General features: G+C 37.8%; 3 protein-coding genes across 3 annotated transcripts; all 3 read right to left on the bottom strand.

Annotated features, from left to right (window-relative positions):
• Positions 1 to 12,819: 12,819 nt before the first annotated feature.
• On the bottom strand, positions 12,820 to 15,062 carry TMEM174 (transmembrane protein 174). Its single transcript, XM_058824305.1, has 2 exons — positions 14,431 to 15,062; positions 12,820 to 12,922 (listed from the first exon to the last, which is right to left on the bottom strand). The coding sequence occupies exons 1-2, from the start codon at positions 15,060 to 15,062 to the stop codon at positions 12,820 to 12,822; spliced, it is 735 nt and encodes a 244-aa protein (XP_058680288.1).
• A 6,346-nt stretch (positions 15,063 to 21,408) lies between these two features.
• On the bottom strand, positions 21,409 to 32,396 carry TMEM171 (transmembrane protein 171). Its single transcript, XM_058824144.1, is given in 5 exon segments — positions 21,409 to 21,909; positions 28,488 to 28,629; positions 29,698 to 30,262; positions 30,264 to 30,389; positions 32,176 to 32,396. Coding segments are annotated over 4 exon segments (1,062 nt in total). The 5' UTR covers positions 30,330 to 30,389; positions 32,176 to 32,396; the 3' UTR covers positions 21,409 to 21,620.
• Positions 32,397 to 45,468: 13,072 nt separating this feature from the next.
• Positions 45,469 to 131,707, bottom strand: FCHO2 (FCH and mu domain containing endocytic adaptor 2). The gene is made up of 26 exons (XM_058824511.1): positions 131,538 to 131,707; positions 122,826 to 122,917; positions 117,170 to 117,244; positions 115,817 to 115,958; positions 115,579 to 115,731; positions 109,761 to 109,865; positions 107,730 to 107,828; positions 106,613 to 106,709; positions 90,158 to 90,202; positions 87,925 to 87,997; positions 84,944 to 84,968; positions 77,438 to 77,492; positions 74,778 to 74,956; positions 73,755 to 73,779; positions 73,032 to 73,074; positions 72,013 to 72,107; positions 68,238 to 68,747; positions 67,526 to 67,629; positions 64,572 to 64,701; positions 59,178 to 59,289; positions 58,436 to 58,591; positions 57,415 to 57,547; positions 54,417 to 54,616; positions 52,320 to 52,384; positions 49,775 to 49,939; positions 45,469 to 49,547 (listed from the first exon to the last, which is right to left on the bottom strand). Exons 1-26 carry the CDS (start codon positions 131,562 to 131,564, stop codon positions 49,525 to 49,527), a joined length of 2,928 nt encoding a protein of 975 aa, XP_058680494.1. The 5' UTR covers positions 131,565 to 131,707; the 3' UTR covers positions 45,469 to 49,524.
• Positions 131,708 to 144,179: the final 12,472 nt, after the last annotated feature.

The following is a 144,179-nucleotide window of genomic DNA, read 5'->3' as shown; positions in this document are numbered from 1 at the left end:
CCTGCCAATATCTGCCCGAAGAGCACTAATCAACTTACAAGTGCTTCCTCATGACCTAACCCTTCTATAGGGACAAAATTCCTCTTGACTTTATCAATAGTTTAAGAAGACAGACAGAAATGTTAGATTCTTCTACTCTTTTCTCCTTTTTTCCCCCCTTCAGCTGGAGAAAATAAGTTCAAGGAAGTCTTCCAAACCAAAGAGAAATTTAGAATCATAGAAGCTAAATACATATGCACCCAATCATTTTAGTGATATATTACTTTGCCTAATCATTAACTTAAAATGCCATATAAGAATTTGTAATCCACAGTAAATCATTTAGTAAGAATGATTTAAATGTACTTCTGGCTAATGTAAAACAGTCTAGTTTCCACACTCAGTTGGCTGCCAAACATTGTTTGAGAAAGAGGGGGTGTGTGAACCAAGCTGACATAAGTTATAGCAGATATAATGCTCCAATACAGTGGTGGTTTGCACATTATTGGGTTTAAGAGATAGGAAGAAGATGACATATTAAGTACTATAAAGATTGCCAGGCCTATTTTGTGCCTTAATTAGGATGCTTTGCAACTCTGTGTTTAATTCTTCTCAAAGCCTGCTTGAAAGTGCCCTTATGACAATCTTATCTGCAATGGCATTGGAAAAGTGAAATGCTGGTTGATTTACTAACACAGCAGAAAAATAGAGAGACTACTATTATACTAGATACACAAAGTTGCTCTCTTCTCTGTGATGGTGGAAGAGTTAATGTTTAAAAAACAGTTGAACCAAGCATGCTCTGTGCTGGAGTTCAGAAGGAAACAGGGAGCAGTGAGAGGTGACATGTGAAGTGGATGTGTGGTTGAGGAGAGAGACAGGGAATGGCCTTGGGCTTAAAGAACAGTAGTATGTGTCACACAGTAATTACAGTAAACAGTGAGGGGGAGGAAGACACCTTCTGCATTCACAGGTTTTTTAGTTTAGATTTTTATTTGAAAGCAAAGGAGAAACCAGGGATATATAAATACTGATTTTAATGTGACGTGCTTGCTATTCACTGTCTTGTAACAGATATATAACTTCTTCTGTTGCAATAATAATCTGGAAAATGGGACATTTTTGGATTGACCAGCATTTTATATCTTTGTATCTTTTCGTAGACTAAGATTATATTTGCACCATATTGGTGCAAAAAGCCAGGGGAGACGTATTTAATAGTCACTGCAACATGATGCAGCACCGCCAAAAAGTTCTGTGACACTCTGCATAGTCCAGCTGTAGCACCATGGGTGAACTGCTTGAATATTTACTTAGCTTTTCAAACAGTTTGTTCATCCCTCCATGTTGCTCTGTCTGCATGATTTCAGTACCTGAGGCAACTGGCTCTAGCCTTGCTGTAACTTCTCCCTCTTATAATGCAGTCACAGAGACCAGCAGCCTGGACAGGTTACTTATGATCTCAGATTGCTCTCATGCATTGGAAAATGTCTACCTCGTGGTGCCTGTCAGCAAACATCCCTTTTGTGAGGTCTGAGGGCACGTTCCCAGCCGAGGAATGATAAGGAAACCAGCTCATTCTGCACAGCCATATGCAGCTCCTGCAGACATTCCCCTGTGCCAACCCCTACAATGCTCTTTTTGAGAGTACATCACAGGCAAGTAGGTGTAAACACTGTGCTGGGAACAGCCTTTGCAAACTTAAGTGTTAATACTAGAGAATCGGGTTAACAGAAAAGCAGATTTTAACAGTATGGAGAACACTGCATGTGAGGGTATGAAAAGCAAGACCGTTCCTTAGGAAGTTAAAAATATCCATTTAATTTATATATTATATAGCTCAAATGGTCAAAAGTGACTAATGACTTTTAAATTAATATTTTTTGGAGCACCCAGCTCCAGCTGTAAGACCTTAAAACTATGTCTTTTTAGAATGTTACTGAGCATTTTCTGACAGATTTTCTGATAGCAGCAGAGATATTGAAAAAGCAGATGCATTTAAAATTAGTGTTAGAAGACAGACACCAAAGAGGGGAGGAGACTTGTTAGGATCTCTTTGAGGGTAGGTGATGTTGCAGAGGGTGGGAAGGTTTTGTGCAGCAGGAAACAAGACAGCCAGGTGATTTAAATGAAAGTAAGATAAACAGTTTTGAGAGAACTATTTGATCTGTTTGGACCTACTTTCTCCTGCCATTATCATTGACCAGCACCTGTACACCTAGTGGTAACTTACCTTCTGCATGGTGCAGCATCTATTTATGTGGAGCTTTATCCACCTGCCTGTTGGTCAGAAACCCCCAGCCAGCCTTACTTGTTGCAAGGTTGTTTGTGGCCATGGGTGGAGTAGCAGAGCAGAGCCCTGGGGAAGAAGACACAAACATGAGTCCACCTGCAAACATCAAGAGTACTACATGGACGCTGGTACAAAGTATTAGTGCAGATCCAAAGAAGAGAGGACAGTCAGAGGAAGACAGGCAAAGGCAGAGGACAGACAAGCCTGCCTTTGTGGCATTTATGTGTCAGGTCAGACACACTGGTGGATGTGGACACTACTCACATGGAGTGGGGAGACTGAGCAGTGACATTGCTGGGCAATCAGTCATCTTTGGAAGGAGTAGGTCACCTTCCCCTCTGCTCCGGGCACTGCATAAGCACCTGACCAAGTCACTTGCAAAGTTCCTGGCCCACATACATCTTGGAGCGTGAACTTGGGGAGTTTTGGTGCCACTGCCTCTCTTCCCTCTCTTCTACCCTCCACATGTGATGATGCAGTAGAGCTCTCATCTTGGCTTAGCTAAATCTAATAGGACCTTGAAGGTCAGGAGGTGGGCATTGTCTCTGTGACTGTAGACAGATGGTGTCTGCTAGGAATGCCAGATTTACCTGCAGGAGAAGAGCAGAAATTGTTCTGCTCTGGCGCTTCAGCTCCCCCTAGGAGGATTCAGGGATATAGGAGCTCTCTGGTTGGAGTCAGGGTCTGCAGCTGTCTTCCACACCATTCCCTCAGCACTATTTTTCAACAGTTCCTGGCTCAAAAGAAAGCCATCTACACAAGACATCTTCAAGGTCCTTCTCCCTGAAATTCTTGTTGATTCTTTTCTACCATTTCCTTTAATCCTCTGTCTGAACCTGCTATAAGACCTAGCAGCAGAGGATTGTCCTTCCATCCCAGCGCATTCTGAACCTGTCATGCCCTAACTGTTTGGCCTGTCCCTATAGTTTGTACACCCCCTGGCTGCAGGCAGGAAACCCTGCAAAAAGGCATTCTGGGCCATAGCTTTTCTTTGGCTGCCTCCAAATATCTTACCTGCTCAGCTGATAACCTTGTTAGATGTGAAAAAATTAACGTGTGAAAGGAGTCATATCTATACGTACACAACACTATTTCGTCTAAACAGCGACACCTCCTGATACCCGGGCTGCAGCTGTGCTAGTGGGTTACTGCTCCAATAAAGTTGTTGTTGTTGTTACACACAGTAAATGACCTCCCGAGGGCCACCCTTAACAAGAACCATGTCTGCTCCTGCGTTTCATTCAGTGCCAAGCATGCTGTCAGCACTTAACAGCTATTAATAATAACAGAAGGAATTACAAAGCTTCATGGGATAGAATAAAGCCCGCTTAAAGGCAGTTCTTTGAGGGCTGTCCTACATGGCTTGTATTCATGCATCCAAAATGGATCTATTTAAGATGACAAAGTTAAAATTACCAATGTAATGTAATTCTAAGTTTGAAGTCTTGCCAACCATTAACTGCTAGGACTATTTCTATAAACAAAGAGCACTTTCTAAAGGAACATTCACTTCAGCTTTTAACTGTGATTTCCTGGGGGATACAGTTGTTTTGTTGAAAATTCAAATATGCAGTTTATTCATATGTTAATTAAAAAGTGTTTATAAAAGCAGTGAAGATTTCTGTTTTGGGCATTTTCTGACAGCCATTTGATTAAAACTGGCTTGAAGCATTCGTCCTATTCTTCAGATCCTATAGCTGGCTAGCAAACGACAACAAATACCTGATATGAAGGTAATTATTTTTCAGATGTATTGCATCAGCCTGGTGCGATGTCACTGTGGGCAAATTACATTATTTTAATTATTTGCACCTATGGAATAATGGCTGAATTTATCCCCATTTTGCCAATAATGGGCATTTTAAAAGTTTCTACAGAGGGCTGAAAAAACATATTCATGTATGGACCATGAAGAGCAGTGTGTAATTTGTCACTTTTGAAACAGATGGATTTCTCTCAGTTTTCTGTGGCAGGTCAGGCAAAGTTTATTCTTACAATGGTGAGAGGAAAGAGAGCTGTGTAACATAATATTCTGTCGTTGAAGGGTGTCAAATTAGGATTAGGTGGTTCTTTAGTAAGTGAAAGATGGGAAATTCAACTGCAAGGTACAATTTATGAAATGTTTTTACACATATTATTATAAATTGCATTGTGACACCAATTAAATGAACAATGAAAATAATTTTTCCTCTGATAATGAACAATGAACAATAACATCACCTTCCGAAAAACACCAATGTATACTTTTTCCTAGTATTTAGTCTCTTGCTTTTCAGTCTTCAGTGACTTAATACAGACTTGTGTCAATAGGTTAAATCAAGAGGTGAGCATTTGAGGCATGTCCGCATGTGATTATCAATTACATGCAATCATACAACTCAAGACGTTCCAAAGAGGCTCGTGACACGACTCTGCAATCACACACTTTCTTCTGACCTCATTGTTTGTGTATTTAACTTGACTAAGATATGTGTCCAGTGCAGCAGAGAAAAATACAAGCAGAGATCCTGTGCTGTGTTCAGGAGCCTGCTATCACTTCTATGCCTTTGACAGTGAGTTCTTCAGCCCAGCCGACTTACATTTCCACATAGATTTTCATACACTATTGAAACAAGAGCAAAAATAGTAGCCAGAGAAAAAAGGGTTATAATCAGTTCTGTTTGCTGGATGTATAAAAGCACACAGTGATTCTGGCAACCATAACGTTTTTGTTAGTTGTTTTATGGGGTCTAAGGAAAATCTCTGATTTATGTTGCTCTGTGACAGTTTAATGGTGTTGCTCGTTATGAAAAATTGGGGGAACTAATGCTCCCAACACAACTAAGCAAATAAGTGCTAGATAAAATGAATCTGAAATCATTAAGTTACACCTGCACCAACAATACTTATGCTGATGTTCATTCTGAGCTGATGATATTACAAGTGAATTATTATCCAGTTAGATCACAAACACGTCTTTGATTATGATGGCATGTTTATTCACACTAAAATTTCACTACTTGTTTGGAAGCAGGGACATACTTTGCAGCTCATTTGGAGTTTTTTTTCCTAAACAGATGGAGGAGAGGCTGTTTTTTTTTTTGTTTTGTTTTTTTTTTTTTTTTTTTTTTTTGTGAAAATAACAGGAAGGTAACATAAAATACTTGAACATGTAATGTAAAAAAAACCATCTCAGTAATGCTACCCAAGGTGGTGGGTCGCCACCTTGGACTGTAAGGCTAAATAAACACAAAAGATTAACACATTTGTTGCTTGATTTTGATTAACTGTCAAGAGCAACATACAGAGCATGGACTGAGAAGGCAAAGGCATTAAAACAGGTATCATAATATGTCAAAGGAGCTTATTCCTTTCTCTTCTTTTCTCTGCCATGTTGAGTCTTTCTTTCTCTTTTTGACTTTCTCCTACCTTCCATTAAAAGCAGGACCAAATACTAACTAACTCTAAAATGGAGCTTGAACAATTTATGAAAGGGCTTGTGCAGTTGCCTACCACAGCAGGAGTCATACAAATCTTTTCCACTTTGATGCTCCCAGTGCTGCACTCTCTCATCAACTGGCACATTAGTCCAGTTCCCACTGACACAGGCCTTTAAAAAGTTGATTTTAAAGAATTCATTCTACTCTTTGCATGTGTATGCTGGGTTCATGTATGTCTGTGTATGCTCTTTTGGCAGCATAGTGCTGATCAGTCCCTATCCAGTCAGTGTGGAGGGCAAGAGGACAAAGCACCTGTCAGTCTGCAAAAGACCAAAACAACATAGAAAGTTCTACAGTAGTGCAGTGTTAGCACATTGCAAAACACTCAAGTACCTCTGGTTTGAGAGCAAAATCTGGGGAAGTGGAATAGAGTAAGAATAATGCCTTGTTTGGACTGACACAGGAAATAAAATAGTTATCTTCTCTTAATGTTTTATAAAAATAAGTAAGATCACATATTGATGGATTATGTATGTATATTTCCAATAATTTATCTCTTTCCTTACATTTTCATGAAAGATTTTAAAGGGAACTGCTGTTTTGTTGCAAAAAAAGATTCCTACAGCACCTCGGGAGTTCAGAATACATTAATTTTTCTGAAGTCTCAGTTTATTTTCTTCCCTCCCTTAATAAGGTTTAAGCAGAATAAGGCCAAATGGTTATCTAATGCAAGTGTTTTTTGAAAAGATAATGAAACAGTTTTCATTATGCGTGTGCTGTGGCAACTGTGGTCCTGCTCTACATAAATCCAGAAGGTGGCATGTTAAATGGTGAAAAACAAATGGGGACAAACAAAAATAGCAAAGAGGTGCAAATCACAGCCTTCTCTAACTGCCAGCTTTTGCCAGGGCTCTGTGTGAGGCAAAGCTCTGTAGGCTGACCACAGGGATGTGTGGCAGGTGCCTAGGGACAAAAGGCAATGTGAGAAGTCACTGCTGCTTTGAATATCAGTGCTGACTGTTTCTGGCTGAGTTTGCCTTGCAGAACAGCAGAGAAACAAGAAGGGTACCCCAAGCAGCGCTCACTAACATGGAAGCTACAGCCACTTTCATGGTTAGAAATTTAAAATGCACACCTCTTTGTTTCGGGTTTGATTGTTTGTCAGTTTGTTTTGAAAGTCATAACCTTGGACTGCATTATTGCTCTGTATTTCTTTAGGTATATCTTCAGCTGACAGAGCATGAAGCTTTACCTTAGAGCTAAGCTCTTGAGCAGACTCGCTGAACTGTAAGTAAAGAGGACGCTGCAGCTATGCAAAACATGAAATTATTGGGTCATCTACCCAGGGCTGTTAAATAGCATGCCCTGTTCCCTAAGAGTCAAGCACAACATCTTACATATAGAGTGATGATTTATCTACAAAAATAAACAAATTTTTAGAAATCTGACTTGATATAATCCAAACAGGAGAGCATTAATCTCATCCTAGGATTTTATAAGAGATGTACCGCAGCTACTCTGCTCGACCATGTCCCATGGTGTTTGCTAAATAGCGTGTGTAGATATAATCAATTGCTCATTAGAGATGCCACACACGACACAGATACAATCATGCCACTACTGATTTACCCTTGACCCTTTGCTGTTATCACATAAGGAATGAGGTACAAGACCACAAGAGCTAGGGAGTAATTTTTCCTGTTCCCCATGGGAAAACTTCTTCATCACTTTGAAATTATTATTCAGGCAGGCACAAACCTGCTACATCTCAAAATTAGACTTTTGGAGGTGTCAAGAGTACACTGTGAGATCTCTCAAAGTAACATCTGTCAGTACTGGGAAAGGCTCTCCCATGAGCTCACTGCTGAGAGAAGCCTCTCTGCTCTACAACATGCAACTCCTGCAAATGCTGCAAGTCATCCCAGTCTGCAGGGCAACAAGTGACTCTAATCAGGTGCTATTTAAGAGATTCCCTACACTCCTCACCTGCTCTGTGAAGCTTTTCATCACATCACATCATATCACATCACAGGTGTGAGATGAATAATTTCTATTAGATGAATCTAAGGAAATACACCACAGGAGAACAATGTGTATTTCAACTGCTAATCAGCATCAAGTCCAAAGGAATAAGTCTGACATAAACCTCTCCAACATGCAGTGCAAGTGGTTACCGGGTTCTCTGCATCTGCTGTTTCCCTCTTCAGCCCTTCTCCTGCTGAGCAGCGCTGCTCAGCTAATGCAGGATCCCACCTGGCTCTGTTGTATGCTTCTCTGACAGACACACTGATTCACATTGGGGATGGGGCAGCAACAGCGACGTTCAGCACGTCCTGTTGATGTCTATTCACCCTGACAGCTAAAGTGGAGCCAGTAATGATACTTGAAGCAGGCACAGATTGTCGTAGGTGCTGTATACAAACAGCATGCCCTAGTTCTTTGCAAATGACCCTTGGACTTCCCCCTGCTCCTTCATGCAGACAGAAGCCTGTTCCATTAGGTCACAGCGGAGAGGAGTAGGAGACGGGGGTGCATGTGAGTGCACTGTGCAGCGCCTACCCCCAAGCCGCAGTCCTCCCACATGTCTCCAGCCCAGTGTCTCACACAGGGAGGGGTGTGAGAGCTGCTGAGAGGGCGGGCATGGCACCCTGCTCTTCGGCGATTTCACTGGGTCTGTCACCACGAGTATTTTGTTCCTGAATAAACCAACTCTCCGTTGTGAGAGAGCACAGGATACCTTTCAACGGCATCTTGAGTATTCGAAGCTGAGGACAAAAGCTTCGGCTCCCCGGGCTGAAATGCCGGGTGTCTCACAACTCGGGGCCGCTGACAAACTGCCGGCTCTGCGCCTCTGACACCCCTCGGGTCAGTGCGGGAAGAGATCTCCTTAAAGCCGCACACTTTTAGCTCGGGCGGGTGAGCGGATGAGGGCACCGGGGCGCCTGCGGAGCCTCCCGCCGTCACAGGACCTCCGCGGCCGCGGCTGCTCCCGGGCGGCCCCGGCGCCCTCTGGCGCTGTCGGCGTGGCGGGACAGCCAGGCTGGGCCAGCCCTGCTCCGGCCTGCGGGGAGAGAGCGCCTCGGCCGCGCTCCGGCTGGGACACGGCCCCGGGGCCGCGGGCCCGGGCTCCCCGCCGCATGGAGGCCGCAGCGCCCTCACCGCGGCGAGGGGCCCCGCGCTGAGGGCCCGCCGTGTGCGTCACTGGGGCTCTCTGGAGAGGAACTAGCCCTACTTGCAGGTTTATTTTTTTTCCCCGAGACCCAGATTTCCTAAATCCCGATTCAGTTTAAAAATAGCTCTCAGAAGGATTTCAGCGCCCCCGCCCGTGCGTGCTCTGCGCCGGGGAGCATCCCTGGCGCGGCAGCACGGGCGCCGGGCACGGCAGCAGCCGGGGAAACTCGGGGAAAGTGCTGCTAAAGCACCGAGCCCCAAACCCTCCTGCTGCACCCCCGCACTGACGGCAATACGGCAGCGCCGGTGGGAAACAGCAGGCTTCGGATTTAATCCGAGAAGAAATTCGCACGCTGCACCGTGTGGCATTCAATGTCTGGAAATAGCTCCTCGATCTTAGAGAAGCTCTTTGTAGAGTTTTTACTGAAATTAATAGATCATGCTCAGTTTCATATCAATAGACATGCCTCTACTGATTTCATACATTAACTAGTTTATGATCAAAATCTTATAAATAGAATTATATTAGGAAAAGTCCCAAGAGCCCACGCAGGGTTACATAGCTGAAAGTACAGACAAGATTCTATCACTATGACTAGAGTGCAAGACACTTAAAACTATTAAATCCCCAATATTCTGCAGGTCTGCAATGTGGGAGAATGCAATTTTGCTTAAAGAGCACCATCTTAAATTAAAAATGGGTTGAGCAAAATCTCAAATACAGTCTTCCAGGTGCTGTCTGAAGTTACATCAGTATAATGTGGAAGGGCTGTGACGGTTGACCTTGGTTGAAGGCCAAAAGGATTTGTTCTTTCACTCATCATAGCGCAGAAAGAATTCTTAATGCTAAGAAGTGAGTTCATGTGATGATTATATATCACAGTAAAAACAAACAAACAAAGCCTCCAGAATCCAAACAAACAAAGAAAACATGCACACACCCAGCAACCCCTCCAAACCCTGTAGTTAAAAAGACTGTAGTTAAAACAGAAATAAAAGGATGAAAGTAGAAGGTGGAAGGAAGAAAACGAAGTAAAAGCCTTCATATACATGTCTCTGTTCTTAAAATCCATCATCAGCACTCAGTAGAACAAGAGACTGTTACCACCCCGGAGTTTCTCAAAAGACTCCCACAGAATTCAGCCAGAATTAATCTGATGGGTCAAGGTAATTTCAATATAGTTATTTAAACTTAATATCCTCTTTAAAGAGAAACCCAGGATTCTTCCAATTCTCTATGATGAATATTGTGCAGCTAGAAGTAAACTTTAAAATCAATGTGAAGTCCACAGTGCATCCTTCTGAGTTTCTGAGTTTTCTTCCATTTATTCTGTCTATCTAATATCTAAAATAAAGATATTATTACCTAATGAAATTTATGCTGGGGCCGGGGGGATGCAGGGAGTTGGCAGGAGGAAGAGAAGCAGGAAAAAAAATCTGTGGTGTCTGACTGAAGGAATTTTCTTGGGGTGGGGGAGGGTAACTGGGCAGAAATTTTGACCCTAGTCCTGCAATTGTATCCATCAAGCCTGACCTCTGTGCTACTGCAGTGCCTGCTGGGTTCAGCACAACTATGTGCTAAATTCAGGGCTCTGTACTTGTGGAACTACCTGGGGATTTGCGACCATCCAGTTTCCTCCTGTGGAGGGAGGATGAATTCACCTCTGTGTAAATTCCAGAAAAGGAGCAAGACATTTCCATAAAATAAACTTGCATTTATTTTTAGATCCTCTGTTCTCTCACTCAATCCCATAGAGATCATGCTGAACACAGCATGCCTCCCCTTCTCCAAATACATGTACCTCCCCTTCTCCAACTACCTGCTAACACCAGGCCATCACTGCTGAAAAACAGTGTGTTCCAGATTTCTCTAATGAGAAAAACCTCTCACAAAGTTTGCAGTGACTGTTCAGTAGCTGCTGCTGCAGTTGCTAATCCAGCTTTGAGTCTGTTTAAATGTTGCATCCCAAATATGACCTCTGTCAGTGTCTTGTCCATCACTGTGGAGGGCAGTGGTTGTTTTGTGCTGCCCCCCCACCCCATGCTTTATTTCTTGGCAACCTCTGAGTGCACAGGACAGGGAGACAAGCACCTGCAGGTCCATGCAGCTGGACAAGGTTCTGAATGCACATCTCCATCCAGAGCTGTCTTCTGATTGCTAGAGGAGCTGCACAGAAACTCCAAGATTTCCTGCCAGCTACATCAGGTTAGTGTGCAACTGTCTGTGCTCAAATGCCAAGCTTCTCCAGCTCCCAGGAATGAGATCAATCACAGGTGGATGAAATCTGGCAAGAGCCGAGACAGCTGCATCGACAAGTAAGAGAAAGTTGGTGCATTCCATAATGGATGCCTGCTTTTAGCTGTGCTGTGCCAGGAGACTGACCCACAGGCACACCAGCAGTGCACTGCCTGGTCACCTGGGACAGTGACCATTGCCCTCCGGGGCGTTTTGTGTGGCGCCCACTCCAGCAGGTGAGAGCTGAGATCAGCTTTTGCTTTGAGGGAGATGAGAAAATCTAATAGGATCATCATAGGGAATACTGGCTTGTTGCACTTCTTGACACATTTAAAAGCAGAACCTTAAATATATGTGGAAAAACAAAAATGTAGGGACTTGTAGCATCGTCATTGCTCTGGGGTTTTATAAGCTCCTGAGCTAAGCCTCTTCGGATCTTCATTCTGGGTTGCAAACTTTCAGTGCTAATACACTTCATCTTTTGTTATATACAGCGGTAAATATATTTCACAGAATCACAGAATATTGTTAATTGGAAGGGACCTACAAGGATCGTCAAGTCCAAATCTTAAACGAATGGCCCATTTGGGGATCAAACCCACAGTCTGGGTGTTCAGCAATGCCATTCTCTAGCCAAATGAGCTTATCTCAAATTGTTGTGGATTCAATGCATGAAACCAAGCTGAACTTGAGCAAGAAAGTTTACTGCAGCCTACAGCTGCCTAGATACTCCAGGGGCAACCTGCAGCCTGGGCTGTGTGCCTAAGAATACATTCAAATAAGAAGGGACCTCAGAGGTGTTTCACCACAGCCCTCCCACAGAGTGGGGTGCAGCAGCTGTGATTGTCAAAGTCCTTAACAGCGGCAGGATGACACATCTCTGTCGAGGCTTCAGAAAGATGCCATTTCCTTTAGTGATATTAACTTCATAGTTATTAGGACTCCTGGTGGGAGATTGTGCTTTGCTTCCCATCAGGTGGGGAAGGGAGCTGAATTTGATGCATGCAGGATGTCTTAGAGATCTTATGTAAAAGTTGTCATAAGTCACTATTTGGTGACTGTTTTCTCTGTTTTCTCTGTTCTGAGATGCTGTGGTTCAAGCAAGATGGTCCAAAAAATGCCTACAGGACTGGGTTGTGCGATAGGACTGGTTGTCCAGCTAAAGCAAGTTGACAAAGTCTAATCTGTAGATTGGACTGGTTAATGAGTAAGCTCTTCTAAAGAATCAGACAAAGTTAAGACATAAAATGTGCTTTCATGGATCAGACACTTGAGTACTTTTGAGGTTTCCCAAGCAATCAAGAATGAAAATACCTCAACAAAAAATCAAGTATTTTCTAAAGATGCTGAATGTCCAGGGGCAATCATGATCTTCCACAAACATCTTGTGCATTCACAGTTCTCCCTGGTTTCAGCAAGCCTGAAAATCAAGCTTCTTGTTGGGGAATCCTAATAAGAATTTGGATCCTTGTGTTTAATACCTTTGCTATTAATAGTTTAGCCATTGAATAATTAATAGCTCTGCTATTAATCTGCATTGCAAAGGGCTAACAAATTTTGACAGAGAAAAAGGAAAGAGTCAGTTAAATATCTTCAGTGATACTGCATATGAAAATCAAGAACTTGCTCACACTGTCTTATCACACAAGTGTTTAAAGAAAAGATTTTCTGGGATTCTTGCTAGCATCTCCTAGGATTGTTGTCTCTTGTCCATGATGATTTTATGAAGAAAAAGGGTATATTTCCTCATAACGTGGAGGTGACAAGTTATTACGGGCATAGTCTTCCAGCAGTCCTTCTGGTTCATCAGAACTGTCTTCTGACCTGAAAAGAGGAAGAGGAGCAGATACAAAAAGAATTTACCAGAGCATTCACGTAATTTCAGTGTTTCATCCTCCCAGCCTTATCTGGGAAAAGTACTCCCAGCTAATGAAGAAAATGCCATGAGATGAAGTTTTACTGATATTCAGCTGTTTGCTGTGGTTTTTTCATGAAATTTAGAAGTGTCAGGAGGTGACCTTTGTCTCCACCCTGCCCATGCCTGTCATTCATATTTGCTGAGAACAATAAGTTAGTCAGCAGTTTTTGAAAAAGACTTTGATAAATGAACTAATAGTGACTTGTGTTGCACAAAGGATATAATTATGAGTAATTCCTATAATTAGAATATTTTTCCTTGGAGCAAAGAACTATATAAAATAATTTTGTGTACAATTTGAGCAGCTCCATACTGCTGTGCAACATGACCAATATTGTTTATGCCTCAAAACTAGGAAAAGAGGAAGAGCTGGAAGGTTGTTTCAATGGGACAGCAGCATGTTGTGACCAGGTGTATTTAGGAGGGAGAGTATCTGGTACCAGACTGATTCTTGCATTGTTGCAGAAATGCTGTTTTTGTGCTGACTCATGTGTTGTGATTGTGTTTGAGTGGAAGCCTCTGGCTCTGCATGATGCCTTTTCCTGGTCTTAAAATTGGAGAGCCAGACACAGTTAAGGGACAAGGGGTTTTACCTCAGTATTATGGTGCACAACTTCACCAAGGTGGGATGTGCTGCAATGCACCCCCACAACAAATGGTGTATACAATTTATAGACCTTAAAAATCAGCATATCTAGCAGGGGTGCCCCAATGGGAGGCCTGGATGAATGGTGTGATATTCCCCCATCTGTGGAATTCCCCCTGCATGGGCGAATCTCTAGTTTACAGGATGTGTTCCAGAGAGGACCTTGGTTTCCCAAGACAGTGTAAGGTTTTCTGGCCTCCTACCATCCCCATAAGGCCTTTAGGATGTTTGGTCTCCTGGCCTAACAGAATACTAGGGCTATGCTAAGTTATCAGACTTAAGGAATTACAAGCATGCATGCTAAGAATACTGAGGATATATAAAAGTTATATATATAAACATATATATATATATATATATGTATATATGTGTATATATATATATATATATATATATATATATATATATAAAAGGTATACTTAAAAAAAGGCAAAAAATCATCTTGGTATCATACACATAATAACCAAAAGGTGGCAAGATAAACATAAGAAAACCTCCACAAACAGGAACATATACATCTTAAAAAGTAACAAGAGGTTTAGTTCACCAAAAACCAAAAGGCATTTATAAGTGAATTAAATTGTATAAAAACACTTTGCAGGAAAATTATGTTTCCTCACTCAAGAAAAATTCCTAACAAAGACAAAAAAAAAGCCCGAGAAGGATAAAACCCTGGACTAGCTGCAGTTTCTTATGAAAACCCCACATTGTACCTATAATATTCAGAAGCCCGTGTCCAAACACACTAAGGCATTTCAGAAGATGTACCTCTGATTCCTGGAATTCTCTGCAGCATAAGCAGTGTAGCTCTCATCTCCAGTAAAAGCCAGGTTGTCCAGGGCGTAGGCAGGGCAGAAGTGAGGAGAGCCCGAGGCGAGAAGTGGCGAGGTGCTGGGGGGAGCAGCAGTGCAGCAGCTGAGCCCTGGGCGCAGGTGGTCGGGACTGACGGCAGGGCCTTCCTGGGACGGGTACGGCGGAGGGATGTACTGTACCACTGTGGCACCGTGGAAAGTTATAGGCTGGTTAATGCCAGTGAAGACAAAGGACTGTCCGCTTGCAGCCTGGTCAATTTCCGACGTATTTTCCTCTCTTTCTTTACAGGGCTTGCACGTAAGCATGTTAAATTTACAAACAGCAATCAGAATAAAAGTCACCCCGACAGACAGCAGAATAGGCCCTAGTAACTGAGTCCACTCCAGGTGAGTAATGCCATCATATTTTATCCATCCCATCACAGTGAAAGTGATCCCCACCAGTCCCAAAAACACACCTGAAAAGAGCAGAGTGGTGCCAGCTTTATCCCCATCTGACACCAGGGCATCAGATCTGTTTGGCTGACAAGGAGTGACAGAAAAAACATTCAAGGAGAAATCTTCTACATTGTTGTTGTTTTGCTCCATTATTGACTATAATGTATCCTCTCCTTCAAGAGAAAGGGGGCTTGTAAAGGACTTGGCAGAGCATTTAAAGTCGAAGGGTTCAGGTTAGTTATACAAGAACTTTGTGTGTGTATGGTTAACAGAGTCCATCATGTGAAAGAATAAACTTTGCTTGAAAGAACAAAGGTCTGGGAAGTGAAGCCTGAAGCCATCACTAAAGATTTCTTGAATTACCACCATCACTTCCGAAATGAATTCACCCCTGCATGACTGCCTGTCCCCTTGTGTTTCTTCTTCTTTAATTTAGCACCCATGATACCATGCTCATTCTGGAATGCAGAAAAAGCAAGCTGAAGCTATTGCAGCTTTTCCTTGGCCCCAGCTAGCTGATGCATCCAACATATGGACAGCATATGTTTAGTCAACAGCAGTGAAGAGATCCTTGCTCTCCACTTCCTGCTCAATTTTCTGCAGGAAAATTCCACATGGCCATTGCTAGGAATGCTTTTCCATGCTCTCAAGCGTGACATTTATAGTCATGCCTGAACCTCTGTTGCAGCTCATTTTGCATTTCATGGTTTACAAAAATATCAAAGTATGCTTTCTGATATTTTTCTGGGGCAACCAGTAGGTGAGCGGGAGGGTAAGTGGTAACAGGATGGTGAGTGCTGAGAAGCCTGGGAGAACTGTTGGCTGTGGGAGAAACATTATTTCAAGACAGCCAAAGCTTTCCACCAGGTTGAAGCAGTAAAATTACCCTATAATTTCCCCTTAATTCTGGACATATTTTGTTGTAGGTTTTAAGGTTTATAGAGAATAATGTCCAAACACCCTGAATAGCACATCACTGCAGGAAAGAGAAAGCACCTCCTGTAACGCTAAACTTGACAGAGTGAGGAATCTTATCCTGTACTCACAGGTATCTAGGATACTTCTGCATATCATAATGAATTGTTCTGCTGAACTCATGTCTCATATATTAAACAGACATATTATTGAATTTTGAAATTTTCTGTTTCCTAACAGTTTCAGACTAAAACAATTCCTATTGAAAGGTTCTGGTAGAATGTCTTTGTATAATTCCTTAAGGAGGAAAAATCTCCGACTACTCTGCCTGTTTTGACTAGCATGGCAGGGACACGCACAGGACAATGATTACTGCTTGGGCAGTAGAACACATAATGTCATTTCCTGCTACCAGCAGCTGTGGGGAAGCAAGCTTATCCTGAAATTTGTAAAACTAAAAATAGCTCTAGAACTAGAAAATTTACTTTTTAGACTGTTTCTTCAAAGTCAGTAAAAGTGCCTTTATTCTACTGTGCATTCACATGAGACTGCGTGACAACAGCTCTTTCCTGGAAAGGGCTGTTCACAAAATTTGGCACTTTTAGAACTGATGCTGAATGCAATTGCAGATGTCGTTCTCATTTTTTAGTGCACAGACCTTGAGGAATATTAGTGCTGGATTCCTTAGAAAAAAAGCTGTGAAGCTTCCAAATGCAGCATTATTGCATCGCCCCTGTTACCCAGGGTGTCAACAAATTTTCTGACAAATACACTCAAGATCAGCCTTTACCACAACACTAAGTCTGGTCAGGATTCTCTGCACTTCTTGAGCAAAGAGATCAGTCTTGCAATGCAGTGGTTTTGTATGATGACAACTAAACTAGAAAGTGCTGAAATACTACATAAACTGTCCTTGCACTGGCAATTATAGCCAAAGTCTAAATCACCTTTAACCTTACATTTGTTAAACTTCATGGAATGAATTGTTACTGCTCTTTACAAGTCAGGTTTTTCCATACTATGAATCATCCTTGCCACTGCTGAATCTTTCAGGCTTTCCAACATCCTTTTAAAAGCAGCACTATATTATAATAGCTCTCCAGCTAATAGTTTATACAGATGTAGTGTCGCCTTGCTCCTTTCATTCATTCAAGAACTCTGCAACTGCTATTTGCAATGGGATTGTACTGGGGCACTTCCTCAATCCCACAGAGTGATCCTTAGATCCTGTCTGGAATCAGAATTTTCCAATTTGGGTGTTGTGTCATCCCACAGCCGTCTCTTTTCCCCTGGTCTAGGACATGACTTCATGCGTTGAGCAAGTGCACAGTAGAGCTGGAGGACACAGGGTTCTTTTTCTCCTTCCAGACCTATATGCCACTTGAACTTTTAAAATAGGATGGAAAACATTCTCTATTTGCTGTGCTGGGATCTACAAAATTACTCCTTTCCCTGTAAACTGTTCCCCCTCTGTAAGACAGCTTCCTCTATGCATCCCCATATTCCTCCAATTATTTTCCCAGAGAGTGGTAATGCTGCAGTCAGGCAGCTGTCAAGGTCTTAAGAGATTACTGGATCACACTGAGATTTTTAGGACCAGTGCTTTTCTTTGCAAATAAGTGTGTGTTTCTGGGGACTCACTTAAAAATGTCAATTTACCAAATGCATCCCTTTTACCTGGTATGACTCCTAAGCAAAAGAGTTTTGTGAAACCAAGGCAAATTGGTTGGAGTGAGGTTTTTTAGAATGAGTGCTGTTTTCAGATCTCAATACAGTTCTGTTCTCATCTGCTTCAGACCTTACCCAAGAACACAAGCATTGCTTTGCTTTCTGTTCTTCCACCTAATTTTTTATTACCAGGGGAAGTAGTAATAGAAAATATTGCCTGCAGTGCTTGCTGCTGGAAGCAGGTGCTCTGCACCCCCTCAGTTCTCTAACCCGTTTGATAAGTCATCCTAGCGAACACTGACAGGCTACCTCTTAACCCTTTTTTCTTCTCTTTATGTTACCTATTTTACACAGTTGTTCACATTATCAGCCTCTTGTAGGAAGGTTTTATTTTCTTACACGCCAGTTATATAAGCAGGGACTTAGTCAAAGAACATGCAAAAGAAGCTGCACAACACAGGGTATTGTACATTGATTAGCTTTAAAATAAGTAAGTACAAATTATCAGTCCATAATTTAGGGAGATTAAGGAGTCAGTGGTTTGAGTTAGTGGGATTTTTCCTAGAGAAAGGTAACTGCAGATGGTGTCTTAAGTGGAAAACAATTACACATGAAGAACCACTGTGAGTGGGCCTTTCACCCCTGTACTACTGCACTACCAGCCTCAAAGCACAAATAAATTGTGAGGAGCCGGTTCAGCCAGCTGTCCACAACTGCATTTACCAGCAAAGTGGCTTTATATGCTCCCGAAAATGTTGTCTTGTGAGCAGGCACACCAAAGTGAAGGTTTTTCCATGCCTAATTGTTGAGGTGCATGCATGTGTGATAGAGGGAGGAGCACTGAAGTCTGGCATGTTCAGGGCAGAATGTGGAGGTATTGGCACTACAAGTCATGACTCTGAAGAGATAGGATGGAAAAGGGATAAATGAATACAGCAACACAAACCACAAAGGGCAAAGATGGGGTGGGTGCAATCACCCCCTTGCAATATCAAGTGCTGCTATCACAAAAACATAGCAACATTGCAAAGACCTGTGCAATCTCAGTTTTTCAGATGAGTTAACTGTTGATTTTTTTAGCTGCTGTTGATGTAGGAAGACTTTACCTAGAGAAAAGGTATTCATTTATATTTTTGTGAATCTCTCATATGCAAAGGATTGCAGTGCTGCTGTTAGAAGCAGAGCAGTGTCAGTGCAGGCAGCAAGGAAGAAAGACCTTCACTTAGAGAGGGCAAGCAACCCTTACCTCCCACTTTGCCTGTTTAAGTAAGTGTGAATCAGTAACCAACTTGATTTGCTCACTAGCATTTCTATGTCAAACATTTAAGCTAACCTTAGAGTAGAAAGGAGGTTATAGCACCATTAGTGGGACAGTAAAGTATCTCACTTCCTCAATAAAAATGCTATTCTGTATTATTTTAAGCTACTTTTATAGTTTTACAAGGTGTTGCTTCCTTTCTAATACAGACATTTCACTCCTACTCCTCACATCAAAAATTCCTCCCTCTACTGCCGTTCACCCAGTGGTAGCCTTCAGTGGTGAGGGCAGACTTGCTAGCCTTTTACTCACATTTTCTGACCTTGCTGCAACAGTTTTCAACAGCACAGTCGCCAAATACTGTGGCACTGGCCATGTTAACCACTTCAGTGCTGAGCACTTCATGGAGGGGCACCCAGCACATCCATTGAGTTTTCATGTAATGATTTTTCTAAGTAAAAAATAGAAGACGCTAATACAGTGGTAAACAGATCTATTTCCTAAGCATCTTCTCAAAATCACAGAGAGATAAATTCTGTTTTCAATCCTTGTTTTGAGAGGTAACATCTTCTCAGGATGCTGAGAGACTGCTTTTTTAGAAATGAAGTTATCCACACTGAAGACTCTGCAGTAGATGAACAAAATACAATAACCTTGAAGGAAAACAATATTGTGTTTCTGTTACAGAGAACTCTGATGAATCAACATATTCTGCTTGATTTGTCTGGTCTCTTTGGTACATCTTGGGAACAACCGACTGAGCAAATTGAAGGCAGCAGAAAAGGTTGATACTTTTTCACTTTACTACCAAATGCAACTGATTATTTTTTTAAGATGGTGAAATATTTCCAGATTTGTGAAAACATGTTTTGATACTTAGCCTTTTCAGAAAATGAGTGTTCTGGATAAAGAACAGGATAAAGCTAACATGGGCTTTGTTGCATGGGATTTTTCCAGTAAAATATCCCAGCTTCTGTTCTTGTTATATGATAGAAGGATAATTTGAGAGAGAAACAGGCTCCTTAGACACATGCAAAGCTATGTAGGCATGAATCATACACGGCAGTGGGCCCCACTGTTTAAACAACAGGAGCAAAAGCTTAAAAAATAATCACAAAGATGGCAAACTACAGCTTGTATTGCAGATTGCATATAAGGACAAACATCCTTGAAAAACTCACTAGGTAAAAAATGTTTGAGAAAAGAGAGGACAAAATGCCGACTGGATTTTGTGGATTCCCTTTCTTCATACAGACATTTCTAATGGCTGAGTCATGCCAGTTTAATCAGCTCCTACATACTAAATCCCTCTCTGTGCCGTGTTTGCTCATTACTCTGCATGCATAAGCCCCTCAGCTCTACTGCTGGCTAAATATACTTCCCTCACTGGCTGGTTTGTTTTTGTGTGGCTGCACAAAGAGCTGTCCTGGCATAACTAAGGAATGACACAGAACTGGAAATAAATGGCAAATGCAGGAGCTCCTGAACATCTCTCTAAAGCAGTCAGCAGGTGAGAGGCATGTTCATAGCAAGATGACAAAAAGGCGATCACCTTTCCCTAGGCACAGGAGGGAATTTAAGTTCTTAATTCATAGTCTGGCATCCTGTTACACTCAAGTTCTCTGAAATTCAGCATAGTATATGACAAGTGGAGATGTAACTGGGGTCCCAAGGCACACAGCTGTTCAGAGACTCAGCTGAACAATTCAGAGATCACTCTTACAAAAAGTTTTAATGCTGGAAAATACACCAGACTGAACCAAGCCCAAAGCCCTGCCACTTTTCTGAGCACAGAATCCAATTTCTTTTTCTCAAACAGCATTCATAGCAAGTTGTAAGATGTCAAAGATAGCAGCAACTCAGTTCTTCCTACTTATCTTTACCTACTACAAGCTAATCCTTCAGTTTGGGAACAGGTGCAAACAAACACAAAATAACATTAGAACCTCCACCCTGAAGGCAGGCCACTACCACTACCCTAGGGTGGCAGCAGGATGGAAGAGCTAAGAGGGTTGTACTTCTGAAGGGTCTGTCAAGTGTTATGTCAGTTTTTGTTGCATTTGTTGCATGGGTTTCCATGAAACTGCCTCTCCCGCATCTGCTGGTAAGTAATGTCTGCACCTCAAAGATAGCATTGCTTTGTGGCACTCACTCTCACACAATAAGCACTCCTTGTATAATCAATGAATAATGATATAAAACAGCAGAATAATCCCCCTGAAACCAGTGGTTACCACAGTTAAACTGTTAGCCTATTATCTATCCTCAGGGCTGCCGTTGGGCTCTTAACTGCAGCTAAAACTGATTTTCTGAGGGATTATACTTACATAAGGACCAGAGATAGCCTAAATATGGAGTGTTTGTTACCAGGCAGACCAAAAGGTAATCATTGAAGCTCTTCATAGCATCATGGCATCTTCATAGCAACCTTAACATCCCTACATGTGAATGCTCCTCGAGTACTTGTAAAGGCCACAACTCTGCAAACAAGTCATGCAAAAATAGAAATAAAAACACTTCCTAATTATTTCTTTCTTTGAAGCTCCAAACAGATTTAATTAAAATAATAAAAAAAGTTGGTTTCTACTTAGTGGCTTCATTATAAAAAGAACAGCTATAAATAGAAACTGAAGCTGTAACAGAACAAGATGAGAATTTAATGTTCTTGCAGTGAACTCCCTTCAGACTACTTGAGCAGAGGCCCAGGCTTCTCTAGTATTTCTTGAAATCCAAGTTCATTGTTTATTCTTCCTGATGAAAAATTAGACACAGACAACATTATTGCTTTTATTACAAAATGTAAATAAATTCAAAAATTGTAAATCTCTGTGTACATTTTATTAAAAATTAAGTGAACTGTCAGTCCTTTAGAAGCTGGTGTCAGATGTGGCTAAGGAAACAGATGAAAAAGATAAGGAAGAAGATCGTGAATATTCATTATTTGTTATTGATGCTTTCTCTTCATATTTTGGTGGTGATTCAGAAGAAAGGCTTGGCACTGGTAAAATATCTGAAGGTGAGCTGCTTCCAGGTGGTGGTTCAGAAGAAAGGCATGCCATTGGTAAAGTATCTGAAGGTGAGCTGCTTCCAGAAACTGTATATACGGATTCATAGTCTCTAACAGCAACTGTTCTTTCATCATCACCAAGCTGTGCTCTATAAAACACAAAACTATGTGTTAGCATAATTCATTTATCTACAGTGAGTGAAATTTGACTTGATTTATATAAACATGCACACACTTCCTAAAAACCCCTGAAGCAAAGAACTTGCATAAGCATTAAGATTTCATTCTATGGGCTACATTATGACTCTTCATATGAAAAGTCTATAATTTCAGAGGGGAAGGGCAAAACAAGCCCCCTTCTAACCTTTCAGATCACCAGTCACAGCCTGGCTTATGGGTATTAGCTGCTTTTGGCTGTGCTGCTTCACAATCTTACTAAATCTTCTGATCCCTAGCTCTTAATGTATCTTCCCTTTTGTAATGTATCACATACACAGTCCCCTTCCTTTATGAAAGACAGTTGCTAGTCTCAGAACTGCATCCAAAAACAAAAATCACCATCCCTAGCCTTTTGAGACCTCACATGAAAGGCAATCAAAGTTTTACTAGGAATTCCAGCAATCCATGGCAGACTGAACATGACCATATTGCAAAGTTCCCAGTGACATTCAAGGTGAACAGCCAAGTACTCTGTCCTCCTCTAACAATCATAACTGTATCAAAATTGGTTGAACCCACATTGTTCTTGGTACTTTGCTCATCTCACCCTGGAGCTGGCCCTCAGCATATTGCTTCAGCTGCTTGCCAAGGAAAGGGAAGACCTGCTTGCTCCTCATGATTCACTTCCAGAGCTGACTCATACATCTGTATCCATATAAACACTGAGTGAGGAGCACAAATACAGAGCACAGTCACCTCATCTTCAATGCTGTTACTGGTCTGTGAGGGTTTTCATAGGAGAGGGAAATAGTACAAGACAAGTGCTGAGGTCTACGCAACAGATTGCAAGAAAAATGCAAGCAGTTCTGGGATGAGACCATGACTCAGCTTACTAACAGCTCTCATCCAGCACCGGCTGCAGCACTGTGTTTGCTGACAGAACACTGAGCAATGGATTGAAGAGGCAAATCACCTTTGTCCAGTAGTCACCAACATGTGAAATGTGTATCCCCTGCCATATCTGGGATCTTCAACCATGGCATTGTTATGAACAATGAGGCCATTGCTCCTCTTCCATGAAAGTGCTCAGGAAGCAAATTGCATGAGTCAAGATGCCCTAGCTGCCAACAAGTGCTGAGCCATGAGAGAGCAGGATTGAGGCAATATCACACTCAGAGGTGGTATCAGCTCAGCAGGTCTCTGTGAGGATGCTAGTAAGCATGGAAGGGCACCAGCTAGAGCATCTCCATCAGAAAACACCACAGGACAAGGTCAGACATTCTGGGCTCGGTACCCAAGCCTGAGGTGTTTTATCCATTCCACTAGATACTATCCCAAAAAACTGCTTCTTTGTGTACATATGTTCACAAGACAAAGAAATCCACACTAGCATTAAACCACATCCACATGATGTTCCAACAAGATGGTGACTCCACCACTTCTCCTGAGCAGCCTGTTCCAATGCTTTACAAGCCTTTCCACAAAAAACCCCTTTCCTAATAGCTAAGATAAACCTTTCCTGGCACATCGTAAGGGCATTTCCTCTTGTCCAGCCACTTGTTATCTAGCAAAAGAGGCCAATCCCCATCTTGCCACAACCCACTTTCCAGCCACAGAAGAGAATAATAAGGTCAAGCCTCCTTTTCTCCAGACTGAAAAACTCCAGCTCCCTCAGCAACTCCTCACATGACTTGTGCTTCAGATCCTTCACCAGCTATGCTGATCTTCTTCTGTCATATTCCAGAACTCTTTCTCACTAAGAAAGACCCAAAACTGAACCACAGAATCACAAAATAGCCTATAGGTTAGAAGGGATGTTGTAGATCATCTATTTCCAATCTCCCATGCCTTGGGCAGGGACATCTTTCACTGGACCAGGTTGCTCAGAACTCCATCTAATCTGGCATTAAATACTTCTAGAGATGGGACATCCACAACTTCCCTGGGCAACTTGTTCCAGTGTCTAACCACTGTTACAGTAATGAAATTCTTCCTAGTATCTACTCTAAAATTTCCTTCAGTTTTAAATCAATCCCCCTTGTCCCGTCACTATACGCTCTTGTAAAAAAAATACACCCCTCTCCTTCTTGTAGGCTCCCTTCAGGTACTGGAACGTTGCAATTAGTTCACCCAGAAGCCTTCCCTTTTATAGGCTGAACAAACCTGATTCTCCTAGCTTTTCCTCACAGGAGAAGTGCTGCAGACCTCTGTCATCTTGGTGACCTCTTCTGGACTCACTTGCAACATCTCCCTGTCCTTGCTGTGCTGGGAGCCTAGAGCTGATGCAGCCCTGCAGGTGGGGTCTCAGCAGAGCAGAGCAGAGCAGAGGGGCAGAATCCCCTCCCTGCCCTGCTGCCCACCCTGCTCTGGATGCAGCCCAGGACACGTGTGGCTCTCTGGGCTGGCAGTGCCCATGGCTGGGGCATGTCCAGCCTCTCAGCCACCAGCACCCCCAATTCCTTCTGGGCAGGGCTGCTGGGATCTGTTCATGCCCAGCCTGTGCTGGTACCAGGGCTGCTCTGACCCACAGGCAGTACCCTGCACTTGGTCTTGTTAAAACACATAGATGACCATGGATCTAGCTCTCCATCTTGTCCAGGTCCCCCTGGATAGCATCCCATACTTCAAATCTGACAACTACACCACTCAGCTTGGTGTCATTTGCAAATCCATTCGTATATGTCATTAATAAGATATCTAATAACACTAGTCCCATTATGGACCCCTGAGGGACACAACTTCTCACTGAAGTCCACTGGGTCTCTGACCACCTGCCTCTGGATGTGACTGTCAAACCAATTCCACTGAACAGTCCACCCACCGAGTCCGTCTCTCTCCAGTCAAGAGAGAAGGATGTTGTGGGGCACTGTGCCAAAGGCTTTACACTAAAATAAAGATAAATGACACCTGTAACCTTCTCTTGTCCACTGATGCCATCACTCCATTGTAGAGGGCCACTGGCTTGATCAGGCAGGATCTGCCCTTGGTGCAGTTGTGTTGTCTGTCCTGAATCACCTCCCTGTCCTGCATGTGCACAGCTCTAGGGGCATCTGTTCTGTGATATTCCCAGGCAGGGGTGGGGCTGGCAGGTCAGTGTTTCTCAGTATTCCTCCTTTCTACCCTTCTTAAAGGTGGGTACAATATTTTTCCCTTTTTCCAGTCACCTGGGACTTGTCCTGACTGCAGCGACTTTTCAAATATCAGGGAGAGTGGCTTGGCAACTACATATGACTGACATCTACTGACAGTTCCCTCAGGACTCTGGGGTGTAGATCATCGGGTCCCACAGACTTATGTACATTCCAATTCCTCAGATAGCCATGATCCTGATCTTCTCTTACAGTAGGAGAGACTTTGTCCCCTCAGTCCCTATCCTGCTGTCCATCCACCCCTGAATGGGAGGAGAGGTTGCCATTCAAGACAGAGGTAAAAAAGTTGTTGAGTACATTGGCCTTCTCATCCACTTTCATCACTTTTCCAGCATTGTTTAATTGGGAGATATCCTTTCTTTGACCTTCTTTTTCTGGTTAATGTAGTGTACCTGTAGAAGCCCTTCCCATTATTCTTTGTGTTCCTTGCCAAGTTCAATTCCACTTTTGTTGCCTTGGCCTTTCTCATGGCCTCCCTACACAGCTGTGCTTCATCTCTAAACTCTTCGTAGGTCACCTGTCCTGGTTTGTTTCCCTTAACTTTGACCAGCAAATTCCTACTGAGCCATGCCGGTCTCTTGCCCCCCTTGGCTGATTTCTTGCTCCTGAGGATTGCCAGCTCTCATGCTGTGTGCAAGAGTTCCTTAAAGACCTGCCAGCTCTTTTCTACTCCCTTGTTCCTAAGGGCAGTCTGTCAGGGGATCCCACTGACTAGGTTCCCAAAGGACTGGAAGTCTGCTTTCCTAGAGTTCAGGAGCTGAACTTTTACTCCTTAGCCAAGCCCTATCCTTCAGGGCTGCACACTCCACCAGCACGTGATCCCTGCAGCCCAGGCTGCCTCCAGTCCTGGTGTCCAGTTAGCTCACTTGCACTGGTGACCGACAGATCCCATACCACATTCCCTCTGGCTGTCATCTGCCCCAGGAAGGTGTCCTCCACTCATTCCAGGAGTCTCCTGGATTGCCACAGCCCTCCGAGCTACTTTCCCAACAGCTGCTGGGGTGGCTGAGTTCCCCTGCAGGCCACCGCCCTCGGGCACAAGGCCTCCCGTGCTGGAGCAGGAAGGTGTGGTCCATGGGCTCCCCTTGGTCAGGCGGCTGTAGCAGAGCCCAGCCAAAGGCTCCCTTTGCTGCCTCAGTCTCTGACTCCTACCCACAGCTTTGCACCTGCTCATGAGTATTCTTCAGGGACAGCTCTTCACATTCAATCCACCTCTTGCTGTAAAGAGCAATCCCTCTGCCTCTACTTCTTTTCCTCTCTTTTCTGAACAGCCTTGCAGCTATTAAAAGTCACACTCCATAAACAGGATTCATCCCACAAAGTTTCAGGAATGACAACAAAGTCATAGTCTTCCAGCAGCATGGTGGTTTACAATTGCTTCAGTTTGCTGCCCATACTGTGTGCATTGGTGTAAAGGCACTTTAGCTGAGATGCTGGCCATGTTGCCTTCCTAGAGAAACATCCCTTAGTTCCTTTGAGACAGCTCTCATGTTTTCCTCCTGGCTTCTGTTACCTTAGAAGCCCTTGCCTCAACCGCGTAAGACTGCAAGCATGCTTCAGTGTGGCCAGCACACTCCAGATTCAGAAGCAGAGGACCACTGCAAGCATCTTGTTCTTCTAATCTTTGCCTCCCATGCCCCAGTTTGCCAGGAACAAGCAAACTGTCCCCCTGCCCTTGAACAGAGGATTTAGACGCCCTGGTCCCACTGGCCACACTACTGTTGATACAGATGCAATTGGCTGCCTTGACCACTTGGGCACACTGATGGCTCATGCTTAGGTGCTGCTGACCACCATTCCCAAGTCCTTCTCTGCCAACTCTCCCCACACTCATCACCAAGAGCAGTGGTGGTGCTTCCAACTATTACCAAACCAGTTATATTTCTGTAAGAGGTTGGAAAATTCTTTTAATATGTTAAGTGTACTATCCCTATGTTCATGGTTAATGCTTAGTTTTGTCCCATACAGTGCTTAGTACAAATACAGACACTATCGTGGGTCTTGTGTTATTTCCCTACATCTCTGACTAGTAAGTCTTATTCGAGTTAATGGTGACTAATATGTAGTAGCTGATATCTTAGTTTTGAGAAAAAGGATTGTATGTCAGAGCAAAGAACAGTAAGAGAAGTACATTATGACCTGATGACTGATTTGAGACACTCTCAAGGAGAAAAGATTCATCAGAAGATCTGGAAGCATATCCAAATAAGTCCATGGAAATAATTAGCGCATATATATATATATATTCAGGAAATGTATTAGTTTCAGGAATATAACTAGATCTGTTAGGTTAGTGAGCAAACATGATGTGTGGAGAACTACCCATGCCACCAGCACTGCTAATAAACTAATGCTGGCTTTGTAACCTAACAAATTGGTCGGAGAGTTTATTTCCCAGTTTCCAGTGACACAATGTTGCACACACAGTCTTGTGAATTAAAGTCATTAAATGATAGTCCCACATAATTTACAGCTGAAACCCAGGCTGATGTAAGACCATTCTAAAGATACTAATTCAAGTCATTTCTGAATCATTAATGGCGTGAAAATAAGTTAGGGACGCTAGACATGTGACACCTAGCTCTGACTTCTAGTATGTGGCCCTTGCAGTGACATCTTTTACCCTCAAGTTACCAGCGTAGTGGTGGCAACCCAGAGGGGAAAAATAACCCTGCAAGTTCCTGTGGCACAGACAAGTCTTTGATAAGTTGGCAGCTCCTGTTCCTTGAGTCTGGTGGTGTCAATATCAGGCAATTCTGTTATAATCCACGTATGTAAGGAATGCCTGCAAGGGTAAGGTACAACATCTTTAAATGAAACTAGCTTTGCAGCCTCCCTTATCAGCATGCTGGAGCCTTCTGTGATATCAAGGAATCCCTTAATCTCAACACATGGCCACAGCAGGAAGAAGGTAATCAGCACCCCAAGGCCTCACTTCCTCAAGGCAGAGATAAGGGACATGGGAGAACTGAACACATTGGCAGACAAAGCAATGTCCCCAGGGTCTGTGGGTATGTGTCATAAAATACTTGCAGCTCTGTCCACAGAGGCTCCTAAAATCTGGCAATATGCATATCACATCACTACCACACTGCTGTCAATGGCATCCCCTCTTGGACAATCTGTGGAAGAAATCTACTGTGGGGCATTGATTTAAGAACTTCAGAAGTTCTTTCCATAATAATGGAAAGTCATAATAATAATCATTTAATCCTCATAAAGGACACTCTGCAGTTTGTAGCTCCACAGTATTTAAATGCCAATTCAAGTAAAGTATCTGAAGTAAGCTGAGTTATGCACTAGAAGACTTTGTCATGCCTAGTAGTTAATTCACAGTGGTTATATAAGAACAGGGTCTTGGATGCCTAAAGAATTCTTGGATACCTCAGATTCCTAAAGTCAGAGATGAATAGTCTTACCCATCAGGGAAGAGAGAGTGGTATGGTGGTGGATCTACACTTGAAGGCAAAACACTCGGCATAAAACAATGAGTCAGAGTTGGTGACATAGGGTCAGCAAAATAAGGAGGTGGTGGGGATGGGAATACCATCACAGCATCACCTAGGGGAAAGAACACCATTTACTACCTCTGAAGAACTGACCACCTCTGGTTATATTAACAGCATCCTATAACTTTTACTTGCCTAGCTTTTAAGACAAATTATCCCACATACAGAATTGATACATTTTAGTCTGTTGGAGTAGGTTGGAGGTACATTATAAATAATCCCAAAATAAGATACATTCTAAATGTAAAAATAAAGATGCAGCATATTTATAACTGAAGGATTTAATTTAGACAACATAGCTGACAAGGGGAAGTGTTTATCTAGCTAAAAAACACAAATATGGTTGGCTGTCTACAAGAAGCCAAAGTGCAAAGCACACAGTTACCGTTGAATCATTTTAAGGATTGAAAAGTATTTTGTTTCCCTCCCAAAAATAAAATAAGTAATTCTAAATTTCTCCATAAGTACTGCAATGCTGTAACAGAAGTCATTAATGGCTCTGAGAACCGATTTTGTGTGCTGTGATGGTTTTCTTACTAAGTTACTTGTAGCTCAAGGCATGCTAACCACAACTATTGATACACAGTTCGCTACATCAATATATTTTACAGCAAAAAAATTTCCACTCCTTAATTGAAGGGTTTAAACTCATGATTATATCTCTTACTGACTGAGGATGTGGCCACAACTTAAAAAATACAGGACATTGGTTATGAATTAGAATCTTCTGTTTAAGGGGCCAGAGTTGAAGGCTAAAATAGATCTTAAATATAGTCACAGAAGTCTGATCTACAGTGTCAATTACACAGTTTGAGAAGAGAATTTGGGTTCTCATTTGTGTCAGGTTATGTTGCTTTACACAGTCAGACCTTACTTTTTATGCCAAAGAGAAATTTTCTGCCTTTTTGAGAAAGGTAACTGAACTGACCATACAGAAAGCATATGAGACAAAGTAACATTATTCTATTTTGTCTGTCCTGACATGGCAGAACTGACATGCTGAGAGCTCATACTAAGTAAGCAATAATAATAAATAAGTAATATCTAGCCATAAATTATTAGTGGAAAAAAAACCCCACCTAATTCCCAGTGTAAAGTTCCAACTCAGTTTTTTACTCACCTAATGTAACCTGAAAAGATTCAGGGCTGTGAGGATGTTGTTCACTTTCACAGGATTCTTGGTTGAGATATAAGTTTTGCTTCTTTTTAACATGAGCTATCACAAAGAAAGACAACCCAATGAGCACAATCAAAGGTCCCAAGATTTGAAGTGGCAGGAATCCACAGCCCTGGAGGTCTGTGTCAGAAGTGCCAGTGTGGTTGAGCTGTATCATATGCCAGCCAGGGCTGCAACCAGGAACCCAAATGCCCAGGATGCTAATTAACATTCCACTAGTTAAAAACAGGAATCCAAATATGAGAAACTGGGCAAACTTACAGTTCCCACGACAAAAAACAAGGCTGCACATCTGCTCATTTTGCAATTGTCTTTGACTTATATACATCCTGGCCCTTGATTGTGCCAGTACAACACAAGCCAGTCCAGTTATAGGCAGCCCTGGCCCAGCAGCCTTTAGGACCTCATTACAGTGTCTGAAGCTTCCAGATGGACATGACTGGAGAACAAAGACTGAAAGAAGGAATCCAGCACAGAGCAACACAGCTCCAAAAACAAAAAGGAAAAAAAATAAGTTTCCCGTGTTGCCCATTACTTCCTTCACCTCCTGGCGCAGGAACAGCCACTGGATACATTACAATGGAATCTCTTCAAGCAGATGAGTTAGAAATAAATGGCAGCAAACTACAGCAGATCTGTGAACATGAAAATAAACAAACTGAAAGAAGAAAACAACCCAGCAAGATTAACTACATTATATTTCTTACTTTCAAATTTGCTACTCAGCCTTTATTGCGTATGCTCCTGTAATTTCTGTTTTGCAGTACCTCCACTATGGATTACAGGGCCTACTCAAGCTTGCTGTTAAATGCCAATGGAAAAACAGAACTTGCTTTACAATTCAACTTAAACATCTTGTAACTGCTATTGCACAGCTAAATTGTTTCTTTAGAGAAATAGTCTTATGATTAATAGGACCTTACTTTGAAAGGTTGAATATTTGGAACAAGGACAAGTTAGCTTTCCCTGTAAAAAGAGAAAGTTACAGAAAATTTTTGTGCTGAACTGCAGAAAGTGACAGCTTGTGAGAGATGCTATGTTAATGCAAATGAACAATTACTACTGGACTTTTTAACCAAGTAAATCTTCTATTACATACTTTCTCAGAGCATAGAAATCTTTCTTCTCTTTCCACAGGCATAAAGACCTTTCTGCTTCTCTCTTTAAATGAGCTTCCTGTCCTACACTACTGCAAAAGCAAATACTGAGATGATTTTTGGCTCCGTTCTGAAATAACAAAACAAAAAACATTCTAAAGACCAGTTCAAGTCTCACTGATTTCACAGTTAGAGTTGGTAAGCATAGTGCTCCTACATTTCCCTTCAACTCCCCCTACTTCTGAGAATTTTGTCTTTGCTCAAAAGATCTTTAAAATAAATTAATGAAGGTGACTCCCAGAAGACTTCTGAGCCCACAAGACTCTAGATTCAGCAGCAAAATAGAAGAAAACAGTTTTGAGGCCAATAAAAGCCCATATGGTCACATATGGATACCCAATCAGCTGGATGTGGATTTACTGGGGCAAGGGAAGCCTGACTGAAAGTTAAGACAGAGTTCCACTCAGCGAGCTCTAGCACAAAAACCCACCAAACTCCGCTGTTACTTTCAAGGAAATTTCTGCTACTTTGACACACTGGCCTACGGAGCCAGAGGGACACTAGCCACCAGATGGTGACTAGCCACCATGGGAATCTTGGCTAGCATCCATCAAAAGCCAACCTGAAATGCAGGAGAAGTTCAGACTATGGAAAATAACAAGTCTCATGGACCACAAGAAAGCTCTTCCCTACCAAGTGTAGGAAGTACCTAGGCACTAAGCTTAGGCTGTAGTGTTCTGACACTGCCCTCTTCTCCTCATCGGCAGTTGCTGATGACTGCTGATAAGGGGAGGACAATGACAGACAGGCAGAAAGCAGACAGATACTGTTAAAAACAGAGCTGATGTTTTTCAAACAGGTAACACATCACAGACCAGTTTCTGGATATTCACAGGAAGGTCTATCCCAGGGGGCTGATATAGCTCAAAGCAGCAAAAGACACAAGACAAAAAGATTTACAGATCTTTGACCATAGGACAGTCTATGGAGACCATCAGGGAGATGCAGGGCTCCAAAACCTACCTAAAGCCATCCTGTCCCAGTTTCCTGAGGCTAGCCTAGGGCATTAAGCCAGACAATTTAACGGACAAGCAATTAAGCTCTACTCCATTTAGGAAAAGCAGCATTCCATGGCACACCCCTCCTCATGCACCAGCCCATCAGGCAGAGTCTATTCTAACTCACTTAGTCTTAGTCACAGTAAGATCTTCAGGAAGATGAGCTATGCCCCAAAAGCTGCCATGCATCCTGTCAGAGAGAGGCGCGATGCAGGGCAACCTCTCCATCACCTCTCCGTGATGGAGGAGCACCTGAACCTCCTCACCTGTGCCGTCCCAGCTGCACGCCAGCATCAGCCACCGGAGTACTGCACGCCAGAATAACTGCAGACCCCTTCAGAGATATTCCATCCTCCCTCAGGGATGGCTGAAGCCGCAGAGGGGAAGCAGTGTGGGGAGCGGTGGGCTCTCCAGAGAGAAGACAGGACACTCACATCCCGGATAATTCTCACACACACCGGTAACAGTGAAAACATGGAATGGCGACGGCCGCGGGAAGACGCGCCGCGATCCCGCCCGCCCGCCCGCGGCGGCCCCTCGCGGCGGCCCCTCGCGGCAGCGGCTGGAGGACGAACCGCCCGCCCGGGCCGCTCCCGACCCCCGCGGGACCGGCCCGGGGCCGCCCGTTCTCTCTCTCCCTGCCTGCCTCCCTCCCTCCCGCCCCGCCACGGCAGCACAGCCGCAGGGACCCGCGGTAGAGAAAGCGCGTTCGGCGAAGGGCTCCAGGCGCCGGGCCCTTACCTCGCAGCGGAGGTAAGGACAGAGCAGCGCGGCAGGCGCCGCTATTTAGGCACCTGCGGCCGGCGGCGCAGGACAGGGCCGGGCCAGGCCCAGCCGAGCCGCCCCGGGGAGCGCGGGCGCGGCGGCCCCGCCCCCACCGTGCCCGGCGCCCCGCCCGGCCGAGGGCCCGCGGCTCCCGGCGGCCAGGCCAGGCCAGGCCCGGCCCGGGGCGGCTGCGTGCTGCCCGGCTCGGAGACTGCCCGCAGTGTCGGTGTCCGTGTCGGTGTCGGTGCAGCTCGCAGGGCACGGCTGTGGCACGCAGCTCTGGAGTCGGGTTTACGTGGCCAAAGTCAAGTGTGCCCCTGAAATAGCTGCGGCTTCGAGGTGAAGCAGGCAAGCAGCTCCCCTCACGGTGCTGGTGCCACGTTTCCCATTTCACAGAATCACAGAATATTCTGAGTTGAAAGGGACCCGTAAGAATCCTCGGGTGCACCTCTCCAGTGAATGGGCCATACATGGATAGAACCCGCAGCCTTGGCTAGAACCAGGCTCTGCTTCAGGAGCCTGTAGTAGTGCCTTAACAACATCTGCCTTACTCCACACACTTGGGCGCTTGTTAGGCAAGCTAGAGACAGGCTGAGCCTAGATATGAGAGATCTGCTTCAGTGGTGAGCCACTTTAGCTGGTGGAAATGAAAGAAAAGGCTTTCTTGCCAGGTGCAGGCAGTGGAAGGAGGAAGAAGCTGGCTTTGGTAGATGAGATGAGAGAGTTGTGACATGCAAGAAGCAGCTGTGTGAGTAGACAAGGAGCCAGGGAAGGAAGATCAGGATGGGCCATTTGTGAGTGCTGTAGCAGTGGCAGGACCAAGACAAAGTGACTGAAGTTTGCCCAGGTAGTTAGCATCAGCCTGGTAACTAGTGAGGTGTGGGTGAATCCGTTTGGGTTTATGTGAGTCTAAACAGGATGAGCCAGAACAGGGATGGAGTGATGCTGGGAAAATAAATGGCAGGAGGAAAAGAGTGATTATAGTCCTGCTTGACAGAGAGATATTTTGGTTAGACAGTATGATTGGGTGAAAATTCTTTGTAGCTTTTCACAGGAAATCTGCATTTGGGTAGAGAGCAAGGAAAACTTGGAATTGAATTGATAACCAAAGAGTGTATGAAATTTTATGTTGGGTGTAGCTTGTCAGGGGGTAGAAGGTTTTGAGGTTTCCAGAACTGTAAGCTCCAGAGTGTTAGTGACCCTTTGCCATCTCAACTGCTTTACGTCCTGACTCCATTGACTGCAGTTGCTTCAGTTGTGTATCACTCACAGTACTGCTATGAAGGGTCTCATGGTAAGGAGATTGGGAAGTAACAAAATAATAATAACAATAAATTCCTATGTTCTATGATGAGGGAAATATTCCAGTAAAGAGTTTTTAAGAAGTCTGAAGACAACAAAAGAAAATGAGCTGTGCTTGTTTAAAAACACAAGCTGAAGATTAATTCTTGCCAAGAGTGACAGAGCATCAAAGGTAGAATCAGACTGTTTTATGAAGTCAGACAGCAGTGACATAAAGAGATTTAGTTATGTTTATATGTCAGTGTTCCAACACCTGATTCTGGTTCCAATGTTTTTTCAACATAGAGCTTAAATAATTAATAAAAACACTTATGTGGAGCACATTTCTGGATGAAGTATTTTGTCAGGCTAAGCTTTCTTCAGTTCTCTGATACTAGTAAATTATTGGACCACTGATGTGATATATATGTTCTCTTTTCCTGTTACATAAATAGTTTTTTATTTTATGTAAATACTTCTTATACCAAACTTAAAATGTCAAGAATTTCATTTAAAAAAAAGTCAGTCATAACAGTTAACAAACTTGTTTGCCAGCATCTACCTAAAAATTATTTCTGTCTACAAAGACTGTCATCGGCTTTTCCCCTCCATCCACCACTTGGATTTCTCATAGTCTTGAGCTTAAGGACTTGACCTCCATAATGACAGAAGTGTTTGAAAGAATATAATTCTTCAGTTCTTTAGATTCTGACTCAGCCTGGTATAAGTTTTCAGTGCATTAAGTTTCTGCCATGATTTCTGCCATGGGACTGCAATCATAAAACTGCAATCTTGAGCCATATGCTGTGATTTAAGATAAGAATTTTTTTTTTTAACCATAATTTTTAAACTTTTAAAATAGTAACTCTTGAGCTACAAATAATGCCTATTTTAAGTCCACACTGTGATAGTATTTGGCAAAAACAGAGCCATATTGGTTTTTACCATACAGAAAGGTACTGAGTTTTTTATGTTGAGACTGAACATAGCTGTATGACAGTAGTTGTTGGATGTTAGTGCTAGTAGAGAAAGTATTTTTGCCTGGTATGGAAAGCAGTGCTAGAGCTATGAAAAAATGCAGTGCATTCACAACTAGAGTATGACAGAGAACCCAGAGCTACCAGAAAGTCACTGCTTTTGACATTATTTCTGGGGTTACAGTCAGTAACACTCATGAAGACATTGACAAGAAGGTTACCATTTGGGATGGTGAGCAGAGAAATATAACTGCTTATGATTTATTTATTGGGAATTAGTTGAGGCTATTTTGATGGAAGCCACTACTTATAGCAATATTGTGGTCAAATATAAATGAAATTACTAACTTTGCATTCCTCTTTTTTTTTTTTTTTAATTTAGCAAACATGTTTATAAATGTCAGACAGCTGGTTTGAATTGTTTGCCTAAAGATGATGGTCTCTAGAAACAAGGGCACAAATGCAGCAAGTAAGACTAAATGCTGGTCACTTCTAGATTAAAATTCTACTGCATGGAAGAGATGTTAAAATGTTGTGTGTAATGTAAGATGGGTCAATAAAACCACAACTGTTGCAATTAGACGTGTGAAATACTGGATGTGCTGAGACAGTGCTACAGCTCAAAACATTAAGTGTGATCTACAGAACGTTTTCAGATGTTTGAACACTTAAGGAGAGGGAATCCAGTCTGTCCTAAACTGTCTTGGTGAAAATGTAACCATCATAAAAATATCTAGTGTTCATAATTCACAGCACGCTTTGAAGCTTTGCAGTAGATCCTTGAATCAGCGAGGCTGATGCTACTCGCTTTGTTTCAATGACAGCTGACCTTTTGTTAGTATACTCTGAAGCAGGAGCTGCTGAAGAGTGCATGGAGGAAATACATGGTAAATTTCACTTTATAATTGCTATTTGCTTGCTGTGATGGTATGGTACAAATGAGATGATGATGCAGAAGCCAAGAGTCATCCAGATAATTTTGGTTTATTTAACCAAAACACAGTCAGGTAGACTCAAAAGATCTACACTTAGAAATACAAGTATATAGAACATTTATTTTGTTAAAATTGTCCATTTTTAGGCTTAGAAATGACAAAAGCATTGCTGCCAACATTCAGTAAGCTTTGGAACCAAACTTAATTAATCCTGAAATAGTTATTCTGTGTTCTTCAGCAGATAGCTACAAAAGAACCACAGGAAAGGGTATGTTGCTGGCTATACTATAAGGGAGGATAAATGGGGGACTGACACCCTCCTCACAAAACAGCAGCAGCCTGGATCTGTGGCATTTGAACGCTCAGGCAGCGCATTTTTGTGACCTGTGATGATCCCTTCTCAGGAGCAACAGAGAAATACACAATAGGAAGACCAAGCTGACTGCTCTCTTCAGAGCCTGGGCATGCCAGGGGTGTCCATGACTTGGCTGATGGTCACCATTTTCTCTTAATAAATCATCTTTCCAAACCTCTCTGCTCCATCCATCTAAAAGGTGTGTCAATACAACAGTATTTCTGTTAGTCAGTCATAGAATCACAGAATCAGAATGGTTTGGATTGGAAGGGACCTTTAAAGGTCATCTATTCTAGCCTGCCTACAATGAGCAGGGGCATCTCCAGCTAGATCAGGTTGCTCAGAGCCTTGTCACTTCTGACTGTGAATGGTTCCAGGTGTGGGGTAGCTACCACCACTCTGGGTGACCTGTTTCAGTGCTGCACCACCATCATCATAAAATATCTCTTCCTTATACCTACTCTTCATCTACCCTTAGTTCAATTTAAAACCATTACCCTTCATCCTGTTGCAACAGGCCCTGCTGAAAGGTCTATACCCATTTTTCTTATAAGCCCCCTCTAAATATTGAAAGGAAGTGAGAGAGAAGTGATTTATAATTAATGAAATTCAGAGAGATTATGCATTAACCCTCATAAAAATCAAACAGCTTTGTTTTGGCCAGGAGAGGTAGATCCATATCTCAAATCTGTATCTTACGTTGTTGGGTTTGCTTATTCTGCTTGGATTTGATTTTTAAAAGAATGGCATGATAGCTGTTTCAGTTGGTGGCACTGGAAAGCCATCTTGCACTGTGCTGTGATGACACTGGAATGAGGAAGTGAGCCCAAGACAATGTGTTGCACCCATCAGAACAGGGGTCTGGGGCAAGACAACCTTCCCTGGCTGAAGGCTATGCTGCTTCTCACAGTCAGGACCTGAATCCTGTAGAAGGGTACCTTAGTCATGCAGAGGAAGAAAGGAAAGAGGAATGCAGCTATCTTCTATTCTTATCAGTGTAGGTAGAGACCTAGTCTGGACTTGAGGAAATATTTCTATGTGTTAGAAAGGCATTTTTGAAATCCTAAAACACATGTAATTTTCTCTTCAAGATTTTACCATAGGTGCCCTTATTTAAAAGGATTACAACACTGGTAGGTTGGATATACATTTAACTAGGAAAAAAATGTACACTGATTGTATGACATTGACTGAGTTCCCTTAGCTTTTAAATGTAAATGAGGAAGTGGCACCAGGTCAGGAGAAAGTACAAGAAAGACATTGAGGTGCTGGAGCATGTCCAAAGAAAGACACCAAAACTGATGAAAGGTCTGGACCATGACTCCTATGAGAAGCAGTGTGCTGGGGTTGTTTAGACAGGAGAGAAGGAGGCTCAGAGGAGACTTTATCACCCTCTACAGCTGCCTGAAAGGAGTGAGGAGCTGGGGGTCAGTCTCTTCTCCAAAGTGATAAGCAACAGGACAAGAGGAAAAAGACTTGAATTGTTACAAGAGAAATTGAGTTTAGATATCAAGAAATATTTTTTCACCAAAAGGGTTGCAAGCATTGGAACGATCTGCTTAGAGAAATGGTCAAGAAACCATCCCTGTAGGAAATTTAAAGATATGCAGACATGACACTTGGAACATGGTTTAATGGTGGACTTGCCAGGGCTGGGTTAGTGGTTGGACTCAATGACCTTAAGTCTTTTCCAATCTAAACAGTCCTTTGATTCTGTGACCCCAGGGAGTTATTGTTCATTCCTAGGCTACAAGGTCACTGCTTACTTTGTGTGACCTGGGACATTTGTATTTTAGAGATCTGCATCCAGATGTTTTTGTGCTCCCATTCAAATCTGTTTTACAGAGCTGTAGATGCTATTTTTATTCTTGAGCAAATTACAGCTTAGTTTAAATAAAAGCAAGACCTTGAATTCTCAGACTAAGATCAAGTCCCAAGTGTGAGGGAGGTGAGGATTTGTTTGGAAGTATACAATGAGATCTGTCATTTTGATATTTGCACTGCCAAAAATTATTGAGTTGAGTCGTCCAAATGTGCTGGTTTTCATCTATCTTAGTGAAAGAATCAATGTTTATACAAGAGACATGGTTACCCACTACCATCAGTGTGCTAAGAGCATCCATCAGAGCTAAAGATGCTGTACTTGGCCCTCTTGGATTGACACATTGAATAGAAAATAGTATCTCTATTAAAGTATAGGGCAGAACTTCACGAGGTTATGTGCCAGACATTATTGGCTGGATAAATATTTTGTTTGCTTCCTGGCTGGAAGCCATACACCCACCAAAGCTGCTCTGTAATTCTCCTCCTCAGCTTGACAGGGAAGAGAGGATATAACAAGTATCATGGACTGAGATAAGGACAGGGAGAGATCATTCATTTATTAATGTCATGGGCAAAACACACTTGACTTGGGGGAGTTTACTGAATTTATTACCACTCAAATTCAGAGCAGAGAAATGAGAAGTAAATCTTAAAACCATTTTCCCCTCGGGCTCTACCTCCTCCTCACAGCAGTGCAGAGAGATGGGGGACGAGGGTTACAGTCATACTTTGTTCCTGCCATTCAGGCAGAGGAGTCCTTCTCCCACGCCAACATGGGGTCCCTTCCACAGGAGACAGTTCTCCATGAACTTATCCAATGTGAATCCATCCCACAGGCAACAGCTCTCCAGGACTGGTGCAATATGGTCCCTCTTCCACAGGGTGCAGTTCTTCAAGGACAGACTGCTCCAGTGTGAGTTCTCCGCAGGGTGACAAGTCCTTCCAGGACTATGGATCTCAAGATCCTCCGTTCTTCTGTGGCTGCAACTTTATCTGTGCAATAACTTTTTTTTGCTTCTTAAATATGTTACCCTAGAGGTTCTGCCACAGTCACTGATGGCCTTGGCCTTGTCCAGTAGCAGGTCCATCTCAGAGCTGGCTGGCATTGGCTCTATAGGACATGGGGAAAGCTTCTGATGACATTTTTTCTGACAACAGTGCTTTTGCCGTACATGGAATACTATTTTGCTACCTAGGTTCTTATCAGTTGAGATGAAGTAACTCCTTAGGGTTTGATACCATAAAATAGACTCAAATCACTGGTGTTCTATTCCACTGGTTTTGCAAGTCCCACAGCTTTTTTTTTTCCAGTAGTCTCCATATTGATTTTAAAGGAAGGTAAATTAATAATATTTAGATCAATGTGTCTCCCTCTGCATTTAACATGTTAGTGAATTTTGTTTAAAAATTGAAAAAGGAAACAAGGATTTTTATCTCATTCATGACCAGTACTTTCACACATCATTATAAATGCAGTATAAGTTGTTTTGGTTTTTTTTTTTTGTTTTGTTTTGTTTTGGTTTTTTGAGTTTTTTATGGGGGCCTTGTCTAAGCTGATTTTTTGCTGATATTTTGCTTGATTTATCTATTTATTTTGCTGTTATAGATGATGATAATTAATTTCCATGCAATCTCAGTTTGTTTTCCCATATTGAGTAATTCATCATCACAGGAGTAAGGCAGGTTATTGTTTCTTTGAAATGTTGCAGGTGCATGTCTGTGCATGGATGTATCCAGGCACTAGAAAGCCTTTCTTTAACTAATAGTACTTATGGGATGCTACTGCAACACACCTAAGCTACTTGCTGTCCAATGTTAGAAGATATTAAAAGTCTGTGTTGTGACCAGCACTACAGGTTGTTGAATTCTCTCAAACTCAGATTTCTCTTACTTATTCCTGAGACTTGAAGCCAGAAGTAATTTCTGAAAGCCTTGAGACAAAGGGAGAGGATTCATCTCTGTGCCATGAAAAATTTCTGAATATTGATCTTATCTTTTTTTCTGACAAATGGTCCCTTTCCGTTTTTATACTATACTCCAAACAGGGAATCACTGATACATCTTGCATTTTCTGAGGAAAAATTTCAGAAACATAAGAAAAAGGTGCCTAGGTGCCCTCCACCAAGGTTTGTATCTTCTCTGCAAGTACACAACTATATTATAGTGTATAGAATTCATCTTCATAGTAGAGCTTTTATTGGAGGGATAAGAACATTTGACTTGGTCCATAATATGTGCCAGAATCATATCAAACATCTTAATTGTCTTTAAGGGACTCATATGATCTATCATGAATATAGGAAAACATGGGTGGAGATTGCAAGAAGTTTGGTAAAACTTTGGGTCTTTGTCCCTGCTTTGAGCTTGGGAAGTGACTAGGTGATGTTCAGAGTTTCTTCTAGCCTCAGATCTTCTGTGATCCCATGAAGATCTGCAGACTTTTCACAAGATCTAGTGCTGGGTGACTTTTTAAGAATAGTTCAGGAATATCCTTAGTAATCCCAAAGGGATGGTTTTTTGTCCCTACTTATTTGATTCTATAGCATCCCCCTGCCATTTTGGATGACATGAAGTGGTTAAAAACTGCACTTGAAACCTAGCATATTTTTTTGTCCTCCAACCTCATCTGCAAAGTTTCAGCTTTTTTAACATCAGTAATTGGAAAAATATTAGATATTATGAAGTCTGCAGGAATCCACCAGAATGGTGTTTAAATTTGATTCCCTCTTCAGTTACATCTTACGACTAATTTTTAATTATGTTCTTGCATTGCTCTAGTTATAAACCAAATGTTGTGTACTTCTAAATCAGGCATCTTACATAAATCCTTTTTTCCTTTGACCCTATTATTCTTATGAACCAGATTTTCAACCTAATCCTAAATTAGTAGACCTTTATTTGGTACATCCATGATTGACACTAATTATCTTAAATGCTTTTTAAAATTTTCTTACCAAGTTCTATATTATAGTTATTTGGATTGACACCCTTTGTTTTTTTTTTTTCCCTTTTTTTTCCTGTAATGGTGTTATCTTTCTTTTAATCTTCTAATCCTTTCCAGTATTTGAGAATCACTGAAATAAAAATTAATGATCCATAGTATGGCTTATTCAACTTCCTAAATTCTTGGATGTTGTTTATCAGATATGCTGGTTTAAAAATATTTATTTTAGTAGATGATGTATTAATATCTCTCTTTAGATACTCTTGGATTGCCAAGTATTTTCACCATGTGACTACATGATCTAGATAGCCTGAAAGACATATGGCAAAATATTTACAGAATACTTTTCTTTCTCACTCTCTTTATTTTTACCAATTCTAGCATATCCAGCTAGTATGGATCCCATAACACAGTGGAAGGGAAACATTTTTGTTGTTTTTTAGAGCAAACACCTATTTTTCACCCTCAGTGAAACTATCTCCATGGACTTTCCTACCCCTGTATTTAATTTTCTTTTCTTATCAATCTTGTATAGTTTATAATTTCAGGATTTAAAGCCACTATTAAAAGAAGTCTTCCCTTATGTCATTGGAGCCAGCTGCTTTTAGTTCCCATCTCTGACTGTGATTTAGTAGGCCCAGGCTGGTGATGTGTTGTTGTCATTATTGGGAGATCTCATTCCCTATTCCATCTCTACTCCTAGGTCAGGAATCCCTATTTGCCAGATCCTCCTGCAAGATGGTTCAGTTGGCTTAACTTAGAACAGAATTTTCTTGCTTTCTGACTTTGACTTATGTTTGGTTAGTAAGCAGATATGAACAGAGGTGGTACAGAGCTGATACAAGGGGTGTTGAGTGAAGATGGACAGCTTGGACCATGCCTCTTGACAATGTTGAACTATTGAGGAAACTGCTCATCATGAAGCTGTAGTGGAAACGAATTGGGTTGTGTTAATTTATGGTAGGCATCTCACTCGAAGGATTATTGAATTATGAGCATATCCAAAAATATAAAAGTTGACTATTTGTAGTAGCACCTGGCCATACTACTTGAATCTGATTACTAACAACAAATGCAATCAAGTAATTCTGACTTGGTTGTCACTAATGTTTGGTTGTGCAGTTCAGGTAGGCAACTTAAAATGGGGTGTTATTTATGATTCTTGGTCAACTGCATCAGAGAGAGTTTCATTTATGTTTGTTTCTTTCCACAACTGCTATGCTCCCACCCCCACTTTTGAGCTCATTCTGGCACTACAAATGAATTGCCCATAACCTGCTAACAGCCAGCACGTCTGGCAGTTTCTACAGAGTCCAGGACCTTCCTAGAAGAAAACAGCTTGCTGTACAAGAGCACTGAATTCCTTAACCCAGGCAGGTGTTCCAAAGGAGTTCTCCAAGATTGGACACGGATGACAGAAGACCACTTGAAAGCTAACAGTAGCTGTGTAAATCAAGTTGTAAGCAGACTGTAAGTCGCTCCAATATGATCCTTACCAGCAGCTGTGTGTTTTTCTGATTTAAAAAATACTGACTATAGAAAGGAGGTCTGATGCAGTGTGCCTTATTTCTTGAGGCTTACATCAGTTTCTTCACCATAGAAATAATCCCACATATTTTTAACGTGTTCTGCACCTTGGTAAGATTGCTACTACTATCATCGTTGGTTATAGAGATGACAGTGGAGTATATGCCAACACTATTCTCTGTAGAGCCAGTTACACATATGGAGAACAATGAAAGATACACGTGATGTGATCTAATACTCATTTGAATAATTACTTGCAAACATCTGGTTAGATATGATTATGTATCTGTTGTAAACATACAATTCACATGTCTTTACATATAGATAGTGCAGCAATAACCATTAAAACACCTGCCTTGCTAGGAGAGAGGCAAAGAAGGGCTTCCTAAACTTTCATGGAGATACAGAACAAGTGTGGAACACTTTTAAATGTTGAAGAGAATAGGAGATCCTTTAACTAAAGGCAAGTGTCCAAAGAGACTTAACAAGAATTTTAAAACAATTGTATAACCAGTCTTTGTCTGAACAGATGAGTAAGATATTGTTCCTTACAAACACCAGCCACTGTCTTAACAATATTCTTATTGTTTTACAATATTTTACAATTCCAGAAAAAACAACTGAAAAGATAACTGAATGGAGTAGCAGGAGATAGCTAATCACCACTTAGCTTTTACAGGGGTGATGCAAAAATCGGTCTTCTGTTCAGACTCCGTTGTGTATGGCACCATATGCTGTGAATACTTTACAGTATGTAAGAGGACATAGCAGGACACTGGTGCTGCTTGTCATACAAACAAAGCATTTTTGCTCCACACACGAAAATAATGGCAACAGTAGACTGTTGTCAGTAATTGAAATAGTGTACATGTCTTCTGGATACTACTGCTCCTCCTGTGTGTTGATACAAACACCTTTACTGATGACCTAGACAGAAGGTATAGCTGAGTCCATGTTCCTGGGCCCAGAAGGACTCCAACCTGGTAAAACTCAGAACATTGTTTGCTTATAAACTGATGCTGAGGTTACAGTTACCACTTCAAGAACAGCGTAACACTTTTTTGAAAGTTTCTTTTACAATTTGTGACAACAGCTGTTTTTTCCTAATCATAAGTACCATGAAAAGCCATAGACTGCACTGTTGCTGCCTACATGAGGGATGAACTCCTTCCTGAGAAACATTATTCAACGGTTTCACACTTCTTTATCAAAACCATGTTACTGCAGGACTCTTTTGAGCCAGAGAATCACTTGGAGGAATGACTACAAAATGGTATTTGCCAAAAACCTCTTGAATTCTAAAGAATGTTTTTGTGGCATCCCTTGGGAAGCAGCTGGCAAAAGCAGTCACCTTAAACAGTGTGGAAAGGTCATAGCTGAGGAAAATGGGAGGACAGGTTCCATATTTCTCTCACTGGGAAACTTTTTGTTTCCTGCAAGCAAAGGCTGGTACTTCAGTGAGTGCAGTAGTGACAAGTTCTAGCTCATAGCTAGGTGAACAGAGAACACATCCTCCATGTTTTGCCATCATATTAAAGACAACACTTCTGTTTTGAGAAGTTTGATAGTATTCTCAAGTATCTTGCAAAAATGCCAATAAAGTAACTCTAATGGCCCATCATCATGAATTTAATTTTCAACTCCTCTATTGGAAAGTTGTGGCAAATACATATTCTTCCCATAATCTGCAGGGAACACTTGTGCCCACATTAATTTTCCCCTGTAATTTCCCTGTTCTCTCTCCTGTGAGTGTAGTGTTTGCTACTCTATTCTAGCTAAAGAAATTATGCCAGACTAATAGTAGTTGTCTGAGGACCGAGTTTCTTGTGCTAGATGTACAAGATGCAGTTTTTACATTGAGAAATCTTCTGCATTTTAGTCCCCAAATAAAACTAAATTTATTCTGTAATCTCACTAGAAGCAGGGATCCAATCTACTGTTTTCAATCAGGTGACTCAGAGCATGGAACTGTGATTTCAGCAGGGCAAAAGGTGTGGCTGCACTTGGCCCACCCATGGGAACAGACTGGTGAGAATACAGAGGGATGTCAGCTGTAGAGATGGGAGATCACAGACTGCAACAGTGCTCCTGCATTCACATACCCGAGTGCTTGGAGTGTGCTGTCAACCTAGGAACTGCTCAAAAGTGAGAAGGGACTCATGCACAAAGGCCAAGGAATTCTCACCTGAGAGGGAGAAATTTGCATTGAAGAATGAAGTCAGGTGCTTAGGGGCTTAACCTTCTGTCTGTTCTCTGTCTTTGTTTCTCTGTCTAAATGCATGGTCCTGTAAGGTGTCAGAGAAAAAGAGTTCAACAGAGATGGAAGGTGAACAACAGTTTTTGAGCTTTTGAGTTGGGCTTTGGTTTTCTTCCACCCTTGCATTAGTGCATCTTACCTGGATGCAATTCATTGGTACTAAGATTGGAGCAGCCTTAACATTTCTGTTATGACTGTTTCATTTCAGTGATGACTGTTCATATAACCTACCAATGACAAGAGTGGGAAACAGAAGGGAAGCCTTATAAAGCCATGGATATTATAAGAAGCTTATCAAATAGCAAAACAGGAGGGGACATCTGGAGGGGAGAATCAACAATTACTATAAAAATGGGCTGCTTCCTTAACCAGGATGGAGTAATTTATTATATAAATATAATATTATTTGAGTCATTGCTGAACACGTTACCACTGCTAACTTTCTGGAGTAGAAAACATGACTTAAGAGCTGAGAACTTGAAGAAAACAGGTTGGGACATGATAAAAGGAAAAGTTGAATAATCAGAGTAGTGAAATTGGCATGATTTACAGCTTATGATTATTAACTTTTTTGAAAAACCTCCTGAGTAATAGTAACTAAGTTACAGAACGAGATTCTTAGAAATAAATTCAGCTAGAACAATGACAAACAAAGATATTTTAGGTTACAGTAATTACAGTAGCCATCGCAGATTGAAAAACAAAAAGAATTTATTCCAAAGGAAGTGAAAAAAAGCAGTTACAGAAAATGCAGAATTAGAGCTCTAAATGTTCAGTAAGTAAACCAGAAGAGGCCTCTTCTTTTAAGACTGTATGCCTTATATTGGTTATTGAACGAAGTAATGGAGAATCCAAAAAATCAACATATCAGTAAACATGGAGGTCAAAGTAAGCTGAGCAGAATACTTACTGGTGTAATAATATGTAGAATTAAAGATAAAAATTATGTTTTCACTTGAGAGACTTTTTAATCAGTCCAATCAATGCTAACTCAACAGTAGATGTGTTATCTGATGCTTTAGTACTTTGAACTGTTTTTAGCTTATGCTATGCTTGGAGGAATTCCTGACTTTTTTTCTTGCACGCTCTTAAGTATAATTTCCCTTTCACAACAACTGAAATGGAAACCAATTATGTATGAATTGCAAAACTTAAGATAGGCATCTTAACATCTGTGTATCTTAAGCTTTGCAAACATATAAGACTTGAAATGTAATACTTTTTGCCATGATGCAAGATCTTGTTTTTATGTTAGATAGCAAAACTTGCCACAGTTGTAACTCTCATGCTGTCCCAGTTCATAATTAAATACTTTAGCTCCTTCAAATACCCTACAGAAATGTTATCTGGCATTGCTAGAGATAGGTTTCCCTGAAAAACTACGTGATTGTGTAGTTAGATAATCACAAACCTGCTTGGACAGTAGAGATCCAGTTTGCAGCAGTTAGGAGCAGTATGTGGGTGCAAGTCAAGTGTTAAAAGAAGTGCCAGAGCAGCCTCAGTCAGATCTGTTACACTTTAAGTTCAATGAATACTAGAAGAACTGAGCAGCACCTTTTTACATTTCTAACCAACAAATGAGGTGCTGGGGGATCAGAAAGCAAATGACACATTAGCTCTCCAAGGCTTAGCCTGTTCTTTGGCCAGTGTTGAAGACCAGACTACTGTGTTACATGGACCAGTCTGACCACTAAGTACTTGTGTTCTTCATTCCTGCCTGCCAGAAGATAAGAATCAAGCCCTTGGACTATTGCTTTCCTGCATGACAAGAATGGTACCTCTATTGCAGTGATATCCAACCAGCTGACAAAGTGAATTTAATAAGTTATTACTTACTAAGCCTCTGCAGGCCTTGGGATTAGTAGGAACCAAACAGATGCAAAAACATTTGTTCAGTTTCAGCTTCTGTTCTGTGCTCAAAGCTTAGAAGGACTAAACAATACAGACTGCTGGAGAAGTTCTAAATTGTCTACTCTTTTTGACTGGTGAACATTAGAAATCAGAAGGAATTACTTCAATCTTGTCACTAATTCTTCTCCTGCACACACAACAAGATATAGGCTCATAAACAAAGACAATGTACAGCATTTGACAGCACTATTTACAGACAGCAACTCATGTCCACGAGTCAAGATTTTTCTCATAAACATATCCAGTTTTGCCTAATCTGATTTATTAGTGAAGTGAATCAATTTAGTAAAGGCGTAGGGCACTACAGACATCTCAGACATTACAGTTTAGTAAAGATGAAATGTTCTATAAAAGTCATCTTTCCATTCACCTTCTCTGTGATGATTTTAAATATATACAAAAGAGTTCATAATGATCTCTACCCTTTATCACTTAAAAATGAGTATTTTCAAATGTTCAATGCAGGCATGGTTTTTCTCTATTACCTTATTGCTTAGAAGAACTTTACTGCAAAAGTACAGGCAATATAAATCAGTATTTAAATTATATATTACATGTTTATTATGGGTGCAAATTTTTAAAATTTACATTTAATGAAAATTCAGAGTATTTACAATTTTTGAAAGATAAACTTGTATGTTCTAATTTACAGTCTAATGTAGTAACAATTCATAAAAATTCAGGTCCTTCAGAGTTGTCTTCACAAATTAATTTTCTTAGGAGGCAGCTACAAGGGACATTGCTGTATACACAAGCAAGAACCAGCTTGCTACATAAGTTTTTTTTTATTTTAAATCAGATAGCTACACATACTTTTTACATTGTTTTTGAGTTTCTTTACAAAATGTCTATATAAACTTGTATGGCTTCAAAATTGTAACCTGTACCCAAAGCAAATGTATGAAAAACACCAGAATGAAGGCTAGCTTAAAAGTGCTGAAACATTAACTACTTCATTTTTCTTAGAAATTAATGTAATACTTGATTAAAAATAGCAATAATAGATTTGGGTTTTCATTAATGAAATATTGTTGTGTTAATCATGACTGCAAAACAGGTTACAATTAAAATTCCAATAAAAAGACCACCATTTTATGAGTTGTAAATTTATCATCAATAAGATTAGCAAAATATAGGAGCCAAATATACTCTTCCAATCAAATCTACAGTACACAATGTTCTTAGCACTAACAATGAAACTCTCACTGGCAAAAGTGTCTAGAGTACACGACAATTTATGCAGCTTCTACAAAGGCATAATTTCTTGTAAAGCAGACCAATTCATTACTGGCTTTGCATGAATTAACTCAAGCACATTTTACTGTTTTAATAGAGAATTTGAAATACATACTGGTATGCTAAATGTTCATTTGAAATTGCCAAATGCAGGTTATTGAATTATTTTGCCCCAATGCTTATCATTTCAACATTACAAAAAAGCTTGGTAATACAAATACATAGAAAATTTTCTAAATTAGTGACTTGCTTAAAAAAATTGTTACTGATGTGTCAATTCCCTGTGCTTAGGCTGTAGCAAGCAGATTAGATTACAATACAAATATTAAAACTGGTAGCTACAAAAAAAACGAACACATGACAGGATTTGTCGTCCTGCAGCCATAAAATATTCTTTACAATGTCTCCTGAAGTACTATGTGTACATTCACATCGCACATCCCCAAAACCACTCAAAGTCTGAAGACTTATAGGCAAAGCAAAGAGTAATGCTGTTTGCTTTCAGAAGTTTGTTTTTCCTATACTCACTGATTTTTCAGATTCTCCTCTTTGGTGATATTAAGATTAGTTAATTAAAAAGTTTCTGAGTACTGCATGATGCAGCTCCCTTTACCAAAACCACATTTACTTGCAATTATTCATTGAGGAAATAATTCAGTGTTTTAAATTTCTTTTAAAGCAAAATAAATTGTTTTAAATTTCTTTTAAAACAATTTATTTAGAAGGCAGGCAAAACCTGCCTTCTAAATAAATTGCAGTAAAAATAATTTTTATAAAGTTCTGTGCATTATACAAACGCCATGCTTTCTTGATGAAGAGCCACACTTTGAAAAAGGAAGTGAGGCACATGAGTATCAAATTAGATAGGCACAGGCATTTTTAAAAGGCACAAAAGTTATGCAATTAATATAAAAATAAATTAAATCTACTGCATTAACTCAAACAATAACAAGGCCCAAAATTTTTTACTAACTGCAGAAGTAAATCTCTGCTGTGTTTTGCAATTTGTAACACATTGCACTTAGTTAAAAAAAAATCCTATATGAAACAACTTACATTTTAATAATATATGATACATGGGCATCAAGCTATTTTTATACATCTCTAACTCAGCTGTTCTTGTGTTATGAATGGAAAGAAGAACTACACAAGACATAGCCTCTATCTTTATAAACTGTCAATTAAAAGATGGCAATTAAAGAATCTGAAAAATGAGTATTATTTATGAAAAGCTCAAATATTTCTTACTAGATCCCCTATATTTTAGGTTTAATGTTTACAGTACAACATAAAATTTCATACTTCCATTACAACTGTGGACTTCATCTATACAAAGTTACTAATTTTTCAACAAATTTTCCCAAGTATTGCAGTTGATCATTTACAGACAGTGTTGAAATTAACTTCAGTGCTATTGTAAAGTAATAAAGGTTTTCAAAATGACTTTAAAAGTGCATTTACTTTCTGTAGTTTAGCCTCAAAGTAAGTCAATATTTTTAAAAATTAATGCATGTTAAAATAGTGTTTGAAAAATAGAGAGGGCAGAGTTCCTATCATCACAAGTGTTTCTTGCACTCCTGATCCAATGACTTTCACAGGTACATCAACAGTCTGCCATATACCGTCCTGAAAAACAAAGGTAAATTTTTTGCAGTCAATAGATAAACCAGATTTTGTCAATATTTTCCTTGGAGCAGTCTGAATACTGTGGAAAAACAAACTGACTTGTCAAAAGTGTTTCAATAAAGAGTAACTATTTAACTCATCACTCATTTAACAGTTTCATATTTTAGAATTTAACACTAGAGAATATACAACATTAATTTGAATATATAAGCATGTCAGTGTCTTACCAGTGGCAAATCTCTTCTTAAGAAGGGAAAGCCGATAGCCAGTGCCTACGAGTTCCACATCTGCTCCTGAAAGGGTGCTTCCTTCACTGATGAATTGCACTGCAAGTGTTGCTGGTTTACTGGGTCCTCCTGAAAGCTCAAATTTTGCCCTGAGGGATCCAGAACCTATAAAAACAAAACTGACAAGCTGATTGTTTTGCAAAAACAAAAGGATCTCTCCAAATTTTTAGTAGTAAGAAGTGAAACTAATATGGTGACCTCTGACATCTATTCCCAGGGGCAGTCCTATATACACTTTCAAAAGCGGTAAGAGTACAAGTCTGTTTTATCCAATAGTCTGCAAGATTATCCAAAAGGTGGGTATCAGCCTGGTAATCACTTACTAATCTGATTGGTCCATATAATAATTTATACTTGCTGGTCTCTAAGTACTTACTACCATCTATCTTGTGGTATATAGTATCTGATTGATAGAGAGGAGAAACTATCTGTCTTTCACTAGCAGAACATTTAAGAGTTGTCATGATCAATCTGGATGAAAGTACATGAACAAAAACATTGGAAGAAATAAGGTTCTACAGTAATGCACCTAGAGGACAGAAATTACTATGTTTCCAATAAAGACAAGGTCTGATTAAATACTTCTCACAAATTTCAGTTGATTTTTTTTGGAGACAGTGGTGAAGTGGTATCACTTTGATAGTATTATAAAGCAATAATAGATTTAAATAGATTTCTGTAGGCAATGAAAGGCATTTTAAAAATCCCCTCATTGCTACTACTTTTTAGTTTTAAAACAGGTCTTTTCCTGCTCTTGCAAAGTGTGCTGGGAAAATGAGATTTAAATTAAAATTAATGGAATAATTTTACTTTAAAACAGCTTGCTATTCCTATCAATAAGAACTGCTAAATTACAAGTAACAGAAATGGTACTGAGCTAACAGCAGGAACTAAAAGATACTGTTTCACACAGTAGCTTGTTCTTCATAAATTTAGCTTAAGATCAATTTAATTTCTTCAGTAGGTCTGCCTTATTCAGTAAACTGGAGATTCTTTCCACTCTAACTATGGAAACTCATATATTCAAGTGCTTTGAAAGCTTGTTCTGTGTTTTATCTCTCTCCAGCTGACAGATCACATAATGTGTTGGACCATAAAAAGCCTCCTTAAATTTTACCATGCTGTCCACCAGGAGAAAAGACTTGAAGACACTTGTGCTGACATTGACAGTGCTTGTGCAACTGTTCCCTTTGCCTCTGTAAGTGCAAGATCAGTACATTATTGCTTTCTCCTGAACTGGGAGTACTATACATGTTTATACTCAAAGAAAGGGGGAGGAAAAGATGGTGGGAAAAGAAGGAATACAGCAGAGGCAGTGAGATATGTGCAACTCTGCTGTCAACATACAAGATGCAAACTGGATCACTAGCAGATCACTAGCAGTCAATTCTGCGCTGTACTGCAGGTGTAAAATTCCTCTTCATCTGGCTGCATTTGTGTTTCAGTATGATTTTTCCTTTTAAAAAAAGTCACAAAGTTCAGAAAAGAGAGGGCAAAAAAAAAAGGAAGAGGGCTAATCCAATGTAGTGAAGACAAATGGCAAAGAACTGTGAGATTAGTGAAAGACAAACTACACTAGACTAATCACCTGTGTTCAATAAAATTCTCTCTGATTTTCTTTCAATGATAACCACAACTTTGGAGCCTTTGCAGGAATAGAAGTTGTCTTCTCTTTCTATGGTTGTGGTTTCTATATGAAACCAGTCACATTTACAGGCAAATCTGTGATTTCACAATCCTCTTCACTAAATTCTTGAAAGGATTAAAGGCCTTTCCTTTACATTAGCAGTTCATTTCTCCATAGGGGCTTTGAGGACAAGATGTTTTAGCTGCTCTACTACTTCACAAAAATACTGCACCTGCAGAGACTGCAGGGGTTGTGACATCAACTACAGCTCAGAGAATGGCACTGGGAAGAGGACAACTATTGGTACCTTATGCAATATTGTATAAATTACCACTCTGAGCAGATGTGCATAGATTAAGTTTTCCCTAGAGTCATTATGGTCAAAACCAAGACTCAAAATGTTGGTCAAGAATAATATATCTAAACTCAGGACTTTTGGATTTTTTGTTTTTACCCCCAGTTCTTCCACTTACCTCCTTCTAATGTATTTAAATTATCTATGTGTGGAAAGACACAGATATTAAACCTATTTTCATTTGAGTAGCTGCTCACTTCCAAACGGCATGAACGCAAAAATTTCCAATCCTATCTAAACTGTATTTTAGAACTACTAACTGTTTTCAGGGTACTTCATTATTGTCCCTTATATAGCTAATAATTAAATTTATATTTTGACATCTCACTCATAATGGAATCTCTCATGAGGCAATTAATTGAAAAGAATGTGAACTAGTAAACAGGTTATGGCATAAGAAAATGTGTAAAAAAGAATGAGGAGGGCGTAGAGGCTAAAATAATCACCTGTTTACTGATAAAAATTGTCTGTAAAAGAAAGCAAAACAAAAGAGTTCAACTTGCCTCCATTCTCAGACTTCTCTGAAATGCTAGATATTTTCCAACATGCTTTCATCTGGTCTGCATTCCTGTAAGAGAATGGTAGGCTAGTTACAAACTACTGGGTTTAGAACTTTATTTCCTTTGATTTACACTGGTATATTACAAACATCTCTAAATGGAAGCCCATAAAAATATTTGCATATTTTAAGGTAAGTCTGTGGAAAACTACAGGAGGAAAAGAGGAAAAGAGAAAGGTGTGTCTGCATCACTCCAGAGCAGTGAGCTCAGAAGAACATGCTCCATTACACATTTTACACAGTAATTTTTTACACATTTAACACTGTCCTGTGTCCTCACCTATGGCTCCAAAATTCAAACCCCTCTGCAGTCTTAAAGAGTAAGTTATTCTGGAAGCTATGCCTTGATGCTTCATGATGAAGATAGAATGGGGAGCAATGTTGACTGTTCTCTCCTAAGTGAGAGTCCTGAGAGCATGAATTTTATTCCATCTCCATTCTAGTAAAACTCACTGGCATTAGTAACATTCTGTTCAAGCCAACTTCAGACACTGTGAAGGGCAGAAAGGGTAACAAGAGCTGACAGGGCATTTTAACTCCTGGAGGAGTTTCTAGCAGTTGCATTAGAGGAAAGTCAACAACTTACAGCTGTGAGCAGCATGAAGTGCTGCTAGGTTTGAAATTCCTCTTGCCACTGATGTAGCAGGACTGAAATGCTCACATAAGTAGCACATATGGTACAGGAAGTCAAGCTATAGAGACCTTTTTTCCTAAAAAAAGACCAAAACCCCACCACCCAATCCACTAGATGGAACAAATACTATACCTGCCTGGGACATAACTGAATTTTTTTACCTTTGGTCAGCTTGCCAGACTCAAAATTCTGGGTCTTGAAAGTTGCCTACATGAATTCACTAATGCAACTGTCCCTAAGCCTTCCCAGCTAAAACTGCGTGTTCCGGATGGGTGTTCCTGCTTTCACTCCAGGTTCGTTACAGTGGGTTTGTGGAAGAAGCTTAGGCAGGGAGACCAGCTTCACCACAGTGTAGTAGTGTTGTTCAGATAGGATACTAAACATGTTCTTGTTCAAAACAAGCTTACAATTTGGTTAAAAGAACTGTTTCCTTAAAATACCAAGTCAAGAAGGATTCAATCCTGTAAAGAATTTTTTCCATTTAAAACTATACTCTATTACTACATTGTCCAATAAATACCTGTAACTGTATTGCCTCCAGAAACATCAGAATCCACCCAAATAAATGCATCATGTTTATTTTTCTTTTAAGCCTTGCTCTGTAAGGTAAACTGATCTATAAGAAATAAGGTTAACAAAGCCTAACTGGCTTCAACTTGGTGTTCTTTGCCCTCTTCACATTAAAAAGACCATTTTGGGAATAAACAATCCAGGATTTATGTTGCAGCTAGACAAGTATGTACATGCTGTACAGGCACAGTGATTGAATTCTGCTCACGTTTGCTCCAGGGCTGTACTACTCTGTCTAGTCTCACTACCATCGGCTTGTTTCCACAAACTTGTAACATAATTTCCTACTACTTATGTTACACTTTGAAGTGCTACTGTAAATGCAGGCTCAGAAGGTGGTGGCAGGTAGTCTAATAATCTGCATGACACTTAAATTGCAAGATAGTGCTACCCGGCTCATGGAGAGCCCCTCAGTTACTCAGATTTGTTTTAAAACTATTTCCATTAGAAGTTAATTTTTATGTTAGAACTATCAGGAAAAAAACCTGCCTTTCTGCTACTTTTTCTATATAATCCCCTTATAAGAATACATTGTTACACATGGAGAGAAAATATTTTTTAACCTCTTCAAATACTGTATTAAAATTGTCTATTCTATCAGACAAAAGAAAGCAAACATTGGAAAACTCATAAAGGCTTGTATTACTACACAGTTGGGATGGGTACTCACTCAGTTTATGTGAACTGGAGGCACGAGATCTCTGATTTAGACTACAAAATATCTAGACATTTGATACTACACATTTTGCTATTTCTTCCTGTGAAATTTTTCAGGCTGTGACACTAAAGAATGCACTGACATGCATCTGAAAACATACTGAAAAGAATTAATATTACCATTTTGCAGGTGGAAGTGACTGCATGTTTTTTACTCCTCCATCTACTGGTACCACAACCTGGACATTAGACAGCATACTAGGCACATTCATAGACTCTGGATTGTATTTATAATCCACTCTCACATCAGTAGTGCTAGCATCACATTTCCAGTAAGTTGCAAGATTCAATGGAGTGGACTGTATGCCATTTGAAGATACCTGTAAAAGAATAAACCATTGAAAACAATTAAGATATCCACCTTTTGGGCAGAATTAGGGGATGATGGTAATTAAGGTAAGTCTCAGTGCTGACAAAATATCAAGATAACAATTGACCTTTTAATCACAGAATTTGGACGACTGTTGCCTAAAGGAATTCCTGTTATTTTAATTTTAAATTAAAATACTTGAAGAAAAGGTTTGAACTCCCTCTGGCCTATGAGGCTCCTTCCTGCTTTTTTATAACTTTTTGTAAGGTTTCTTTTTGTTGTCTTCTGCCTTAGGCAAGATGCATGCTTACAGCAAAATGACTTCATCCTTAGCAGTTGTGTGCTGTGCCAATTCAGCTGCCCAACCAGGCAGCACCAGAGAACAATACCTGTCATTGTGGGACAGGCCGCCAACAGAATAGTTCTAACCTCTTCAAAGCATTATTTTCCTGCTGCAGGAGGGCTGAATGCTGCTTCTGTAGCTGAGCTCATTCTATTGTGCTGATGCATCTCAACCACCTTCTCCATCTGTTGGAGCAACCTCCTATGTCCTGATGCCTCTGGCCTTTTTTTGTCTGCCCAAAACCATTTTTATTTGTCTGGGTTTTCACATGCCAATGCCTTATTTTTACAAGAATACATAGTACTCATTTCAGCAAACCAAATGTTTTTTCCTCTCACCTCTCTCAAGAAATGTGTGTGCCGAACATGCTTTTTGCAGGTTCAGTATGCTAGGATTTTAAACCACACTAGGCAGATGTGGAAACTACAGGTATGAACAGCTGGACTATTTTCAGTGTTTTTCAGAGTAGTTTTCAGGGTAATTTTCAGGGTATTTTTGTTGCGCAGACAGCTGTCTCAGATGTTCAAACATTTCAAGGCAGGCCTAGAAAATCTCTGTTTTCTGTTTGAGGTGATTATGTCTTGAATATATTTTATTAACAGCCAGAACATCATCTCACTGATGCGCCAAATGGCTGAAGTTGACAGAGACCTCCTGGAGGCTGTCTGGTCCAGCCCTCCAGCTCACGCAGGGCCACCTCCAGCAGGCTGCCTAAGCTCCATACAACTTCTGAACACTTCTAAGAATGGAGACTCTACTACCCCTCTAGGCAACCTGTGCCCAGTGCTCAGCCACTGTCACAAGAAAAATAGCGGTTCTGGCCATTCAGAGGGAATTTCCTGTGATTCAGCATGTATCCATTGTCTCTGATTCTGACACTGGGCACCAGTGAAAACAGCCTAACTCTGTCCTCTCTGTGCCCTCTCTCAGGTATTTATACATATTGATGAGATTTCCCTGAATTTTCCCTTTTCTCACGAGTCCCAGCACTCTTAGGTTTTCTTCATGGAGCAGATACTCCAGTCCACCATCACCTTCGTGGCCCTTTGCTGAACTCTATCTAGTCTCATTAGCTATGAACCCAGAAATGAACAGAGCACCCCAGGTGTGGTGTTACCAGTGCTGAGTGGAAGGATCCCCTCCCTTCCCTTACTAGCAACACCTAGCCTAATGCAGCTCAGGACACCATCCAGGAGAACATCTGCTCATCTACTGCCTTTGCACATGAGCAGCAAATTGTTTTGGCTCATGTTCAACACAGTCAGCCACAGAACCCTCCGGTCCTTTTCTGCCATGATAATTTCCACTTGGTTTCTCCAAGTGTGCCTCTTGTTGAACTTCATGAGGTTCCTCTCAGCCCATTTCTGCAGCCTGTTGAATCCCCTTGGGAGGGCAAAATAATCCTCTGGTTTATCCCGAGGGCCATCCCCATTTGGTATCATCAGCAAACTTGCCAAGATTCATACGCTCTGTCCCATCATTCATTAATTAAGTTATTAAACTGTAAAATCAATATATCCCCTGGGTGTCAGTTCACCTCAGCATCTGCTCATCCAGCCTGTTCTTCATCAGCTTCTCTATATGGATTCTGTGGTAGGTGGTGTGGAAGGGCATCCTGAAGGCTGAGCAGACAATATCTATCTACTGCTCTGCCCTCATCCACAGGGGAAGTCATGTCACCACAGCTGTTTGTCAGCTTGGTCAAGCCTGACTCACACTCAGTAAATCCACTCTGACTACTGTTCTATTTCTCATTGTGGGAAATCAGAATGTCATACATTCTCAGATAGAATCACAGAATGGTTTGGGTTGGAAGAGACCTTAAAGATCATATAGTTCCAACCCACCCTCATCATGGGCACAGACAACTTTCACCAGATAAGGCTGCTCATAGGCGTACCCAGTCTGGCCTTGAATACTGTCAGGGATAGATGGGGAAAACAAAATGTCTCTGGGAAACTTGTGCCAGTGACTCACCACCCACTGAGGAAAGACTTTTTTCTTAATATCTAATCTAAACTGACTCTCTTACAACTGCAAACCATGTATTAAAATTTTCAGTGAAAGCATCCGAAGTGTAGGCAATTGCAAAATCAAAGACAGTCTGAGTACAAATGACAAGAAGTTCCCATCAAACTTCTTAAAGGAGAATTTGACTTTGCTGACAAATATCAAAAAAAGTAGTGTTTGAAGACTTGCCTGTAGGATTGACCTGAAGCATTAGTAAGCTGAAACAAGCCCTCTATCTTAGGCAATGACAAGAAACATAATGTGCTAAGCCTGGGCAGAGTCTATGCATTTTAAGTAGAGATGAGGGATGACAGTTCACCTCCAAGCTAGCAGATAAAGAATAATTATTTTAATTTCTGAGTATATAGATAGTATATAAATATATTAATATATATATTTATATACCATATATACTATATATATATTAAAATCTTCAAAAGGATAAAAGTGTTTACCTGATACTTTAGAACATCCACGTTGTAATAGGATGCAGATGGATTCTGCTCTGATAATTTCTTGAGGTAGACAGTTATAGCTTGCATGTTCATCCAAAAGTCTTTAGTACTGGAGTCACTTTGTGACTGATCACTACAAAGAAAGATCACTAATTACATGGGTGAAATATTATACCAGTCATTCAAGAATACCAGACATTTTAACCTTTTTTGGCAAAATATGCTTTTTTCAGTATAATTCACTTTGTCAGATGCATCTCTGCTAACATTTCAATTATAAACTGTCATGTCAAACAGTGATTAAACTTAATTTTGTATTAATTATTCATTACATTAAGTATGAACTAACAAAAGGAAATTAAATAGAAAAGAATATGTGCATATGGTTTGATTTATTATTTTAGTAATTTAAAAAGTACAGCATTAAAAAACATTTAGCTTAGTGTTGAAGTAATTTCTCCAATAAATGAAATAGAAACTACTCAATTTAAGTGGTTTTCTGCTAAAAAAATTCCAGCTTTTCTATTTTTTTAGGAATCAATATCTCCAAGTGCAATTTCAACAATTATCCTACTTGATCAGCAACCTTTTTTTCCTACAAATTCTTCCAAGCATGCTGCTACACATCTGAGAGACAGTTATGTAAAGAATCTGATTAATGTAATGATTCAGCTTTAAATACACTAGTAGATGGCAAATGAGATTACACGAATTTCCTACTACTTGTTTTCCATTTAAGCCTACTATTTCATAATTAAGTTTTCTAAATGCATATGAAAACACGGACACATTTACAAATTATTTCTTATGGCCCCTGTTATACTCAGCATAAATTTTAATTCCAGTAGTCATTGATATTTTTAATAGTGGCAGTGGAGAGAGACAACTAAGCTGAACAAGATTAATTCAGAAAATTAAACTACATGCAATTCAATCAACCAGACTGCAAAGAATTCTGAATTACATACACAACGATTCCACAAATTATGTAGCTTACAATTATGTTAAAAAAATAGGAAACCTGTATACAAGTTGTGCATTTGGAAGAATCTGCTCTAGTTTGCTCGTGTTTTTCACCCTGAAGCAGAGCACAGCAGGAGATGGGTTGCTGGTGAATACTTTAATAATCCCACTTGGGAATGATATTGTCATATCACCAGTAATCTTCACAATACATCTAGAAAAGAATAAAAAATCAGCTTCATTGCAACTCATTTACTGCCTAATTTTAAAGCAATCACTGTAATTTCATGATCTTATGAACCAAATTTAAAACAGAAAATCAATCTCAAATGAGGCCAATGTGACTATTAATGCCACTTTCAGCTTGGAAGTAAGATGAAATAAGAAATAAAAAGATTTAACTGCTTAAGCATACAGTAGTCTTGGATATTTTTCAAGCTTTGAAAACATGACAATATGGCTCTGCCTAGGCAAGGCCTAAGTAGCATAGCAATGGATGTCACAGGGAAGGAAGTGCTTTCAGCTGCACAAAATTACATGTAATACCTACCTGACAATGATAAAAATCCTTGTCATTCTCTGTGCTGTCACTGAACCCATTTGTGTAAAGCAGGTATATATGAACTCCTGGCAGGACCCAGGCCATTACAGAGCAATAAGCCCCTTTCATACCCAGGGAAAAAAACCCCTTTTAATTCCCCTTCTAATGCATACTCATTCCCCTCCCCCAGTACGAAAACACCCATTGTCTTTTCTCATTGTAACTCAATACATTCAACACAATTCACTATTTAACTAACTTTGTGGGATCTGCTCCTTTAAAGTAGGCGTTAACAGATTCAGTAAGAGCTACTGCAACAGGCAAGGTGTCCTGGTTTCCAAGGCTGATGGGGCTGGGACCACGTGAAACACCTAGAATACATACAGTGTATAAATTTAATTTTCAAAAAGCTTAGTAGATTTCAGAATGGTTGACTACATCTATAATTTTCACAAGAGTTTACACCAACATCACAGTCTCAATGGAGGTATCACTTGTAAAGTGTGTAGAAATAGATAACCATAGTACAGTACAATAGCAGCACCAAAATGCTGCTCAGCAGCATAAGAACATAGGTATGACTATTGGTCTGACATTATGTAAACAGACAGAAGGAAATACATGAGATAGAGGAACACAGCATTAAAATGGCTACTGGTGGGGGTGAAGTCAACAGACCCAAAGCAAATTGACCAGAATGCTTTTAAAAAAAGATCCCTACTGTATGCTTTTTTATATGGAAAAATGCATGATAAAATGGTGACAGAAATACAAAGAATTCTCTTACAGTGAAAATGAACTTAAATGCAAATTTATCAATATTACCCCACATAAGTGAACGGTTTAACATTCTTTTAACATTTTCAGCCAACAAACATTGCAATTCCCAAGCAGAAATTGTTGGAGAAGTCTTCACTTTTTGCTTGTGCCAACACAACACAATTCCAATATAGAGCTATATCAACCAAGACCTCATTTGAAGGCTTTTTGAAATGCACATATACAGTTGATGAAACAGGTTTTCATGGGATTTCATTTTTCACAAATTTTCTACATGTGTATGGAATATGAAAGACAATACTGGAAGTTTCTTCTTTTTTTCTTAGTGCAGTAGTGTAGTAGATAGCATCTTATGTTTTTTGTAGCATGAAAAAATGGTCTGTATCACATAATATTACCTATCACAAAGGAGGCACAGTCTTTATCTTTTCATAAGCAAATTGAAAAATTTCTCTTTCATACCACAAAGGAGAGACAAAATGCTTCTGTATAATATTGCCCATGGCAAATTAAACCTACTTACTCTAAGTGGCTGTCCTTTTTGAGCTCTTTCAGAAGTAAAAAGAAAGTTGGGACCTTGCTCTTCACAGAGCACCTAATATCTCATATTAGACCTTAAATTAAGAGACAAGTGAATGAAGTAGTGACAGAAAGACAACCAAAGACAGGAGTTAGTCTAATTCTGCTACCTCATACCTCTCTCTCCATTACAATTTCTCACATAAGGTAGTAAAATGTTCAGAGTGCTTCTCAGTGCCATAAAAACAGTTGTGCACCACTTAGGCCTCCTTAGATCCAAAAGATCTAGTAAAAAATGTTGAAAATCAGAAATTCTTAAACGAACTAATTAGTATGATTCTGGCTAAAAACAACTGATTTATTCCTTTTTTTTCAGAAGGTTGCTTTTCTTTATTCTTTCAGACAATACATGGATCAAGATTCTGAAGTTTTTTCTGTCCCTGAAAACTACCAATAAAAAGCTGTGATTCTCAATAGTCTCAGGAATCCAGAAACCATTATTTCAAGAGGCAAATATATGATAAAATTATGAACTGTCAATTACTTGAAATTTTGAATTACTGAACTCCAGAATTATTCTTCACTAAAACCAAAGTGTACCTTGAATGAATGTGTCACTACAGTTGCTGAGCTGTTTTAATGTCTTTTTCTTCTAATTCACTGAGGAACAACAAACAATTGTAGAGCAAAAGGACTACCTTGCATACAGGTATATCAATTATTTTAAAATCTTTTACTTAATGGCCTTACGTACATTTTTATAGCAATATTTCAAAAATTATGCAGAATAATGCAAGCATATTCTTTATATTCATATTGGTAAAAGACAAACACTGTTTGCTTGACTGAAAAGTGAAATTTATTAGAATAAATAAAATGCTTTTGATTTTTCTCAGGGAACACCAAAGCAAATAGATATGTATATATATTTCTCTGAGACCTACTTGGGGAACCACAAATGAGATCACTTCTCTCTTCCCTACTCTGCTCCCACTGTTCATCACCTTTTGACTCAAAAATGTATGCATTCTCCTAGAAACCAATAAACTGAAAAATAAATAAATTACTATTCATTCAACAAGGCCCAGTGCTGGGCCCTGCCCTTGGGTCACAGCAACCCCAGGCAGTGCCACAGGCTGGGGCAGAGTGGCTGCAAAGCTGCCACAGGACAAGGCCCTGGGGGTGCTGGTGACAGCAGCTGAGCGTGAGCCAGCAGTGCCCAGGTGGCCAAGAAGGCCAATGGCATCCTGGCCTGTGCCAGCAATGGTGTGGCCAGCAGGAGCAGGGCAGGGATTGACCCCCTGTACTCAGTGCTGGTGAGGCCACACCTTGAGTACTGTGTCCAGTTTTGGGTGCCTCAATTCAAGGAAGACATTTTGGTGCTGGAGCACATCCAGACAAGGGGAATGGAGCAAGGCAAGTATCTAGAGAGTAAGTCATATGAGAAACAGCTAAATGAGCTCAGTATGTTTTGCCTGGACAAAAGGAGTGATAAGGGGGAGCCTTATCACTCTCTACAATTGCCTGAGAAAGGGTGTAACAAGGTAGGGGACAGTCTCTTCTCCCAGGCAATCAGCAACTGGAGAAGTCAAAATGGCCTCAAGCTGTGCCAGGGGAAATCCAGGCTGGACAACAGCAAGAATTTATTCACTTATCATAGGCTACCAGGGAGGTGGTGGAGTCATGATCCCTGGAGGTGTTCAAGAAATGAGTGGAGTGCTTAGTGCTTTTGTTTAAATGACAAGGTGGTAATCATTCAATGACTGTACTTGATGATCTTGGCAGTCTTTTCCCATCCTTCATGATTCTGTCATTTTATCATATGAAACAAACATAACTGCTTGTCCTGATGCTGAAAGTCAGCAGTTCTGAAAGTCAACAGTTTTGTTGCCTTGCTGCTGAGAGTACAATTCATTGCAGCAACATTCAGCTTCAGCGTTTTCTACACCTGTTGTGAGGTCTCAGACAGAAGGGAGGTGACAGAGATGCATGAAGATATCCTAACTTCATCTCAGACTGCAGCCCAGATCAAGGCTCCAGGTCTATCACCTTTGGTATTGATGGCAAACCTGGCTTAAATGCCCTGCTACCTGTCTCAGCCTGATCACCACTACTAGCTCCTGAGCTGCGCTGACACAAGAACTAGTAACATAACCATGCAAACAGTTGCACTGACACTTTCAAAGTGCAGACCAAAACTGCAGAACAAAAGACTCCATCACTGGTCATTAAAAGGACAGCTAAATAAAGCTGATAAAATGGTTTTAGTTCAGTTTAGGAACAAAGATCCAGACAGTTTTAATACTGGCAAAAGAGCTGTCATGAAAATAAAATTTATTGGAAAAGTACAGTCTTTATTATGTCTGACTTCTAAGATCCATATTATATGCAAATATAGAAACATTCTCTTAACATGTGTTAGGAGAATTACGATTGTCAAAGTAAAAATATATTCACTTTACTTGAAAGGAAGTAGTAATGACAAACTGAAGAACCGAGGCCAAATTTCAGCTTGTTTATGGGACAGGGAACTGGATAGACAGAACATAGCATTATATAAAAGTGTTTACATCACATTTTGGTCATTTTAGCAACACAGAACTTGTTATGTACTTGAGATATCAAGCAACTTGTATGTGCCAGATACCAGAAATATCTGGAGAGACTTGTTTCAAAAGAAATACAATTTTATTAGATATAGTATATTAGGATGATTAGTTAAGACATAAATGTGCTTTGAGTACAATACCTGGCAGTGTCTCACAAAGCTTTTCAATTGCAGGAAGATTTCGAATCAAAAGATCATCATCTATTACAGTTAAATGAAACAAAACATTGCAAGAAAACAAAATATTTCAAGCAAAAATAGATGCTAAAAATTAACATTAAAAATATTTTGCAAATTAATTTTAGGCAAAAGCATAAAAGAAGCACTAAATTATGCATGCCTTAAAGTTCACTCAGAAGAAGATAATCAGTCAATTCTCCATTATTCAGAACAAATTGGGTAAGGGGAACACTGGATTGTGCAAAAGTTAAAAGAATACAGAATGTATTGCAAGCTATATTCTCATGCCCCAAAGTATTTCAGCTTTTTGTACTGCCCTTCCCATTTTCCCAGGACTATTTAATTCATACAGTCAGTGCAGATGGAACTGGCCTTATCTATTTTTCTTAGGCCAGAATAATAACCAGATCAAGCTTCACTGTCAGCACACACCTCCTTACCTCCTGCCTCACTTCATGATTTCACTCTGCCACTGTTTCCAACAACACACATACATATCTCCCCAGAGCTGGGGGATATTGATGCTCTTGCCACCAACTTTTGGTTCCTCGACACCAGAGCTCAGGCCTGAGGATGTGAGCCTGGATAGACTCTGGCAACCAAAATATTAGTTGTGTTTCTTCAATGCTTCTCAGCATTTGTGAAATTGGTGGATACTGAACTGTAAGAGCTAAGGTTGGGCAGAACTTAGTAGCCTTGCTTCTGCACAGGGTGGAAATGACTCCACTGCAGAACTCCCACTAGATGCTGCACAAATGCTTTTCAGAGCTGCTGAGCCTGAGTGAGGAATCCTTGGCATCAATAACATTTGCAGATAACTAAATGATAAGCTGACAACTTGATTTAACTTGTGTCTAAAGGAGTAACTGTGTTCAGAAGTTAAATAGTTCAATACTGCTAAATAAACACGTTAAAATGTCTTAAGCCCTGCCCTTCCCAAACTAACAAAAACCCCCAACTAACTAAAAAAACCCCAATGTCTCCTTTTGATCTATGATAATCAAATATCAAACTGAACTTTTCCTTTAAAAACAAGAGAAAACCTTCTGAAATTAGGGACAACACATGAAGACTTTCCTTTCCGTCTTGATCTTTGCTTAATTGTTTGTTTTGCTTTTACTGCTTAGCTTATATTCTTTAATAACTTGCAGAAAAATAAGCATTAGAACATAAAAGAACTCAGTTCTGTGAACATTTATATTCATTCAGATTTTTCAGTATCCCTAAGTATTTCTGCACCTATAAAATAACATCTTCTGAACAAATATATGATAACGTGTTGTACTTAATGGCTATACAAGCATACCAAATAAGAATTCATGGAATGTTAATTGTGAATAATATTTCCCTAAAGAATATGCCATAACTGGGTCTATGGTCTAATCTCATTTAATCTACTTTCCTGTGTCTCAGTGTAATTTAGAAGTAGACATTGCAAAGAATGCCTGAAGCCCTGGACTCGCATATGAAAAAACTAACTCCAATAAATGTTTCTTGCAGCAGGTGCAGCCTAGTGGCTGAGTTGTCCTATTTCTCCAGTAAGATAAAATGGTTAATTAAACTTACCAACTGTAGGTGTGTTTCCTGCACTGAGGGAAGCAGAAGAAGATATAGAAGAAATGCTTTCTGCACGTGCCAAAGGAGCTGCTGGAGGTGGACTTGAGTTAGCAATCAGTGGAGGGCTGAATGGCCTAGGCTGAACAGAAGAGATCACAAGAATATAACGCAAAGTGGTTTTAAAGACATGAACAAAATATTGTAAACAGAAAAGTTCTTATTTCATGCTCCAATCAATTTTATAATGTTTCTCAACATAGTTTCTTTAATGTTTTATCTACACTAGTTTTTCATGTAAAACAGAGAACCTGCATTTTCCATTGGAGTAAATACCATTATTTCATATATTATAGGTTTTTTTTGATAGAGTAGTCAAGTCTAATATATTGGATTATGCAACAGCCTGTCAATAATAATAACAGAACACAGTATCAGAAACTAAGACTACAGAGCTGTGTGTGTGGAAACATAGATTTGGAGAGCTAAAGCAGAGCTACTAATAAATTGGAAGTGAGAGCAGCAGAGGGCAATTTAAATAGTTGGGACTGGAGTACAGGACCAAGAGAGGAACAGGCTGTAGGATCAGGGTTTTTTCAGCCCTGAGAACAGAAGCCTAAGAAGATTTATTAGCAGGCTCCTACTAGGTAAAAAGGGGCACACAAAGAAGTCAGAGTCAGGCTCTTCCAAGAGATGCAAGAGCTACAGCAAAGAAATGCCAGCCAGACTTTGGGAAAAAGTCCTTCTTGCAACCTTTTGGTAAAATCCTGAGACAGGCTGCCAGATTGGCAGACTGTAAAATCTCCCACTCTGGAAATTTTCAAAACTCAGTATGGTCCTGAGCAACCTGATATAATTTTGAAGTCAGCACTTTTTTGAGCAGGCTGGCCTAGAGAACTTCAAAGTCTCTTCTGTTCTAAATCTCTAGATGGTTTTAGGATACACTTAACTGTTAAGGTATTTAACTAGTGATCACACTGGGGTTAACCTATCTGAAAGAGACTGAAACCCCTGAAGCATCATTTTGCAGGATAACTGTAGAATAACAGATGAAAAGGGGCTAATGTGTATGTCTGAAACACTGATAGCTGCATGACTATGGAACCAACCAAGGATTGTTGGTAATAACAGATAAACTGTTGATAATGACCAAGGGCTGTTGATACTGATCAAGGACTGTTGGTAATAACCAAGGATTGCTGGTACTAATAGACAAGGCCGGCTGGTAATAACCACAGATCATTGTTAATAAGCAAGGACTGTTGGCACCAACTGATGATGTCTGCTGATAATAACCAAAGATTGTTGGTAAAAACAAAGTGAAAAAGAACAAGATGTGGATGGAGAGGGCGCAATGCAGCAGCAGGCAGCACTTTTCTGTGACGTCTTGCTATAGTTCCTGCAGATAAGTACAAGTGCAGGAAAGAGGCAGAGAAACGGGTATGGACTGGGGGGGACAAGACTACCCAGGACCCCCAAAGCCCTCTGACTGAATTCCAGAAAGGTCTGAAAGAATGAACTGTGCATGATGACTAAATTGCATAGAAAACAAGAAACGTAGCTCCAGGGTACAGAAAACTGGTACTCCCAACAAGCTTAGGTGATCCATTCAGGATACTCCATCAGCTGAACTGACACTAGAACCAGGACTGGTGATCTCTCTCCCTTTCTCTTCCTGTTTATTTCATATGTTCCTTTCTCTTCCTTTTTTATTCTACCTCTTTATCCAGAACCCACTGTCATGCACATATATAGTAGGTCAGGGACTAACATACCAATTTCCATGTCAAGTGCATAATTTAATAATAAAGCTTTGTGAGTTTTATGGACCCTCTGACTTTAGTCATTCCTTTTGACCCCTAGCATTTGTGAATCTTGGGTGTTTCCTTTCCCCTAAGGGCAGGATGTCACAGTAACTTTTTTCCCCCATTTTATTGCACTTCTTGGCTTTGATAGAGACTTTGAGAATTGTAAAGGTAGTTAACATACAATGAAGACAACTGACAACCTTCTACTTGTATCCAGATAATGGTAAATTTCAAAAGCAACAGTATAAAATGAATGTAGCTTTGTTCAGGATCATACTTTATAGTAGAACAGATAAATGACATGAAGAACAGATTCCTTGGGCTAAGAGCAATTACTACAATTCTGCATTGGAAAGAGAAAAGAATTTCAAAATGAACTCTGTTCTGATCCTACAGAAAAGGGAAACAGTTTTAAAATATTCTCTCAGTTTTGTCAAAGCACAAGATGAAAATTTTGTTTGTACCAAGAATATGGTGAAAATATCTTCCGACCTTGAAAGACAATAAGAAGATTTTACCACAGGAACATTTTTCCTAGTCAGGAAGTCAAGTGAAACCTGCAGAATACTAATATTTACAGAGGAAATAAGGCATGGCCTAGTCTGATAGGCTGTTTGGTTATTTGCATTCTTTAGCACATTCCTTATAGGCAGGAGAACCCACATTGCAGGTACATGCAGACAGTGTGCAACCTCTCACTATCCTTACGGGCAACTGCTGTGATCTACCACCTCCCTTCTCCACAAACCAGCACCAAATGCAAGGAGAAGTCACAACAGGACTACTTCTGTCAACATACAATTGAAAAAACCCCACTCATTTCCCAGAGCTTTGGTGATATCCCTAAATCAAGGGAGGTTTGTTAATAACTTCAACAGTATTTTGTTTTTCATTATCAAATTACCGATTTGCTCAATTAAAAACATTCAGCTGATGCAAAAATTATGGTTTGGACCTTAGTACTTGTGTTAATAATTATCTGTTGTAATGAGATAGTTATCATAAACTATTACCATGCCTATTTGGCAATGTTGAAAACCTGCTTATGTGATTCCCTAAACATTGGCTATAAAGTAATTCCACAGTAACAGAGTAAATGAATAGTGTATCTGAAATCAAGTCAAAATGGCAAATAAAAAAATAATAATTAATACGTACTATTTCATTAATCCCACTAAGTTTCCCGGTAGACAGCTTTGGTCTTGAAGCAGGCCTTGGTGGGGGTACAATGGTGCCCACAGAAAGAGGAGTGGTGGGCCTTGCTGAAATAAAGCAAAGTTAAGAAAATATTAGAAATATCACACTGAACATAAATAGTTATGTACTGGAGTAGAATATATAGAAGTGATGTTTGTATTAGAGGTTCCTATTGTAGAAGTGCCATGTTTAAACAGTTACCACAAATCATAAGTGCTTTTAAAATAGTGCCATGTGATACCCTGAAAACTGCATCTAAAAAAAGCATCATGGGCTTTCTCAATTCTCTCAAGTGATTTTATACCAACCACTCTTGGAAGCTTGTATGTAAAAAGAATTGTTTTTGCAAACGCAGTTGCTTAATCTTTGAGATCTCATTACTGTCTGACATCCCACAAAAATACATTCCCATCTCTAGAAAAGCAACACTGCATAGTTAAGAAAAAGCAATGCTTTTAAATGAATAATTTGAATTTTCTTCTGATTTCAAGCTGAATATTTACTTCACTGTCCCAACTGGTATTAACAAGCAGTTTAGTACATTCTAAGTAAGAAGATGAGTTAATTTTAGCATCAGTTGAGCAGTAATAAAAAAAAGAAAAAATGAATCCAAAGCTTGCTTTTTGGAGTCAGTTATTAGCAAAGAGCAGTACAGAATGCATGCTTTGCATACCCTTATTTGTATGAGCACAAGAAGACACTAAACTATAGTCCAGTAGTGCTGAAGATGATGCAGAAGATATTTCAGTAGCAGTGCCAGTTTCTTCAATGAATAATTGTTCATGGCATATAGAGTTATGGAAAAGGTCGCTTTGATCCTCAGAAGCACAGCTGTTGGAAGAATTCCCAAGCAAAGCAGAAAAGGCAAGGCAGGCATTTTCAGTTTTAAAATGCAGTCTTTGGGGCTCCTTCTTGTCTGTGCTTGTGTGTCTAATTGTAAGAAGTTCATCAGCAAAGGAAATCCACTGACTCTGAGACCGTGAAAAACAGGATAAAGTACTGGTACTCCCTGATGGCGCTGCTGTAACACCAGATTTGCACAAAGTGCTAATGGTAAAGCCTGGTGAGGATGGGCTTGTAGACCCAGAATCTGTCTGGTGTCCAAGCAAAGACTGAGATATTCTACACCCAGGCAAATCAGTGGTAGATGATGAGGAGCTTCTATTGTGCTCTGTTAGGGTAGCTGAAGGAAAAGGGAAGAATTGAAACTAGGACCAACAATGAAAAGATAAAATTTTCAATATTCAAAAAAGTATTCAATATCCACTACACAAGGACTACCAGCCAGCATGAAAAATAACTGCTCTACTAAAGTAACAACTCACAAATAGAATAATGAAAAAAGCCAGTCACATATCATATGTACTTAATTCATACTGCCAACCATGTCCCTTTCCATTTTTTAGTACATGAAAAAAAATTATTGTGTATGTCTCCACTTAAGGCTCTATTTCTCACAACTTTCCTTATTCTTTTGACTTCCTACCTGTTGCGATTTAATTTTTCTCATCTTTGTCTTTTCTTTCTTGCATCCTACTCCACTTTTGGTTCCTCTCCACAGCTTTCTGCTTTTAATTTCTTTCCTTATTTAATCAAACCTATCCTGCTCATTCCAAAGCCTTTGATCCTCTTAGTCCTAATATTTGTCATAGAAGGTCCAACTGATTTGGCTTTCATGTGAATGAATGAAGACAATGGAGCCACAAGATTCAGTCTGATAGTTAATCTGTCTATCAATCTGTGAGTAACAATATGGATGAGGCATCATCCACCTCAGTTTTCTTCCCCTCTCTCATCGTATAATATTATGACTGCTGAAAAAAGGAGTTTCCCACAAGTATTCCCTGCATTTGCTGTTGCCTGTTGCTCTAGATGACCATAGAAGCACAAAAAGCAAGGTTAGTCAATTCTCATCATCTTGCAGATTGCAGAGCTAGGAGCAACAGAAGTGATAACCAAAATAAAAAAAGAAACATATTTGAAAGTTCAGATCAAAAGTACAGTTTTCCTTACTACAAGGTCCTTTCGCCATAAAAAAATACATTCTTCAAGTCCACCTAACATTAGGAATTTTAACACACCTTTCCCTTTCAAGCAGATATTTGAACTATCATTCAAAAGCTTTAAAATACTACTAAAAATCCTATTTAAAAACAATGTGGACATATTAAGAACTATTTAAAAAATACATATGGATGAAAATAAGGAGGATAACTAATAGAAGCATTTTTTAAATATCAAGAACTAGCTAAAAATGTCTGTTTTGTTTGTTCAAGATAACAAAGTTAGCTTAAACTTATAATAAAGTGGGATTATTCATGGATGACCAAGATTACTTCTGTGTTGCATAACCACTGTCTGCTCAAATACCAAGGTAGTTTAAGAGTTCAATGATTAACATGGTTATAAAACAACAGTTAAACAAATGTTTAAACCATAAGAGACATATACTGTATTCCACACAACTAATGTATGTAATTTAAGTTTGGGACTGAGATGTTCAAAAACTTAAAGCACCAGTTTACTACTAACCTTCAAGCTGAAGATAAAACATTGATTTTGAGGAAAATGCCATCTGATAAATATTTTTTTAAAAACTTTAAAAACTTACTTGCAAGTTAGCAAGCATTAGAACTCAATTTAAACAGCATGACTTACATTGATCCAATTTTTTTTAACCCCAAATGTATTAGAAATTTGTTACACTTTGGCACACTTACTTTCTATTTAATTCTACAGATTATTTCACAAATGTAAATATATCAGTTAACTTCTAGAACAACAGTGCTGGAAAGAATTATTTATCAGATAAAGTTTGCCAAGGCACAGATGTATCTAAACTTGATTTATGCCCACAAGACCCTCTATTGCACCAATTTCAATGAACTGCAGGGCTCTGTGTATAACCCTAATGGGTATGACTAGGCTAGATGACTCCCTGTCAGATAGAGGTACAGAGGATATTATGGATCTCTGCCATTACACATCAGCCAGAGACTACTTTTTCCACAATTCTGCTGTCAGGAGGAACTGTATGATGACTTCCTGACCTGCTTTCACTTCTCATCCAGGCACAGCAATAAACACCTGAATATAGCTACAACCACCAGTACAACAAGTTCAGTATCCTCTGCCTTTCTCTGCAGAGTCCAACACAAGACCAAAGTTATCAAAACAGAGTATTTTAAGAAAGCATCAAACTTTTTCAGAGAATTCCAGTAATGTATCTCTCTCTAGAATTTATTCTTACATGTGAATCCACCACACACATGGTGGATTCACTTGCCAATACTACTGACTGATTATGTAAGTCAGGATGAGAGTGTTATAATGAATTCTGTAAGCCAGATTTATTAAAACTGTAACCTTTAAGAAACATCAATTTGTTGTTAAAGACTAAGTTCTTAAAATCTGAAGTGTTACAAAGCAATGTTGACTGCTGCTAAAAGAACATTACTTAAGCCGAAAAACACCAGTTTTTCAGAATTCTCCGACTGATACATGTAATCTTCCTTATTGTTCTTCAATCGGCATGATTATGCACAGAAGAAAACTACTAGAAAGCCATAATGAACAAGGAAGTGAGGACTATTTTTGGAATACAAGTACTTAGTTAAAAGAATCAGGGAACACACTTCCTTTCTCAGGTGTGTGGGAGGAGGAAAGTGTCTACATTAAGAAAAAATTAACATGTTTGAGTAAAGATACACAGTAGGCAGACTGAAAAGACATATGGAACTATTTTTTGCAAAGACCAGGTTTCAGGAAAGCTTGCCAACTTGTCATACCAAGACGAGTATCCTACAACCCAAAATTCCCAAGCAACATGAGCTCTCTCCCTCCACCTCCCATATGCCACACACCATCATTTTCCTTGCAATATCCCTGCTTTCAGGATCTCAGCTTAATTCATGTCTCAGTCCTGTCATTTTTATCCATCTCCCCTTGGATTATGCTTTCACAACTCCTAACAGAATCATGCCTTCCTACAGGAAACAAGTTCCTCACAGCAAAGCTTTGCAATGCCTTTGTACTACATAGCCCAGCCAACTTTCCTGGAAAGAAGAAATCCATCCCAATTCATTGTGCAAGCTCAGCTTGTCTCACAGTCGCTGCAACAACCACCTTTTAATCTCCCAGCCTTACCAGCTGAAAAAAAATTGATTACATTCTAGATGGTGAGCAATTATTCAGTAAGTATGAGAAGGCAATAAAAAAGACAGGAGCAAAACAGAATTTTCTTGAAGTGTCTAGTACTCCCTCTTCCTTCTTGCTCTCTAGTTTGAAAGCCTTATATGCTGCCTTCTCAGTCATGTAATACTTGTAAGACAGTATATTGCTTTATAAAATTCTATAATTTATGCATCAAAGCACACCCCTTTGCAGTAACTGAAAAACCACAACATCCAGAAATATAGTGAACACCATCTCTACCATGAATATTTTACCTGAGGAAGATGAGGATGCCAAAGAAGCTGAAGAGGAAGACTCAAGAGAAGTGCTGAAGAGTGGATCCCATGCCAGGAAGTCACTGTTCCCCTTTCTATATTAACAGTTAAAATTGGAATAGAAATTAAAGATTTATGCATTCATAAAAATCACAAACTTCACTAGTAGTTTGATAATATAATAATTATAATAATTACAGAACATTTTGGCTTCAAAGGGATCTTTAAAAATTCTGTTCCAACCATGCTGACATCCCTAGAACAGGTTGTTTAAAGTCTCTTCCATACTGGCCTTGAACATTTCCAGAGACAGGGCATCCAGAACTTCTCTGGGCAACCCGTTTCCACATATCACCAGATTTCACAGTAAAGAACTTCTTCCATATATTTAATATAATACTACTCTCAGTTTAAAGCTACTCCTCCTAGTCCTATCACTACATAGTTCTTGTAAAAAGTCCCTCAATAATATGATAAAAACTTCTGACAAATTAGTCTGTATTAGTCTTTGCATCTAAAAAGAAAAGAAGTAGTCAAAATTTGCAGGTCAAAGAACTGATTTACACATAAGGAGACTGTCTTAGCCAAAACTTCGGTGAAAATTTGTGTGTGGACATACTCCATAATGTCAGTTAAATAACTGTAATTTTTGAGACCTACATCTTCAAATTCATTCACTTCAGCATATATACACATAAGCAATGTATGCAGATCAGTGTAAATTTGTGTTTTGCAATCTTAAACACTGTACCATGGAAGACTAAGTCTGTCTTATTTAAAAACATTGTGTAGCTATGTAATTATAAATACCAACTGAGCTTGATCACAATAAATCAAATGTATTTGAAGGGGTAAACAAATGAATGGAAATATCCATTGATACACACAGGCTTATAATGCAATAGATGTACAACTTAAGATAGGACTCAGCTGTCATTTCCAATGAGTTTCTGAGTTTAGAAAAATAAGAACAAACTCCTGCAAAACAGCACTTGATAGAATTTAAAATTTTAACTTACTCAGTAGTTGGAGCAGAAAATTTTGATTTTGTTAACTCTTCACCTAAGAAAAGGATACCATATTACCACTAAAAGCGTGAAACATAAAAATTTCATTTTCATTATAAAAAGATATTTAACATTCATGTTGGCAGTTCAAACAAATTACTATCAAAATGGAAAAAATAAAATGTATGATTTCTCATAACTTAAGTTTCCTTAACTATGAGAAGACTACATAGACCACTGCACTTCATAAGGCAATGTTGTTTGCTTGAAACTTCCTCCTTGAATTATACAGTTTACAACAATGTTCTTCAGCAAATCTGGTCTGGTTCCCCATTGACAAAAAAAAAAACCAAAAACCCCCAACCCTGAGTAATAGAAGCTAATGCTCTATCCTCTATGTCAGTATTTTATATCATAAACATGGTGTGCTTTGCTGGTTTGTGGATCATCCTAAACTTGAACAGGTGGAAGGGTTTCAGGAACTTGCACAGGAGTTTTTCTTATGGGGCAACCCCTTTGGCATCTGGATGTGTTCCTCATTACTGGCAGACAGGTCCTCACAACAGGGAACAGTCAAGTACATAGATAAGGAATAGTTATATAAAACTAACAAGAGAAGCATTTTGTTCAATTTAAAATATAGATATTTAAGAAGTTTATGTCTCCAACAATTAAAAAAAAGTTTTGTTTTCATTCTATGTTAAAAAACTAACAGACCAAAAGATTCACACTTACTGGATGAATTTTGATTCATTTGTGCCTGAAACAGGAAAAAAAAAAAACCAGGAATAAGTTCTTCTACTGCGAAATAAACCACTTAACAGTTGAAGAGTTCTTATTTCCACTCAACTTCTTATGTGATATTTTATTTTCACTGCCAGGTAAAAATATCATGAGCTTGCGGAAGACCATGGAACATGAGCCTGGACAGAGCAACCAGGCAGCATTCCAGTTTGAAAATGCAGGAATAAATATTGTAGAGCTGACAAAAGGAGCAGCATTTTTAAACCTCTTTAGTGTTTGGGACAGAGAATTAAACAGCCAATGTATCTATCACATGGTACAGATGAAACGAAACACTCCTCATGTTTTCCCAACAAGTCCTCTCACACACTACACTTACTTAGTTTTAACTACAAATGCAAATAAAAAGCCATTCTCTACTTACAGAACTGTGCCTCTGCTTTCAAAATGTGGTGAGGGAAAAAAGAGAAAAATTATTATTTTAATATGTTATGCACACTATTTTCCTTAAAATCAGAACCAGTCTCACTCTGATCTGAATACTGTACTAGCATACCCTAATATTATTTATCATTTGTTGGTATAAAGGATTATTCCATGAACTGGCAGGATAAATCAGTAAAGCTGCACTGCAAATGTTACATGTATCCTCATTATATGACCTGTTTTAAAAGACTTGTATGTTATTGAAAACTAATTTTCAAATTACGTTAAAAGCCATGCTCAGCTAAGATGTAATTGAATGTCTCATGGTGGCACAAGCACAAACACAAGAACTGAGCACTCTAATGTCTCAAAGGAGACTTTAAATATGAGAAAAGTACCTAATGTTATATTGCAATATAGAAGGGTAATCTATATATATTGGAATATGAAATGTACCAAAAATTACCTAGTGCACAAGAAAAAATAATTACTGAACCTAGAAAAATTCTGAACATTATAATATATGTTTACACTACTGTTTCTTTGCCACTTTTCTATACATAAAAATACAAGGAACAATATACTTACAGATATTGCTGGAGAAAGAGTGATGTTCCCTATGGATACTTTTAATTCATCCAAAGAAGGCATAGTGTATTGAGAGCTGTTATTTGGCTGGACAGGTTTTATTTCTACATGGAACCTCCTAGGTTCATCATCTTCAGAGTCAGACTCACTGGATGAATAGAAATGGTTCTCTTTGGTATGTTTGTGTCAGTTAAGGTAGAAATACCTCAAAGTCATCTGCTTAATCTACTTTATAATTCTGATCCATGAAATGCTCATAATAAGTGATCTCTTAGCGCATTTACATATATCCACAGTCCAAAATGCACAATTCAGAGTTAAAATTTAGGGGTTTATTCCATTTAACTTCAGAATGATGATTCTGTTCAAAAAACCATGGTGTCATATAACTGAAGAATGGCAGTATCTGTCATATAAATTAATAACTGCATATTTGAAGGCATAAGGTTAAATTTAAGATTCTACAGCAGCAACACTTCTACATGTAAAATTGTAGTTTGCAAGACTCCAACAGGGTTTCTAAGGGATGTATGAAAAATCTAGAAGTCTTTTAAATCAAATGAAGAAAAGCCTACGTTTTTTAATAAGCAGTGAAATGCCCATGGTAGCTGTGACTAACATAAACAGTGAAGGAAAGAGCAGGAGCCACTGTTACTTGTTCTTCTTACAGTGTGACGCTAAAAATGTTTTTAGTAAGGATGCCAGTTAAACAGAAGACTGCACAGTAAACTGAACAATGTCAGCTGCTTGAAGTACTGTCATCTTTGGATAGAAAGAAATCATAATGACATCTCAGACCTCAAAATAAGGAAAATAAACAGCACTTTATTTGCACAGGAGCTGCACTGAAGAAAAGCTCTGAAAGGCCCAAGCTAAGTCTTAAAACCTGCATTTGTTTTGACAAGAAAAATTTGAAAATTTTCATCTACAGAAACACAAAGTTTTGTACCACCTGGAAGAAGTGTACATATTCTCTAAGTCACTTTTGTTATTTTCACCTAAAAATACGACAGACTTTTGCATTAAATTCCTTCAAACTATTCCATAACAAAGTTTTAAACCTAACATTCCAAATCCCTTTCAGCTGAAAGGACCTGAAAGTTGTGGTGAGGAAAAAGCCAAGTATTTTTATTTTACACCTCTTTTGCCTCAAAATGAAGCATTTATAGAAAAGGTTTCAAAGAAAAGTAATTCTAATTTCATCAACATATTTCTTGTCTTGAACATTATCACTGACCTTCAAGATTAATTTCCTACGAATAAGACAGTTCTCGTAAAGTGTTTGGCCTATAGAGATTTAAGTCACACTTATTATGATTGACTGTCATTATAATAAAACAATGTCCTCCAACAAATTATCTCATGAGATCCCAGTAACAAAATAAATTTCTAGAGGCTAAGGGAGGAAAAGAGAAAGTGAGCTGATAAATTCCTGAAGCTGGTCAAGATTTTCAGCAGCTGAAGTACTACCTTATGAGGGATTGCAAATCATGGATATTTTTCATAGAATGTATGCCTTTTCTTTTGTTTCACAAGAAGATATAATAAAAAATAAGATGTCCAAATGAATAAGCATGAATGTTGTTCACTTATCATGATAAGCATGAATGCTGTTAACTTATCTCTCACTTTCAGAAATACATGCAAAACATGAAACAATCCTCTCAGAACTGGATAAAAGTCTGTCACTTTTATATAGCAATTTTTTAAACAGACGGTTACATCAACGGCTTTTATTCTTACAGGACTCTTCCATGTGGATATTAGAGGAATATTCTGCAAAGCTGATGAAAACAAAGAAATTATGACGATGACCTGGCCACTGTAATGAGCTAGTAACTACTTAAACATTTTTGCAATTTAAGGTAATGGTACAGCCCAAATTCACCTTTTGTCTGAAGTACCCAGAAAATTCAGTGAATACATTTCCAAAAATTAGCTATCTTGCCAACATACTAAGCTTGCTTAGATCTATGGTAACTATTCCCAGCTCTTAAGTAGAACTTTCCTCTGTGGTGGTAGGAAAAATTGGACAAGAATTTTTCTCTAAAGCAACACGGGAATGGCAGAGAAAAATCTTCAGCCTCAATAAAGGTGACTCAGAACAAAATCTGCTCTGTATATGAAAGCAATAAAGCTTTCAATATGAAGTTATTAAAAAGACTGTAAAAGCTAAAAGCACCAATTGGAAACAGCATGTAGTGTAATGACTTCATTAAGTAACAGAAATTCTATTTCTACACTGCTCTAGTGTTACAAAAAAAACGTGAGGGTGCAGGTATAGAACAGATAACCATTCAATTTGCTTTAAAAAATTTGGAAGCTTTATAAACTCTCTGAGAGCTTTTCATGGAGAGAGATTTGTGTGGAATTTTGGATCTGCAATGGATCTGGCAATTTTTTTGCTTTTCATTTTTACTGTCCTTTAAAGTTCCCAAGAGATCAGATCAGATCAGATCTAATCTAATCTTTAACATTTGCACACACACATCCAAGAAAAAACTGGGTTCATTTTACAAAAACTATGAGTGTAAGAATACAAGGTTGCAACATAGGCATAAATGTCATTCATCTTCCTTAACTTTTTAGTCAGTACTTCCTCTGTCCAAAGAATTGTAATAGCATCAAATAACTTGGCACAATAATGGTAAAAAGGATATCTTGTGTTGCTTCTGGTTTAATGCTGTATCCTTCATCATCTACATCAGGAAAGTTCTAAAAACAACAACAAAAATTATGCTATTGATAAATAACTAAAAAAACCAAGTCATTCTTACATCAGACCGGATTTTACATCATTGACAAATTAAAGTTGCAACAACTCATGAAAGTGATTTTTATTCAACATTATTACAATTATCTGAAGTTATGATCTGTCATTCAGAAGCTGTGTGACAAGGTATCTCACCACAAAATGTAACAAAACAAGCTCTAAATTTCCTGAGAAAACTGGCAAGTTTGAAGGGCATCTGCTTTAAATAATCAATCACTACTTAATTACTAATCATAATTACTAATTGCTCATTAATTATTAATCAATTACTTTATCAAAAAGGACAGAAATCAATATTATTTTAGCTTTAGTATTGAGTTAAATTAGGTTATAATCCTCTTGGCTCCAGAAAAATTTCCCAATTTTTACTGCTTTCAGCTAAGACACAAGGTATTCTGATGGTGCAGAGGCAAAACCTTTCCTAAGTAGTAGTCAATATTTAAGTATGCTAGCCAAAGCGCTGCTTGCAATTCCACTTCCCCTAGCACGAGCAGCATGCCTGCACTGTTACTTCAGAAAAGAATATCCACATCACAGGTGCTCAAAATTTTATTCCCAAGTTTTCCTTTACAAATCTCCAACACTATCCTGAATCTTCAAAGCCAATAAGCATCTGGGAACTTAAGTTCTGTATGTCTGTTCTTGCGGGCAATTAAACATAAATTGACAAGAATGATGTTAAAATAACTTAGAATGCTCAGCTAAGCATATAGTTTCATTAAAATAACTTTGGGACAGAGAGAAACAAGTCTCCAAGTTAATCTAAATTTTAAAAATGCACAAAACCCCTGCATCATGTGTTACATATACAGGAAAAACGTTCCCCACTCAGAACCAAAATAATCCACTGACAACTTTGTATGCATAGGCAGTGTATGTGAACTGCTTAATGTCTCAGTAAGTTTATCACAAAAAACCACAAACAAGGTGTCTTCAAAATGCAGTGATTTCAGTAGTTACTAATATGCTATAAAAATTAGAATATGTATACATATAAAAGTAATTTATTCTAGCGTAGCATCAGTATATTCTATCAGAAAACAGGTACTGGGAACCAATTTGACCAACAGATACGTATACACAGTATGGCCAAAACATAATCCGTAAGAAGTCAAGAGATACAACAAAATGACTTATGCTGGTGATTTCAAGTGGACAAGAAAGGAACCTCATGACTTCAGATAAAATTTGAAGCCAAGTTTAAAGAGAATGTCTCTGAACAGCTTTGGAAGTATAGAACATGAACATTAAAATGATTCAAATGTAGTTATCCTTCTGTATCTTTTACAGGTATCACAAATGGGATGTCTGATAATTCACTAAGAGAAAGTCTCTTCTATACAGTTCCCTAAATTTAGCACTTCTAAAATAAATGGAAATCACATATAGCTCAAACTTTCTGCTAAGAAAAGTATAAGAAATACAGTCCTGTACAGATGTAAGACACACCAAATTAAACACCACATCAAAATAACTAACTAAATAAATACACCAACAAAAAAGTAATAACAGTACAATCACACGGTCCAATACTTTAGCTTTACTTACTCAAATCAAGGTTCTTAGCTACGCTTGACCTCAAGCCGACCTTGTTTATATACCAAAAACTACTAATGAAACTTGACATCAAAGTAAACAGAATAACAATCTATAGCTACAGAGTAAGTTTATTTTCTTGTAATACTACAAATTCTGAATTCTGAAATTAATTTAGTTGTCACACCAGGTGATTTTACATAGATCAGGGACATTCATGGTCAAGATGAATTGAAAATCAATAAAAATCTTTAAATACACAACATTAATTTTTCTTAAAACTGGGCCATATATGTACAGGATATGATTACTGGGCTGACACAGCATGCACAATGTAGCTGGCAAAACTCACTGTTTTGATATTAAACTATGAGAGAACTTAAGTTTGTAGAAGTTATTTTCATTGTATTATTTTTAATTTACTGAATAATCTCTAGGATTAAGAAAGAACCAAAATCTTAAAATATTTAACTTTCTTTCTTAATACTTTCGTGACAATTATTTCTGATCTTGATAATGTACTTGAATCATCTATTCCTGAGAAATAGCCCTTCAGCATGCAGTCTGTTTTCACAACTTCATGTATAACAGAGATGAACACCGTATAGCTTAAGTTCCGAACACAGGAGAAGAAAATTCCTTCCTTCTCTTTCAGCTAGTCTATGCTACCACTTCTTTTCAAACTCTGTGCAGAAAACCAGAAAACTTAATTTGTAGTTTTTTCCTGTATTTGAAATTTAAATACATGGATTTAAATAATTTCAAACATCTCACATGAAACAGCATATACACACATAAATAATATGCCTTGTATTTCCAGCCTTGTCAGCAATTCAGATTGATTGGATCTTGTGCCAATTTATGATCATTAACACTTGGTTTAATTAACTAGATACTGATCTAGCTGAACAGTTAGAACATCGGCTGGACTAGATGATCTTATAGGTCTCTTCCAGTCTTGAAAATTCTGTGATTCTGTGAATTTATATTTTTGTATAAACCAACATATAAAATGGGTGGAATGGATACTTGATATACCTTTGCATAGACAAAGGCAGATTGTGTCTGATTACAAATTACACAAGTACAATAATACTTCACAATCTTACAAGTTGACTAGTATTTCAAAATACTGCTCTTAATATTTTGAATGGTTGAACTGATGAATATGCTTTCTGAAATACCAACATTTCATTTGCAAATTTACAATTTACTAACAGGAATAGATAACACAGCAACCTGAGAGAGACACATACTCATGAATCTGATGTTAATGAGGCATATACATTTATTTGTCTAATGTTTACTCCCTTTTCCACACTCCTACAATTACAGAACTATGTATTATGTCATGAATAACCGTGTATCTTAAATATCAGGCACACAACACAGGTAAAACCTGATTTGCCTACCATGCTGATCAGAGTTTAAGTTCACAACCTACATATATAATTTTTGAACTTCAACACACAAAGATGATGATCTTTGCAAACTTCAGCCTTTGGGAAAAGTTATTATTAATACAATGGGGATGGACGTCTGCTTTAGCCTCCTACACAAATATGTGCAGTGTTCTTTACAGTCAAAAAGCTCCCAACTACCTCATTATGCATGTGAACTGAACTCTGCAAAGCAACTAGAAAGAAACCAACTGCAAAGGCAACTGCACCTGGCGGACTTCCAGGAAGCCTTTCTGAGGTTCTGTTAAGCAACTAAACATGTAGCTGTAAAAGCCAGTTTTCACTGTGTTTGCAGATGTAATGCATTAATTGTGATCTTATATAGCTGTAAACATACACCAGAAACTTAGGTCATATACCTTTGTCTTTGCTGTGACATATTCTACAACCTTTATGGGGTTAATAAATTTTCAAAGAAATAAAACATCAGGCCTTGATAAATAAAATTAAATTTCCTGTATAAGAAGCTTGAGGACGAAGCATTCTATTAACGAAACACATTTTTCAGCTTTGGTGAATAATTTATTTCAGTTTCCTTGCTCTGTCCCATCTGTCATTTAAAGTGATTGAAGAAGCCACACCATTACCATGTCATTAGTGTCTCTGGGCTACATACAGAGGACAGGGGACTAAAGGGCTAATTGATGTAGCTAGACTACAGAGCACTGTGGTCTAGCTACGTCATTTACCCTTTGCAACACTAGCACTGCTGACAGGCTGGTCGTCAGTCCAGAAGCAAAGAACCTTCACCATGCCCCAGTTTGATTTCTTTATATTTTCTCTTCTCCTGGGATAACTACAGTGGTTATGAGAACTCTTTATTAAGTTTTCCTGAGGGTATGCTTCAAGATGCAATGCAGCTGAACAGCTCACTCTATTTTCTTCTGCAAGAACTCAATTGGCTTCCTGTAATCCGGATGAGGACTCAAAGTAAGCAGCTGAAGCACATAGGCTGGAACAAGAGAACAAAAAGGCTCTCCACTTCTGACATATCTGAGGTGTAAATTTGACTCTGACATATACTTAGGTTAAGACAGAGGCATAATATTGGCCTCCTCTCCTTAGGGTGCCTATTAACCCAAAAGACACAGAGGAAGAGAGCAGACAGTTTCTCCTATTGTTAGAAATGCAGAAAGAAAGAAAAATGGGAATTCAAAGTGCCCCTTTCTTGTGCTGTGACAAAAAGCCTTTTCCTTAATAGCAACTATTTGAAAAATGCCAGAACAAAACGCTGTAAAATGCAAATAAAGAAAAATACTTGAATTTCAATAAATATTAGATTACACTTGTGTTCCACTTTTCAGAAATTGATGGTTCCAAATTCAACCAGTCCCCAAAAATAAAAAAATGGTTTATAATTCTATATAATCTCATATATTAAGAGGTTAATGAAAAGTTTTGGATGCCTTGATATGTGCTTGCATTTCAGTTTCCCATGGAAAAAAAACCTTTCAGCATTATGTTCTGTACATCCGTGACTCCCTTCTTAATTACTTTTGAACTTACTGGACAATTTCAAATGGATTTGACAGAAAGAACAGAGAACTCAAAGATAATTACATTACTACAGTCTTTATGAAAATAGGCAGTGAAGTAGAAGAAGGAGATCAGCAAGCATCCTAACCAAGGGAAGGGTTGCAATCCCAATTCAGATCTTACTGGACACAAGTGGAACCTTGTAAATGTTTTCCTGAAATAAAAGCTTTTATAGAGCTCATATCTTCCTAGAGAACATCTCTAGAGACATGGCAAACTCATGGGAAACAAGACATTTCAGCCTTTAGAAAAATGTTCTAAGGCAAAACCCCCATACAAAGTCAGTCTTCTATCTCTTTCAAGTGACACTTTCTACTACAGACTTTCCACTTTTCTCAATTATCAAGGTTTAGCTTAATGGTAGTTACACTATAGACTGACATATAAAAAACTCAGGAATTTTAAATCTCATGAGATACTGTCACCTATATTTAAACTGAGACTGCTTATTGAAGTGGTCAACTTTTTCAACAAACACCACTTCTCAGTCCACAGCTGCCTACTGTGAGCACACGAAAACCTCTTACAGCCATTACAAAAAAATACTTACTGGAATTAATGTCTTAATAATTTATTTTCCAGTATATATAATCTGGCAGCTACAAAACGGATGAGCATAAGCGTATCTGTCTCACCACATATAAATGTGACAGGATTTTGGGACAAAAGACATTTTTGACCCATTGCACCATTTTGCTTTTGGAAACAGAATAGAAGCTTGATAGACTGTGTTACACATTTTGCACTAGTGAGAAGGCCTTCACGGTATTGACTACATAATAGGTTCAAAGATCCACAGTAGCCCACAGAACTGGTAGATAATAGACAGAAATCAGTTCTTCCTACATCCTTAACTTGAAAATTTGCAGTATTTTTACCTTGGTCTTTATATATAATTGAAGACTGGTTATCTCTTACATTCCTTTCACACAATTAAAATTCTTGACAAATAAACAAAAGCCACCTTTAAAAAAATGACCACGTTAATCATATATATGCCAGAGAGGCTTTCTGTGAGTGAACAAAATTGACAAAATAATAACTGGGACATCTTAAGCTGAATTTTCTGAGGTCTATTCCTCAGTATTTCTTAGAAATCAAACACAAATTAATATTGTTTTAATATTTTTGTTTAATAATAATTTTCCAAGTTCATTTTCTTGAAATGCATTATTTGTTGCAAATATCCATACAAAACAAATCTTCCTAGAGATGATAGAGACTGTTCAAAGCATTTAGATTACGTTTCAAAAATTAAACAGAAAGGAAACCCATAAGTAAAAGCCAAGAAAAATTAGAAGCATTTGAAATGAGACCTTTCAGAAGAGGACTCCAACCTTAAAACATAAAAGCATTTTGGACTGCTTGTTTGTTAGGGATGAAATGAATCTTTGTAATTTTTTCACTACAATTACAATATTGACTTCTACTTTTAAAGCATTCAATCACTATACAGAATACTACTGTGGCTTGAAAAAAGCAAGCAGAAATCACAGACCAAATTTTAAATTCCAAATGCAGTCATAAAATATTGAGCAGGCAAAAAAAACCAAACCAAAAGTATCAACAATTAACCTAGATGATCATATGGTATGCCTCATGTAGCCAGATAGAATGCCAAACCAATTTATACTTGAATTTTTTGAACTAATTGTTTTCCAAAAACATGGAGACAAAATAAGCATAGAAAATAAACACTGCAAGTCAAATGCAGTTGTGGTTCACTCCAATGACTCAACCTGAACTGTCAAATGATTTTATTTCCATGAGAAGCCTGAAAATTATAAGGATACTTCTATTGTTAGTTTCTTTTAAATGCACCCAAGGAAAGAAACTTACTGTAATTCAAGATGGTTGCACAATATAAAGTAACTGTCTTGGCAAGAACTACACATCTGCTCTTACACATACAGTTCTGTTATGTGGCAAAACTTAATTTTCCCCATTTAGAAGGATAGTTTTACTAGATGTTTTAAATCAAGTTTCTCAAAACAAATTTTAATATTAGGTACTAAAACCTCCTAGTTACCAAATAAAAATCAGAAAATTCACAAAGTAAGTGAACTTGAAAACTTAAATTGTGTAATATAATTTGCACCTAAATGAATGAATGAAAAATACATAAGCCTACAGAAAATCACTTAGATTGCTCTGTAAATTTTTCCCAAACATAGCTACAAGTTACAATCTTTGTTATATGTTAATTCAAGAGAACATATGTGTTTGCATAAAAAGAAAAGACTAAATTAAGGAAATGAAAATCATTAACATATCTAATTTAATTTTAAACAGCCACTTAACCTGAATTGACTAAAAAAAATTGTAAGGCCTATCACAGATCTAACAGTAATGAAAACTGGACCATTAATAAAGTGCATCTAGAAATGCTGCATTTACAGTCATATTTTGAACAGTATATTCCTACACTCTATTGCCAGTGGTAAAGCAGAACCCAGTCAATATTAGAAGGACTTCTCAAAAGAAACAGTGGTAAGCAGAGGAATATGACAACACACAGTTGAGTCCACAATAAACTACATCTTTTTTCTTTCTTAGAATCTATTAGCCAAGGAATTCAGACTATTAGCTGAAAAATAAAGTAACATATACTTGCAGTGAAAACACCTTGCTTAAAACCTACTATTATTAGGAAACAAAAATGTATTACTGACACTTGTTTGTACATACCGCTGAAGATCATGTACTGCACAAAATTAACACTTTGAGTATGCAATAAAAATACTAAATCTTTTACCAGATAAATTATGTATTGCAGGGACTGTATGTAAGTTGAGTTTCATCAGATTGTGGGGTTTGATAGTATAAGCATATGTATTTATTTTGGAAATAAGTCTACTTACGACTGAGTCTGCATCTGGACACTCCCTATTTAAAAAAAAAAAAGAAAGAAAATTTACAATTATAGAATGCACAACTTATTTTATTCACACAAAATCTCCTCCAATATTTTCAAATTACTTAAGACAGTGCATTTGACCCTTTTGCCTCTCATACTCTTGAAATTTTTACTTTAAATAATCCACATTCAACTGAATGAGATTTAAATAACAGCTGACAGCTTATGCTCAAAACACTGCAGAAAAAAAATCAGAAAACATTACGAAAAATCAAACTCACATATTACTGAAAAGAATTAGAAATAATAACAAAAAAATCAAGGAAAGTGAGGACTACCACACTGTGTTCTGGATGAATATACTTTAAGTTTCAGGTCTTCATGGGTGATGGGTGCAGTAAGTAGAAGTCACCAATCCTAATAAAATAGTCTACCTGCAAGTGCAAAATGTTTTGGACAAAACCCAATTCACAAAGAAATTAAGATTTTCTTCAGAGGAATTCAGAGCTTTCTCTTTTGGAGTTTCATTCTTAGTTCATGTTTGTCAAGCATAGTTGCAGTCAAGTACTAGAAGATGCTGAACAAAATAACTGAGTATCCTCCTAGAAAGCACTTCTAGGAAAAAAAAGTAAGTTGTCTGCAGGAAGGCAGTGGTTGCAAGCACATTATTCACAAGTGTTACACTTTTCCACTGCAACTTCAATTTGAGTAGAAGTACTTAAAATAATAAATGACACTATTCTCTCTGATGTCTTCAAAAACCAGAAGCAATTACATTTACACAACATGGGAATACTTGAGTAGAGTACAAGTCCTCTCTAATTTGCACCCTGAAAAATCATGATGGTGCAACTGAGCAAGAATGCTTTTATATCATTAGTCTGAACATCCTACACACACGTAGAGAAAAAAGAACATGGAAAAACAAAATGCATTGTAATCTAAAACATCTTCTCTGAAAAAATAAATAGGCTAAAAGCAAAAATGTAGCTTTTACTACAGTGTGTTAAAAACAGGTGCAAAAAACTTGCTAACATGGAAGCATTAATACAAAATTCAGTACAGCTTGTTAAGGAAATGACAGTGAGATGAAGGATTTCATCTTCTCTGAAAGGCCTGACACAAAAGAAGACACATGTGATCAAATTTCTACTTGGTTTACATCTTTCATAGCAACAGAGCTGTTCTGAAAGATATTTTACTGCTTGAAAAGACAAAGCATATTCTTCTCTTGAGAGATACGGTTTCAAAAAGTGTCTGTGTGCAAACAAGATAGCCTGAGATACGTAACAGTTGAGAAATGTGAAATATAAGGCAAATGAATGAATATATTTCAGCCCACAATGAAGATTTCCAAAATTAGTGAGCTAAGATATCTTAAACAGAAATGGCAGATCTAGACTCAGAAGAGTACTACCGACATCTCCCAGGATCTGTTCTATAGATGCAAGGAAAACACAGCAGTTTATAAATGCTGGTGAGGTGGAGAACAAGGACATCAAGCTGTAGATAAAAGTTCTTTTAAATCACTAGATTTACTAGATCATTCCTTTTAAATTAAAGAACTAGGTCATGCTTCTGCTATAAGGTAGTGTTTCAGAAAACAGAGATTTTATAAGAGAATTTAAGGATTCTAGATAAAAACTGAAACAACCAAATAATGCAAAGCAGTGGTTAGAAGTGTGATCCCTGGCTAAACTACAGCAATATATAAGAGAATGCACCCTGTGTGGTATTTCCCTGAATTAAAACCACTACTAGACACACCAGTTCAGGCATCAACAGTTTAAAAACTATCTTGACAAACTGAAAAGCCCACTAACCATGAGAGTTTTTCTAGATTTAGAAAGCTTGCCCTAGACAAATGAAACAAGCTCACAGACTAATATACACAAGTCCAAGGGAGGACTTGATTTCTCTGTGCAGAGAAGTTTCTGATGACAGTTTCATCATTTCCAGTCTGTAACAGGATCATCAGCTGAAGATTAAATCAGACAAAATACAGACTAGCAATCTATATCTCTAAAGAGATCATAAAAGAAGTATTAAAATATATTATGTAAACACATAATGAAGCCTGTTATTTATTTGTGATGTTCTAGTTCATTTAGTAGTTATGGTTTAATGCAAGAATCTCTGTAAATGCCTATGGCACTTTCATAGAGTGTGTGAATATAAAAACAAAATACTATTAGCACCTGTTGTCCTTAGGTCGCGAATTTTTCAGCAGTATGTTAAAAAAACTAACACTGGTAGAATAGTTTAAAAATTATTTTTAAAAAGTATATATGCGGATGTTGCCTCTGGGAATATTTCTGTATTGTCAAAGTTGTCAAATTGTAAGCTGTCTTCTTGAGAAAATACATGTAGAAATATGAAAAAAAATACACTGACCATAAATACTAAGATAGATACTGTGAATAATTCCCCTCAGGACTGTTATTCAAACTCACTTTTTGCACAGATTAACTCCTCAAAGACTGAGTACATGTAAAGAATATGGCATAGGGTATATCTGGGACATCAGTCCTGATCTAGAATGATGGTGTTTGAGAAGGGAGTGTGCTTGTGATATACTGCATTTTTCTGTCCTTCGACGGTATATGCAGAAGTTCCTCTAACAGAAGAATACCTGAAGCTTCAATTCTGCAAACACAGCCATCAAGTACTTTTACCACATACAGACATATTTTACTAGGATTAGTGTGAATTACATATCTACAAAGCTGACATGTAGAAGACATACTTACCTATGCACAGGAAAGAATGAAACATGAGCTGACTACTATGAATATGCTTGTTATTTGTTGTTATTATGTTAAAATCCTTGGTCACAAAAATTGTAAATAACTGTGATGTTTTTGTATTCATTGTGTTCCTTCAAACGGCTGTTATAAACCTTTTTTTTGGTTAAATATTGGTTATTTTTTATCCCCATTACTAGTTGTCATACAAAACAAGGCTTCAGGGTGGAAATATACTTACACAGATTCAGTATCTTTTTCTTTTTTCATTATTCCTGATAAACCAAAAGGCTTCCTTTTCCGTGGTTTTATTCCTATGGAACAAACACTTTTCATTCATAGATCAAAGAGATAAAGGCATATTTAGCAATGTCAAACATAGATGCATATGAATCCAATGTTTTAAATGCTGCCACAGGTATGCAGTGGAGACAGGTATGGAGCCAAACTAAGGGAACATTATTCCAATTTGCTTTAAGCGAAATACAAATTTTAAAAAAATTAAAATAGGGTTCAACACATTAGTTACAAAATTCTTAAAAAACTGACTTGGATCTCCAAGTTGGGTATAAAGACTCTGTTTTCTTTAATAAACAGTTTTGAGGAAGAAGATTCTGCTCACAAAAACTCAATAGGATGCTGCTCCAGGTGATACTGAATAGTCATGGATGAGAAACTGAACATTGCCTTCCCCAGCTAGTGCAGTTCAACAGTTACCCTGTGGTTATTTCTTTTGCCCTGTGTGCTCCCAGAAGCTGCAAGCTCCTGCCTTTCCTCAAAAGTAGTATCTTGGTCCCATTAAAAATAAGAGTGTTTCTTGGCTTTCCAGCTGATGTGAGTTCATGATTTCCCAGTGCTGCATCCAGCTCCAATACAGCTTCTCACCGAGTTTGGAATTACACTTCTCCCCTTTTGTTTCTTCCCTGCTTTTAGCACTGGATACATACAGCTATGGTACTGAAAAAAGTACTTTCATTGCTTTCATTCCCACTTAATGTACTAAAACTAAAATACACTTAAATATTCCCTCAGACTTACTGCCACATCTGCTTCTTTACAATGTTTGCTGAGGCAAAGCAGACTGCCAAACAAAATGACTAAGTGCAAGCATCTGATCCAACTGGTCTACAATTTGGTTTCGATGCATGATACTACTGGCAGCATGCTTTTGAGGAGAGTGGTAGAAATAATTTGGTTTCCAAAATTAAACCACTGTTAATCCAAGCACTTTATTGTATTTACCTTTACAAAAATATATTACACAGTGCATAAGAAACCTCTCCACTCCTAGAAATTTTCAGTAACTCTAAACTTCTCAAATCAGGTAACTGTAGAGTCAGTAATACATACTGAGGAACATAATTTTTTCCAAGATTATTTTTAATTGTCTGGGCTTTGTTTTTCCTCTGTGTCTTATGCAGACCAAATAATGGCAAATGGAGTATGAGACTAATTTCTGAATATGGATCTTCTCTGCTTCAGTTAGAAGAGATTTTATGTCTCAGCCAAAATCTTGGCAACTTAAAAAAGCTTTTGGATGCTATAAGTTATACTGCTGACTCCTCAGTCCCACAAGTAAAGACATAGCTTATAGACAGAAAGCAGTTCTTAACCACTTTAAACAATCCCCTAAGTAAAAAAGGCTGCACCAACAAAGAAAGAATTTGCAACCATAACACTACATTAGGCTTAGTTTAACTGACACAGTAACAATGGGAAGAGCCCATTGTTTTGACACTTGCAAATTAAGCTACAACACATTCATAACTGAATCAAATCCAAACCTCTGCAAAGACCAAGCAGCCAAAGTACACATGTGAGAAACACTCAAATTATCTGACTTTTATGCATTACTCGTTTAAAGCTTTTATAGGATTTGATGCCTAGAAAGGCTGATCTGGAACAGAGACTAGACTTAGTTAAATGAACAAAATAGGTATTTACTGAAAGGCCTTAAAAGGATATACCTTGGACACTACAAGAGCCTGGTTAGGGCTACACCCAGGATGAATCCAAGATGGATTCCGGTCATGAGTTTTATACTTTTGTAAGTTTTGGTTCAACTATATATTGGGTTCAATTGTGCAATTACAGCTCCAGGTCATGAAGTCTCATGGCTTGCCCCCTTCTCTTTGCCGCTGTTTATAGTTTCTGGGTAATGGCTGTCTGTGATTCTCTACTTGGGAAGGGATTGTTTTGTCTAACTACCCGGTGAAGAAAATCTACTAATATCTAATATGAAATTTCAGAGTTGCATACCAGGCAGCAGAGAATCTGAAAAATTTAAAAGCTAAAACCCAAGGCATCAGTCTTATTGTCATTGAACTTTGTTTCTCAAAAGGAAAACTGCATTTTAGTCTACTGGAGCACTTTACATTTATACAGACTCACACACTGATGAGTACCCTTTGCTTCACAGTTCAAGTACTAATCCACAGAATTCTTGCGTAAACAACTATGCTATGGCAACTCACCTTCAGCTACACTGGATGTGTTACATTCTTCAAACTCAATAGGGCCTTAAAAAAATGACAATGAAGATAAACATTAGGTCAAATTTCACCTTTTTTAATGACAACCAATATTTCCTGAAAATATGAGATAATCAAATCAGAAATGTTGGTATCAAATGAAAGGCACAATTACTCTGCCAATGGCCAAAGATACTGCAAAATCACACATGTGAAGCAGTTTTTTCACTCCTTCATATTGAAAAATTAAAATACTAGTCATCATCTAACTACAATTCAATTGCCTATATCTAATTGGTGTCTTCATTCAAAATTGCATTTATAATATAGCATCAGTGTAAGGTTTTAAATTCACCTTCTTTTAATGAACAAGAACTGTATAAGTAAAAATGAAAAAGGAAAAGCTTTAGCCCTAATTTTGAAAGTCACACTTTTTCTAACCCTGCATTGCTAGTTCTAGTGCTTCCTCTCCACAGCCAATAGCCTACACAATCAGAAGTGCCATGTAAAATCTTAAACACAGCAATAAATAATTTTTTTTCCAAAAAATCATTAAGACCCAACAGGACCAAACCAAAGAGAACACCAGCTAAGCCCTAGATCTAAAGAAATTCCTCACATTATATTTGCCACAAATTAACAGTTCAACAGCAGTCACTTGCCACTAACAACAGTCAGTTGCCATTGCAAATTGATGTCCTAAGCCTTATTTATTCCTATATATTCCTAAACCTAGAATTTATTTAATCCCACTCTGAGACATTTTAGGAAGCATGTGTACAGAAAGCAGCATGAGTTTCTATAGGATCTTGTTCAGGGAATGATAGAATCATACCATCATACTTGTGGAAGTGCAATGAAAACAAAGAGCACATGCAGGCCGGCAACTTTTCTTCCAGCCCATGTTGGATTACCTTGTATCCGTATCCACAGAAGAAAAAGTTTAGCATGCTATCACTGTGCCACAGGGGTTATTCCTTACCTTTCTACAAACACTCTGATAGCATGCACACAAGTTTATGTACAGAAACGTGACAGATAAGAGAGAGGGGGGAAAAAAATACTTCTAATGACTTATTTTCTTTTTTAATTATGGCATGCTCTAAGTATTAATTTATATTTACTGTAATTAAGACTGAGTTTGCAAAATTTTCCTTATCAATAAAAACAAATTTAAATGTTTGTAAACAGCAGGATCAGATTTTTGGACTAGAACCCATCAATATCTCACTTATCATAATGTAATTGTTTGGCCTCCAAATGATGCTCCTGCAAGCAGAATATTAAAAGACAAATCTCAAATAGCAGTCTTAACAGATCTTTAAATTTCAATTAGCAAATGACTTCAAATGCAAGTCTAATTATTCAATACAGAAAGACAAGATGCAAATTCCTTACAGTTCTCTCATAAATATATGCACATTTTACACTGCTCTTCCAATACTTTTTCCTTTGCACTTCCCTAAATCTACAGTAAAACAAAGACAGCATGCTCCCAAATGAAGCAAACTTGACTACCTTGTAAAACAAAAGAACAGAAAAAAAAGACCAGGAAAACTGATTTTTAGAACAGTACATGTCTACATCTCCATATTGATTTAATAAACATTTTATTTTACAAAATTAAACTATTGTTCACAGGATATTAAGCAAGACATTCATAAAAATGCCATAAAATGTAGAAGCTGAAGAACTCAACTTTTGCTTCTTCAGAACTACACTTCAGACCACATATTTTTCATCACTTTACTAATGATTCAACTACTTCTATTTCTTGCTTCTATACATATTCTCATTTTGCTAGGAAAAATCTTTAAAAAGCCAAAACAATGACATTCGTCCCTAAAGCAAAAGAAAGGAACCTGTAAACACTGAGACTTAAATATATTTTCAGAGGAATAAAATACTCAGGCTTTTTCAGAATTCCACCATTTCTTTACCCTTTCTACTAAGAGTGATCCCCTTAATTTTAAAACTTTTACACTAATGATTAAAAAAATAATGAAGGCTTAAATACAGTTTATCCATATTTCAGATCAGTATCTTAACTTCCACTTTAAAATAATCAGAAAGGAAAGATTTTTTTCAACAACACATCCAAGTTACTCTATTTTTTTCCATTATGCTTGCTTAAAACACTTGTCTTTAAAGGTGAGGTTTTTACACCTAGTAAGAATTTATATTTGAAGACACATTCTTCCTTACTACAGAAACACACAGATATCATGTGAACCAGTTATAATACAAAAACCTATTTTGGTAGAAACTTACCTTTCCTACTCAAATTTGTATAGGGCCCTTCTTCCTTCAGAATTTCAGAAATTCACATCAGTGGCTGTCTCTAATTAGCTCAGTTGGTTAGGGCATGGTGCTATTAACACCAAGGTTGTGGGTTCAATCCCTATATGGGCTATTCACTGAAGAGTTGGACTTGAGGATCCTTGTGGACTCTTCCAATTAAGAAATATGTAGTGAAATTTTAACAGTTTTAAATTTTCTCACAAGTTTTGTTCTGTAACTTCAGATCTCCAACAGTTCTGCTTCCTATATGTCTGCCTAAAGAGTACCATATTTTGACTTGGGCATAGTATTTTTAATCAAAGTAACATTTCAGAAATAGACATTTCCTGTCCAGTGTGGCACTCTATAGTCTACTAACTTAGAAAACAGGATAGCTGTGAGAAGCTTTCAACAGCCTGCATAATAGCTGGAGTCTCCTTAGGACAGATGCTTTTGAGTCCAAAGAGGTGATAACACTGCTGTCCAGCCAGAACTGTGTGTTGTCACCACACTGTCCTCTGCTAGAACTAGCTGCAGTCTCCTAGTCACGCAGAAGGCCTTAGGCACACATGCTGTTGTAACAGCATAGCATCAATAAGGAATTCAGACAGTTTCTTAGAAAGTTTTCCAGCACTGCCCAATGACTGTGTAGAACATGGAAACAAAAGCAGCCGCACTAGCACAGAAAAAAAAATTCCCCAAACGTCTAAAAAAATCCCAACTCAGAAAGCTTTCTCCTCTGTGACACCATAATGCATATCTTTCTGATTCCTTAATCAGAAGTCAAGAAGTCAGAAGTTGCTATAGTCAAGAACTACCAGCGGTTTGGCATTAATGGAGATTGCCAGACAGATATAATATACAAATGGAAGTCAAAGCATGCAAACTGATGTCCTGGTATCTCAATAACTTCTGTAACAACTACATTAAGTTTTGAAGGTGGATGCATTACCTCTAGGATGCAAAAAAGTTTTCAGAACAGGCTTGTGCCCAACGATTGTACTGTAGATGAAGGCTTAACACCGACAAGGTGTCAGCTCAAAATGTGAAGGATTACAATGGCTACAATTTTTGATGCAAGTAAACAAATTCACTGTCCATTGCAGCATTAAAAGAAAGAAAAGCAGTTGCTTCACATTTAAGAAGTAGTATTGATGTTGGGGACTGAAGTCGTTCCCTGAAGCTGTCACTAGAGTTCATGCCACATGATAGCCTAAGGCACTGAAAGAACCATCTAGTGCAGGTGATAATACTGGTAACACTGCTATTTGGCAGTACTGCAATCAAAGCACTAAAATTTCCTTTGTTCTTTTTCTCATAACAAGACAATAACGTGAGCTGAGAAGGAAGCCCATTCTCAACCATTCATATGAACACAAAACCAAATTCTAAAACTATGGCAGTAAAAAACAAAAAGTGTAAAAAACAAAAAGACATTTCAAGACTTTTTTCAGAGTAAATAAAAAGTTATAGCTGAGATCTAGTTCAATCCTTGCAAAGGTCTCTGATTTAATGTTCTGTTGCAAGGAGACCACAATTTTCAAAAGTCTCTACTCTCCCTGCTGCTATATTAATCCAAACTTTGCTAACACTGGCTTTAACACCTCAAATACCTCTATATACACTTGAATGTATTTGATATTGTAGACACACAGAACAGAAAAAAGTTAATAAATACAGTGCATAAATGAAGGTTACCGTTTGTAATAGAAAGAGACATGAGTATCTAGTGGGACTTTCGTCACTTAAGTATATATACCTAGCTATCTGGATGCTAATGAGAAATAGTAGTATTCTACAAAGAAAGCAGACATTAAAAATCAGTAAGCTCCTCTAATTATACATACAAATTCCTAGCAAGCATCACTGCAAGCTGCACTGAGTTTTTGAATGCTCACAGTATTCTACCAGCAGGGACAAAATAAGGACAAGAAGAGAAAGCAAATGGAGTATGGTTTCACAAACACATGGAGGCAGACAGCTGCTAAATGACAAGAGACTAAAGCAAATACACCAGGATTGGATCAGTTCTTAGGCTCTTGTAAATAACGCAGCTTTTGTTTGCTGGAACAGAAAAAAGTAATTTGTACAAATATAATTTATACAATAATACAACACAGTGTAAGTTAAATTTTAGTTCATTTCATAATTTACTGAATTCATAATTTCATAATTTAAGAAGTGACACTTGCATAAATTAAGCACCAGCAAGTAAGGGTGCATCTCAGGATGCATCTCCTAGACTGTTTAGTAACTACATGAAATGTTTCTCTTGCTGCAAGTGGCATGTGAGTATGTGAGCTTTCATGCCCCTAAAGGTTCAGTATAGAGCTAGCAATAAGGAGATAATATTTTTTTTAACAGACAAATGAAGAAGATGTAATTGCACTGTACATTATCTAATGGAATCTCCTATATATTTAGCTCACATCTATGGCAGCAGTACTTTCAGAGTACATTCAAGGTAACTAAAAAGAAACTATCTTTATAACCACTATCTTATACCTGCTACTTAAAAAAAAAAAACAAAAACAAAACCTCTCCCCACAAAATCTTAGATACAGGTTTTCTAGCCTGTCTGTATAATTTTTACACAAAAACTCTCTGAGGGAGAACGTTTTGCTAGTGTCAAAACAATAAAATAACTCCTACTTTTTGAGAGGAAAAAAATATTTTACTTAAATAAACAAGTCAAATGCAAAAGTCAACCAATATTGCAAGTAAGGAAAACATAACATTATGTCATACCATGAAAAAGTGCCCCCAGTACGTATATCAATGAACTGGAAAATCCCACAGAGCTAAAAAGTTAAACAAATCAAGAAGTCAACAAATCAAATAAGAACTGCCTTACATTTGCATTTGCTTTTGAAACTGTGTCCTTTCCATCCTAAGGGGAGCATGTACGACAGAAAGAAACATTATACTGGTATTAACTTCACATAAATTCTCAGTAACTAGAAACAATCAGACCCTCAGAACAGCCCCCAAAACTGCCTTTCCCTGCAGCCTGAGGATTCAGTTTACACACATGCATGCACACACATAAACATTAACATATCTGTTTCAAGCAAAATCTTCTAAAATTACTCCATAAATCTGTACCTGTAGTTACAAATACAGTAACAAACCATATTCTTGTTTTCAACAAAAACGAAAGTTTTTCTCTGAGTGTAAATCATGCATGAAAGGAGGACAATTTTTTTAAACTGCATATGCTTCACATGCTGCTTCAAATGGCAAAGCTTTGCGTGCCTGGCTCAGCGCCAGTTGACAGCTCAGCTGGATATCAATGCACATTCTGACCCCCCTTGCAGCGTGTCACTTCTGAATTGTTTCCGCAGTAGAAAGTTTATTCAACCTCTCTCTCAAACTCAGTGGACCGACCATCATTCTGCTATTTAATCATAGCAGAACAGGTTATTTTTCTGACAGCACTAAAGCCAGACAGCAGTTCCTAATGAACAGCTTGATACAAGTGGAATTTCGACTGTTTTAGCCTCAATTAATTCTGCTGTCAAAACAAATGACTGCTTTTAGTGTTTAGACGTCAAGCTGTATCACAAAGGTCAATTTTGTATGTACACAAACATATAAGCAATCTTTTTCTTGCTATCATCTGATCCTGTGACATGTTTAGCAAAAAATTTCAAATTCAGATGCCAGGAAGCCTAAATATATTCTGTCAACATCAGTGTTTCTAACACTAACTCCCCATTTTTATTGCCTGTCCATACATAAGAAATGATTTTATAAAACAATAAGAATGTTTTTTTCCTAGAAAAGGACCTTTTATTCTACATTAAAAAAAAGAAGGATAAAACCAAATAAAAGCAGATCTTTGGAGGAATATAGAGTAAAGATGAGCAGCTGTTTTCTTTGAACTAAATTTCATACATGTGATACAGTGATCATGCTAGTACCAAACTGCTACAAGCAAATCTTTATTTATGGATTTGGTCAGCTCTTCTTTGCCAAAAAAGAGCATAAGGGACAAACAAATAAAACTGGCATGCTAACAGGTCAGTCTGAGGGAAAACACTGAAATAGTACTGGCAAAACTTTATCCTTTAATCTAATTTGATAAATATACCAATCATCACACCAATCATCGAACTTCTGACTACTTGCTGTTATATCCTCAGAATGATATATCAGCCTAGCTGGTACATAGCCTCTAGAGATGCTGAATGTCTCACCAAATCTTCCTTTAAAAAAAAATTAAAAAAAGAAAACTATAGCACAGTAATAGTATTCAATTAAAGAAAAAAAAATGTGAAAGGTAAAGGTGATACTGGCACCAGAAATAATGACAATTATCAGTAGCAACATGTAGCACTTCCTTGGGAAGAATTTTTTCAGATGAAAAATTTTACCTCTGATTCTGTTATTAGGCCTCCAACCCTGCACTCAGTTCACCAAATCAAAGGCAACATTATCCAGCTCAGGCTTTTCTGGTCCTTGGGCTGCAAACTATGTGAATACAGCAAGTACTCAAGGGGATACCATTATATCATTATTATACTCAAGGGACTATTTCTATGTGGCTTACAGACCAAAAACAAAGCAAAAAAGGATCATAATCTGAGTAGCCTTAAAATAATCATTATCAATTAAGATGTTTATCATCAGAAGGAAAGACCAGATTTTTTTTTCCTCTAAAATAAAAGGTGGCAAACATCAGTTAAAAAGTATTTTTCCCTGTTCTGATAACACAAGAGTTTTCAAAAGAGACAGGAAAGGTATCAAAAGCAATGATTCAAGGTAGAGATCTGTTTAGGCTGCAACATCCGAGTATGACAACAAACACTGCTATGATCTATGAAAGCAATGATCTATGGAAGTGTGAGGTCTGTTAGCAGCAAAATAATGTCAGCTAATACACCAATCTGCAGAGCATTACAACCCCTTTTCTCATCCTTTTCTACTCCTGCTTTTGCTTCAGCTTCACTCCATATTTTTTCTCTGCATAAACAACAGGATGTGAAATATGTCTGGTTTTAAGTACTCATAAGCTAAGTGGCAGGCCAACATACACTATATGTACAAATAAATACTCAGCTGTCTGCTGACTCTCTAAATGAGCAGTACTTTGGAAGCTTCTTCTTCCTCTAGCAACCTCCTCATTTCTACACTCTCCTTTTCCATCAAATTGTGCAGAAAGTAGCAGTCTTGTGAAAATTAAAGGAGCAGTGTGGAAAAAGTACTAAACAACAGCATAACTCTGGTCTATAAGTATCTGTAACAAAAGGCTCTGCCCATCTACATGGTGCATGATGCACCTGCTGAAGACGACCATGCAAGTATGCAGTGATGAACGAACTGCAGAGATACTTTTACTTTTAAGGAGATTCAGCTAAGATTCTGGAACACTAGACACTGTAAATATGTCAAGTTATAGCTCACATATTCAAAGACAGTTTCAAAGAATCACATCTTTTTTAGAAGTCACACATTCTGTAAATGAAGAGAGGTATGGTTCCTTACTTAAGTTCTGAACTTAAGCCCATGAAATCATCAAAAGTTAAGATGTTTAATATGACCCTATGGAGCAAAAATAGGGTAATATATTTTACAGCCTTCAGAACTTTCAGGCAAAAAGATCTTTTTTCCATTAGAAAACAAAGAATATTTCCCAACTGAAAAGAAAAACATACCCCAAATAACTAAGTTCAAAATATCAAATCTTTCCTAAATGTTAATTATATATAAAGTTATGTTTTTATATAAGTAAAGTCCAGGTCTTATTTACTTTATCAACATAAAATACATCTCTGTGTTTTTTCTGTTTTCAGTTGTTTTAAAGCTATGAAATTTTTCTGGTCATAGTAAAATCCATCATATATCCTACTGCATTTTGTGATGACTACCTCCTAGTTAAAATATTCCTCCTATTTAAATTACTGAAATGGACGTTGCTTTGCTCCTGCAATCCCAAAAAACTCTTTTAAATAGCAGGCTAAAACTGAATTGTTTGCCTGTAGGAAAAAATATTGAGTGCGCCCAACAGTACTTTATCTTACTGCGTGTTCCAGATCATCCACAATCTAGCTCTTGCCCTATTATGTCTACTGATGTTGTCCAAGATATTTTTATCAATGCTATGATTCTTCCACTTGCATTCAAATATTTCTTTCAATAAAACTTTCTCCTTTACAACTCTCCAGACCATTAAAAATCAATAAATTGCATTCTAAAACAAGTTTACAACTTAGATATATGTAATTATTAAAAATTTATGCTGGTAGATCTTCAGACTAGAAGCCCACAGACACTTTGGCAGTTTCTTGAAAGGACCAAATTTTTTAGGCAAAATAAAACAGACATCTAGGACAGCAGTTAAGATACATTTGTTGGTACAGCTTTTCAGCTTGCATCTCCTTCTCAAAATCAGTTCTACAGCATAAGACCCTTAAAGATTTTTCAACCTGCCTCAAGCCCAGCTTCTCGTCAAATCCTCAAAAATATTCATACTTAATTTCTTTAATTAACTTCTGAAATACAGCAGTAGTCTGCCCTCTTTTACAAAGAATACTTTGCTGAATCCCATGGACACTGTCAGTGTTGATAAACTAAGCTCATTCCTCAGTCAGTCTTCTGTGTAGAACTATATGTGGGCACAATCTTTGAGAAATTGTGACATTCCAAGCTATTTGTACATTTAACCACAAGCATCAGCAGCACTAAAGTATTCACAGTATTTAAAGAAAATACAAAGAAAATAATTTACAAGAACATAAAATAAATACTTGCTTTGTTACCCTTCCCTGTGGAAAAGAAGCTCAAAGATGTCCTGCAAAGCTGTTCAAAAGTCAGCATTAACCATTTGCAGCGTTTATTTACATCTACTTTGTAACTTGTTTAGTGTCCTAGAACAGTATTTTTATATGTGCTGTAAACTACTATGTTATCAAACTAACCCACGGAAAAAAATAAATGCCACACCCAGCACTGTTTAAAGTCCTTCTTTCAAAACAGAGTTCATTATTTAACCACATAAAATGCTAGTAAGTGCTAATCAAAGCAAACTTCCATATTCAGTGGAATTGACTCTTAAAGTCTGGGAAAGGATTAACTTGTTTCTAAAAATTTTTAGGAGTAATACATTTATTCTTAACCCTCTTTTTTCCCCACTGCTTAATCTTGTTCATTTGGTACATTTCTTCATTAGTTACAAAACATGCTGTTTAACACAACACTCTAACTTAACAGAACCATTAACATGGAGTGAGCACAACTGTGCATTAACACTACTAGCACTACTTTTCAGCTGTGGTGCAGCTCACTCTGACACTCTTGTATTTGTTTTGGAAAAAACACATAAGCAGTACTTTTCATGGACATTTAGGACTAAAGCATTCACAACAGGCAACTACAAAAGGCCTGAACACATGTGATAAACTCACACCAAACTTTGCAATGCCACCACCAACAGACAGCCACAGAAAAACTTATTCTAATCAAATAAGCAACAATTCAGTTAAGTTCACAGAATCAAAGGCTAGGTAAAAATTTTTTAACCCCCCCAAAAATTTGGGGGTTAGATGTTTATACTTATGAAGCTTTAATGCTTCATGATCTCTGCTAACAAGCTAACAAGCAGAGCTCCCAAATATGTTCTCTCAGAACAGAAAAGGATCACCAGCACACTAAGAAAGATGTCAGGGTATTTTCTTCTAGTATGTGCTACCTTGTGAAAAAGTAGTAATCCTGACATTATAGCAGTCCTAACTCACTAAAAATTGTATCAACTTAATCTACTTTACACCATTTCCAGAAAGCAATTCAGGAATTTTTTTGTCATTTTGAAATTATGTCTCCACTTGACATGCATGACCTTACTCCATTCCATTACTGGAGTTACTAGGAGCCTTGAGGCCATTTCTTCTGCATGGGCAAATAAAGTGAAATAGGTCTTCAATAGCTTCAAAAATCAACAAACCAAACTTTTTTAAAATACCCATTATAGATTACTAACCAAATTGTCAATTTTTGCATTTGGTGCAGGAAGAAATATAATGGGAACATTACATCTGTCCTTTCTGAATCTTGTTCTCTGTGGAACCACCATTTTATTAAAAATATTCATGCTATATTTCAGGTACTTAAAATGATAAGAGAAACAAAAGTCCAACACTTTACTATATGTACAAGAGCCAGTGATGGCTGACCAACAGCAACTGTTGGTAATATACGTTGTAAACTACTGCTATAATTTAATCCAAAGAGTAGCTTAATTGCAGACACAAATTTTCAATATTTTTAAAAATGCAAATCTCTTTCAGGCCCTGTAAAAAGCTCAAATTTATTGAATGGATAATGAAAAAAGACAAGAAGTATTTCTACAGGCTCTCAGCTACTGAAACATGGATTAAGCTAGCACAAAACCAATAATTAAAAAAAAAATTACTACAGCTGAAAATGACCCAATGCCTCTCTCCCTCACACTAAATAACAGCACAGCATATGTAGTAATTGTCATCTGCAGATCATTGTTTTACTGCAGAGCAAGGGAGCAAACAAGATTATGGCTTTCCATTTTTCAATCCACATTACAATTTTTTTTAAGAAAAAATTTTTTTCAAGAAAAAATCTTCAAATTTTTTTAAGAAAAAAGGGAAAAAATAAAGGACCAAACTACCAACAACCACTAAAAACGATGCCACAACAAATTAATGAAGACAAAGGCCTTCTACAATGGGATTACATCACTGGTGGATCAGGGAAGAGCAACTGATGTCATCTACCTGGAGTTCTGCAAAGCATTTGACACTGTTCTGCATTATATCTGGGTCTGTAAACTGGAGAGAAACATAACTGACAGACGGACCACTTGGGGAATAAGGAATTGGCTGGATGGTTGCACTCTAAGAGTTGTGATCAAAAACTCCATGTCCAAGCGGAAAGCGGTGACAAGTGGTGTTCCCCAGGGGACAGTATTGGGATTGGTACTGTTTAACATCTGTGTCAGTGATATGGACAGTTGAGAGCACCTATAGCAAGTTTGCCAATGGCAGTAAGCTATGTGGCATGGTGGACCCACTAGAGAGAAGGAACGCCATCCAGAGAGACCTAGAACAGGCCCAAAACGTGGGCCTGAGCAAACCTCTGGAAATTCAAGAAGGCCAACAGCAGGATTCTGGGTCAGAGCAATCCCAAGCACCAATACAGGCTGGGCAGAGAATGGGTTGAGAGCAGCCTTGTGAAAGAAAGATGTGGTGGTTTTCGTGGACAAGCAGCCTACTGTGACCCAGCCAGAGGCACTCACAACCCAAAAAGTCAACTGTATCTTTAGAGTACCTTCCAGTACTTACAGTGGGCCTACACGAAATGTGGAAAGGGCCTTTTCACAAAGGCATGTAGTGATAGGAAGGAGGGAATGACCTTAACATGCAGAAGGACAGGTTTAGATTAAATACTAGAATGAAAATCTTCACTGTGAGGGTGCTGAAATTCTTTACTGTGAGGGTACAGGTAGTGGTTGCCCAGAGAGGCTGTGGATCCCTCATCTCTGAAAGTATTTAAGGCTGGGCTGGATGAAACCTTCTAAGTGAACCATGTAGTGGGCAAAAACTAATACAAGAACAAACACACAGATCTAGTTCCCCATAGACGAGAAGTGGACATGGTAATTCAGTAACTAAAATTTAAAATTACTCATTATCAACTACAGATATATAGGCATTCACTAACCTCTTAAAAGACATTTGATATTAATCGGGAAATTTCAGATATAAAATCTAAAAAGAATATGAGCTTAAACTTCTTAGCAGCTTCTATGTCTTGTGCACCAACAGTGCACATTAGAACAAACCAATTTTTTAACAGATTAATAGATTAGGTATCTAGAGCTAGAGCTCATTGGTATCTCATTAATCTGAAAGAAGATTACTCTGGTAACACTTCCATTATTGCTTTAAATATATTTTGGAAGAAAAGCAGATATCTTCTGCCATACAATAAATTAGATTTCCAAGGAATATGAAGCAACAGACTACAACAAACAGGAAACCAATCAGTCAGAAGTGTTTAAGTGTCACAGACAACTTTTCACTAAAAATCCTTTCTTTAGGATTTTTCCTTCTGAGAAGCTAAGAAGCCTCACAGACAGATGTAAACAAGTATTATCTGCTGCTGTGGAATGCAACAGGTCCACCTGTGATTGGCCCTTCTTAGATGTTTATAATTAATGGCCAATCAAGACAGAGCTATCTCGAACAGAGTCCAAGAGAGCTGCCTTTTGTTTTCATTCTTTTCTATTCTTAGCTTAGCTAGCTTCTCAAGAAACCTTTTCCCTTCCTTTTCTTTTTAGTATAGCTATAATATAATATATATATCATAAAATAATAAATCAAGCCTTCTGACCATAGAGTCAACATTCTTGTCTCTCCTTTCACCTGAAAATCCCTGTGACCACGGTCACAGATAAGTTTTGATGAACATTGCAGAACCATATGAGTGACTAAAGTATCTTCCAACTCATGGTATCAAATCTGGTATTAAACCTAACACCGGGAACATCATGGAATCCTAGAATATTTTGGGTTGGAAGGGATCTTTACAGATCATCTTTTCCAATCCCCCCTGCAATAAGCAGAGACATCTTTGACAAGATCAGGCTGCTCAGAGTCCTGTCAAACATGAAGATGAATGGTTCCATGGATGGAAAAATTACCACTTTGAGCAACCTGTTCCAGTGTTTCACCACCTTCATGATAAAAACACCTTAATTATATCTAGTCTGAACTGACTCTCTTTTAGTTTAAAAATATTACTCCTTGCCATACCACTACAGGCTCTAATTTCTTATCCCCATCTTTCCTATAAGCCTATTTTAAGTACCAGAAGGCCACAATCAGCTATTATTGCTGGAGCGTACTGTTCTCCAGGCAGTACAGCCTCAACTCCCTCAGCCTGTCCTCATACGAGAGGTGTTTTAATAAACTTGGTGTCTTGTCCATTCAGAATGGATCTCTACTCTGTCTCATTCTCCCTTCTGACCACCCCAACATCTCCCTGTCCTTGCTGTGCTGGGAGCCCAGAGCTGATGCAGCCCTGCAGGTGGGGTCTCAGCAGAGCAGAGCAGAGGGGCAGAATCCCCTCCCTGCCCTGCTGCCCACCCTGCTCTGGATGCAGCCCAGGACACGTGTGGCTCTCTGGGCTGGCAGTGCCCTTGGCTGGGGCATGTCCAGCCTCTCAGCCACCAGCACCCCAATTCCTTCTGGGCAGGGCTGCTGGGATCTGTTCATGCCCAGCCTGTGCTGGTACCAGGGCTGCTCTGACCCACGGGCAGTACCCTGCACTAGGTCATGTTAAACCTCATGAGGTTCACATGGGCCCATTCTTTGACCTCATCCTGGCTCCTCTGGGTGTTAGAGGCAGTTCAGGGAACACATTAAATTCTCATCTAAAGCCTTACTGGTCCTGACAGCTTTGTTTTTTGATGTTTTACACTAACCTTCTTTTCAGTTAGAACTAAAGATTCACAACTGGATCTAAGTGGTTTGGTCTTTTGGTTTTTTTTCACTGAATGGAACTCAGAAAACAAAAAAAATTATTACTTCTCCAAATGCTGTATTACTAAAAACTCTAATTCTAAACTGAATTGATAAAGAAAAAATTAAAGCAAATTCAGTGAGAAGCAGGTTAAAAAGCTGACTAGATAAGTTATTTAGGTAGCAGTTCAAAAAGAGCCATTGTAAAGAAGTTCCTGAGTGAATTAAACTCTCACAAAGCATTACTGTTTGAAAGAAAATCTGTTATTTGGACAAGACAGACTTGAATTCTAGATATCCCTCTACATTCTGACTCCAGGTGACAGAAATTAGCCACCAGAGGGAGCCCATATAATCTGGTAAAACGGACATCACTGTACAGATACATTTCAGATATGCAGTTAACTTTACTGTAAATGGTTTGTAATTCTCATCAGTTCTTCATTTCTGATTAATTCTTATTTTTACAGATATAAATAAAAGCAAGTGAACTCTGCTGTGAATAACTATAAACAGCTAGAATATACTGAAATAAACTAAAAACCTTTCTTATGCACTGCCTTTTTAGTTTATTTTATCTGAAAGTACCCACCATCCCACTTATCATAATAACCCACAAATAATATGAAAATGATGAAAAAATGCTTACATAGTCCTGGGGAATTTGAAAATATTGCTTTTAAACATATTTAAGTTACAACCTACTGTGACAGTTAAAACCAACAGTAACAAACAACAAATGCAGTTTTTCTGCATTTGTTTTGTAAGCCAAGTCAGTATCATTTTTTACATTGAATATTTAGTTTTTCTGAGGAGCCACCTCCTTCTTCAACCTAATTAATAAATACATCCCACAGACTTTTCAGGATTTGTTCCATGAATTATCTTTTCACTGTGAACTGTTCTCAGATGCAAAAAAGTGGGAGTTTAATCAAGAAAAAGTAGTCCTTAAGAGTGGTTGTGTCCTTTTCATTCTCAGAAGACTGACACCTCACTTTGCCTTCCAAATCTTTGGAATTATCAAAGTTTTATGATTCTAGGTTTATAAAACAAATATATGAGAAGCAATAAGCATAATTAACGTCATTAGAAGTCTGTGCTGTTACTCTTGAACATTCCAAAACTTCTTGTGAATTTATATTTTTTGCTGCTGAATTTGACTATGCTTTCTCCCTGCACTATGACTGTATCAATACAAAGCTTGTATCAATAAAATAATTTAAGAGAAAATTGAAGGTGCATATATTTACACACTAAATGTGCTATTGTTTCTTAAAATACTTGGCTTAACTTTCTTAGAATATATTTGGAGAAGTTTTTATTCGTCCTCAGAGAGCACAGATGGGATCTGAAAAACTGTAAAGCAGCAAGAATAAATGTGTGTAATTTTTCCATTAAATTAAATGGTGAAGTGTTACTTCTCTAAAAATTACAATGTTGTCTGGCAAAACCCATGCTGGATAGCATGACTTGAAGTGTGCAATGTTCTAGGACAAATTAGCACGGGTCTTTGTAACCCAGCCAGTCAGAACCTTAAATGCAAGATGGAGATCCCTCCCATGACATCTTGGCAACAGCTAATCCAAGAGGTCTGAACACCAAATTGTAACATGTCTTTGTCCTGTTTCAGACCAACTGAACTTGATACCCTAAAGTTCACACATTTTCTTTTTTAAGCTTTACTGAGAAATTGATACATACACAGGAAACTTTCAAAAATCATTCCACATGTAATCTTACCTCAGCCCACTTGGATATCAGCATTACAGGATCACAAAAAGAATATGAAACAATGTTATGTTTTAAACACCTCTCACACACATTGCAAGACACCTAATAATATTTAACAATTCATTATAAATTTTCATTACCTACTCTGGTATGTACATTCTTGCTCTAGGAAAAAAAACATCTTTGTGTGCCTCTACTAGAAGACAGAGATGCTTGTGAGGACTCCTAGCACTGAAGGAAACAGTACTACTAATTCCTTGTTTACACACCTAGTGACTGTATATTCATGCCAATATTAAAATGACACTATATAGGCAGTACTGTGAGAACAACTTTTTATGCCAGTCCAGGAAAGTCTTACCACACCCAATCAACAGTAGCTTCAGAAAGTACTATTCAATTTGCTTCTTACTAAAGAAGCAATACACATTATTGTATATTAAAATACATTTTATAAAAAAATAGATATTGTGTATCTATTAAAATGATAATTTGGTAAGCTGAACAAATTTATGCAATCATTCCAAAAGTTGAATAAGCAACTTTATAGACATCTGCTCTTAATACGTTTATATTCAACAAAGTTCTGAAATACAATTTATGCAGATTTCACAGTTTGTACAAGAAACACATAGCAGACAACACATAGTTTGTATAAGGAACTACAGCTTCTTGACAAATTTCCCTGATGTTCCAGGAAACTGCACAGTTTTGTTGTACAGACCAATAAACTACCAAGCATCATGAACACAAATACTACATGCACATAATGAATTCTGCATTACCAATTTCCACAAACCATTTCATATCAAAGTTAATAATGAACACTAAGAATGTGAACATATGTTAAAAATACAGCACATTAACAAATACAGGTTTGACATTTCATTAGGAATGGAAATTTCCAGTTTTAAAGCTAACATTTCCTATTCTGTGAGTTTTAATTTCTTACCAGGTCTTTCCTTGCCAGTTCCTTTTGACTCAGCAAATTTCTGTATTAAACTCTCAACTGTTGTATTTGTCATGTTATTAATAAACTCTTCATGCACCTTCAAAAAAAAATATTATTAACTTTAAGAAGTAGCTTTTGTAGTAGTTAAAATTGATAATTCTTCCCCTAAAACACATTAGAAAAATTAGGACTTAGAAAAATCAAAAGATAATTTATCTAGGAAAAACTACTCCTTTCTGTAGTATTAGCAAGTGTGGGTACACTATAGACAAAAAATGAAATGACAGATCTAGCTTTTACTTCTATTTCTTCCATGTTAAAAAACTTGTGTATATATATTTTTCTACATTTGTTGGCAACATATCCCACTATAATGTCAGGAAGACAGGCAGTTTTTTCAGCCAGCACCAGTTTAGGGCGTGAACTGTTATTAGTGTATTATCACAACTCCCACCTGCTTGAGTAAAAAGCCTTACTCTTGTAATACTTCTGGTCTAGCAACACGTTGTTTTGCTCTAAGAACATGCTGTTAATAGGTTTTTTCAACAAGGAAGGATGTGTATATACTTTAGAAATAAACAGCATCACCCTTGTGATGATCATTTATTAGCAGAGAACCTCAATACTAAAGTGTAAGCAAATAAAGTGACACTTCAAAAAAATACAAAAAGACTGCTTATAAAGATTATTAATTAATTCAACTTCCATCAAAACAAAAGATATTATAAAAGCTTCTGTTACTAAATATCTTTTGCTCATAAAATCCAAGAGTATAACATACTTGGAAACTTCCCAGACTGATATAATCTCTAGCTCTAATTTAAAAAGCAGTATCCTCAATCTGTGTGAAATGAATGCTAAATTAATATCCAGGAAGCAGAATTTAGAAATACACTAAAAATTCTTCAACTTTTAAATTCTTCAAATTGTTCTAATATTTTTTTTCTTGATGACAAAATTTATCCAGTCTTATTTGGTAAACTTTGTGGTACTGAACTTAAAAATGCAACAGGAAGCCATGGAAATTTGACCTTATGTTGAATTTCACAAAGTAAGAAATATTCCATTTAACAATTAAGGAAAAACAAAGCATGATCCAAATATAGTATAAAAATACCTCTCCTATTTGTAAATGAATTTCTTTTACGGTATTTGACAATGACTGTATAATCTCTTTCATTCGAAGAAGGTGCATTTCTTCGATGTCTTGAAATTTCTGCAAACAAATATAAGCAATTAATAATAATGAAAATATTTCCTGAAACAATAAATCTTAAATTTCAATAATTAAATACACTAAAATGAAAAAAATAACAAATAAGCCCTTCTTTTCCTCCACATCTTAAACCTAACAGTCACATTTAGGAAAGTAAGGTACAGAATTCAGTTATGAAATAAAGCACTTTAGAAAGCAAGCGATCATTTCAGAATTATTATTGAACTTTTTGACTTACTGTGTGAACTTTCATCTAGCCCTTCAAAAAAATCTGATCTATTTCTACCAAAAGATGTTTAGAAGGTGTTCAAGTTTCCTCTTTTCTCCATAACTGAAGAGTCTTGTTTTTTCACCTAAACCAAGAAATCTTATGTCTGGATCTATTTTGCACTTCCTTTTTAGAACAACTGTAAACATACACACTCTTTCTCTAGTTAAATCTATGTTCTTTAAATATGATTTGTTTGATCTTTAAACTCATCATGCATAATTTTTACAGTTTGTTCCTTTTTACCCAGGCTGTCAGCTGACAGCCATTTTAAAATCACTTCCAAAGTTTTCAATGGCCTCTTCCCAGGCCAAAAATCAGAACTAAAAATGTTCTCATCCTCTCCAACAGTCAACCATAACAGTCTTGAAATCTTTGTTTACTTCTGCTCTTCCCTAGTTCTCTGCCTACTTCTGTAACTACCCTTTCAAGTGTGTCCAAACTTCGGTGCACCACTTAATCCTGTCTCCAATTAGCACAGGGTTCTGTGAAGATCCCCATCTTCAACATCCTGCTACTCTGATTCACAAACTATGACTCCCTGCATACAAGACACATATCTCTAGCTTCTTAGACCCTCAATCTTCTGCCATACTTATGTACCTCAGTAGTCATCACTTAGGGAGATTAAAATAATTTTCTTTTTCTTCAGCAGCCTTCATCTTAATTACAGAAGACACAGACATCCTCTGTAGCCTACTCTACGATTTTACTTTTACTGGACATTGTAAGACAGATTTAATCTAGACCAACTGATTTTGCACTGAAAGAAATTAAAATACTCACACTTCTCACTGATTTAGTTTTGAGAATTAATCAGCATCTTTTCAAATGAAATGTATGCTGAATTAAGACAATACAGGATGTGCTTCACACAGAAGTGGGCTTCCATATATTCATGGATGTAATTTTTCCTATCACATAATCTTTAAAGTAGCCATTGTGCAACCAAATTGTGAACGCAGCTACACCATTATACTTAAAGGGAATTCCACGCATATATCTTTAATTGGCAGAATGACAATTTCTTTTCCAATATGGACAAATGTGGAAAGTTTACAAGTGTCCATAATAACATTAGGTGAATATTACTTTCAATTTTAAGTAAAAGGACAGCTACAGTTAAGGAGCTAAGGACACATAGGCAAATGTGGTTTAAAATGTAGCAAGAAATGGCATATGCATTGATACAAAGCACCTGAAATCTTCTAGAATATAATCTTTTAAAAAAAACCCAGAAACTTGAACAGCTGTAATGGCTTTTCATAACCTCAGGTAAATCCTGGGTAGGCATTTTAACAAACTCTAACTTTAGTGTTTCAGTGGAATAATAATGAAAATCCACAATGGATCTCAATATTAAAATTCCTGTAAATGAGTCCAGGGTGCCCAGCAATTCAGACGTTTTTCCACATAAACACAATGCACATACAATACTTGCAGAAGTTCATTTTGCTTTCTGCCAAAAATTTCTTCAAAACACCTTCTAGAGTGCCAGCACAGGGTCATTGAAGGACAGTGCTATCACAACATACATAGTCAGTGTCTGCCTTTCAAGGAAATCAATTTCCAAAGGGACTAGTTTTTTAAATCTTTAATTTCAGATTGCTCTAGAAATTAAATAGAATACATTAACCAACTTCAAAAGTTAATTCAACACTTACCTGTGCTGTTTCTGTCATTTTCAGTTCAAAATCAGATTTAAATGCAGCATACTTCTCCACATACAGTTTATAGGTATCTGTTGCTTTTTTAGATTTAACTGCTGCCTATAGATCAATACAAAAATGAGACAAATGTCATATACAGGTTTTTAAAGTTAATATTAAAAGAAAGCCCAGGATGATCTCTAAAAATTATCAGGGGCATGAAACAGAGGCATCAGGCACCAAAACAGAGACGTGTCATAAAAAAATTTCAACACCAAACATCTCAGATAAGAGCAACTGGAGATTTTACTATATATAAATCACATACAAGTGTAACAAATTAAGTCAACTAAATCACTTGCCCTTATAAGCAATGAAAATTTTATTAAAATATTTATAACAATACTAACTTTGATATCAAATTTTTATTGCTGAAGACAACTCATTCACTCTTGTCAAATGGGAACAACAAAGTTATATTTGCAACAGCAAAATAAGAATAAAAGAAGGGTTAGAATATAGAGCAAACAGTTACAAGTACAATTCTGAAAGGATCAATGGCAAAACCCCATGATGCTGAGGTTCTCTTAGAAATGAAGAAAGAAACTCAGAAGTATATGGGAGTTACATCAATGAATTAACAGATATTTGAAAGTGAAGCTAGTGCAGAGTATAGTGAAGATCACATTTAGGCAGGTCAGTATTATTATTAATAGTACTTTGGAGATTTATACTTTTCATTATTTGTTGCTAATAAACCAAAATGAACTTTCTGGGAGTTAAGTAGAACATAAAACAAAATACAGGAAAATCTCAGTATTACATGGAGAACAAAACTAAATGAAGTGACTGATTGTGGTAGAGAAAAAGTTATTTTCAAAGTTTACAGCATGATACATGAGATGAAGTCTTTCAAACCATTGATAATCCATTTCCAAATTAAATGTCAATGAAAATCATCTTGAGCACCATTTTCTTTCCAAGCTTCTTTATTCAACATGCTTACTATCTCTCAGAAATTTGTAACACAAAAGTATTCCTGAATTGTTAATAAGATCAGTAAAGAGAATTGTATATTTTCTATTTGTTCTAGTTATAGCCCTCCTCCCCCTTGCAAATCAGTTTCATCTGCCTAACAGAAACTATTTTTTATTTACAATGATTTGTAAAGCTGACTGCTATCTATAATTTCAAATGAGTTAATAGAAAGATGCCCAGTGGCAAGAGAAAGAGATTCTGCAATTTCCAAGAGAAAAATAACTGATTATCATGAGTAACAGTATACCATTAGCACTTCAAAGGAATAGAAATCAAAAGTAGTTGTCCAGTTACAAAGAAAGCCTAATCATACCTTAGTCACAAACTCTTCTAAACTCAGCATAACAGAATGTGAAAATACTTAAAATAATAAAAATATGGATTATTCAGAAAAGTTGTATCAAACCTATCAGTTTATTATCCTGAATTTTACTTCATGATTCTCACTCATACACATTTACAGAGGAAAATCACTGAGAAGCACAGAGTGCTATCATATTTCTCAACTGCCATTTACTATGCTGAAAATACAACATGCTCCCTGAAATCTTGCTTTTAAAAGTATGACTGCTTTGAAGTTGATTCCAAATTTAATCACTAAAAAGGAAAGTAATGTCAAGCTAAAAGATGTAAAAATTGGAGGTTTTTTTTGGTAAAGTATTTTTAATCGAACTCTGTGTGCAATGGAGTTTGGCAAAACAAGAACATTCTCCATTTCCCATCATGTTTAATGTTGAGCAGAATGCCAGTATTACATGTTGAAGAGCAATTAAAAAACTAAGTACTCAGAAGGACAGAAAAAATGATAAAACACATGGACACTGTATGATTAACTAATAATCTCTTCTGAAAATAGGATATGACTATTCTCAGGTACAGCAATTGCTAGAACTGTACTTACAGTATGTGACCAGATTTACAGTATGTGAAAGAATAAGGATCAGTCAACTGATTTTTTATTAAGTCACTAAAAATAGAGAAGTTTACATGTCAGAGAACAACAGGAAATTATTATGCAAGTCAGTATTAACTTCCAGCTGCAATGAGACTTGCAAGGTCTCAGATACTTCCTTAGATTCTTCAACAAAGTATCTCTCCAAATATTTCACTTTGTGATAAACTCTTAGTATACTGGTGCAGATCCCTTGTTTTCTGAGAAAGCAGTCAATCTGTGATTTTGCACGCAAATAGTTATCATGTTGCGCTGAAAGTAATACATCTATTTTCTACCAAAGGGAGAATAAATTACAGAGTCACAGAATTTCTAGGCTGGAAGAGACCTTTAAGATCATCGAGTCCAACCCATGTTCTAACACCTCATCTAGATCATGGCACCAAGTGCCACATCCAGTCTTTTTTTAAACACATCGAAGGATGGTGACTCTACCACCTCCCTGGGTAGATGATTCCAGTATTTGACCACTCTTTCTGTGAAAAACTTCCTCCTTAATTCTAGCCTGTATCTCCCTTGGCGCAGCTTGAGACTGTGTCCTCTTGTTCCGTCTGCTGTTGCCCGGAGAAAGAGACCGACCCCCAGCTCACCATAGCCACCCTTCAGGAAGTTGAAGAGGGTGATAAGAGACTTCTGAAGAGACCTCTGAGTCTCCTTTTCTCCAGGCTAAACACCCCCAGCTCCCTCAGCCGTTCCTCACAGGGTTTGTGTTCCCAGCCCCTCTCCAGCCTCGTTGCCTCCTCTGGATGCGCTCAAGCGTCTCAAGGTCCTTCCCAAACTGAGGGCCCAGAACTGGACACAGCACTCGAGGTGTGGCCTCACCAGTGCTGAGTACAGGGGAGAATGACCTCCCTGCTCCTGCTGGCCACACCGTTCCTGATACTGGCCAGGATGCCATTGGCCTTCTTGGCCACCTGGGCACACTGCTGGCTCATGTTCAGCTGACTGTCAACCAGCACCCCCAGGTCCCTTTCCACCTGAGCACTGTCCAGCCACACCGTTCCTAGCTTGTATCGTTGCAGGGGGTTATTGTGGCCAAAGTGCAGGACTCGGCACTTGGACTTACTGAACTTCATCCCATTAGATTCTGCCCATCCATCCAACCGTTCCAAGTCCCTCTGCAAAGCCCTCCGTCCCTCTAACAGATCGATACACGCTCTCAGCTTAGGGTCATCTGCAAATTTGCTAATGAAAGACTCTAAACCCTCATCCATGCCATCAATAAAAATATTAAACAGAACTGGCCCAGCACAGACCCCTGAGGGACACCACTGGACTGGCTGCCAGCTGGATGCAGCACCATTCACCACCACTCTCTGGGCCCGGCCATCCAGCCAGTTCCTCACCCAGCAAAGAGTGCTCCCATCCAAGCCATGGGCTGCCAGCTTGTCTAATAATTAACATATTTTTGGTCACTCTGTTTACAAAACTGCAAGTGTAAATTTGAATAGAGGCATGACAGAAGAGAATGTGACAATGTCAGTTACCTACTCCCACTAGAAACATATTTTAAGTACTTGCATTCAAGTACTATTCAATGACATAATTGTATCTAAGGAAGATGCATAAAACAGTAAAAAAATTACCCTCCTCCTAAAGTGCTTCCTCTTTCCCCCTTCTCATGCAGACATCTGTCACGTTGAATATTTTTTTGTTTCCAAATGAAGGATAATGCTACATCTTAAAAAGCCTTCCCTCAAGTCAACCTTTCCTACTGAAACCCTATTTATAAGAATTTAGAAAAATTATACTTTGAACAGACTAGCAGGAAAACATCTGCCAACACACATCTGATTCATGTCTAGAATCCAGCATGAACTCCCATTTGAGACAGAAGCTGGGGGAAAAAAGCTAGATTTATACCAAGATAAAACAACTGAAACAGTCAACAAAATAACTTTTGTCATCAGTGAAAAGACAAGAACCAATGCTATCTTATCCATCAAGATAGCAGGACTAAAAACAAAAACACCATTCTATCAAGAACAAAGTCCCACACAGACCAGTTAATTGAAACGGAAATAGGCAGAGGATTCGTGATTTAATAAGAGTAGTTGTAACTAGAGACAAGGAAAGGTGACTTCTTTCCTCTACTAGTTAGACTCCTGAAAATAGGAAAAAGTTACTATTTTCTCAGCAGGTCAAGGAAGGGCATCTTTCCCTTCTAGTCAGCACTGGGGAGGCCCCCACCTGGAGTAGTGTCTAGTTCCGGAATTTTCATTGCAAGTGAGACATAGACATACTGAAGAGAGTCCGATAAAGCGGCATGAAGATGCTGAAGGGACTGAAGCATCTGACCCATAAGAAAAAGCTGAGACTGCTGGAACTGTTCAGCCTGAGGCAGGGAAGCCTGAGGGTGAATCTTACCAAGAGATAGAAATGCCTGAAGGGAGACTACATAGAAGACAAAGTCAGGCTTTTTTCAGTAGTGCTCAGTGATCAAACCTGAGACAATGGTTTGATCACTGAGCACCACTGAAAACACAAAAGGTTTCCTCCCTCTGAAAACAGCAGGGAACACCTTTTTCCTGTGAAGGTGATTGAGCCCTGGCACAGGTTGCCCAGAGACACCATGGGATCTCCATCCTTGAAGATACTAGAAAGCTGTCTAGACAAGGTCATGAGTAACTGGCTTTAGATGGCCCTGCCTGAGCATGAGGAATAGAGAGGATGACTTTCAGAGGTCCCTGTCAACCCTAGACATTGAGTGATTCTGTGAATGGATCAATCCCCCATTATAACCCAAGGACAGTACTAAATACACCTCAAGATACTAATTGTATTGACTCATCGTGAAGATCCCTTCAGTCTCTGGTCCATGAGGTTGGAACCTTTTAAAACGGCAGTGAAAGCGCTGATAACATTTTCTTTACTGAACAGAGACTTCAAACACTCATGTACGCAGCTACTTTATCTCTTTGCAGGGATAACACAATTATTCCTGAGTTCTGTTACTCAAGGGCATTGAGCATTTACATAAGAAAATATATTCAAAAATGCAATAGATTTTAGAACAATTGGGCACAGTTTCTGTTAAAGACACTACACAAAACTATCATTTGATGCAGGTATTTATAAAGTGAAAAATTAGAACTACAGTATAGTAACAGACAAGGAAGTAAGTGTAAACAATACATATATAGATATTCACAATATCATGCATATTGCCAAGTAGTCACAACTTTCAACTATGTTTAATCCTTTCTGAGCATTCCACTTACTAATACAAGGTGAACATGTATGACAATTAGTAGCACTGTGGGAAATGGAAAGATAGAAACTTCCACAGATACAGGGGAGTTTGATCTGCAGCCTTGGAAGGAGCTTGGATTAATGTAAAAATAAAGTACATAGACATTAAGTAGAAAAATCATAAACCTATGTCTCTATAGTTGTAAGAATATACCTTAAGTAAGAAACTGTATTGGGTAAGATGGTGAAGGGTCTGTAGGAGAGTAATGTAATTGTAAGGAGAGTAATGTAATAGAGTAAGTTAAGAGTTTAAAAGTTATAATGGAAGTATATGTGTATATGTGTCATAATACCCCCCTGGGTAAAAGTATCTGCAGTGCAGTAGAAGTGAGTAAACGTGATAGGTTAGAAAAGCAAAATAAACCTTGTGGCGACTGTCCATTGGTTTAGAAAGTTATATATTGTCTTGTAACAAAGAACTTGTGACTACTTTGAGCTATGGCAAAGAGCTTGCTCCTTTAAAATCTCATGACATCTGAGACTGATGTTTATCTGAGCAATAAGTTGTTTCTTAGCCCAATGGTGGTCCCACTCCTTCATTAAAAGCAGTGATAATAATATAGCACAATTAAAGAAAGATGTGACAGCTACCTTTTCAATTTCTCTCTGTGTTGCTCCTTCCTTTTTCAAGCGTTCTTGTTCCACACACTTTGCATTGTAGTTTTCTTTTGATTTCTGCAAGGCCTGAGTGATACTTTGAATATTTTGCACTGCTTCCAAAGTTCCTGAAACATCTTCTTTAGTCTGCCAAATATCATATGGTTGTCAAAACCAAACCATTTTAATGTTTACAAGTCATTTGGCATACATAAGAAAAAGAATTAATAACCTTTTTGTAAGCTTTGATCTGTTCATCTCCATACTTGTGAACTTCTTTTATTAGCTCTTGCAATCTCCGCACAAGATCCAAATGACAACTTGCTAGTTTTTCTGTTGAGGTTTTGAAAACATCCCAAACTGGTGCAAATGTCCTGGATTGAGGAAAATAATGTTAATCTGTTTTAGTTTTTTTCTTTCAGTTGGCAATTTTTTTAGTAGTGCTACAGAATAATCAGTAAGTTTACAGTTCACTTCTCCTCCTAAAACTGAATAAACAAAACATCCAGTGTTTTACTTGTATTGGCTCTAATAAGTAAAACACCACAAATTTCATTTAACACTATGATGAGCACACAACAATGCCAAGCATCAAGACAGTGCAAGAACAGCTTAAAATAATTTAACATGTAGTAAATACTATTATGCGTATACTTGATCAGTGTGAACAAATCAAGAATTCCCTAGCTAGTGACATCTCTAGTTGTCTTATATCATTGCAGCCACAAGACGGAGAAAAAATATTGGATAGTCTGCCACTAAAAAGGATTTACTGATTAACGAATATGAACAAAGAGGTGGGATCATTTCTCAGATTCAGCTTTCTGTGCTGAACAGACTATCTCCAAGCGTTCCAAAGACATACTTCTGCCTTGCTATTCTGGTTAGTGCTGCTAAAAATCAATACTAACCATAGGCTTTAAAGCTCCTATGTTCAAAGGTTCTGTATCTGCCTGTTAATTTAAAGAGCAAAAACAACTATTACCAAATTATTCACTGATGAAAGCTCCCCACATTTCTAGATTACATTACTACAAAAAAAAAAAAAAATCTAGTTTTTCTCAGAAGTCTGAGTTTTCATTGGCCTAATCTATCTAATGGAAAAGTATCCATTAATCATTCTAGCTTTTAAAAACATACCAGGAGTATAAAACTTCCATTTAACTGTGGAATAAATCTATGGAAAAATTTCATTCTGAACATCTCTGAGAACAGGTAACACCCCAAAAACCAGAAATAAAAGAAATAAATAAATTCACTGCCATATTTGCGGGCCATATGTTCTCTCTTCAAAATAATTTCCATAGGCTTGAGAGGACATAATAGAAGTAACTGTCTGAAAAGAACTCTGCTTTAAACACAGAAGACAGTTTATCTGTATTTAGGCTTTGGGTTTTTTCTTCAGTTCAAAGAACTGTGCTGTCTGTGTCTGCAGGAATTTTTGCATGGCTACTAAAGACCTAACAACCATTTTTAAAGGTAAAGTTACACTAACCTTCAACATCATCAATAAAATATTCAGAATCAGACTTGATTCTTACCATGTATACAGTGATTTATTTCTCTCTTATGTACACTTACTTACCCAAGTTGTGTGTAATTGCTTGCTGATTTGGCTAGTTTTGTCATCGACCTTGAATATGTCTCCTCTATTGTTGCCCTGCCAAAGAAAGCCATCAAAAGTACAATCAAAAATTTGAAGGTAAGAAGACTGAATATGCATTCTAAAGGTTAAATACAGAAGACTTTTTACATGAGCTAAAAATTATTCTATTTACATGATCTCTCAAAAGCTGTACATACATTTTAAAATATACATTAGTATATTTTAAAAAATAATCTAAGAACCCTGTGACAAAACATTACAGGGAGAAGAACAAGTCAAACGCAGAAACCAAAAATATTTACAGAACAATCACATAAAACAAGGTCTTGTTTAGTCTTATTGTTGGGGGTAGGCTGTTCTTTCCTTTAGGTTCTTCACACAGTAATATTTGAGTTTAGAAACTACACAAAGTGTTCTAATATTTTCCTTTACTCAAACACACAATTTCACTTGTCTTTTAGAGAGGCGAAATCCAAGGGTTGGCACAGATTCCCTCCTCAGAGCCTCGGCAGGGCAATTGGCACGGAATCATCTATTACAGCAGTGACTCCCTGCAAGTCCTTCCCTACTAATCTTCCTCACCCTCCTTTTATTAAAAATACATAGTATTTTAATTTTTCACCTTAAACAATATTTACTGTATAGTGTCAACTTAGATTAGGAAGCATCCTAGATATGAGTAAATACTGTAATTGTTTTTTCTTGAAAAACTTGGAGCAATTTCTTTCCTGCTGTGTAATACGTTTACACAGAACACGAGAGAAGAAAAAAAGGCAGATGAAAAATTCATCCCTCTCTCAAGTGATATCATGACTATAACCTGAGACAGAAGTTTTCTTTTCTCCTGCACAACAACAGTTTATAAGCAAAAAGAATTGTCTTGTGAAAATATGAAAACAAAAGTAGGGGTATTCACCTGAAAGAGAGCAGCATGTGTTAAAACTTACTGAACTTCCAAAATAACTATCCAGTTTGTTAGTTGGAAATCTATCTGGAGAAGGTGATTAAACTGCAACATGCAACAGATAAATTTCATTTTGAATATTATCTACTGCAAAGTTATTCACCATAAAAGAAAGTCAATTCACTTTATCCTTGTTCCACATATGATCATATTTTAGATGATAAGAAAAAGTTAACTTTCCAAGGCTTGGAAATCTTGCACACTCCACAACAGCAAGCACACATGCACCAAGCATAGACAATGATTTTTTTTTTAATTGCCACGATGAACAATATATTTTGACTAATCATCTGTATAGTCTACCCAAGTTTTCCAGATTTTATAACTCAGTGACTTATTTTTTCTGTTTAAACACAAGAATTTTGACCAAAATCCATAAGCCTCTTCTTTGAACCAATTTACAGCATACTTCCCTGAACTATCTCCACAAAACTGGAGTTCACTACAGAGTATTAACACACATCAGTAAAAAAGACTAAGAACTGAAAGATGACTAATTAGTACATTTGTCCTATCAACTGACTTCGCAGAGCACTCTGTTGTACAGGTAACAGACTATGATTTTCTTAGTAAATTAATTTTCACCCATTTGAATGTGTGTCTTTGCCTGGGATCTGCCAAATATTTAAAAGTTAAATGGAAACATATGCATTGTTAGTTTCATCTGATCTAGAATATTTTTTCTATGATGCTTACAGGCAATTGGTGCAGAAAAACATTAGAAAGATTCCTGGAGAAAAAACAATACATTTCTGTACCTACATCTCTCCTAGAAAAGCAGCGTGATTTCTTAGATATAAAAAGTTTAGACTTTAAATGCATGCAAACACATGACAGTTCACCTACAAAATCTTCCACAAATATAAAGAAAAAAAAAACCAACTATGCAGGCAGCTCAACCTTCTTATTTTGACTTTAGCAAACAAAAATTTCTACATGCTTTATAAGTGAAGCATGGCCTTTAGTCAAGGCCAGGTTGGAAGGGGCATTGGACAATCTGGTCTAGTGAAAGATGTCCCTGATCACAACAGGGGAGGTTGGAACTTGATCATGTTGAACATCCTTTCTAATCCAAACCATTCTATGACTTGATGATTTTAAGAACTGGTGTCTAACCTTTCAGCAGATAGATAACCTGTCGCATTCATGATTTACCAACATTAAGCAGACTGCCTGGCAGAAAACTCACTCCTTCAGATGACAAACTTCTCAACCACAGATCCAACTGGCTTTTGGTTCCTTTAATATATGACCAGTAACAATACTGTGTCACCGAACACAGACAAGGAACAAAACTACTGGTCCTTCTAGGATATCAGGCAGGAATGGCACATACAGCATAGAAATATTATTACAAATTAATATGTTTCAAATGCTTGTTTTTCTCAGCAAAAAAAAGTTCACAATCTCAGAATGTTCTTACAGAAATTTTGAAATATTTTTTAAAGAAACGGTTAAGATTACAATAATTTTAAAAGTTATTCCATATCTTACACATTTTTTCATTGCCATTTCTAAGGCTGGAAAAAAGGAAACAATACTCTTCCCCAATTATGCTACATACAACTAAAACACCATTTTGAACAGCACAAGTAATAGAGATGGGCTTCACACACGTTTTTGTGCCCTAAGCAGTCTGTACATCCAAACATACTGACCCATCTCTTCTTTCCATGCAAAATCACTTCATAAAAAGTATATTTTCTGACTAGTCTGGAGACTCCAACAAACCCAGCTTACTAGATGACTGTTCTACCTAGAAAGGGTAAGTACTCCAATTTGTTAAAAGTATTACCACCAACTCAGATCTGTCTCTGCCTATTCAACAGTTTTCACCCTCTTATGTATCCACTTCTGAAAAAAAAAGACAGAAAACAGCCAATTGTGTAAAAAGGATGGACAAACAGATTCGAAATTCAAATCCATGTAAATTTAGTTTTCATAGGGAAGAGCTCAGAAATCAGGTACACAAAAGCCAAAGCATAAAAACACTAGATCTCAATGGCTCCTAATACATGTTGCCCATCCACTCAACATATTCCCAGCAGAAGACAGTACTGTATTCAGTAAAACAGTATTCAGACTATAATCTACAGAAGGAGGAGAACAGATAACTGTGCGCATCATCTCTTAACTTCTTTGCAATTAACAAATATGCAAAAGAGATCATGGACAAGAGAACTGAACCATTGTAAAATACTGCTCAAGTACTGTCTAATCCAATTTCTTTTTGAGACCAAGACTTTGGCCCATGTGAAAAAATGTATTCTACTGAGCCATTTTTATTTCCCAGGAAATTGAATGACATCCCACAGTAGCTTCACAACAGCAGCAAAGGGCTTCACTGCACACATTTGGACTCTCAAATATTTTTATTAAAGGATAGCAAATATTTGAAGTCTCTCTATTTCTTTGAATCTAAACTATATGTCACAAACTACTGCTAGCTTAGGCTGTGATTGATCATGCATCCCTTATGGAAAAGAAGTATCAATTTGTTCCTCAACTGCTTTTTGTTAATTGCAGCCTGGCTTATCAAGAGGCACCAGAAAAACAGGGCTGAAGAATACACAAGGCAGGTTTAATATCCCAATGGAAAGAAGTCACTAGAAAGGACTGAATTTAGTGCAGCTGATCTGCATCATTGACATAGGTAACTTACCCTTAAGGAAAAATAGCGCAGCTCTGTCAAGTAAATTGCAACATAGCACTCAGATTCTATCTTAGTGAGTTAATGAGAATTGAATTTTTTTCACAGATCTTACAAAAGATGCTGTAAGATGGCTGCATATCTCTTTGGCACATACTGATCCATGCACACAAAAAAGCATTTCTTGAACTCTCACTGAGGATGAAGTACCCATGGGGATCCTCATGTATTCATACAGGGTCATGAATCTTTAAATGTTATTTAACACACTAGAAATAATTGGCAGAAAGCTGAGCTGAAACATTTTAACCTGCGGAAAAAGGTTCAAAGATTTTCTTTACTGACTGCAAAGGCTCATAACTTAAAAGTTATTTTAAAATAATTATTTAATTTCAAAAATATTGAAATTAAAAATTTAATTTGCCGAAGCTTTATATAGATAGAAAAAAACCAGAATGCCATATTCTTTTTACTAGAGATTTTGTGCTGGAAGAACTGTCAAATTTGACTTATGTCAGTATTATAAAGCAAAGAAACCAAGTCAGATACAGTAACAAGTTATTTTCTACCCGTTTATGTAAGATCTTTCACCTTAGCACCAATATGAATAAAATGGAGCATGCCCAAAAAATACAACATACAGGAGACAAGAAGCAGAGTGAGTGAGACGGTTTCTCATCTAAATATGGGGGTAAATCTAAACACAAAGGTTGTAAAACCAATAAACTCAAATGTCTCCAGGTAAGGTACAGCTTAGGTCCATGATGTGATGGTATAAAAACTGAATGATTACAAAATTAAAGAAGCTATCAAAGGAAAGATTCAAGAACTCAGACGATAAAAAGCAAATATTAAAAGTGCAAGTTTGTGAAGCATTAAGCATTTATACTGAATGTGAACAGTGTGATATCCTTCTGCTTAATCGAACTCAGGTTTTCACTAGAACCCTTTGTGGCCTCATAATTCATTCTCTGATACTGGGGACTTGAAAAACAGAAGATTCCTTGGTTGTGCAGTCTTTACAAAAGGAGACATCACCTTTGGACTCTGGACCTCACCCGTTTCTACTTAGTGAAATGTTTTTTTTGTCATTTTCTCCAATTCACTTTGAAATGACACTAATGTTAGTGCAATGGAGTATCTGTCAGATTTGTGGTGGTTATATTTTGTGGAAATTTGAAAGTACTTTTTAAACTGAGATCTATTTGAAGCCAAAACTTAAATTTTGAAGAATTCCAGTTCGATAGCTTCTACTGCAAGAAGCCAGCAGTGAAACAGGTCCTCGTTCAATTCCTTGCAACTATTTTCCATGTGTTATCTAGTGTCAGTAACTAAGGAAAGGCAAAATTCCGAAGTAGGCATATAAGTGATTTTGTTCAGAAGGGAAATCCGTATGTTCAATGCAGCAATCTTCTTTCACAAAGAACTAAATGCAGCACTAGATCACCTGTTTTGAAAGCTGTCATATTTTCAGATTTCAGTCCTGTTTCTTTCATCCAATATAGAAGAACTTGTGTTATTTTCTGCATATTATTTTCTTGTCCTTATGTATTACCCTCTTTAACAAAGCTGTCTCAGCTTCTGAAAGTATAATTTTTTAAAGTTTATACCAGAAGTTGCTAATAGCCTAATTCCAAATCTATAGTAACAACTTTGTAAGCCTAATAATTTTTGCAACTTTAACCTATCATTTTTCTTCCTTTTTCTTCCAAATGAAAAATTTGGATTAATTTAAATAAACTGCTGGACACCTAATATGACACTTCTGGATTGTTATTCTCATCTTTAAAATGAAACCTGAAAAATTAGAAGCTTATTATTAACTGATGCTTAAGCGTTCCTATTCAGTTCTAAACTAATGAAATAAGTATAGATATTCCTGTAGAATGTGAGAGGTATATTAAAATAATTGAGTTTTGATAATTGAATTTTGTTTACATATTTTGCACACTACTGTTAAATATAATGACAAACAATAAAACCTACAATTACTATATTTAAAATATAGGATGAATACTTACCTTTCTCTAATAAAATCTGCTAAGTCCTTTGTTGACAAATGTCCATGTTTCATATTGTGATAGAGGACATCAAAGCCATTGTTCCTTTCTCCCTAAAGATAAACAGAAAATAAAACTCTGAAACACAACATGCTGAACCTATGCATTTTCATAACTGCTTTTCATTTTAATCACTTCATCAGAAGTTGTTTCTTATGCTTCAGCTTTTTAGCAATTGCTGTTAGTTTCCATGAATCCCATATATGTAAACTAAACTAAGATCATCTCAGCTGCTACTACTACCATTCAATCTATATATTTCTAGGTTATAGTCAAAGACATTTCTGTTGTAGATTTCTAGGGGTCTTGTACTGTTTCACTTCCCATCAAATTAAACACATCCTAAATACCGTACTCTCCATTTATCCTCTTATCTCTTTCATTATTTTACATGAACTAAAATTCAGTTAGGATTACTTGACATCCTACTTCCCCAATCCTTCACACTTCATTTCTCTTCTCCTGCTTTTTGTAAAACTGGTTAAAAAAAATTGAATATTTTCCTTCTCACTCGTAGCTTCTCTATCTAGTCTCAAGATATTTTCCAGTGAGTGAGGCACACCTCACTATTAAAACTAAGACACTGCTCTAAGCACTGACTAATAAACTCAGCCAGCTTATGACCTCTGGCACTATGATGAACTTCCTCCTTACAGCAAAAAGCAACAACAGAAATGAAAGAAAGGCAAGGCACAGCATCGTAGCACCGCTACCAATAAAGTTTTCCTGTCAGACCAATCTATTCCCCTTCTCTCTCACAAAAGCTTCAGATCCATAATGATGCTTCACTATAAGGTGCAAAGTGTGCCCTCAGGAAAACTGCATGCATGTTCAGAGTGGAAGGGAAAGAACAGGATGTATAGCATAGAACGGAATAGACTATTTCAGCTGGAAAGGCTCTACAGCAATCATTTAGCCCAACTGATTGAGCATTTCAGGAATGACCAGAAGTTTAATCATGGTCTTGATGGCATTGTCCAAATTTCCCTTAAATACTGACAGGCTCAGGCCACTGATCACCATATCTAGTTACCCCATTCCAGTGTTTGACCACCCTCCCAGAATAAAGAAATTCCTCCTAGTGTCCAATCTGAATCTTCCTCGATACAGTTTTCAACCATTTCTACATGTCCTATCCTTACCTCCCAGGGAGAGGAGATGGGCATCACGCTGCCAATTTCCCATGCTCAGAAAGCTATAGAGAGCAATTATACCTCAATCACACCTCAGTCCCCTTTTCTCCAAACTAGAAAAGCCCAAGGTCCTTAGTGGCTCCTCACAGGACATGTCTTCCAGCACTCTCATCAACCTTGTAGTCTCCTTTTGGATGCATTCAAATAGTCCCACATCATTCTTAAAATCCTGAATTTTTAACAAAGGCAGGTCTATACTGTCAGTGAGAAAAGCCTGAGAATTTGGTCTTATACTCTTCCAAACATTTCTGCCTGTTCAGTTCTACAAAACTTTGTTTATGCAGCCATAGCGCAAACCTTATCAGGGAAATTATGCAGCTGGAAAATAAAGCTGGCAAATAAAACCAAGAACCACTGATCTAGATCACTGCAAGGAAACAAACAAGCTGTATTGCTCAGCAGAAGAGGGGGGGCTAGGAGGAGAAGGCATTCAGGGATCTGCCGTCTTAATAGGGAGAAGTAGTCATGGTGGATGGAAAAACTTCACAGTAGCCATGGTATTAAGACCACTTCCACTAAGTTTCAAGTTGCCTTAAAGGACACCCTAGGGAGACACATAAATTTACAAATAAGAGATAACTGAAGGCAATTTGATACAGATTACTAGTCAGGATTATTTGCTTTACTTCTTTCAAGCATTGGGAAAAGCAAAACCAAAGGAAAAAAAACACCTTAAAAAAATCATAGTTTCCATGGCTGCAGTAAACTGTAACTTGAAAAGCTGCACCAAAATTCAGATTAGTTTGGTATAAGTGCAATTACAGTCTATAAAAAGTACAAACAAAACTAAACAGAACATATGAAAATATAGCAAACTCTAAAAGGACTCTCCACAGAGCAAGGCTTTTACAAACTTGAAAAGTAAAAGAAAGATAAGAACACCAATTAGTAGAAAATTCAACTTTATTCAAATGTTCTCCTACTCAAATACCAGTCTAAATAGTTTCTTTCCCCTTTCACCCCTATTTAAACATTTTTCTTTGTAGTTTAAAGCCCAATAACTCTGAATACTGGTGCACTAACTTATTAACTTTAGGTAGTTACTTAATATAAACCTGGAATGCCACTGCATTATAATTAAGACTACACTGGTATTTCCAATTAGAATACAGAATATAATTCTTATTTAGCTTCTCAAAAGTTGTTACTGTACCCTAATTTATAGATAAACATTTACAGATAAACGTTAGGCATTGCTTCCTGAAAAACTAGTAAAATTCTTCTTTGTGAAATGTTCTTTGCTTTAAGGTGTTTTTTTCCAGCTAAACCAACATGTTACCAAAATGTGCTGAATATAGGCCACTTATAAACTTTTCATAATGGCAGCTTTTAAATGGGCCTTCTCTACACTGGAGTTCCTTAAATTTCCTGCCAATTTAGAAATGCAGGAAGGATAGCACAGCCATGACCCAGCCTCTGGCTGCAGCCTTCCTGATAAACCGTCAGAAATGTAACCACACAAATCTTTAGAGAATGAAATGAGCCTGAACAACCAACTGCCATCATTATCTTGTTCTCTAACTGTAACTGAAGGTTACTGCAAAGGAAATAATTTTTCCATTTAAATTATGTTTTCTAATAAGTACTATTATTTTTCCTGACTTCACAATGAATAGTAGAAAGCACAACAGAGAAACAGATACTTTCCTCAACTGAGTCCCCTGAAAGCCTCATCTCTTATACACTATCAATGGTTATCGAAGGTTAAGAACCTATGTGCAAAAGACATTAAAGTTTAAACAAAGCAGTAAGTCAAAAGCAGGCTCACAGATTTGAGGGCCTATTCGATTTAAGTCTGGCACACCTAAAAGACATGTCTTCACTTGTAAATATAATGTGAAGTACAAGGTATATTACCTGTATCAGGCTCTATCTAAAAGCACAAACATCCAGTCTTCAAAACTCTTCACATGACCAACAGTTCCAAAGACTAACCTGATGACGATTCTGCTCATGTTTGGAGACATGTATGTAGCCAAACCAAATTAAGTACACTGGGTCAATGCAGAAAGCTAGACAGCCCTTCCACAACTTCTCCATTTGATAGTTATATTCATAAAGAGCAGCAATCAGAGTTAAGGCTCTGTATTTCGCATAATGAGACAGATGTATGTGGTGGGGAAAGGAGAACTTGCTTAATTTTGAAAAGCTAAGTATTTATCCTCCTACATGCACATATGCCAGCAACACTGTGTGTGTTTTGGCTGTATTTTCTCAACATTTCTCCTTCCCATACATACTGTATAGAATTCTGTACATGGAAATTTTGTGTCTTAGACACTTTTTCTTCAGTGGGTGTTATTACTTGCTCCTTTCTAGTAGCAGCAGTAATAGTTGTGATCACTGGAAGACCATTACTGGCCTACTTAAAAATAAACGAATGCAGCAACTAGCAGAGGGAACTGATGAAACCTTCCACTCCCATTAATAAGCAAATACCATTCACTGGTATAACAGACAGTTAAGTCAGATGCAGATTCTTCTTCCACAAGTTGCATAGTGGAGAAAGACAACCTTCTGCTGTCATGTATAACATCAAGCTCTGGGTAACAGACTTCCAGATCAGTTTAAAAGACCATTCTGAATGAATTTTTTAGGTAAATCATGATCTGTAGAGGGTGATCCTGTCATTAATCAATAAAAAAACAAATGTAAAACTGTGTATAAGAGTGGAAAATGTAACGGGTCCTCTCTCCATATAGGCACCATTTGATTACTCTGAAATCCATTAGCAGTTTTCTCCTTCTTACTCAGAGCTAACAAAACTCTCTTCAGAAGATGGTGTTTGTTGTGAGATTTCCTATTCTATACTAGTGTAAGAAACCACTTCCATATCTACAGCATAGATGTCCCCTGAGAGCAAGTCACTAGAGAAAGCAAGACTTTAAATACAAGTAAACACTTAAATAAGCCTACAACGAAGCATTAGTGACCAACTTCATACTCAAAACAAATTTAAGTCACGGAAAGCAAGAACAACCAGTCCTTCCATTCCCCTTCATCAAGAACTAGTTGCAAAGATTTCCTCATGGAAATGAAAGTAGCCCTGTCAGCAAATGTGCAGTCAGAAATCAGTATTTCGTTGACTTCTGCATAACAGGAAACACATTACAGGAACTCTGCGGGACTGAACTACTTAAAATACTTCACGTTTTTAAGAATAAGTTTGTTTGTTGCAATAAAAATAATTCTGAATTTAAAATGCACATTTAGTAAAATACCCAGAAATTTCTAGGCAATCTGAAGCAGCATTTATTTCCTGTATTTCAAATCAAATTGTTTCAGTGCAAGCTCTGTCTCCTTTGGATTAAAACCATTCAATACTAATATCTCTTAGTGTAAAGAAGTTGTACTCTGTTACATCATTTTCAATTTACCCAGTCCAAATAACTGGTTACATTATGGTTTCTCTGACTGGTCAGATACTAAATTCAGGACTAGGCAAGCTTATTTTAGATGCTCTGACAAACACTGTTGTCATGTTCTTTAAAGTGTTAATCCTTGCTGCAGTTTCAAATAAACAACATATCTTCCAAGATTTCTACCTAGAAAATTATTTAATTTAATGGGCCCTGAATACCTAAAAATACCCATGTGATTAATATTATGGCCTTACATTTTTGAAAGTTACGTATCTGTAAGTTTCAATTTGTGAGTGTCTGAAAGAACTGTAGAAAACTGAGAGCACTGAAATGTGAAAGAAAAGCAGTCATTATCTGCTTACACAGGCAATGCATCTTCTTCTGTTCTGAAAGTTTTGAGAAGACTGTCAACTTCAATTTTCACCTTCCTGTTTCAACCTATCAAATAAAGATCAACTCCAGAGAAGCTCTATGCATATGAGAAAGGACAGAGATTTCCCACCACATATAGGTAATTAAAAATATTTAAATATTTTTTTAACTAACAGATGGAAGGCAGCCAACTCATGCTACATGCACACATACAGAGAGGATACTAAGTAAATATTACACAACAGCTCTCCTGAAACAGAGCATCCAGCTGTATGCCCAGTAGAAGAGTAGTGCTGCAAAGACATATGAATATAACTCCAGATGTCAACATGGCAAGCCTTTGTGCCACTCATATACTCACAAGTTTGTAAGACAATACATTCTTACCCTTAATAGAGCAAGCTTCTTCACAAAGCTATAATTATTAAACTGGGATACTGCCAACCTTTATGCTCCACAAAAAGTATTTGGGAAAAACAAACCCAAATCTTCAACACAGCCATTCTCAAAAGCTACCAGTAAAGCGATCAATTAAAGAAATTTTAAAAATTGTCAAAGCCAATTTATACATACGTTTTTATATGCCAGAACTTCCAAAGTTATCAAGTACAGAGTTACACAGAAACCAGCTTCAGCTATTCACAGAACTTCCAATAGTTTAATTAATTTGGTTAATTTTAAACAATTCATAAACAATCACTGACAGGTTTGGAAGGTGCTTATTTTTCTTGACTTGTCTTTAAACTGTCATAAGAATCACCTGCACTGTTAAGAAAACTGTAAGTCAATGATAAACAACACTTTCTATACTTCTATACCAGTAACAGTGTACTCGAAGGGACAAAATGTAGCTATGTTTAACAGAAATGGTTTGTGATAGTGTTACCTTTAAATTACGACATTGTTGTGATGTAGCACATACACAGCAGTAAGCATGCAGTGTTTTATGACAATACTAATTAGGAGTTCGGAATACTTGGACATGTGACTTGAATGCATAAAACTCAAGTCATAAGAATCCAAGCCACTTACAGCCTGTACTACTTGTTCATAACTTTTGATACTCAAAAATATCCTCCTGGCTTGGAAAATAGCTCTAGAATGCATTAGCAGACTCTTACATTTTTGAGGCAATAGTAAATTTTTAAAGTGACAGTAGAGGAGTCTGCACTCCAGCTTTCCACATCCTGAAAACAGTCTTATTTATCTCTCATTGACCTCTTACAGAACACTGAAGACACAGCAGGCTCATCCAATTTTCTTACATCCTCTCAGAACAACAAAACCAAAGTGTGGAATTATTTTAACACTTTCAAAAGCAGTGCAAGAGGAAAGCCTCAGGATAATTTTCAAGATTTACAACAAAGAAGGTAAGATTTGTTTTGCTTACATGAGCACATTTAGGAAGACAGCAGCTTAAATATGTGTAAGAAATTGATACACTCATACAGATGTCACTCCCCTTTTCAATAAAGTCCTTTACATAGATGTTGACAGCATCTATGTAAAATAATTGAATATTAATTATGTTTTGGATACATTTTTAAATCAGTGCTTTAAAAAGCATACCAATCCTATTCCATATATCCAAAAATATTTTGTCTGGAGTTACCTAGAAGGGTAAGGAAGAAATGACAAGACAATCCTCATGAAGTTTTACATACTATCACCTTCCTTTCTCCTTACAAATTTCTATTCATTATTTTTAGCCATTATGCATTCAGTGCATTTTCATGTATCTTCTAATTCCCATCTTAACTTTATCACCACAACTGAGAGCCTACATGGATTTGCTTCCCAAGTCTTCCAAAGCAGTAGCAATTCTGAACAATAACCTATTCTGAAATGTTAGTGCAAATGAAGACGACTAATGATTAAAAATGCACAAACCTATAATTTATGCCTAGTTCTGAGGATATACAAAAATTCAATACTTTCAGGTTTTACAAAACCATCATTACAGTTAATCTTGGAAAATATTCATCCACAGCAGGAAACACAGAACATTCCCTATGCCTTTTAATTTTACTTCTATACAAAATAAAACTCTGTGTATGGTATCACAAAAATTTCTTGGTTAGATTTTGCAAGTTAAGACCCTGTCTAATGTCTTTATAATCACAGCAAGACAAACACAAACAAACTTCTTGTCCTATCTTGTGTCATTTCTGACATACGTGAAAAACCTGTACTAACAGAAGAAATCACCCATGTCTTGGCACTCACTGGTAAACCACACTAGGGGTTTTGCTAACAAAGCTATAGGTACAGACTCTTTAAAGCAGAAAGAGAGAAATGAGAACCTGAGGTAGGTATCTTCCACCTCATAGTTGCTGGAAGCGTTTGTGAAGACACAAACGTGGAAACAGAACATACGGGAATGGACCACTGCCTTCACCAATTTAACTGACTTACTAACAAAACAAAACAACTGATCAGACAGTTAAATGAACATACTACAGTACATCATGAAGTATAATGAAGCTTAAACTCAATTTCAGTTGTGATAGCTGAATAAACAACTTCTGTTTTGCTTTAATGTAACAAGAAGACAGAGGCTTTTCTAACCAAAATGCGTCTTTTTATATTAATTTTAATCTTATTTTAATGAAAGATAAAATTCTTCCACGTTAGTTTATTACTGATCTCCCACACTGAGACTTCAAATTAAGCAGATTTGTATGCCAAGAGAGCAAATCTAGTATCTCTGGTCATTACATTTTAATAGTATGTTGAAAGCAAAGGAGTCAAAACTAAACATAAGACTGCAAATAAAACATAAACTTGAGCTATGCCCTATATTCCAGAACAGTGTAATTGTGAAATTGGTTTTTTCCTGAACTTCAAGCATAACTGTTGCTTACAACTAGAAACGCATGCGTCTAAAGATATTTTCACTTCAGGCTCAAACAAAAACAATTTTTACGTTTCTGCTACATCTTGGTAGAGAGGCACAAAAAAAAAATTAAATAAGAAGCAACTTTGTAAACAGTCTGGTGACTATGGGAACACTTATTTTAATGTTTCAAACTAGCAAAGGTCAAAATGAAAACTAGTTGCATGTCACACGAAACTCAATCCATTTAATTTTTTTATCCATATATATTTACCCACTTCAAAAAGCAGATAACTGCGCAGAGATGACTTATATGATCGCACGTCCAAAGGAGGCTGGAAAGCCTGTTGTTTTCCTAAACCGGCCGCTGCTCGGCTGTACCTCCTCACGGGCACATAGAGACGAGCTACCGGTACAAAAGCACGGAGCGCCGAGGCGCGGTTTTCCCTTTGCCCGTGCTGTTCCTCGCACAGCACCACGACTCACGGCAGCCCAAGTCACCCCCCGGCACCGTGCTGACTGCGAGCGTCGGACCCCTGCGCACAGAGTGGCGTCCGCGCATCCCTCGGCCCAGCGCCTCATGGCAATACCCACCCCATCCTATCCTGTCCCATACCACCCCATCCCTCTTCCCGCCGTCTCTCCGCAGCGGAGCCCGAGCACGGCGGCGCGGGCACGGCCGGAGGTCCCCGTGCCGTACCGCAGGTTGCAGGTACTCCGCTCACCGCGGCCCAGCCCCGCCGAGGCGGGCGCAGCGGGCACGAACCCCCGGCCGCAAGGCCCCGGCTCAGTCCCGGGGGTGGCGTAAGAGCCGAGGCTGCTCTCGCAGCGGGGACTGCGGCTGCCCTACGCCGCGCCCTGCCCCTTCTGCCCGCGTCGGGGCGTCACCGGCCCCGCGGCGCTGCCCTACCCAGAAGCTCTCCACGAAGTACGCCATCCTTCCTCCGCCGCCCGGCCACCGGCGAGCCCAGCCGCGTCCGCCGCAGCCGCCGAGACGCGACGGAGGAAACGGGCGCCGCCGCCGCGTTCCGCCCTTCCCGTGACGGAGCAGCCGCCGCCACCGCCGCTGCTCTCGCCCCGCCCGGCCCCGCGCCTGCGCTCGGCCGACGCCGCTGCTGCGCAGGCCCGGCAGCGCTGGGGGCGGCAGGCGCCCTCTAGCAGGGGTGGCGGGAGGCGCGCGCGGAAAGCTCGGGCTCGCCCCGTGAGGGGCGGGAACGGCCGCGCGGAGCGGCACCGCGCACCGCGGCGACGAGAGGCCTGCTGCTAGAAGGGTCCTCACCCCGCGGGTCCGGGCACTGGTAGAGGCTCCCCAGGGAAGCCGTCACAGCACCAAGCCTGACCAAACAAGCGTTTGGACAACGCGTGTCACGAGGACGGATTCTTGAGGATGTCCTTTACAGGGCTAAGAGTTGGACTCGATGATCCTTCTGTCCCTTACAACTCAGAATATTCTGTGATTCTGTGAAGTGGCTTCACAACCAAGTCTTATTCCAGCCAAGTAGAGTAAGGTCCTTGAAAGCAAGGTCCTTGATGATGACTAGTCCTGCAGGGAATTTTGCTGATAAACCATAGTCTGCCCTCCTAACAACATTGTCCCACAGGATTTTAGTTCCAGTGGCATGCTCCTAACAAAGATGCGTCTTATCTTAAGGCAAAGTGTCTGGAGAAACTGATTAATTCAGGTCTTCACCTTCTTCAGTGATGGTTCAATCTGTAGGCCATTCCTTGACTCAATACAGAGTATTGGCCAGCAGGGGTGATGCCAATTATTGGTCCAGAACACAGGGCCACTCAAGTGCCACCTGTGGCCAATCTGTACCTGGCTTGTTTTCCGTGTGTGTATATACATATATATGGATAGACAGACAGACAGATAGATAGATTAGATTAGATAGATAGATAGATAGATAGATAGTCTCTGTTGCAGTGTCAGCACCAATGGACTCTTTGTCGAACTCTCCAGAGTTCCTGTTCTACCTTAATAGGGTAATTCCTTGCCCAAGATAGCAGTTATGTTTTCATTATCAACTAAAACTAGAGGGCCAGGTCTAAGCAGTAATGTGAGGGGCTGCAGCTCATTTCCCAATGCAAACATGTGGTAAGTGCTCTATCCCAACCTGACCTGTGGTTTTGTCAGCACAAAGTTCTATCCAAACCAGAAAAAGTAAGATGGTGATATTGTCAGATGAGTGTTCAAGGAGCTCCCCTCCCTTATGGAAACTCTGTTAGTTCTGCTGTGAAAAATCTCGCCTTCTTTCACATTGACACTAACGGGTTTTGCACTTTGTTCTGTATGTTATTGGGTAAGGCATAGAGCAGAACTTCCAAGTCATCCCTCAGAACCTGATGAATTCACTAACTTGTATAAAATTTATGCTGATTAAAGACGTCCATGAAAGAAAATGGTTAGGAAAAATGTCATTCAGAAGTTTACAAAGCTACAGAATTTAATCTAGCTTTACTACAGATATTTTCATGGAGGATGAGCAGTATCATTCTGAAATGGTATTACAATTATTGGTAAATGGCTGTACCTTTATTCCATCCGTTTTGTAGCTCCACGGTGAGTTTAGAAGTTCCTTTCTTTCTAGCAATGTTCTCCCAAAGTTCCAGTGTATGCCAAGTTGGTAAGTTGTCAATAAAGAGAAAACTCCTGTATCTTTCACAGGACAAATTTCTTTAAAAGTCCCAAGACTCTTAGATCTGGATCTCTTTCTTTTGATAAGAGGAGCATGTGTACTTTCATTTTAAACATTAATAACATGCTGTAGTGATGCAGATAGGTAAAACTTTACAGAAGGAAGCCTTATGAAATCATGGCTCATTCCTGTTACTTTGGCTAAGTAGAAAAGACCGCTGGGAGCAACTCAACTGAATAAAGAGATAGAAAAACAAGTTGTATAACCATTGTGCGTTAACATTGTTGTGTATGGTGGTTGGTTGGATAATGTTTGTTGTATTTTAAAAGTATGTAACTGATAAAAGGCTAACTGCTTAAAAATACCCGGGTTTTGCAATAAAGGAGTTTTCTTTTGCACCTGCCTGGGGACACTGCATTGCTGTTTTGTGACACTATAGGACTACATTTGAAGAACACTTCTTTAATTCTCTTTTTACTTAATATAAGTAAGCAGTCTGCATTATGATCTGTTAAAAAAAAAAAAACCACAAAAAAACCAGGGACATGATTACAGTACATTCTGCAGTGTGTACTACAATCTATAAGGATGTACACCAGGACAGACCAGATAAATGCCACATGAGCAGAGCTGAAGCTTTTCATTCCATAGCAGATAGACATACACCTTTCACAGGGGCAGATACTAAGCTATGACGGAAGCAGTCTCAGGTTCACTTCTACATTTCACAAAGAAGTTCCTGTCTTCCATATTTTCAAAGCTATATAGTTCTCCCATATGTGCTGCTATAGTAGATATGAAGCAACTGTTGCAGTTCTTCAGCAATCTGAATCCATGACAGAAATATCAAACCCATCCTCAGGTTTTCAACCACTTTCCACATAAATTTGAGTGAAATGCACAATCTTAATGTAAAGGCACACTCCAACATAGGTACAGTTATACAGAAAAACACTTTGAACTGTACCTATGTTCAGTAGGTACATGATTATATGATCAGGATTGAGATTACATTTCGAGATTTTTCTACACAGAGAAATCCATAATGGACTACTAAATGTGGAGACAATGTCCTTTTTTCTGGAAGTCTCTGATCTGCAGTTAGTGAAGTCTTTGAAAATAGTGTCTTTGCAATAGTGTCATTTACAGTTCTCTAATCTTATCTCTTCCCTAGGTATTGGCTGCAAAGGACCGGACACTAGGTTAGGTAAGACTTTTTGTCCCAGTACAGTCATTCTTTTGTTCTCCTTCTGTAATGGAGGCAGAGAGAAAGGGACATTATTTTGAAAGCCATAAATACACAGTGAGTCCTGTATAATAAAACAAGAATTCCTTGCATATTTTCAACAGGGCTCATGGAAGATCAAAATAGTTTTCTGGATTGCTGATTTTTTAATAGTTTAAAAAAGCAGTTCTTCTCATCATCTACATGAGTGTAAGGTTAAAGAACCATCACAACAAACCTCCCTGGAAGGGTATGAAGAACTAAAGACACATCTTAGCTAGACTAGTTTACTAGTTATATTTTATGTCTTGGTTTTACAGAATTTTAGAAGAAACACTCTGGAATGAGTTGCTTCCCCTTATAGGCTTAACCAACTCTTTTCCACCTACGAGGAACGAATACAACTAGAAGTAAGCGAAAAAATTATAATTTACTAACAATCAGAACAGCAACAGGCAAGGAATAACAGTAAACAATTGCTGGATACAATATTGCTACATCTCACAGAGTACCTCCCCACCAAGGTGGCTCCCCCCCAGCCGAGCACGTCTCATGGACAAAGGGAAAGAGTGCCAGTCCTCCCTCTGCTCACTGCTCTGCTTATCTCCCTGATAGCTGGAGCTCCTACTGGCATTCTCGGATCACGGGGCTAGAACTCATGTAAGGACTTCACTTTTCTCTTGCAGGAGATGGTGGGGCAGGCAAGAAATGACAGCTGGGCTAGGGTGGCTTGTGGTCTTCTCTCCTCAGCTACGTGCTGCTGGTAGAATTTGCCCCGAGGCAGACCAAGACCACTAACTGCAGCTTCTCTGAGATGAGAAAAAAACAAATCCCAAAGAGAACCCAAACCTGAAAAGCCTCTGTCCACACAACCTCAGCTCTATAGCAAGAAGCCAAGGGCCAAAAAAGCAGCCAGTGAGAGCTCTGCCTCAGCAAAATGAAGAACCCAGCAAGGCAAAAATCAGGCAAAGAGGCTGAGCTGCCTGCAAAAACCGATTTAAAAAATGCTCACAACCTCCCCAGTTCCATTTCCGGCTGCAGAATCTTAAAGAGACAGTAACAAAATTTGGGCACAGATAGATCTAGAATACAGTAACATTCCGGGTTACCCGTGGCAGAAAATAATGCTAGGGTTTTTTAAAAAGTACAGCCTTTGGCATTAATATAGATTGAATACATGTTAAAGGAGGCGTTTAGCTCAGTTCCTCTTACAGAAAGAGTATCCCTGATCGTGCAGCTTGTTATCTGCATCTCCACATACCTATTCTCCCATATTTCCAGCTTCTAGTTTTATAAGTGTTAATATTAACTTACTTTCAACAGAAATAAAGATTGTATTTTGGTTTTATTTATAGCAACTAAGTTAATTTGTTTTATGTCTAAGCCATCTGAAAATAAATTATAAACTCTAGGTAAAATAACCGTATTCAATTACCAGTAAAATTCTTAATACATGAATTGCATGTACTAATTTTAAGACTTAAAAAAAAAAATCCAAACAATTACCAAAAATAAAACTGATTATTATGTAACTTATTGCCATAATGAGTAGCCAATGAGCTAGTTGACATTTAAAGACCTTTATAAATTAGAAAAGTTAAGAAACAGATTCAGATAAAATGTATACTCTAACACTACTTTAAAGAGGATCTGAAGAAGCAGATGGAGGTATTTTATATATCATATACGTATTTCATACACTACATTGAGAATACACCCTGAAAAACGCATTTTCTTTCTTTATTGTCTCTGCTAAAAGAACTTCTCAAAAGTCTATAGTTGTATTTGGAAGACTGCAAGCAGCAGAAGGGGATATAAAAAGCCAGAGTTGTTTACCACTGTGGTGGAGAACAAAAGATGAAGTGAAGACAGAGTGAATTGTTAGCAAAGTCCTTTTAAAGAGTTGTTTCAGTTTGGTCAGTACTGTCAGGCTACCTTGTAGGATTAAAAAGCCACTAGGGTTATGCTCTAACCAAGAAATCGTGCCTGCATACCTGCAGACACTACCGAGAAGTTTAATAATTCACTTGCTTATGACCTACACATTACCTTCATTACCAGATATTTACTGCAGCCTTTTCGTACAGAAAGTGTAACAAAATCCCATAGGCAAAATGTTAGCACTGGTAAAACTTAGGAAAAAAAAATCTGGAAAAAGATTATAAAGTTAGCAGCAAATACAGCTAACTTGAAATAATTGATTCAAAGGGAATTCTCCCAAATAATCTTAATATAGGCTAAGTCCTTTTCTGAAATACATGCATAAGCTGAAAATGTAGTCTGATGAGAGAATGCTGCTGGGAGAGAACACACATCACACCTTTTGGTAGGATGGGCGTTTCTAATGTTATTTCTAAGTATTAGATGAACAAAAATAATTGTCAACAGAGTCATAGACATGTTATTACAGTAAGAGATCAACTGAATTTCTTTAAACCTGGTGCAATATTTCATCAAAATTATTTCAAAGTAAGGAATAATATACATGTTCTGTTGAAGATTTGCAGCAACTTTTAATGACACAGTTTCCTACATCCCTGGAATTATGGATTCCATTAGGCTGCATCATCTGACTCTAATTGTATAGTTAACTGCATGCTTCTATTGATCTGGACACCAAGCTTGATCTTATCCCATTCATTAATTCAAATTACTTAAGATATGAAGCCAACAGCATTATTTCACAATAAGTCACTTGGTGTTAATGGTCTGCCTTTTTAACTCTTCTGCCAAAAGCATGTCTCATTAAATCAACCATCAATCAAACAGAAGGCTCAGAAAGTGTTAGTAAACATTAGCAACAACCAACCAGAATAGCTAAGTATTTGAAGATTCCATTTTGAATTCTTGTCCCATTTCAGTCCTGCATGAAATATTCTGGGACTAACATATTCAGGAGGTGCATTACTACAGTAACACCACAGTGAAATTTTAAATCTATATTCTATGTAAGATGGGGAATTAACAGGATAATTATTATGCAGCTGTAACCTAAGGAGTACATTCAGTGGTTAGTTGAACTCATATTCTTGACACCTTAATATTTTTAATATTATATACATGCTTACTTACCTGCCAATATGTGAATCAATTAACTTGGAGCAGCAGATTATTTGCAGTCAACTAGTAATAATAACCTAAATGAGAAAAAGAGGACTGATGTATTTGATACACTGAAATTCAATGAAAAGTGAAGTGTTTAGAAGAGCAAGCTCTGACTGTAATTACTTAGCACCAAAGTGCTCCATAGTACACCACCAACTGTTGTGGTGCTCTGATCACAAAGATCTTCTCCACTTGTTATAATATACAACAGAAAAGTAAATTGGTGGAAGGGTGTGAAGCCAAGCTAATAAGATTATGTGGTATCTCTAGAAAGTGCTCTTAGGACAACATATATAAGAAAAGATGGTACTTGTGTTCTTAATAAGCCAAAGACAGTTTAAAAGTATTACTATACTAACAGAAGGACAACTGACTGGGATTCATGCCAGACAGTAAATGAAAAAATGAAAGATATTGGTCTGGACAGGTATTTTAGCTGCCTAGGTGGGAAGTAGCCAATGAAATATTGTGAAAAAAGTGAAATGATTTGGCTATACAAATCCTTAACTAAGACTTAACATTAAAATCAGAATGTCAGTATGAACAGGATGGTCAGTGAATGGCTTGCATTTGGGCAAAAGTAATGGTATGTGAAAATGATTCTTACCTTTGACTCTTAACATCCATGACACACTGATGCCTACCTACTGGCAGCCACCAGCTTTAGCGAACAGAAAAAAAATGTGAACTTCAGTGTCCTTGTCACTTCAATAAAACTCTTCAAACCTAACTCCTTCTGAAGATGTGTAGTAACAATTTAGAAGGCCTCCTGTCTGCTCACACAGAAGACATTGAAGGTTTATTTTTTGTTGGTTTTATATTTGTTTTTATTTTTCTGTGGGTTTTTTGTGCTTGTTTGTTTTAAAGGTACAAAAGTAGTCAAGATGCATATGGGTCTTAATCAGAATAACTAAACTCTGAGTTATTACATCAGGCAATTGTCTGTGTTAAACACTGCCTTTTTTCATGGAATGAGAAATTTACCTGACTGAGTGAATGCTAGAAACACAATTCAGAGCATGGTCTACGGTTCCAGCTGGCTTCCATCTGGTTTTGGCCCAATGATGAAAATGGGTTTTGTGTTCAAGGATAAGGAAGATGGAGATAAACAAAGTTAAAATTGCCTACATACTCCTGTGGCAGAGTACTACTAGAGAAAGTGATGCAACTGCCTTACTGCCTTATACTAAGATATGTAAAGAATTTTTAAAAATGAACACTTTAATTTTTAATTTGTCCTATGGTTAATGTGATTTTCCACAGCTACAAGGAAAAAGTGCATATATTTACACATATGATTCCAAAAAGTTTATTTGAGCATGTACCTTTCAGAATGAAAAACATATATGCAAGACAATGACCATCATTACATTAAGGAGGAAAAAACCCTACCATGTAAAATGACTCAAAACCTCCATTTGAGATATGATTTTATTAAAAGAAGACACTGAAAGATGTGTTTCTAGGAAGAAAAATACATTCAAATTTAGTTGTAAAACAGTTTTCCACTATTTTTTGGTTTAGTTCATATGCAAAATCCTTCTTAGAATGGTATCCTTCACTGTCTTGAGTTTTCAAACTACAGAACCCTTTAGTTTTCATACCTGTAAGTAAAACTTCTCAGTAAGTCAACATAAATGTAAAACTAAAAGATAGCTTGAGAAAACTGTAAATTAAATATACACTACCCTGTAAGACATTACTTAACAATAATTCCAGGGTAAAAGGACAGGTAAATAAATCTCACTTCCCTTTGTGTAATTTATCAAAGAAATAAAATTCTATCTAGTCTTTCTATTAAACAGAGTGCAGAAGGAAATAATGGAAATTTGAAAACTATTGGCATAAGTTACAGTAACACTGCAGTAGTTATGCATCCAAATTAACCAGTATGCTTTAAACACAGGAAGACTTTGAATTCCCCTGTATATTTAATACAGGAAATTGATGACCATTCACTTTGCCAAGGGGCATGAAGAAAAGGAAAAAATAGGTCAAACTGTCATATATAAAATGTATATATATATATATAGTGTAACATTTTTTTCCTATTTTTTAATATAATTTGAAGTATGGAAATACATATTTCCATATATTTCAAAATTACAAATGAATATTTGAAAAGTAGTATTTATACCTGAAGACACCTATATATATATAAAAAGATAAATATATATCTATAAATACCTCCATTTTAATTTTCACAATTCAAATTGAAGTCTGGTAGACAAAGAGTTTGTGTCACCAAAAAAACCTCCGAAAAACTGTGACTCAGAAACAATTCCTTTTATGGCTTCACCTATACATCTATTTATTAATACATGTGCAGTATAATTAGATCTGCTTTGCTTGAATTGGATGGATTATAAGAAACTACTTAATTTTAAGTCTGTCATTATTCAGATTAACATTTGGATGTCTTCTGAGAGGTTTTAATAGTCTATACTGCTCATTTTATGCAGAACAAAGGTAAATGCCTGTGAGAGATCAGTCCTTTATCATGCAGTCTGTTTCATTGTGAATCATTCTGGGAAAACAAAAGTTACCAACAACTAGTCTGTGAACACCCAACATACATAAATTATTTTCTACACACCCTATGCCTATTGAAATGCCTCTTCACTTGAATACAACTTTAAATGCCTTTTTTTTTTAAATAAATACCATGACATAAACTTATGTTCAATCTTTTGAACCTTTCCTTCATTTAAACAGTTTCAGCCAAGTGTACAAGTAATTAGTTATATTAGTAATAAATTTCATTATAGTATTTATATGTATGCACTTTCTTGCTGTATTAGTCAGTTGCTTATATAGTGTAATGACTAAGTTCAATAAAATTATGAATAGATAAACAATCTGTGCTAGACACATGTCATGGTCTAAGTTGTCTACATGCTATTGATCAAGTGTTAAATATTGGAAGTTCATAAAATCATAAAATGTTCAACATCATTAAATGTTCAACTCCACATGTGTGGATTGAAAGAAACCGTTGTTTTGTATTTTAGAGACTTCTAATCTATAGAACTTCCTGAAGTTCTGTAAGGACAGCTCTTTAAATAGTTTGTATTACCATGATCCCATGCAAGCTAGATAAAATTAGACTATGATCACTGCAAATTTTGGTTCAAGGTCTTGCATAATTTGAATTTATTTCTAGTTTACTCATTGTTTAATTATTCACATTATTGATAGCCCAGGAAATAAGCACAAAACTTTTCTCCCCTTTCCCATTTGGTTAAACTTAGCAATTATCAACTGTTTCAAGAAACATAGTTAATGTAACATTTCTCAGTAGTAAAGCAGTTATAGTTATCACCCAACAGGTTATAATTTCAATCCGCCTAAACCTCCTTTTTAAAAATTGATCTACCCTCAAGCAGCGTGAAGTATCTAAACTAAGTTAACATTAAATTATCCAAAGACCATTCTCCTTCAGATAAAACAAAAATCCTTAATTCAGAGATACGAGAATCTACACATGTGAATTAGAAGAGTGTACTACTGGGTCAGGCAAAACATAAATTGAACAATAAATTTCAATCATTCATCAAAAATTGGAATGCAACGTCTATATTTCAACAACTTTATTAACATAGTCAAGCAGTGATTAACATTCACATCTATTATGTCACATCATACAAATGTAAATACAAAATTACTACAGTACAATATATATTCTCTGCATGATCCAAAATATTTGGTGGCCCCAAAAACTCTTTTAAAATTCAGCAGCTTATCAAAAATTAAAACCATATTCTATTTAAAATGAAGTTCTGTTAGCACATAGGCAGACTTCAAGAAATATCACTCAATTTAGTACAGTTTGAGAGGTTGCAGGAGGATATGTTTGAAGGAAACATTCCAACATTGTGGCAGATACAGAAACATAAGATTTAAAGCTTTCAAGCAAAACTTATACAACCTAAGTTGTCAGCAGAAAGATCTGGTCTCCCTTCATTTAAAACTATTTTGTGTAATTCATCCAATTAAAAATTTTAGAAGTCTCTAGTATCACTAAGTCAGACAATGTACAACGTGACTATCTCTTTCCACGAAAAAAGATACTACACTGCAGATTTCAACAGCCAAATAAACCTCTTTATACCAATTGTTTCATTCTCACTGCTGTCCTCACAAAAAACACCCAAACCTGGTTAATTTTGTTGCTCACTTGAAATAAGGAAGTAGATACCTGAAGTGAAAGTAGCACAACATAACAAGTTTATAGAAAAATGATACTATACTGTAAGTGCTGAATTCTTTGAGATGTGGATTTGGCTTACTTAAAACATACTGTAACACCACACAGGGATTCATCCTATAGAGTCATCTCAAACTTCCCTCATTTACGTACATTCAAGCGAGTGAATATCACTATTTTAGCAGAATATACAAGGCAAGTAAGAAGAGTACTTGCCTCAGTTCCCCATTTAAAACTGGCTTGCTCCAACCATTAAGTGCAAAGAGCAAGCATCAGTGGCAGATAAAATGTAGTTTCTACCGGAGAATACATAGAAGACTGATAGATACAAATCATCCTGGAGAATGCATAGCTGAGTGAAATACATAGCTACTGAACAAGATTTATTTATTTAAGGTGAGGTTACGTAATATTTTAACAAATATGTGTGCAAACTACATCAGAATCTATCTGAGATTAACTGCAGGATGTTTTGCCATTTCACTGTAGAGTTTAACCTTCATCTAAGATAAAAAGTCACACTTTAGACCCTATATAAAAGCTTTCTGTCATCCTTATGAAAGATATAGTATGGAAGCAGTTAGTGTTAAGTTACAACTTCTTTCCTTGAAAATATCTGACGCAAAAAGTTTCCAATTTAATGTCGCATTTAAAGCATTTTTTAAAGAAATAATTCAGTTGTTAGAATATGGATGCATTCTCCTTAAGGGAAGAACGTTTTTTTTACACCTTATCTGTTAATACATTCAATATGAATAATATAGGTGAAGCAAAAGTCATTATTGTCCCACAGTAGAAGGTTAATTTAGAGTAAGTTTAAGACAAGAGGAGCTGCCTAAATGAAATACATAAACTGACAAAATTACAACACATTTTTATAAGCATGTGTTATGAACAAAAAGGGTACAAGAGTATTCACCTGAGATAAAGCTAGTATTTGAATATTTCTAAGTAGCGTTGAGTTTTGCTTGAGGAAAGCCACTTGAAGTTTTAAAATATACATTTTACTATTATACAATATATGCAATATAAGTAATTAAGACTGATGCTAACATGAAAGTCCTAAAAAAAAAAATCACAGTGTGTATCAATATTAGTCACAAAATTTATGCTACTTCATAACTTTTAAAAATTATAATGATTACAAATTTTAATCTATTCTTCTAAAAGTGATTTTCTGAGTACAAGCTTCAAGAAGCAATGAACTAAAGCATAAGAATTAGTTTCTTACAATTTAAATATATACATACTCACTGATTAAGAAAAAAATCAAACTTTGGAAAAAAATACAAAACTGATTACTTTTGCTTGCGCTGGTTAAAATAATGAACTAGTCTGTTTTCCAAAATGAAATGAGTGGTTTCCTGACTGTGTTATGAAAAAAATTTAATATTGAACTTCACTTAAGACTAATTTAACAGCAATTTTGAACTGCCAAAAAGATGCATTTATAAGGATTTTAAATACACTTTCTGTTACCAACTTAGGTTGATCAGCAGCTTTTTTTCACTCTCAGAATCCTTCAAAAAGGGAAACTCAAAACAGGAAAAAGGCATATATAAAAACAGTAAACACTGACCTCCTGAGGTTCCTACAACAAAATTATTCAAGTAGAAAAATCTACACCATTACATAGCAGCGGCTATTTCTGTAGTTTAGCACACTAACAGCACTTTTTCAGTGTGTAAGGAGCAAATGAAGTAAGCCGTGCTTTTAGCATGCCAAGAGGCAGAAACACTGGAATGTAACAAAGACAAACTCACAATTCTACCAGAACATCCAGTCAACATTCAAGAACTGTCAAGACTACACCACAAGAATTAAGATGCTTTTTATATATCCCATGATGCAATAATTCAATTTTAAATATTAATGCTGTTTCAGAACTTCTCTTACCTCACATTACACCCTAAAAGGATTCTGCAAATCTCTGCACTATATTATGCATTGGGAATATGGTTTACTTGCTTTAAAATATACCATGAGAGAACTTATTGATACAAAACACTATTTTGTTTATTCCTGTACTAGTTATTCCTGCCCTTTTAAATTATTTTCCTTGTTGTCATAACAGATTAGTTCACATCTGTACAAGTATGTATTAAAACAAATATGTACAAAAGTGGCATCCTAAGCTAATGCAAGGTGAGGTGGAGTGGTTTTATTTGGTTAAAGGGGCTTCCTGAAATTTAAGAAGTTTAGTTAAACGAAGATTTTAGTTGTTATGCTACTGTATGATTTGGGTAGGTTTTCTATTCTACAAACTTTTAAATGTCATTTCTCTGAAACTCTTCCTTAATGTTCAAACACACTTAAAATTAAAGCAAGTTTGGGTCTAAAAGAACATCCCAGCTTGCTAGATGTTGGGCAGGGATG

The sequence above is a fragment of the Ammospiza caudacuta genome, chromosome Z, assembly GCF_027887145.1.
Source record: "Ammospiza caudacuta isolate bAmmCau1 chromosome Z, bAmmCau1.pri, whole genome shotgun sequence".
Lineage (NCBI taxonomy): Eukaryota > Metazoa > Chordata > Aves > Passeriformes > Passerellidae > Ammospiza > Ammospiza caudacuta.
Note: the sequence above shows the minus strand (reverse complement) of the source record. Positions and strands in the feature narration are given on the sequence as shown.

Excerpts from the sequence above, each read along its gene's own strand:
- FCHO2 (XM_058824511.1), bottom strand. The coding sequence starts at position 131,564 with ATGGCGTACTTCGTGGAGAGCTTCTGG. Across the intron at positions 64,702-67,525 it reads TTAGTGGGATTAATGAAATA|CCTAGGCCATTCAGCCCTCC; the intron begins GTACGTATTAAT and ends TCTTCTGTTCAG. Across the intron at positions 57,548-58,435 it reads AATGCACAACTTGTATACAG|TGATCAGTCACAAAGTGACT; the intron begins GTTTCCTATTTT and ends CTTTCTTTGTAG.
- TMEM174 (XM_058824305.1), bottom strand. The coding sequence starts at position 15,062 with ATGGAGCAAAACAACAACAATGTAGAAGATTTCTCCTTGAATGTTTTT. Across the intron at positions 12,923-14,430 it reads GAGAATTCCAGGAATCAGAG|GTCAGAAGACAGTTCTGATG; the intron begins GTACATCTTCTG and ends TCCTCTTTTCAG.